A 142,500-nucleotide genomic window follows, 5' to 3' on the forward strand; every position below is an offset into this window, starting at 1 on the left:
AATAATAATAATAATAATAATCATCATCAAGCGGGCATCACACACCAGTCTGAGGTGACAGGGGACACCATATTGCAAATATATCTGCTGTGAATTTGCATTGTTCTTCACATGTAGAAAATATACGCTCAATCTAAACTGTCGGCTTATTTTGGTAATTTCATAAAGAAAAATGATTGATATTGTAATTAATTCTTAATTATCAATGTGTGACTTTGAGAAGTATGGTGAATTAATTGCCTTTTCTGCGTTTCAATTTTGACAAGCAAAGATATTCATAGTTTGGCTCATTTTTGTGTGTATGCATACACGCATGAGAGAGAGAGAGAGAGAGAGAGAGAGAGAGAGAGAGAGAGAGAGAATAGTATTTACTTTAGTGTTTTAGTTACTAAACTAAATATAATTAAAATCAGTTTGTGATACCTTTTATATGCAAAAATATATCATTTTCGTCAGAGAGAGAGAGAGAGAGAGAGAGAGAGAGAGAGAGAGAGAGAGAGAGAGAGAGAGAGAGAGAGAGAGAGAGAGAGAGAACTAAATATAACAACAACAACAATAACAATACTACTACTACTACTACTACTACTACTACTACTACTACTACTAATAATAATAATAATAATAATAATAATAATACGCAATTTCTTGCTTCACATATAACAAACACGAATGATCTACAGCTGAGCTGATCTGATACCTAAAAAAAAAAAAAAAATGGCGTTGTAAAAACAATGGTCACTAACACCCCTTCAAATGTGATAGCTCACTATCACTTCATGACATTGAGTTACGGATACAATTGAGTAAATATGATTTTTTCTTTATGAATAGATGATTCACATTATATATTGTTTGGAATCTATTGCCAAATAGTTCTGATAAATTTAATTATATTTCCTATCTAAAAACCGTACATTTCTCAATTCAACTATTTCTGTATATCTTCTTATCATGAAATAAAGTTGGTATTGAAATTATAAATATGTTTACTTTCTCAGCGTGGAATATTTTTATACTTTTTGGGGTTTTTCTTTTGGCTACGAAATGAAGAAAGAAAAAATATTTCCTTGTTTTGTCAGTCAACACTTTATATTCAGTTATATTTCAATATTTGAAAAATTCATGAATTATGTAATTCATAATTACCAAGCTAACATGTATCCCCAATATATGATGCAAGTAAACCAGTATTATTATTATTATTATTATTATTATTATTATTATTATTATTATTATTATTATTACTTCTTGAGCTACAACCCTAGTTGGAAAAGCAGGATGCTATAAGACCAGGGGCTCCAACAGGGAAAATAGCACAATGCACAATATTGAGTGATTGCACACACGTATACACACACACACACACACACACACACACACACACACACACACATATATATATATATATATATATATATATATATATATATATATATATATATATATATCTTTAAATGTGTAAGTTTGTGTCAATATGGGAAAATGGTTCGATGTCTGATTATCAAGTACAAGTTCATCCGGCTATAAATCTGTTCCAGCATTCTATGGAGTCAAAGTGAATTATTCTTTAGAGAAAGATACTTTGCCCCTAAAAGTTTGTTAACAAACCTTCTAGTACCAGTCAATAAGGAAAAATGCGTAGTATATATATATATATATATATATATATATATATATATATATATATATATATATATATATATATATATATATAACAACAACAAAGCCTGTCGTTTCTAGTCCACTGCAAGACAAAGGCCTCAGACAAGTTAGTTCATATCTTGGGTTTTGCCAGTTTTCAGCACCACGCTGGCCAGTGCGGATTGGCAATGGAGATTTCCGTCTGATTGCTCATAGCAAACTAACTTAGTTTGGATGGCCCTGTATAGTACAGCTTTGCTGATCATGGCGATACGCAAACCCTATCACCACGTTGAGGTATCCCCACTTGGAAGGTGTGTATATATATATATATATATATATATATATATATATATATATATATATATATATATATATATATATATATATATATACAGTATATATATATATATATATATATATATATATATATATACATATATATATATATATATATATATATACACATATATATACAGTATATATATATATATATATATATATATATATATATATATATATATATATATATATATATACTGTATATATATATATATATAATATATATATATATATATATATATATATATATATATATATATATATATATATATATATACACACACTGTATTTCCTACGCCTATTGGCGCAAAGGGCCTCGGTTAGGTTTCACGAGTCGTCTCTATCTTGAGCTTTTAAGTCAATACTTCTCCATTCATAATCTCCTACTTCACGCTTCATATTCCTCAGCATATGTAGGCCTGGGTCTTCCAACTCTTCTAGTGCCTTTTGGAGCCCAGTTGAAAGTTTGGTAAACGATGGGCATGAACAAACCATCTCCATCTGTCCCTCTCCATGATTTCATCCACATATGGCACTCGAATAATCTTCTCTTATAGTTTCATTTCTAATCCTGTCTTGCCATTTAACTCCCATTATTCTTCTGAGGGCTTCGTTCTCAAATTTACCAAATCTGTTGGATATTGTTTCATTGTCATACCACAACTCATGTCCTACAGTAACACCGATCTCACTAAACTGATATATAGCCTGACTTTTATATGTAATTTCAGGCGATTTGATTTCCAAATTATGCTCAACCTAGCCATTGTCTTATTTGCTTTTTTTTTCAGTCGTTCATTGAACTCTAATTCTAAAGATCCTGTATTAGAGATCATAGTTCCTAAATATTTGAATTATTGCACCTTATTAATCATTTCTCTTTTCAATGGTATTTCATCTTCCTTTCTAATTATCTCTGTCTTTCTTCTATTTATCTTTAGCCCAACCTCATGGGATATTTCATGCATTCTGATAAGCAAGCTTTGAAAGCCCTTTGGTGTTATGTTAATAAGGACAGCGTCATCAGCATACTCTAGGTCAACCAATTTCATGTTACCAATCTAGTCCAATCTTTCTTCAACATCCCTAACTGTACTATGCATTACAAAAGCCATGCTGATGATAAACAACATAGGTGACAACACATTCCCTTGGAGTACTCCACTGTTCACCGGAAATTCATTTGATAGGACTCCACTAACATTAACTTTGCACTTGCTACGCTCATGAACACTTAACCAAATTTACATATTTAAGGGAACTCCATAATAACGCAGGACTCTTCACAAAATTAGCCAGTGCACACTATCAAAGGCTTTTTCATAGTCCACAAATAACATCAAAGGTGTGTGTGTGTATATATATATATATATATATATATATATATATATATATATATATATATATATATATATATATATATATATATATATATATATATATATATATATATATATATATATATATAGGTGTGTGTGTGTACAGTATACATACACATACACGTGTGTGTGTTTCAAAAGGTAAAATTGTCAATTGTTCCAGAAAGAATCCTAATGAGGTCAACTCTGTGTTGATTATCCTATATTTAGTACTTCAACTGATGTCCTGGTTCACCCGATGCTACGTCTCCTGATAAATCATATGCAGTTGATTAAAGAAATAATTGTTTTCCAGAATCTATATTTCATTTCTTCTATCCATTCCAAATTTATCTGAGAGAGAGAGAGAGAGAGAGAGAGAGAGAGAGAGAGAGAGAGAGAGAGAGAGAGAGAGAGAGAGAGAGAGAGAGAGAGAGACTGCTTATAATTAGTCATTTTTATTGCGTAGATGTTGATACGAAATATTAGCTACGTATACAGAAGTTTTCATTTAATTTACAAATTGTAGTTACTGTAATTTAATCTTATTTCGAAACAGGTAATTTACCATATCCATACATTAAGTGCTTGTCATCAAACTCTTTTCAGAATGCTTTATATTGAAGACCTGAATTGAGAGTTCCTAAAATGTAGGTGAAATGACTCTTCTAACTGTTGTAGTGTTATTAGAAGCAAATATTAAAATTTTTACTTTCGACGTCATACAGAATCACGTGGGGGTAATATAAGTAAACACTGTAGTTGCCAGCGAATAAATTATTGCACACAGGAAGTAACTTATTTGGTTTTGTTGTGTGAAGAAAAATTTTAGATTTATATTAAATTATGGAATAGTTTACTACAGAGAGAAATTACTTTGTATTAAATTTGAATACACAGGAGTGGAATATTATAATCTCGCAGAGAACAAAAGTGGCAACAGGTCTCTGCACCGCAAATGCCAATCTCACCTGTGTTGCCAGCTCCAGTAACTAAAAAAAATTTCTAGAGTGCTTCAAATATAATTTTAAACTAAAAATATTAAGTCTGCGACCTTATATTTTAATTATTACATCAATTAATGATAACATGATATTAGATTAAAGCGCCAGTAAGTATTTTCATCAAAACATTAGACAATTTCAAGAAATTGAAATCTGGTAACTGTGATTCTACGCCACTGAATGCTTACCATAACAACTGCACAACACAACACAGACAGTGTGTGAGTGATCAGCTGTTCGTGAAGCAACGAAAATGAGAGAGGTTGCGATACTTTCGTTATTTTTAATCGCTTTAGCTTGCCCTGCTCTTTGTAAACTCAGTAGATCGAAACACGTGCCCCCTGTTGTGCTAAGTAAGTGATTTACGAATTTGTGATTTAAGTACTGAAGCTTGGGAGTGGTTGTTATTTTAAAAAGCTTTTGTTGACTCATTCCAAGGGCAACATCCCATTTGGCCATACGTAGTTAATGCAGTGTCTGGTAGTATTTTGTTCCTTTTAATCAATTCAACAAAGAGTTTTACCCTTGTATTTAAAATAGATTTATTGTATCGCCATCAAGTTGCATAATCTGATAAACTTGGTCTTATTTCTATTTCTAATGTGCTTATTCATTTCATTTTCTTTGATTGTAAGTAGGAAGCTGTGGTATATTGACCTTGTTTATTGTAGTGCTCCTCAGCTGACAAATTTGCCCATAAGCTAGTTCAAAGCTATATTTTATCTTATCTTTATGACATTCTTTATTCTATTTCGGCAATCATTTAGCCCACTTACCTAATCACGATATTCTAATCTTACTTGGTATTTTGATATGAATACTGACCCTAAAGGTACTCGGTCACATGTAAACATTGAAACTACCCTAACATAATTTAAAAGGTAATGCCCTTAATATCTTTCCCCACACTTACATAAACCGACCTCTTTATATATGAGTGAAAATAAGAATGTCCCATGGGATGCCTTTGGATAAAACATAACTTGGGGAAAATAAGAGATGGTATGTGATAAGGATAAAAGGTAAATATTTACCAAATATTTAGCTGTGTATGCTGTAGAGAACATCTTAATCGAAGGTTCTTACCTAATCCAATTTGAGATAAAGTACCCGTACTCAGCAGGGGACTCCCCTTACTCAAACTGATCTAGAACGCTGTGTTTTCTTGCGATATGTTGAAATGTCTGAACGGTATGCTAGTAAGGCTACATAGAAATTAGAAAAATTGTTGAAGAAATTGGCTGCCCTATTATTTACTTTCGCCCTATCTAGTTCTGGGTAATATTTCGAAAGTCACACCCAGCCAATACCGATTGCCAGTAAATAGGAACTTAATTCACTCGCATGGCAGAGCAAAAACCATTAGATTTCGGTAATATTTCGGTATAGAGCCCTAAGAGTTTTTTTCCGCTGTGGGCTCTCGCCGCTCGCCAAAAAAGAAATTCGTCAATCTTTAATGTACTAGCAAGCGGTAATGTCTAGGTGGGACTTTTCTAAATATTACCTAGTTCTGTTTCAAGGTAGCCAAGGAAAGCGATAGATTCATTCACAAAAACAGTACATGTAAAGTTTTTATATACTGTATGTGCGATCACCATTGCGCTGCCAATACCTTTGATTAAATAGTTTTTATTAATATCAGCAATTCGAACATAACTTATTCCTTTCTTCTTTTTATTTTTTATGTATTTGCATACAATGATTAGCATGCATGTAGATAAAAAAAAAGTTTCATGAGCTGCAGCCTCTTCAAATCATTTCCAGATAGTTGTATTACTACAGGAAAGGCACATGACACGGCTGTAGGGTGTAGCATCTAAGGATATAGATGTCATATTTGAAAAATTAATACATAAGGAATTGGTTCCTTACCAATATGTGATGTACCATAAAATTTTCAGTAATAAGTTAAAAGTATCTCGTCAACTCTCTTATCATTGTCTATTATGATATCCTTGGTGATACTTTTACTTGCTCTGTGTTAGATAGTGACCTCATAACCATTGTTTTGAAGCTATGGAGTGTGCTATACTGTATCTAATATGATTTGGCCTACTTTACTTTTGGGGTACATTATATTCAAGCAAACTTTCCTTGTCCCAAGTATTTCATAATCTATGTTTATTTACATGCAACACCAAAGACATTTTTATTTCTATGTATAGTATTACCTTTTTTTTTATTAGGTTTATTGTACATATGATTTTAACTTGATTTGTTCGGTTTTTTATTTTTCTAATGGGAATTATATTTTGCTGAATTTTCAAATGAAAACTTTCCATTTGTGTATTCATCAACTGCATGCACATTAAGGATAATTAAGAATAACCATGTACTCATGGTTTAAACTTATTTTTTTCATCATTGTATTTTTATTGGTATTCTTGGCATAATCTAAACAGGAATAAACAAGGTCACCCTTAATCAGAGCATGGGTTGTAAATTATAATTAAATTATCCAGTTTATTCAATTCTATTTTAGGTTAGGGCTACTCGAGACTGTTCTTATTCCTTAAGGCGTGTATATATTGGTACGCCAGGGTACTAAGGAACATATGTGGTGAATGTAATGTTGACCCGTACTTCGGTACATCAGATAGTTGGGTTCTTTAGGTCATCTTATGGTCTCATTGTGTTTGTTTTAACCTAGAACTTTATGTAGGTCTTGACATTTGTCTTTAGTGAAAGTTCAGTGTGACTGAAGACAATACAGTACAATCAGATTAAGCTGGTATTTATTGAAAAGGAACAGTTTGTTTGTACGGTTTTGTGACTTGATAATGTACTTTGGATAGTTGCTTGTTGTATGTTGGGGAGTTTATGAAGAATAGCAGTCGCAGTAATTCTATTTGAATAACGGGTCCCAGTTTTTCTCCTCAGAAATTTGTTGTCCCTCTTCCTAATGGGAGGGACCGCTTTTCTTCAAAAACTTGGTACGAATATTTGGTCCCCTGTCGCTCACTTTTTATTTTGCAATTAAACATTCTCGGCAGAGCTTTTAATTGTGGCACGTAGTTGTGATTAGGTGGTTATTTCGGTGATACGTATTTTTTACTTTCAGATGATCAACCACAGCTCTTAGTAAATAGTGTGTGTTATGAATATAATCCATTTCAGAAGTAGATAAGGCTAAGAAAATTTATGAAAGTCAAATGACAAACACCAAAATGTTAATGTAAGATCCAATTCAAAATATAACCCTTTGAACAATATTGATCGCAGTTTCGCTCATTCGAAGATTAATGGACCCTCAGCCAAATAGGATTTCTTTTCTTCAAAAGATCCAAAGTTGGAATGACTCATTATTATTATTATTTATTATTATTATTTATTATTATTGTTATTATTATTATTATTTATTATTATTATTACATGCTAAGCTACAACCCTAGTTGGAAAAGCAGAATGCTATAAGCCCAAGGGCTCCAATAGGGAATATAGCCCAGTAAGGAAAGGAAATAAGGAAAGTACAAGAAAATTAATTAACAGTTAAAATAAAATATTTCATGAACTGTAACAGCATTAAAATAGATATTTCATATATTAACAATAATATCTTTAAAAAAATAAGAGGAAGAGAAATAAGATAGACTAGGTTGCCTGAGTGTACCCTCAAGCAAGAGAACTCTACCCCTAGACAGTGAAAGACCATGGTACAGAGGCTATGGCAATGGTCAAGACCAGAGAATAATGGTTTGATTTTGAGTGTCCTTCTCCTAGAAGAGCTGCTTATTTATTTCTGCTTGATCTGTAGACACACAGTCCTGGTTCATATTTTTTTTTATTGACTTCAGCAATATCCTATCATGGATTCAAAGGACCTTGGTATTTGTGCAAATGGCAATATTATCCTTTGCCGAGATAAAAGAATTTAAATTTTATCATTTTCTCAGTATTGAAAAACCTTGCATCTAGATGGCATGCTGTTTATTTAGTAGACATTGAATGATTGAGTGATATTGTAAATTATCCTGCTTGTTAATAGCAAAATGTTATTATCTGTAACCTATGTTTTCTATTTTTGTGGGAAAATTCCTTATAAACTTTGTCTGAATTTCTTTGTTCCTCTGCGAAATACAAACCATCATCCTTTAGGTAGGGAATATGTTTTTAGCGCGAGGTGTATAGCCGTCGAGTCATTTTAATGCGGAATTAAGGGACAGGTGGGAGTGAGGCCAATGAGCCCTGCTCCCTTACCTGTCGTTCTCTTTGGGTCACATTGAGTACAAACGTACCGATGCACCATTAATCGAACTTTAACTTTTCTTTTTCTTTCAGGAAGTAAATGCTGGTTGTTGATTATTATGTGAAGCAAGACACTTGTTTTTTGTTTAACCAGCAGTAGATCCTCACACTGAATGCTCTTGCCATGGGCAAGATTGTTTGCAATCATCCCTGTGTGCCGAGTTTAGGTCAGTGTCTCCTATGTTGTCAGGTGTATGCTTTGAGGGGGGAGGACGAGAGCTTTGCGTCTTCCTTCTGCTAATTTGGTGGTGTCTGCTGCTCCTGCTCTTATATCCCTGGCTTGGTCCCCAGCAAGTATGTGTCAGGAGCAAGGAGCCCTCAGAGTTGTCGGCAAGCTTTTAGGTTTTACTGACGAGTAAGGTTCCCTTAATGTTAGTCGCACCCCATCAGAGTTTGGAGGCTCTTCCCCCTTTGTGCTCCTGCTTATGGCAAATGTGACTTGGGGAAGATTTTTGCCTCCATAGGTTTTCCAGGTAGGCTCCCCAGTGCCAGTGTCTCCCTTGGTGATGCTAATAGTGAATGGCATGGTGTGTCTCTCTTGTGTTGGTGACTTCTGTGATGACTGAAGTCTTTTCCCCTCCCTGGCCTTAGGGTATTCTTCGGGCCAAAAGTGTGTATTGACCTCTTTCCCCTGTGCTTCACCCTGACCCTTGTCCCATGGGATTCTGGGGCTTCCTTCCCTGTAAGTGTGACTACCCCTCCATGTGAGTGTTCCCCAATGTGGTTCCTGTGGTTTCTTCACCTTGGAGTGTGATTGTCTGGGTCTCTCAGATTTTGACTCCCTGCTTATATATTCTGAGGGGGAGGGTTGGAAAGAAGAAACTTGCCTCTTCCTTTACCTCCTCTGAATCATCCTCCTCGTTATCCTCTCAGACTTCTGACTTTTTGTAGGAAGAAGTTGAACAAGTTCAGTCATCTGTAGTTTTAGGAATGCTCATTTCAACACCACTTCCTAGGAGGGTAGGTAGTACCCGATGGCTCCCGAAAGTGTGGGGAGGGCGCCACAGCCTGTCAGTCAGAGTTCCATGCCTTGGCCCCCTGGCTATTCTGGTAACTAAGTGGGGTAGGTGTTAGGCCAGGCCCAATGCATGTGGCCGGGTGCATACCCCTGTGTCACGAGTAGGGCCTAAGTTTGGGTTCTGTTGGTTGGTGTTGGCCATTCCAAGGGGCGGGGCCATGCCAGTGTCACGACTTCGCACCTCCTCACCATTACTTTGGTAGCCAAGCAGGACAGGTTTCAGATTTTCTGGCCCTATGCATACGGTTGGAGGTGGGATTCCATGTCTCGGGGCCCCCTGCTATTTTGATGATCTGGTTGATTGGTGTTAAACTAGTGTTCAAGCTCTGTGGGGCTGATGTACGGGGAAGGCCCAGGTCCCTGGGTTGCGGTTCTACACCTGGACCAACTAGGTGGGTCAGGCTTGTTTAGGCCTGCATTTCTGCCCCCTCCCGGACTATGCTGGGTCCGGAGTACTGACATACTGTTATGGCACGGCGCCTGAGGCCTCGGGAGTCTTGGCTTGGATCCCCGGACTGTTGGTGTCGGCTCCAAATTTTAGTTCTCTGTGGATCTTGTCTCGGACCCCAGTCACTGCTGTCTGGCATCGTGGCTCAGCTTCCTTGGCTACCAAATTAGTCAAATAAGACTGGGTACAGCTCAGTGTTTCAATTCCCCCCCCCCCCCCCCCGGGCCAATGTAGACTTGTCACGTCTCTTTGCTATGTCCCCTAGGAGTTGTGGATAGGATAGTTCACAGGCTATCCTAATAGCCAGGGGGGGGGGGGATAACAGGAGTTTATGTTTTGCCCCCAGGTTGATGTAAGAGGTTCAACATTTTCCATCACCCTTTCTTCTCGGACATTGGACTCCTGCTCCTCCCTCAAAATGCAATAATTCGGTAGAGCAGGTTGAGCGGAGATACCTTTCTTCCACTGGACCGTGAACTGTCCCTGGCCATCAGAAAAAAAAGTAAGAGTTCAGTGCTCCTTCATTTCCTGCCATGTTCAATGCCAGGTATGCTTTTCCCGCTGTTGTAGGCCTTCACTGTCATTTTCAGTACTTGATTATGTGGTCAGCTCTGTCCTTGGGACACAACCAATGTATTTGTTTTGGGGGGTGAGGCAGGAAGAAATGCTGGAGCAACCTGCTGTACCCTCTTTCCCTGCTGGGAAAGAGAGTACAGTTAGCCTTCCTTATTTGCGGGGTATGTAGGTTGTAGGTTGGCCAGGGCACCAGCCACCCGTTGAGATACTACCATTAGAGAGTTGTGGTCCTTCCGATAGTTATGTGGTCCTTTGACTGGCCAGACAGCACTGCATTGGATCCTTCTCTCTAGTTACGGTTCACTTTCCCGTTGCCTACACATTCACCGAATAGTCTGGCCTATTCTTTACAGATTCTCCTGTCCTCATTCATCTGACAATGCAGATTACCAAACAATTCTTCTTCACTACTACTGCACTACTGCACTGTAAATGTCCAGTGGCTACTTTCCTCTTGGTAAGGATAGAAGAGACTCTTTAGCTATGGCAAGCAGTATTGTACGTAGCAAAGCAGGAAAACAATTTACGAGGGAGGGAGGGAGGGAGGGAGAGAGAGAGAGAGAGAGAGAGACGGAGAGGGAGAGGGAGGGAGGGAGGGAGAGAGAGAGAGAGTGTGTGTGTGTGTGTTTTACATACGTAAATGTAAATTTTAAACAAAAAAAATATGATAGGTTACAACATGTAGACTTTTAAAACCTCCCCTTTAACTTAATGCATACAGTACGTACAGTACTAAACTATAAAACAGGCACAAATACAGTTTTAGAATGTACAGTAAGAATATTAAAGTAAAAAATAAAGATTGTTACTGTACTCACCACGAAAGAAGTTGAAGAGAAACTTGAATGGTGATGGCGATGAATTTGCTGCACAGTAGAAATGATGATGATGAAGCTGATGTGTTCTACTGTGCAGCCAATGATAGTATTTTACGTCTCTTCAGACGGAGGTGTCTTTTCCTGGGACACCTCTTCAACTTCTTCCTGGGAAACTTCTTCAATTTCTTCCGAAGGCGTACTAGCAGGAGGAACTGGCTCTTTTTTGCGAGGCTGGAAGAACATTGTGATCGGAAGTTGTTGCCGCTGCTTCTTTTTTCGATCCAAGAGCATTTTGTAGGGAGTCGTGTCTTCATCGATCTTGTTGCAGAATTGCATCGAGCGAACCATATCCTCGTCCCACTCTTGCAACATTTCTTTCAACTCCTTCGCATGGTTGCAGGCCTTGGCAAGCCGTTCTAATGTTAAGCATGTTTCTTCGACATTTTCTTGGGTCTCTTCCTGGGTATCACTCTCTTCTTCACTTGCCGATTTCGTCAGGTCTTCGAGGTCTGCGTCAGTTAGGGGCTGGGAATGGCAGTCCAACAACTCGTCGACGTCTTCAGTCGTCATGTCGCCAAACCCGTCGCCTCCAATTATGGCAGCCAACTGCACAGATTTGCGTATTGCAGAGTGTTGGATTTCCGACGGAGTAAATCCCTTGTCGTCGTAAACAATATCGGGCCACAACTTCTTCCAGCTCGCATTCACGGTTGCAGGTTTCATCTCTTAAAGTGCCTTCTGAATATTCTGCAGGCACGTGGCTATGGTGTACTGCCGCCAGTACGCCTTCAAGTTAAAATCTTCATCCTCGTCATCTTGGGCAGCATCCACACAGGCAACGAGGTCCGCCAAGGTGTTCTTTGTGTAGAGGGCCTTGAACGCCCTGATAACCCCCTGGTCCATCGGTTGAATTAATGACGTGGTGTTGGGTGGCAGGAACTCGACCTGAATGCCCTCATGCGACAGGTCAGTTGCGTGTCCACCAGCGTTATCCATAAGGAGAAGGATCTTGAATGGCAAGCCCTTCTCTAAGAGATATTTGCTGACTTGCGGGATAAAACACTGATGGAACCAGTTGGAGGTCAGCATCTTCGTAATCCATGCTTTTTGATTATGCATCCAGTACACGGGAAGGAGATTCTTATTTTTATTTTTCAAAGCGCGAGGATTTTTCGACTTATAAATAAGCCCCGGCTTTAACAAAAATCCAGCAGCATTGCCACACATCACGAGGGTAACGCGATCCTTGAATGCTTTAAAGCCAGAGGCTTTGGCTTCCTCTTTGAACAGGAAAGTTCGCGACGGCATTCTCTTCCAAAACAAGCCAGTCTCATCCATATTAAAGACTTGTTCCGGCTTGTATCCACCTTCGGCGATAATATTCTTGAACGTCTGGTTCACGTAAGTTTCAGCAGTGGCAGTGTCAGCGGAAGCAGACTCCCCATGCAGGGAAACGCTTTTCAGGGCGAAGCGTTTCTGAAACTTCGCGAACCATCCTTTGCTTGCGGAAAAACGTTTCTGAGGCTGGGAATCAGTGGATGTCCCTGGTTGAGGATCATCTGCATCATCATCATCTTCAGCATGGTTGCCGTCGTCGTCTTTAGGTTCCTTTGCAGCAAAATTCTCATATAAGCTCAAAGCCTTTGTTTGGATGGTGTTCGTATCCAACGCTATGTTCTTCTTCCGGCAGTCGGCAATCCACACAGCTAAAGCACCTTCCATGCGTACGATTGTTTTATTACGCGTTGTAACGACTCGCTTCGCTGATCTGCTAAAGGTGATTGCAGCCGTCTTTCTAATGTTCGCCTCGTCCTTCTTGATATAGCGAACAGTAGATTCGTTGATGCCAAAATGGCGGCCGCGTAACTTCTACCATCTTTTAACATGTCGAGAAGCGTAACCTTCTCAGCTATCGTCATCATCCTTCGGTGGCGTTTAGGCTCACTACCAGCCTTAAGAGAAGCAGAACGCTTGGGAGCCATTACAGTAGGATTTACAGTAACAAAAAGTTCAACTTAAAAAAGTCGCACACAGCACAGATTCACACACTTAAGAACGTCTACTCAGCGATACGCGGTAACAGAGAGTGGACGATCCAGCCCCGCGAGAACTTAGATGCTGCGGGTAGGAGATGCGGGCAAAACACCAATCACAGGCTAGATAACAAAACTTAAAGAGTTCTGATTCGTCATCTATCAGCGCTTGAACCAATCACAACCCGTCTTACAGTACTATGATGCGTTGGTTACCTACTCATAGAAGATGCCCCGCGCATACCGAACGTACGTAGATTAAGTAAATACCGTAATAATAATAAATAATGATAATAATACTGTACAGTAATAATAATAATAATAATGATAATAATAATAACAATAATAATTTTATTAACAACAACAACAATAATAATAATAATAATAACAATAATAATAATACAGCTTTACGTACGCTCTTTTACGCCTCTCTCTCTCTCTCTCTCTCTCTCTCTCTCTCTCTCTCTCTCTCTCTCTCTCTCTCTCTCTCTCTCTCTCTCTCTCTCGTACGCTTATTCGAAATGTGATTTTTGCAACAAAGAATATTATTGGATGCAGTACTACGTACGTATACATACAAAAGATTCATGGAAAAGAAGCACATCCATTACAGTACACACCATTCTAATATGGTATCACTGCATCTGATTTGCGTTTCATGTTCGATTTAATTTTACTACGTACTGTATACAGTACTTAATTATCGTATGATCACATTCTCTTTTCGTGTTTTATTTCTTTCTGTGCTGAATTATATATCATATGTAATGCAATGAACAATCAGTAAGAACAGATATTACTAATTACAGTATTAATGGAATTACAGGTAATAAAATATCGTATTTGGTTGTCTTCAGATTTCGCGGTATTTTCGAATTTTCCGGAAAATCCGCGATATGTATATATATATATGGGTTATGGGAAAACCCCGCGAAGTGGTGAATCCGCGATTGTCGAACCGCGAAGTAGCGAGGGTTCACTGTACTATACTGTACCTTATGTTTTGAGCTTTTGAGAAGTCTTCGATCAAGGTTTTGACTCTAGACTGCCTCTGCTACATTAGTATTGGTAAAGAGTTTAGGAGTTATATGGTGTCTCTGCTTTAGTCTCCCACTCTGAGAGGTGGAAGGGCATCTACATTTGGTGCCAAGGTATATGGCCAAACTCAGGACCTGCCAGGGCTCAACCCCAGGTTCGAGCTTTTCTCCATCCCCTCTATGTGAAGCATCAGGGGGCACAGAGAGGAGATACTATTGTGCCTCGTGAGGGCGCTGCGGTGCTAGCTGACCCAAGTGTTAGCGACAGCACTTGCAAAACCAAGAAAGGTGTCTAGAACGCTTTTCTGTCATCTCCCTGGATCTTGACCACCTGACCAAAGGATAGAAGAGCATTACCGGAGAACACTCCACGATCAGGTTCAGGGTCAGTCGCCTTCATAAGTCTTCTCGGTATGCAGTGTGGTCGTCCACCAGCTGTTCTCAGGGTGAGTCCAGGGTCAGGTAGGCTGTGTCCAGTAGATTCCTACCGAGGCCAAAAGAAAAGTTAATGTCTTTGGCAGCTGCCACCTCATAGTTAAACAGCTGTAGTCTCCACCCCGGAGGACACTTTACCTCTCAACTTGGCGTAGCTTATAATGCTGGTGCAGTTACCCTAACGGTTCTCCTGATAGTACCTGGCTCAGTACGGACTCATTGACAAGGCAAACCTGTGCCCCTGTATCAACAAACGTACAAAATAAGGTTTCCTGTATCCTTACTATACCTACTGCTGAGCGTAGACATACATGCGACAACTGGACAGACAAGGTGCCTTTTCAGTCGCATACTGGATTACAGGACAATCCAATGGGGCTTTCTGATTATCAGTGACCAGGCACACAAGATTTCAATTACGTCTTATGGCTCAGAATCGCGTCATTTGGAGGGACGTAATTACGAAGCTCAATCAGAAGGTTGAAATGCACTCCAGACAGACACTGAAGATTCACACACTGAGGCTTGGTCATGGATGGATCACAATAAACTACAGGACAAGTGGGACCCCAATGGACCCAGATTTCCACGTGTCAAAAGCAGCTCCAGGGCTGGGACTGTACCTGAAAAATGCATTGCCTTGATCCTGTTTTTACCAGTCCTGTCCAGTTTGAAGCCTAGTCAACCGGCGTCTTTCAGAAATGGCTGAACTAAGGCCTCCTGAAGCTTGGCTCCCTTCAGCTCATGAGTTGGGTACAACACCTGACCCCTCCATCCAGCAGTTCACAACTAGTTCCAAAGATTCTGAGAGAATCTGGACTACCACAAACCTCCTTACACAAGGTCAGTTCTGTAGGCAACTTGGGAGGGGTAGGTTCAGTAGCAAGCAGAGAATCACTAAATGCAGGTCAGCGGGATAACCAGTCTTCTGCGGCATTCTGATCACCTGGACAGTAGTTAACGACAAAGTTAAATTTGGACAGATCCTTCATCAGTGTCCGTGCTAGAAGACTGTCCACTATTTTCATGTCATGAAGATACACCAGAAGACAGTGATCAGAATGAATTATGAAGAACTGACCATAGAGGAAGGCCTTATAGCTTATCACTCCCCGTTATAGAGTAGCCAACTCATGGTCAATGGTAGAGTACCAGGTCTCGCAGTCAAGGAAGGTCATGGAGTCGTAAGCTATCACTCTACTGTACCATATTTCAATACCTCTTATCATCTGTTGTTTATTTATATGATTTACTTGTAATTAGACTGATTGAAAAGTGGCCAGCATCAGTGCTAGAAATTAGCGATGTGTGAAGTCCACTCAAATTTGCTCGATAATTTGCTGGTAGGTCTAATAGTCAGAAAAACTGCAACTTGAATCTGGCTTAAATTTGTTTTTTCTTACTTTAATTTTAACTTTTCATTAGCTAGAAAAGGGATTGGTCATAAATATATTTTTAATACTGTACTGTACTTATAGTGAATGTAACATTGTAAAATGTTTTTATATATAAAGATTTTTCCGGTAAAGCATACATTTTTATTTAAAGTTTTTATGTAATATAAGGACAAGTGTCGAGATATTAGTTATATTGTTGCAAACTTTATTTAAATGATTACCCAGCATTGTATATATGAGCATAGAAAGCCTGTCTATGATAATGTAAGAGGAAATTATTACTTCCTATTTTTTTACTGTTGTCGAGTACAGTTTCTGTAATATACTTTGTCTTAGAGGGCTTTAGTGTCTTATTTTGTGTGTTATCCGAAATATTGGAAATTTAAATAGCATAACTTTTGAGATTTATTTTACTGCATTTTTTGGTGCATTAGATTAATTTAATTGCCTTGTTCTTACCTGATTTATTTTAGTTCCAGGAGATGGGGGATCTCAAATGGAAGCAAAGCTCAACAAATCACAAACTATCCACTACATTTGTTCTAAAATGACTGATTGGTTTGATTTATGGCTCAATATGGAACTTCTTGTACCATATGTAATAGATTGTTGGGTAAGTAAAATTCTTCATGATTATGAAATTCTTGTAATGTAGGAAAGTCTATTCAACCCAAGTAGGACTGGTTAGCCTCCCATGTCACTGGACACCAAACAGTGCATAGTACGCAATACTAACGGGTCTTTATAACATTCTCTTAGCCTCTATATGGTCTCGCTTTTTATCCTTATACAAACCACTGCTATTAATTTCTTCCACTAGTTAGACCTCGGCACAGAGTGGCCTAATTTGTCCCTGTACTGGTCTGAATTTCATTAATCCAATCCAACACCATCTGAGGTTCAGACAGAGCCTGATCTCCACTACCTTGAGTCTGAAACTCATTCCAAACCTAAACTTTAGTTAATTAATTGATTGAAGTCATCGCTCTATTGTATTAAAAGTATAAAGATCTGGTTCTACATTGTCACAATCAGTTAGTCAATCAAACAATCATTAATTTGTAAAAGTTAATTGAAATCAAATGCATGCTTCTAACTGGAGTGTTGACAGTTAATTTATTAATGTATCAAGATTCATAGGGAAAAAATTGCAGCTCTTGAGTCTTCAGTTTTCACCATAATAGCTGAAAGCTTATTGGTTGTGTGATTGCCAGAAATATATGTGATAAGAGTCATTACTCAATTTCTATTATTGTTCTAGTCAGTGCTGAGATTTTCTATTATTGTTCTAGTCATTGCTGAGATTTGTTTTTTACTTTGAATTTTAAATAATTTCAGCTCATTCTATTTATATAATGCAGAAAATACAAAGCCATGAAAAATCTTGGGAGGTTATGGCTTTGCAAAATATGTTTTTGTCAACTTTTATTCCTAATTTAGTTTTTATTACAGTACTAAACTATATATCTGGTACTGAAAGTTGTACTTTTTATGTATGCTCTGTAAATTCAATTAAACCCCTCAAATCAAGTCGCTATATTTGTGTTAATGTTCAACCAATTTGAAAGATGTGAAATAGAAATGCACTTTAAATAGAAAACATGTTTAGCGTAATGGAGACTAATAACATTTGTAGCTAACAAAATAAACTTCCTAAAATTGATGTAGTAATGGCACTGTACTACACATTTTCACCTCTATGTAACAAATAGAGATACATTATGAGCTATGACAATTATAAGATTTTGTTAGGTGCATTTAGTTCTCAGCCATTAGAATTTAGGTATCCTTGAAAAATGCTCTTGTATACTTATACAGTAGTATCCTGGAAATATACTGTAGTAAAAATACTGTAAAATGCTTGATTCCTGGTGCTTCAGAAATAATAGTAAAAATAAAACTGTAGTGTCATATTGATAAGACTTATTCTACTGCTTGTAAAGATATTGAGTTATTGGTGTAGTCATTTCTACCATATTAAGATAATGTACAATACTGAAAATTTTTTTGAATTCTTGTGAGATTTCTGTACTGTATACTGAATAGAATTATTCCCTGTTTGTGTAAAACTATGAACTAATAATTTCTCTTGCAGGTCGATAACATGAAGCTTGTGTATGACAATGTTACTCGCACAACCAGTAATTCTGAAGGTGTTGAGACAAGGATTCCTGGATTTGGAAATTCAACAACAGTAGAATGGTTAGATCCAAGTCAGCGATCTCCCACAGGTTATTTTAAGGATATCGTCAATGCTCTCGTGTCCCTGGGGTACGAAAGAGGAGTTACTGTCAGGGGAGCTCCTTTTGATTTTCGTAAAGCACCAAGTGAGTGAGAAGTTTTAATTGTTGCTTAGCATGTTAAACTTATTACATTTGAGTATTTTAGAATAGTTGAAGAAATTTGCCATCAACAGTGGCTGTAATTTAACATTTCAAGTTGCACTTATTATTGTATTGTATGTTAAACCCTGTTTAGTACTGTAATAGTGAACTAAGATAAAAATAAGTTTATTTCTACTTGGATATAAACTTCTGGGAAATTTAATGGGGTTATTTTTAAATATAAAACTTACCCACTGGTTATATAATGGCCAAGTCCCTGGACGCCTCGGCAGGAAATTCAAAATCTCTTGCGCACCTAGCGCAGAAATGCCAGGTGTACCCCAGCGCCCTTGCGGTACCACAGGTAGAACTATACCCAACCAATTCAGATTTTTCCCTGCCGGCGTGGCCGTCGGTTTAATTGGAAATTCTTTCTCGCTTTTTACTCTGTTTGAACGTTATTTGGTGATGTATTAACGTTTTTTGAGTTTAGGCTTTCGCCTTTTTTCTTTTATTTGAAATGTGATCACGTATTTATAACTTAATAGGTAAGATTAAAAGGTTTATTGACCTTTTTTAAACCTCACGAAAGCATAGGACGAAAGGTAAACATCTCGTCCATTGATGACGTCACAGCCTTATGCGTAGGCTATAAGTCCGACTTGCTTTTACAAAGATTATAAGTGAATACTTTCTTTTGAAATATTAAGTTATAAGTTTAATTAAAGGATTATTAATATAAGAAAATTTTATCCTTTTATTAGTTTTTCAAGATTAACTAGCGTTCAGTTGTTACGCAGTTATCAGTATTGTTACAATATTATGATATTTCGTAGAGATTTTTATGAATACAGTAGTACATTCTTCTTACTTCTCAAGTTTTTTAGTTGTACTATATAAAAGGAACTTTTTATTTTGAAATTAATTGTTCCTATCAGTATTTTTCCTTAGTCAGAAATTAAAGGAAGTTAATTTTCACTTAATGTTTATACGAATCGATGTAGTGCACGATTGTTTATACGAATCGATGTAGTGCACGATTCTATTTATCGTTGTTTCCGTAGTGGAATACTAAGATTGTTTTTATATTAAGTGTAAATGTTCCAAATAATAAGAGTAATGATTCATCTCTTATTGGAATTCCTTAATTTAAGGGTTTATTTTATTTTATAAATGATATACCTACTAAGGTAATATTTAATATTTGATATATAATATTTTGTTACATTTATATGGGATTCGGTACTTTTGTATTCCCATTCAAACAATTGTCCAGTAACAGAGTTATCAGTCTCTCCCTACGGAGTTCGTTTCCTTTGAGAGAGTGTATTCTTTGGTTTTCATGTAATTATGAACCTATCGTTGTGCCAAAGAGTAAAGTGCAAATTTTTTAGTGATAAATTGTGCAGTGAATTTTATTTAGTGGAGAGTGCTTCTATTCGGACCTATCGTTATCCTAGCCTTAGACCTCTGTCGAGCTCCCGGACCCAGGGGAGAAGTCAAGTCAAATGGCGAAAGGAATCGAGAGGGTAACCAGGCATTACAGTCTTTTAAGACCCGAACTGAAGTCCTCTCGAGCGTTTTCTGTCGATCACCAGAACGCTCACCCTCGCGATAGATAAAGCGAGGTATTAGTGTTTTCAAAGCGCTAAGGTGAAAACAAAATTAGATTCTTTCTGCGTGTGTTACGTTTCATGCGGCACAGACTCAGTGCCGCCACTGCCACCTGATGGGTGTCGTCTCTCGACTGTGGCAAGCACTATGGTTCGACGCAGTTAATGCTGAATACATTTCGCCTAAGGTCGATCCTTGATCTTTGTAGTTAGGCATGAAACAGCATCTATCTTCGTTTATGCAGTCTTTTCAGCCTGCCGTTCACAGTGCGGTTGGATGTCTCGATTCCGGTCTTTGACACGGTCGCACAGGCGTCGTGTCTTTAACGGTGAGGTCTTGTTGTCGCACCGGCGGCCTACCAACCGCAATGTTCAATGGTGGGGGAAAGTGGATGCTTTACTTCGATTACCCGCTCAACGCAAACCTACTGCTCATAGCACCTAGTTTCTGTCTATACAGACGCGCCGACATTCTCCAGGCAGCAGAGCCGGCGTAGCGGCAACGGAAATGGAACGTCGACGTAATGGAGCGAAGCGCCACGTCGGTGTGGACGCTTCAGCGTCGGTGTGGACGCTTCAGCGTCGGTGTGGACGCTTCAGCGTCGGTGTGGACGCTTCAGCGTCGGTGTGGACGCTTCAGCGTCGGTGTGGACGCTTCAGCGTCGGTGTGGACGCTTCAGCGTCGGTGTGGACGCTTCAGCGTCGGTGTGGACGCTTCAGCGTCGGTGTGGACGCTTCAGCGTCGGTGTGGACGCTTCAGCGTCGGTGTGGACGCTTCAGCGTCGGTGTGGACGCTTCAGCGTCGGTGTGGACGCTTCAGCGTCGGTGTGGACGCTTCAGCGTCGGTGTGGACGCTTCAGCGTCGGTGTGGACGCTTCAGCGTCGGTGTGGACGCTTCAGCGTCGGTGTGGACGCTTCAGCGTCGGTGTGGACGCTTCAGCGTCGGTGTGGACGCTTCAGCGTCGGTGTGGACGCTTCAGCGTCGGTGTGGACGCTTCAGCGTCGGTGTGGACGCTTCAGCGTCGGTGTGGACGCTTCAGCGTCGGTGTGGACGCTTCAGCGTCGGTGTGGACGCTTCAGCGTCGGTGTGGACGCTTCAGCGTCGGTGTGGACGCTTCAGCGTCGGTGTGGACGCTTCAGCGTCGGTGTGGACGCTTCAGCGTCGGTGTGGACGCTTCAGCGTCGGTGTGGACGCTTCAGCGCCGGTGTGGGCGCTTCAGCGCCGGTGTGGACGCTTCAGCGCCGGTGTGGGCGCTTCAGCGTCTGTGTGGACTCTTCAGCGCTGGTGTGGGCGCTTCAGCGTCTGTGTGGACTCTTCAGCGTCGGGGTGCGTCCAGGTGGACGCTTTGCTACCTATGACAATAGACTTTGATGTCTACCTGACCATGAACGTCTAGCGTTATTGTTGCTCCAGGCGCTATATTTAGAAATAAATCTTAACTAGAAAGATTTTATATTCTCGGACCAAGGCCGGCTCTAACTCTTGGTTGTGAGAACTAGAATTCAGAATCATAAGGAGTGGATTCCTAAGAATCAAGACTTCTCTTCCTAGGATAGAGATTGTAAAAGGAAGTGAATAACTTTCAGAAACTCATGAGAATTTTTCTAAAAGTTTCCCTCATATTTTTTACCTGCTGCTCCTCGTTCCGACTTCAGAGTTTTCGCTAGTTGAGCTGATGGTGTCTCTAGTTATTTTATTATTATTACAGGCCAGCTACAACCCTAGTTGGGAAAGCAAGATGCTTTAACCCAAAGGGCTTCTTTAGGGAACGTTGGCCTAATAATTTAATGGTAAAATAAATTAATAAATTAACATTAAATCATTCTCAAGAAAATAACGAACCTTACTATAGAGATTGATACAGCGCTTGCAGCTGCAACAACAGAAAGGGCATTAAGGCCTTTTATGAGAATACAACGTAAAAGTGTATCTCCCACCACGGGCAGATCTTTTATGATTTAAGGTACAGTACTGTATTATGCTTTTAAACCGCTCTTTTTAGTGACTCGTAAACATAGCGCAGTGCTCTGGAGGAGGTGTTTGTTCATGTTCACCTTGCCCCTAGTCCTATATCTCTTCCTTACATTCCAACCCTTGGGAGAAGGAAGGTAGGTAGGCTAGGTTCTTCGCGGACCTTGTGCATTAAATGTCTGTTCCGCCGAGCGATATTGTTGATGCAGTCCAAGACGTTCTTTTTCCACTTTGGAATGACGAAGTTGGAATGTCTTGAAGCGATCAGTTCGTCATCGCTATGGTATCATGGATCTTGTAACTGTTTTCTGCATATTAGAATGCAGTTCCCTGACGAGAATGACTGTCTACGTTTTCCCTGTCTTCCAGACTAGGAAGTTACCCGTCATGTATGCACTCGAACAGAATTTTCCTTCGCAGCAAACGTGTTTGATGCTTAGACAGGAAGCAATCGAGTGTGTGTTTTCTTCCGCGATAGTAGCGGAAGTCAGACAAGTCACTTACAATCCTAGCTCTTACTCTGGATTCTGACTTACTTTCAGGGAGGAAAGGCTTTGCCCTCATCGAAGGTTGCAAAACCTAGACTTGGTAGTCACCAATAAATTTGTCCTAGACCTTTCAGGAGTCGTATGTTTTCTTATCCTGCAGTATCTAACGTTCGCCGGAAGTTTTTTCTTTTCGGAAGAAGGCGACGTGTCGGCACCAGAATTGTGTAAGACACTTAGTTCTTCGGGGGAAAAGGTGCTCAGTCTGCTTCTGTTCACACTTCTTTCCCTCCCCCAGTTTGGGGAAAGCTCTATTACTTTCTTCTGAGGTCTAGTGACTACTGTTGACAGTATCTCACAGCATTGGATACGTTCAGTTCGCGCACAAGGCGCGCTTGAAATGTCATAGGGACTCTCCCAGGTCACTCTCAGGACTACTGTTGATGTTCTCTCCCGGCCTTCGCCCATGCTTGGGTTGGCGCACTCGCTACCCCGCGAGTGTAGGTTTGGTCTGAGCTAATAGAGGTCTACAGGTATTTCATCTGTGTTTAGTGTTTACGATTCTCGGGGGGAAAAATTTTCTCCTAAAGAGTCTAAGGACTACCAGAGATCAAAGACATGGTTTTCCAACCAGTGTCAGGAGGTATAGTTCTCCTATGCTTAGTAACGCTTCCTCGCAGAGATATGCTCGTGTTACGAGAAACGTTAGAGCGGGTGCTTGTAGAAGTCTGGTCTCTCTCTTACGGCAGACGTCACGCAGACACAGACGCAGGTTCTGGTCTCTCCCTCACGTAGTCACAGACGCAGACGCCAGTCTGGTTATATGTTTGACGCTGACAGCCTAAGTTGATCTTTTCAACGAGTTGTCCCATTTTCGCGGCCTGCGGGACGCGTGACTCTCACTCATGCGGACGCATCCTACACGGGACAACTCTCGGCAATCTGTTCCGTCTTTCCGTCAATGACCAGTCGAAATGCTGTCGCCTCCTCGCAGCACGCTGTAGATTTACAGCAAGCGGGGCTCTCACACAGCGCTGTTTCCACACGACAAGGTGAACGCATACGGCACGCTGACACCTTACGGCAATGCAAGCACATGCGACATTATGGTCGCATGCTAGACGCATACAGTCAAGTCTTTCTCACAGCAGTATAAACAGACTATTGTCTCTCCTTCGCGTCTCTCTGGCTTCGCAGCTAACGCTCCCTCGTGTGAAGCTTTGGCTTTTAAGTTTGTTGAACACTCGCTGATTACACACGATCAGGTCTTGACCTCACAGCATGAGGTTCACGTTGTTGATGCTTCTTTTCAACAAGCCTAGCTTTAATATCGTTTTCTTGCGACCGATATGGACAAGTTTTGGGAGGCGGTTCTAGATCCCTCTTCTCTCTCACGGCATGTTGGGTGTAGGCAGCATGCTGGAACCATACTGGACTCATGCTGGGACCATGCTGGGTGCATGCTGGAAGCATGTCTTTAGTCCTTTTCCCCGTGTCAGGATCACGAACGTTTTATGTTAAACCTTCGAGCTTTAGGCCTAGCTGCCTCCAGTATTTCGGAAAACCCCTAAGATCTAGAGGGTTGTTTGAAGGAGACAGCTGAGGCTTTCTCTTGTACAAAGGACATTTGCCTCAAGGTTTTCCAACCCAATTAGAGTGTTTTATGGAGTGGTGTAGAGCTAGAGCCGGCTCTTCATTAAGTAACTCTAACACAAGTGGTATATTTTTTCTTAGACTTTAGAAGAAAACACACATTTTCTTTCCTCCTTGGCCATCAAAGGGTACAGGAGTATGCGGGCATCTGTCCTCAGACGCAGAAGTTTGGTTCTATCAAATAGAGACCTTATAGATCTTCTCAGTTCATTTGAGAGGACTTAGAGTTTCTGGAGTTTCGCGGTAGTGACAGATCCGACCCTTTACCCTTGGTTTCTTTTTAAGGCCTAACTTTGGAGGCTTTCTGAGTAAGTCTACCATAGTTGAGAGTCAGTGAAGTTCACTCTTTTAGCAAGAACACGGACTTCACATTGGTTAAGCCATAGGTACCTTGCAACCTGGATTCTTGCTCATTAACAAACTTCTTTCTCATCCATAGCCTAAATCTTTTGGGATCACTATTCTCTCGAATTTGGTTTGGGATGGGCTGAGAAGAGTTTTTTGCCTGATTAAAACGATGAAGTTTTATTGGGACAAGAACAAAGAAGTAAGAGTCTATTCATAACTCTTGGGTGCATGGTCAAGAAGCCTGCGCTATCCATGTCTTAAAACTTTATATCATCTCGTAAGGACCTTGATTACAAAGGTTCTTCTGCACAGTTGGGTGACAGATCGTAAGATGTTGTAAGAGTAAAGACTCGCGAAGTTAGAGCTGTAGAAACTTCTGTAACTTTTAAACTAAACTGTTCTCTGCAAAGCATCGCATATACAGCCTTGTGAAGCGGTAATCCTGTATTCGCCTTGCATTACTTTTACCGTGCCAGTCTTTTTATGGAGACGTCTATGTTTTGGGATCACTTGCAACAACGAGTGCAGTAGTAGGTGAAACATTCTCCACTACATTTCCCTAAATTCCTAGTACCCCTGTTCTTCTCTTGGAACTGTTACATATATTTTCATGATTGTACGTGAAGATTGTTCGGCAATCTTCCGCAATCTTTGACCTAGTCAGGTGGTCATTTTGTTCCTAGGGAGCGCCCGGAACAGGGGTATTAGTTGAGGTCCTGTCATGTTATAGGTGGTTGTACCGTTTGACAGCTCCTAGAGATCATCGGCCCCGAGTGGATCACTGGATCTCCTAAGGATAGCAGCCAAAATGAGGCAGAGCATTGTGGTCGGCTTCCTTATCAGGTTAGAACCGCTTAAGTTGTTTATGTAACTCTTAAGTGAATTTCCAATTATACGGCTGTCTCTGACCCGCCACCAATGGGTGTCAATCAGCCATTATATAACCAGCGGGTAAGTTTTATATTTAAATATGATATTTTCATAATAAAATAAATTTTTGAATATACTTACCCTCTGGTTATATAAGTTTTAGACCCACCCTCCTCCCCTCTAGAGACCATGGGGCATGGAAAATCTGAATTGGTTGGGTATAGTTCTACCTGTGGTACCGCGAGGGCGCTGGGGTACACCTGGCATTTCTGCGCTAGGTGCGCAAGAGATTTTGAATTTCCTGCCGAGGCGTCCAGGGACTTGGCCATTATATAACCAGCGGGTAAGTATATTCAAAAATTTATTTTATTATGAAAATATCATTTTTGGTTTTGTTTTTTACGACCATACAAAAAACAAAGAAATCTGTATATTGCGTCGTGCTATACTGCTGGGCAGCTACTGCGCATGATGGGCTATGCTTGTCTTGAGCGTCTAGTCACAACACTTCCGGCCGTGCTAGCAGTCAGACATGCCTGCCTTCACTTCTACGATGAGACAATCATGGCGCCTGCTCATCTCCCTTATTTTGCTTGTCTCTTTGTGTCGATGACATTGTCACTTGCATGTTCATTATTTGCGAGTTAGTGTGACTTTCGACTATCTCAAACTCGATGCGTTCCCCTCTGGGCCATAATGGTCGACCTTGTGGAAACTTTAAGAGTCGGATAGATGTGGATCCTCACCCGGGATGTCCGTCGTGTATAGGAAAAAGATGTTCGGTGGAATCTCCATGCAAATACAGTATTGTATGGAGTGGTCATTGTCCCAGTGAGATGGCCATCTTTCTCGTCGGAAGAAGCAAGCTAAGAGAGATCGGTCTCCCCCTTCTCCCTTTGTAAATGCTGAGAAGAAGCGCAAGGTAGGTTTGGCGTTGAATGTTATCTTCACACCAAGTTCTGTGTCAGAATATCTCCTAGGCTTCTGTCATGGAGGACAGTGGCCCTAATTTTGTTAACATATCTCTGTGACATTAATGTGCATTACGAAATTGAAATTCTTCTTATAGCGCATCCCCTGGCTACAGCAGCTATGCTCCCTGAGGCAGATCCGCTGCATGCTTCTATTCCCAGACTATGCTGTTATGTTTAGATCCCCTTCACCCCCACACTTGTGCGCTGATTTGGAATTAATATTTTTCAGATTATGCTGATAAGATGTTCCCTTTAGAAGTGTCTCCTATTAAAACAGTTGAAGCATCTCTTCATTCTTGCAAGGACCTAAGAGTGTAGCCTGTCATTTCCCCCCATACCAAGGCAGCCTCATTGGAAGGTCTTGATTACCAGTCTCCAACATGTACTAACAAGAAAGGTTTGCCTTGTACACCTAGGGGTCCTTGGCAGAAAACCCCTAAAAGAGGGTCCTGGATGAGTCGAGAGATTTGTCATCCCTTTACTTAGGGTGATTGGACCGCTCCCTTCCAGAGTTGGTATTACCTTCGTGCTCCAAGCAGGCCTCTCCTCCCAAGCTTTGCAAAGCGGGAAAGTTGAGTGTAACTATTCCTGCCTTGCCAAGAATTTATTCCAAGAATACTGTCGGGCCGAACGTTCAGATTGATAAATCTGAATGTGCCAATGGATGTAAACATGATGACATCACTGTACACACTGACTTTTCTGTTTTTGATGTTCCCCCCCCCCCCCCCCCTCTGCAGCCTAGGTAGGCCAACTGGTCCAAGCAAGTTGTTAACCCCCAAGCATCGTTTCGTGAGATTTTGATGCGCGAGCGTATTCCTCCTCGTCATGAGGATGCTAAGGCTATAACTACACATCCATGCAATATTAGAGGACGTATTAAACCATCCAGAGTTCCACCACAGTTTTTCAAAACACACTTGCCCAGGAACCAAAGAGATGGAACCTTGCCCTACACAGATAAGAACCTTGTGTCTTGTGCTAGAGACAAAACCATTAATCGTCTGGATGAACCCTGTTCTTATACTAGGTCTGATGATCGTGACTACCAGGATAAGTGTTCTTTGGATTGCTATTCTTTTGCAGGAAGTTCCTTACAGATATAGGTAGCAGATATGGGATACAGAAAATTTCCCCCCCTTCCCGAGAATCGTCCCTATATCGGATGTAGAAGAACAATCAGACAGACGACGTAGACTTGTTCATTGCGTAGGTGGTCAGATAGACAGAGTACTGGGAACACTTTCTCACCTCTTAGAAAGAGTTCTGAGGGGGACTTTATTTTCTCTGTTTCTGGATTGACATAGAAATGACCGCTCTTACAATGGGAGAGACCTAGAATCCTCCCACTCCTTCTCCGCCTCCTCTATCCGTTTTCACTCGAGGGAAAGGAAGGATAAAGAGCTTCATTAAGACAGAAAATCCTCGCTGAGATAATATCACGATTGATGATTCCCCTGGAAAACCACCTAGCGCGTGCGAGTAAAAGCTCTGATGATGTACTGTACACTCTTTGAGGGCCCAATATAGAGTTCTGAAGCCTTTCATTTTATTAAGATAATGAGCCTAGTCAGTCACTTGAGAGGTTTGGATGAGCCTCCCTTAGCACAGACTGCTAATGGTTTGATGTGGTCTTTTCCAACCAAACGAAGGACACACTCGAGTTATAGAACTCCCAAGTCTCTGCTGCGGAAAACTCGTTAAAAGCGAGTAGGTCATCGAAACTTCTGTCTTTACCCCTGCCGCACCAAAGACTTTTTTACGTTAACTCTGGTTCTTTTCATAACCCTCTTCCCATTGATGCAGATGTGGCCAACTTGGTGCCTTCAATTTCGGTCTAAAGGCTGCAGAAGTTCTCGGCCACGATTTCAGGTCCTAAGCTGGCAAATATGAAGGTAGCTGCCATGGCAGCCATTCAGATCTGTTCGTGGACAGACTACTGTTCTGGGGCACACACTGGTTTTGCTGTTTCAAGGAACCTCAAGAATAAGGCCATATGGGACCACTTCAAGGAACTCTCCAGATCTGGCTCCAAGGCCATAGTTTCTCTTCCACAAGAATGTTTACCTTTGGGAAAGCTGTGTTCTGAAGAGGCATGACGCCGTCTTAGCAAGATGCTCTAGACAGCTGTCCCCTAGAGATGCTACACTCCTGAGGAATTCTGACCTTATCAACTATTACCGTCCTCGGATGTGACTAAAGCGAACAAAAACTTAGAAAAACTGGGGCAGAGCATAATAGTCAACACAGCAGCAGCACCGAGGTTGCCCACTCTTCAGAAACAGACTAAGAATTTGTCTTTTAGGCAACCCCCTCAACAGAGACGCCTTCTCCCTCCCACAGACAGACAACAGCCTGGGAGGTAGGATCCTAGGGGTAACTTTCGTAGGAGGGGCCAGCTCTCCGGCCAAAGAGGATGTGGCGGCAGAAGTTCTCGCTAGGAAGGGCTTGTCCCCCAGCTTATCACCAGTGGGGAGATGCCTACAAAGCAATTGGCAAAGATGGCAGGACTCGAGCACCGACCCTTGGACGGTAGAAGTCCTCCGTTCAGGGTATTGGATCCCCCCCTCTTAGTCTTCCGTTCAGGGTATTAGATCCCCCCCTCTTAGTCTTCCGTTCAGGGTCTTGGATCCCCCTCGTAGTCCTCTGTTCAGGGTCTTGGATCCCCCTCGTAGTCCTCTGTTCAGGGTCTTGGATCCCCCTCGTAGTCCTCTGTTCAGGGTCTTGGATCCCCCTCGTAGTCCTCTGTTCAGGGTCTTGGATCCCCCTCGTAGTCCTCTGTTCAGGGTCTTGGATCCCCCTCGTAGTCCTCTGTTCAGGGTATTGGATCCCCCTCGTAGTCCTCTGTTCAGGGTATTGGATCCCCCTCGTAGTCCTCTGTTCAGGGTATTGGATCCCCCTCGTAGTCCTCTGTTCAGGGTATTGGATCCCCCTCGTAGTCCTCTGTTCAGGGTATTGGATCCCCCTCGTAGTCCTCTGTTCAGGGTATTGGATCCCCCTCGTAGTCCTCTGTTCAGGGTATTGGATCCCCCTCGTAGTCCTCTGTTCAAGTTATCGGATCCTCTTGATAGACTGTCCATATCCTCTGACCAGGAATCTAATCTAACCATACTATATGAAAGGATTGTCAAAAGACACACTCCTAGCAAAGGAAGTCACCAAGTTGCTAAGCATAGAAGGCCCCATATGAACCTGTGCATAAAGCCTTAGACAGAGTCATCACCCTGAAGATTGTCTCCCTCCTTATCTTAGCATCAGCCAAGAGAGTGAGTGACTGCATGGTATATCTCACCTTGTGTCACGTTCCAGAGGGTGGAGAGAACTATCTTTGTCTTGTTTCTGAATTTATGGACAAAACCCAAAATCTGGTTGATAATGATATCAGATTCGACTCTCTCATGATCTTGTCTCTCAAAATGGTAACTGATGACCCGGATAACATGTTACAATGTCCGGTAAGAGCTATACGTAAATATCTAAAAAGGACACGGTATCTCGGGCCCAGAATCGCCAATTTGTTTGTGAGCACTGGCCGTTCCAAAAAGGTTTCCAGAAACCCCATCTCTTTTTGATTGAGTGAAATCATCATGAGGGCCCATAAATTCTCAGGGGAAGTGTCTTGAAGGGCTCCCCATAGAGTACATGATGTTTGTGGGTTTGTTGCAACCCTGGTGTTCCATAAAAAACATTCGGTAGCTCAAGTACTAGATAAATTTAGTAAATGGCGCAAATTATGGGTGATAAAATCTAACCTTATTCAATAATTGTAAGTAGTTAAAGGTCAGTGGCTCCTCAACATCCAGATCTTTGCATTGACAATATCACGTTAACTTAATCATATAAAACTCTTAAGATTCTGTGTGATTCTTGATTGCAGATTTACTTATGAGAAACAGACATGGTTGGTTTCATCTTCAGTTGTAAAATAAAATTATATATTTGAGTGAATGTTTTCATCATTCTATCCTGTCATGTTTTGAGTGTTTTCTCCTGTCAGTGCTTTTGAGAAACAGATATGGCCAGTTTCTTCAGTTTAAATTTTTTTTTTATAGTAAGTGAATGCTTCAATCATATTTTTTTTTTTTTTTTATAGTAAGTGAATGCTTCAATCATTCTATTCTGCCATGCTTTGAGTATTTTCTCTGTCTGCTCTTCAGCTATTGACTCTCGTCTTAATTTGTTGGAAAAATACTTTGTTTGTTAATTTCCTTATAATTTGTTTGTGTGATGAGGGTAAGATCATTGTTGTACAACTTTCTTGTTCGTTTTGTAACTGAATAAATCGGGGCGCAACAGATGGATTCCTGGTCAAGCCCAATGTTATGGTGTATCCTTGATTTAAGAAATCAGAATGTCCTTTCAAATAATTTTTTTAATAGTAAATTTCCAGAATTTTATGAATATGTAAATGTAGTTCAAATTTTAGTGAGTGAAATTTGTATTTAAAATTCTTTTTCTTTCAGATGAGCACAGTGAATACTTCCTGAAACTTCGTCGTCTAATAGAAGAGACATATCAGTACTCCGGTCACAAGGTTATGCTCATTCTTCATAGTATGGGTGCACCTATGATAAGATACTTTTTAAAACACCAGCCACAACACTGGAAGAACAAGCATATTGAAACTGTGGTGTCTTTAGCTGGGGCTTGGGGAGGTTCTGTGAAAGCTGTTAAAGTCTTTACTGCAGGTAATATTCTCAACTTCAGAAATTAAGTTATTGGTATTTAATCCGAGATCTCGTCGTTGATAAATATTTCATCAGAAATCACGTCATTGGTAGATACGTTGCAACTTTAAATTCAGTCATTATTGCTACGAACCTCCCCTGATGTTCATATTACTTCTTCAGTAACTTAGTTTGACATTTACCCATAAGATTTTTAAAAATGTATAAAATTTCTCATTTTCTTTTCTTTTGATAAATTATCCCTTAATAAGGAAGAACATTTCAGTTGTATGTGGTAACTGACACGCCAATGTATAGATGTAATCCTTGGTATTCATCGTCAACATTTTAAAACATTATTATAAAATTTCCCTGCATTTCAAGTGGCTTCTCACGTACTAATGTGTTTAATTGACAGTAAAGCTAGTAGAAAAAGTCCTAGCTGTGAGATCTTTAACAGAAAGTACTTTCAAAAATTCAAAATGAGAACCATATAGATATTGTAGCACATTCACAATAATACTGAAAGTGGACAACTCCAAGCTTTGATTTGTGTATACGGTATTCAGCATGGATCTATAGCCCCTAATAGCTGAAATGCAGTTAACTTTTATAAAAAGGAAAATATAAAAACATTTTCTATTAATTCTAGTCACTTGACATTTTTTGACTTGCACAATCAAAATGTAGTAGGCATTTTCCTTTGTTTAGATGAACCAAGTGTGGTTTGATCCTACTTGACATACAAACCCTCTTCCTTAAATTAGGGAGACTGATCCAGGGCAAGTTGGGAACTGTTGTTAAAAACTTGGATGGTCTGCCATTATCCAGGTGGTAAAGGGTGCGGGCGAGAAATCCTGCCCCCTTTCCCAGCCTGAGGGCTTCAGTTAGAACTTGTGATTCATGTGTGTTTTTACTATCAGCTGCGTGGTTCATCCCAGTAGTGTAGTTCCTTATTTCTTTGACCTTGTTTTGTCTTGTTTTGATAGCCAAGTGACCCTACTGTTATATAGGCTACTTGCATAAACACAGTAATTTTCTAACGTTGGTATCCTTGTTAGTACGATACTGTACAGGGTATTGGTTTTTGCAAAGATTTGTGAATTTGTCTCCAATGCTCAAAATGATTTGAGGTGATAAATCTGGCCAGCCTCAGAGTGCCTGTAAATTCCTCTCCTAAAATTAGGAATTATAAATTCATTGTTTTGCCGCAAGGTATAAGAAATCTTGATAAATGATGACAAAAGAATTATGACAAAAAGGGAAGAAATTGTCCACCAGGGCCACACTGTGAATAGATCAAGAAGCTATCTGCCTTAGCTAATGCCTCTTCAACTAGAATAATCATGTCTATAGTAAGGCATAGTTATTTAATGAACACAAAGTACGCTTTAAAGTTATTGGTAGAAGTGATAATCAGAAATATTTAACAATATTTTATTTAGATTTATGCTTTTTTCAGGTGACAACTTGGGGATTTATGTCATCAGTGCAGTTAAAGTGAGAGATGAGCAAAGGTCAGCCCCAAGTCTGGCCTTCCTGTTGCCATCTCCAGAGCTCTGGGGCCCTGACGATCATTTCATCGAAACTGATACAATGAATGTTTCAACTGCCAACTTGAAGGACATGTTTGAGTAAGCTTTATATGTTCAGTCACTGAAAATGAGAGTAAAATAAATTTCTGTGTACCAGGTCATCATTTTTTTTTAATTCAAATTAATTAGAATGAATGTTAATTTCACAGAATTAAAAAAAGAAAAAAACTATAATTATAATAGTATTCAAATAGATTGTTTATCCACATTTGAAATTAATTTCAACATTCCAATCAAGTATTTCTGGTTGCAGTAAAAATATTTTGTGGCATTTTTCAAACTTCAATGTAATGTTAGTCTGTTGGTTCTTGCTGCTTCTAAGTATGAGGTAGAATTAGCATTGGATTATCAAAACTGTTGTGTACCCTCAGTAGCTGGTAGGTTACTGACTTTTTTTTTCCTGTGAATACATATATATATTTTTTCATATTTCAGTGCCTTAGATTTACCAGATGCTTACGAGATGTATCTGGACACTAAAGATCTTATTAATAATGCTCCTGCTCCAGGCGTTGAAGTTCATTGTCTGCACGGTGTTGGTGTGGATACTGTTGAGAAGTAAGTTCCTTGATTTTGAAAGTTTTACTACTTTTTGGCTCGACCTCCTTCATTAATTATTGTTTCGATTTCATGTCTTTGCAATGCGATATGTAATTTCTATCAAGTTAGTACCTATGGGATTTGCATATAATGACAATTTTTTGCAGTCATCCAATTTAGGCTGTGCTTTTGCTTTTTTTTTTTTCTAATGTGAATGTTGAAGCTTCAACCAGCAGTGAAAATCAAATATTAGGAATGAATTGGTAAAGGAAATCTTTTCTTTAGGATTTTATCAATTTATTAGAATAATTGAATGTTTGAATAATTATTTGATGAAATTCCAATTTGTTTATAGTCTACTTCCTATTGTCACTTAATACTTTTGTGTCCAACTTGCATACCATATGTCCCGTTTCCCACTAAAAAACCTTATAGAGTGTTACTAACTGGATATGATAACAAACTGTTCGTGGCCTACAATCTTATAGTTAGATATTCCCCTTAATTTATTATTATCAATGGTATATAATGACTATAGGAAAGAACGCTAAATTCACACATTGTAATCTCCAAATCTTTCTGAAACTATAAGATAATCATGATATACCAGTAGTTATGGTAAAAGAATGAATGTGTTAAAGCTTAGTACAGGGTAAAATAAGATAGTTAATCAACGTAACATTTGTCAAAGAGATAAATCCCAAGTTATTAGGTACAACGCAACATGATACTAAAAACCTTTTATTATTTTTAGACATGTTAAGAAATGAAACGAGATCATTCAATGTGTACTTTGCGTGCGAGCGACACATCCAGTAAACTGACTTTTATTTTGCTCTGATATGACAAATTAATTGATAGTTTTTAGATACAATACCTAAATATCAAAGCTATTACTGCAATGGTTTCAAAATTTGGGAATTGCAAGTTAGGGTTGCCCTTTTTATATAAAATACAAGCTTCCCTTCCTGGTATGATTATAATAATTAATGAATAAAATAAACAAAATTCTGTGGGCAATGTTTACAGTTTACATTCACAGGACTGCCTATGTGAAAAACGTGTGATCCTAGAAATTTTTGGTGTATGTTTTTCTGTAATTTATTTTTCAAAATTGTAATACTGTTCCTTATAAATAAGAATAGATTAGATAATATTAACATATCTTGAGTTAATTTTGCCAAAGTTACTTTGAAATAATGGTCATGTTTTTTTTTTCCTTATTAGTTTTCTTTTGCTATTCACGTCCCACATCAAAAGGAACAGGGCATATGCATTTTGTCATAATATCCTTCAAATACATTTTCATCCATATTTTAATAGGTCATACTTCTTCAACTAATTGATAAATTTTTAATAAGGACTATATAACTTAATCCGTTTATGCAGGGAATGTAAGTCGACCATACCAGTTGAAAATGCCATGCATTATTCTCTGAATTTCAATTAATAGCAAATGTCAAGTTTTTGTGATGAAAATCCTTGTGAAGGTTGTTTTTTTATATATGGTTAAACTACCCCCTTTGATAATAGTTATGTCTTCACTTTCAGATTAGTTTACACAAAAAAGGGAAGTTTTCCTGACAGTCCCAACCTTGTGTATGGTGATGGAGATGGCACTGTCAATGTTCGCAGTGCAGAGTTATGCTTGAAGGTAATGTTTTTGTTATTTGTTGTTAGTCTCTCTCTCTCTCTCTCTCTCTCTCTCTCTCTCTCTCTCTCTCTCTCTCTCTCTCTCTCTCTCTCTCTCTCTCTCTCTCTCTCTCTCTCTCTCTCTCTCTCTCTCTCTCTCTCTCTCTCTCTCTCTCTCTCTCTCTCTCTCTCTCTCTCTCTCTCTCTCTCTCTCTCTCTCTCTCTCTCTCTCTCTCTCTCTCTCTCTCTCTCGTGTCCCAAATTTTGTGAATCCCTTCCATTCTTTACGTCCATTAATGGGGTTATCACTAGTGTGACTCGAAGAATATATTTTAAGCAGTATCCTGAATATTTTTTGCTGTGTGTATCCTCCAGCTGCACTGTTTAGTCCTATACAAATATTTTCTGGTCTTCTAGTTCTATTGACAGACATCTTGTCAATTTTCACCATTTGTAAGAAAAAATAAGTTCGTTGACTTGAAGATGTGACTAAATTGTCCAGTTATGATAATGAAACCTAAGGGATCAGATAGATAGATTGCAGCTCTTCCCTAATTGTGTATGGTGGTTCTCTATAATTTCTATACATCTTTCCATATTTTCTACCATCTCCATTTGTTAGGCTTATAAAAGTATTTCCACATTCATTAATTGTTTTCAAGGAAATGATATGCATGTTAACCATTGTAGTTACTTTAGTGAGGCAACATATTTCTTCAAATACTGATGACTAAAGACTTTGTCTTTTTGTATCATAATTTTTTTTCCTGTATTCATATTTGTGCAAGTATTATCTTGCTATTCATGTCAGATGTAAATAATTAATACAGTTTTGACTGCAGGTGGCAATAAAGGCCCTGATCACATCCTAGTCCAAAGTTCTCGAACCACAAACTAGTCGTAAGCTGTGGTTCTTGTACAGTATATTCTAACCACAACCTAGTCTTAAGCTGTGGTTCCTGTACAGCATATTCTAACCACAACCTAGTCTTGAGCTGTGGTTCCTGTACGGTATATTCTAACCACAACCTAGTCTTGAGCTGTGGTTTCTCTACGGTATATTCTAACCACAACCTAGTCTTGAGCTGTGGTTCCTGTATGGTATATTCTAACCACAAACTAGTCTTGAGCTGTGGTTCCTGTATGGTATATTCTAACCACAAACTAGTCTTGAGCTGTGGTTCCTGTATGGTATATTCTAACCACAACCTAGTCTTGAGCTGTGGTTTCTCTACGGTATATTCTAACCACAAACTAGTCTTGAGCTGTGGTTTCTCTACGGTATATTCTAACCACAACCTAGTCTTGAGCTATGGTTCCTGTATGGTATATTCTAACCACAACCTAGTTTTGAGCTGTGGTTTCTCTACGGTATATTCTAACCACAACCTAGTCTTGAGCTGTGGTTCCTGTACGGTATATTCTAACCACAAACTAGTCTTGAGCTGTGGTTCCTGTATGGTATATTCTAACCACAACCTAGTCTTGAGCTGTGGTTTCTCTACGGTATATTCTAACCACAAACTAGTCTTGAGCTGTGGATTCTCTACGGTATATTCTAACCACAAACTAGTCTTGAGCTGTGGTTTCTCTACGGTATATTCTATCCACAACCTAGTCTTGAGCTGTGGTTCCTGTACGGTATATTCTAACCACAACCTAGTCTTGAGCTGTGGTTCCTGTATGGTATATTCTAACCACAACCTAGTCTTGAGCTGTGGTTTCTCTACGGTATATTCTAACCACAACCTAGTCTTGAGCTGTGGATTCTCTACGGTATATTCTAACCACAAACTAGTCTTGAGCTGTGGTTTCTCTACGGTATATTCTAACCACAACCTAGTCTTGAGCTGTGGTTCCTGTACGGTATATTCTAACCACAACCTAGTCTTGAGCTGTGGTTCCTGTAAGGTATATTCTAACCACAACCTAGTCTTGAGTTGTGGTTTCTCTACGGTATATTCTAACCACAACCTAGTCTTGAGCTGTGGATTCTCTACGGTATATTCTAACCACAAACTAGTCTTGAGCTGTGGTTCCTGTATGGTATATTCTAACCACAAGCTAGTCTTGAGCTGTGGTTTCTCTACGGTATATTCTAACCACAACCTAGTCTTGAGCTGTGGTTCCTGTACAACCTATTTTCAAGTTTAACTTTGCCCCTTTCTTAGCTTTCTATGTAACAACTGTGCAAAGTATATTTTAACCCATGGCTTAGGAACAATTATTCATGCTACAGTAATTGCAAGATGTCATCTTTTCCTATGAGCAATTTGATATCCCAAATTATTCTAAAAGTCCTATCATTTATTTTTTTTTTTTTAAGTATGTGTTGTTGAAAGTATAGTTCAAACTTGACGGAGATGATTTTTAGTTAAGGTGGTAATGAGTAATTTCTTAGTTTAAATGTTATTTGTCCTGTTTTTTATTAAATTTTATGCCTAAAACTTTAATTCTGTATTTGCGTTTCGTTAGTCTTTGCGGTTGTAGCATATTTATGTTCTAACTAGGGTTGCAATGGGGCTTCTGATGATGATGATAATCACAATCTGCACAGAATGCAGGATTTTCTTATTAAATATGTTAATAACTGTTGAAATATGAAAAACTTTGGATACTTTATAGAAAAAGATAAAGTTTAAGGAAACTATTATTTTTTCCTACACTAAATACAAACCCTCATTCTTTACTATAGGAGATATTCTAGCGCGAGCTGGAAAATACAGCAGAAAAACCTTAACAAGGTCGTTAACGACCGGACAGGTAATTACCCACCTGACAGTGGTGGGGGACCGCCGGTCGGTAGCTGCTGTTTACCTTCAATCGAATTCTAGCAATCGCAGTGGTAACACCACTGCTCCTGCTTTATTTGCTGGCAGACTAGCCTTTCTTTTTTTTTTTTTTTTTGAGTTTTGATTAATCCTTTTTCTTTTTCTTTGTAGATGATGTCCTCTATTTTGAGGGATTGTTCATGACGCCTTTATGTCACCGCTGGATGTGGATCCTCTTCCCTATGCCCCGTTACGGAGGTCATGGGTGTTCTGCTACCCTGCGGAGGATGGGTTCCCCTGCCAGGTGTGTAGAAGGGGTCTTCACAGTACTTTCTCCTCCTCCTCCTCCACTTCATTGCCCTCCCCTCTTCAGAGGCTAGGAGGGAGAGATAGAGAAGAGTAAAAGGAGAGATAGCACTCCTTTGCCCAGTCGTTCTCTCCGGAGTCACAGGCGACATAGGAGGAGACATAATCGTTCTTGCTCTTCCTCGCCTTCTGTGTCTTCACGAGATGTCTCGCCGCTAGACTAAGCGCTCTCGTCACAAACTTAAGAGCGCTTCCTTCTTACCGTAACACAGGGCATCAAGAGCGTATGCGCATGTTGGCGCATACGCTCCAACATGAGCATAACTCCATCAGCGCCATGCGCTCACCTGCACACAAACTCCTGCGCGCCACCAATCTTCTGCCCAATGGCGCACTCCTGCGTGCCAGTGCTCTCCTATGCGCTCCCGTGCGCCAACATTCTCCTGCACGTGCGCATACGCGCCCAACACCATCCTACGCGACAGGTAAAACCTGCGCATCAACTTTCTACTGTTAGGTCTTCTGACAATGCAGCCATACTGCCTTCTCCCGCAGCGCCAGTGCTTACCAACTCGCTAGCGCTTTGCAACACGCCAGCGCTTACCAGCGCACCAGCCTTCTCCCGCATCTGCAAGGATATGCGCGCACGGCCACGCGCCCATATGATTCCACTATGGGGAATTTTCTCTGCGCGCCCTCCCTACGGCTGGCACAGACGTGCGAGATAACTCCCGCACGCCCGTTTATGCCTTCACCTAGGTATCCTCACCGAAGAGACAGGCGAAATAGGAAGAGACGTTATCATTCTCGCTCTTTCTCGCCTTCTGTCTCTCCCCGAGAATTCCTGCCTCGAGATTATATACACTCTTGCCACAAACCTGAGAAGAACGATCCCTCTCGTCATCGTTCTGCCTTGCTGTCGTCGTTGTGCGAGGGATCATCTAAGAAACCAGGAGCGGGGCCAAGGGCAAAGCACGTCCTAACCTCAAACCCTCTTCTTCGCATATTAGTTTGAGGGTCTCCGTCCACTCTAGAAAAAGTCAGATAGAGCGCTTTTCCTTTTTTTTCTCTATCTTCAGAGAGATCACTCTCACCTTTGAATTCTCGATCTCTGACCCTTTGAGGTCTCGTGACAAGGCAACCTCGGTTTCCCGTTGCGCTATCCCTTCGTTTTCTCACAGCTAGTTGCTGAAACCTCGGGTTTTCTTGCATTTAGTCTCGCTGACACTTCGGTGTCTCGTGACAAGGGAGTCTTCTGTTTTTCCGTTGCTCTAGCCTTTCGGGTTCTCGCAACACAAACTCTAGGGGCACGCACGTTCACGCTGAACCTTCGAGTTCTCGCAACACAACCTCTAGGGGTACGCACGTTCACGCTGAACCTTCGGGTTCTCGCAACACAGCCTCTAGGGACACGCACGATCACGCTGAACCTTCGGGTTCTCGTGACACAAGTCATCAAGAGTGTTACTCTTAGGTCAGAGAGTCTTCGGACTCGTCACGCGGAGTGTTCGCGTACGCTCATCCAATGCTACGCCCATCCATAACAATCAGGAGTTTTACTCTTAAGGCAGAGTCTTCAGACCTGAGTCATGCAGGTGTTCGCACACAATTAGCGCTGCACGCGCAAATCTCCGATCATACACTCGCGGGGTCAATCCCTCGCTCCCGTGTTTCAGACAGGACAACCTCCCTAATTCCTTTACTCCCGAATAAGTTAAGGATTTTGAGTCTCTCGGAAACCTTGAAAGATGATGCAGGGGTTCGCTCCTTCTTCTCTTCGGTTGAGAGCAGAAGGGAAAAGGGAAACGTGCTAGAGAGGCTAAAAGAAAACGCCCAGATAGCAGCGACGTAGAACGCGATGCTGAGGGTTTCGGCCGCTCTGTTAGTTATCCTGTGCTTCATGTGGGAGCTCATGAGCTGCCCATGTTACGAGGTAACACTCGTTGTCAACCTGCAACTTTATCAACTTATTGGGAAACTTAGATTGCTGACAGGAGGTTCGCCTCCAGGGATTAGAGATCCTTCCCTTATGAGGGAGTGATAACCTTCCTCGGAATTGGACTGCGTGAATGATCCATCCCCCTTCCAAGGGAAAGCTTCCCCACTTCAGACAGTCAGCAACCTTACCTCCTTCGTAAGGAGTTGCGAACAGCTCAATGAGTTTTACCTCTGCTATCTTGTCCCTGAAGACTGTGCTTTCTCCCATGGAGCTGGGGAAAAGTAAGTCTACGGCTTATGCCTCCTTCGGGGGGAACTTCTCCCTGGGAGTATGCTCCCTCCTTCAGAAGATCTTCTCTCTCGTTCGAGAGAGAGAGATTGTTACGCCTTCACTTTTTTCCCATAGAGCTGGGGGGAAAGCTTGTCTTAGACAATGTTCTCCTTCGGGAGAACTTCTCTCTCGTTTGCGAGAGAGAGATTATTACGCCTTCGCTTTTTTCCCATAGAACTGGGGGAAAGCTTGTCTTAGGCAATGTTTTCCTTCGGGAGAACTTCTCTCTCGTTCGCGAGAGAGAGATTATTACGCCTTCGCTTTTTTCCCATAGAACTGGGGGAAAGCTTGTCTTAGGCAATGTTTTCCTTCGGGAGAACTTCTCTCTCGTTCGCGAGAGAGAGATTATTACGCCTTCGCTTTTTTCCCATAGAACTGGGGGAAAGCTTGTCTTAGGCAATGTTTTCCTTCGGGAGAACTTCTCTCTCGTTCGCGAGAGAGAGATTATTACGCCTTCGCTTTTTTCCCATAGAACTGGGGGAAAGCTTGTCTTAGGCAATGTTTTCCTTCGGGAGAACTTCTCTCTCGTTCGCGAGAGAGAGATTATTACGCCTTCGCTTTTTTCCCATAGAACTGGGGGAAAGCTTGTCTTAGGCAATGTTTTCCTTCGGGAGAACTTCTCTCTCGTTCGCGAGAGAGAGATTATTACGCCTTCGCTTTTTTCCCATAGAACTGGGGGAAAGCTTGTCTTAGGCAATGTTTTCCTTCGGGAGAAATTCTCTCTCGTTTGCGAGAGAGATTATTACGCCTATGCTTTTTTCCCCATGAATAGGGAGAAAGCTTGTCTTAGGCCAAGTCCCCCTTCGGGAGGACTCCTTTCTCATTCACGAGAGGGAGGTTTTTACGCCTACGTTTTTTCCCTAGAACTAGGAGAAAACTTGTCTTGAGCGACGTCCTCCTTCGGGAGAACTTCTCTCTCGTCCGCGAGAGAGAGATTATTACGCCTATGCTTTTTTCCCATAGTTCTGGGAGAAAGTTTGCCTTAGGCGATGTCCTCCTTCGGGAGGACTTCTCCCTCATTCACGAGAGAGAAATTATTAAACCTACGCTTTTCCCCATAGAGAGGGGAGAAATCTTGCCTTTGGCAATCCTTTCTTCGGGAAGACTTTTCCCTCGTTGAGAGAGAAAAGTTAATATGCCTACGCTTTTCCCCATAGGGCAGGGAGAAAGCTTGTTTTAGGCTATCTCCTTAGGGAGAACCTTCCTACCAATCACGAGAAGAAACTTGTAGGAGTTTACTGAACTACGCTCCTCCCTCTTACGCTTTTTGGTTCTCCTCCAGGGGCGGAGTGAGAGCCTTGTATTAAGCAGCATTCTCCTTCGAGAGAACAAATCTACCCTGCGGAGGAGTTATTTTCATCCCTGACGTTCTCTCCCTCGTGCTGGTCGGAGACTTCTTTTTTATCCTACTGGTTCCCCTCACGTTGACCCCTCGGGGTCTCATGACGATCACCCTTTCGCCGGGCGTGATCGGGAGCCTTTAAACTTTCGTCATGTTTATCCTACGGGTTCTCATGACCTTAGGAGTCCTTATGGCCTCTGTCGCGTTGGACTTTCGAGTTCACACAACTTGGAACCTTCGAGTTTCAGTTTTACGGAGTAGTCGGGCTCTCGTAACAGTTAGCACAGAGTGTCCGTACACGCGTGCAATTAGCGCTATGCACGCGATCATCGTCATTAAGAGTTTACTCTTATGACAGAGCCTTCCGACTCTCGTCAGTGGTCTTCGCCGTTACCTCCAGACACTTCGACTTCTACCATTCTACCTCGACTTCTACCATTCTACCCCTTTCGATAAGAAATGTACGAAGGGTAATATATAAGGTTTGTCTGCTACTCGCGTCTCTACTTTTTCCTGTAATAACACAAGGAATTATCGCAGCCTGAGGATTCCTCGTGAGTGCTGCCGTCGAGGGACTTAGAATCCTCCTATTTAAGGACTCTAAGAACTGTGTGTTATATCGCATGCCTCGGCGATTTGCATCTGTCTTCTCGACCCTTTGACTCTCCAGCCTTAGACAGGCTATGTATTGACAGTCACCCCAGTGCCTACAACCTTACCATCCTTGTAAGCTAAGGTTGGCAGGAGTCTATCTGCTGAGTCTTCAGCAGCCACTGCCTGGCCTCCCCTGGTCCTAGCTGGGATGGAGAGGAGGCTTGGTCATTGACCATATATGGTCAGTCTATAGGACATTGTCCTAACGGCTAGCGCAATGTCACTGTCCCTCGCCTCTGCCTTTCTTGAGCGATCTTTAAACCTGGTCTGTTCTCCGAGCTCAGAGACGTTAACCTTCTCCTCTTATCTTAAATCCCCTCACGGCGAGGCTCACACCAGACTATCCTCGAAGAGACGCTCAACTCTTCCAGGCTCTTCTCAGTCACAGAAGCCTCGGTAAGGGAAGCGACTTGAGTGTCCCTTCTTGCTTGACATGTGGTCTGATACAGTCGGCTACCTTGCGAGCCACGAGGACTTGTCAAACCAAAACTCTAGGCAGACCCTACAAGAAGTCCTAACTGCTGGGGCTGAGACAATGGACTTCTTAATCGCTACTAGAGCGACAATATGAAGCAATTGGATCCTCAAAAGAAAGGATCAGTAGTTCCTAGACTTCCTTTTGTACCTCGGTGAGGAAAGCTTCTCTCAGTCTCAGCGATTTAGGGCTATCGCGCAGCCTTGAGCCTCATCTGTAGACGGGGAAAGGGTTGACCTCTTCGCCTCAGTAGACATCACCTTGGTTGTTTCAGTGTTGGAGTGATCTTGCCCCCCCACTTGAGATTAGACCTTCTCCTTGAGACGTGTCATACGTTCGCTGAAGGGTTTGCCCTATGTGCCCTTAAGGGCCTCAGATTACTCTCTGAACCTTAAGACCGTCTTTCTCGTACCTCTGTTTTCCGCTAAAAGGGTCAGTGAGCTACATGGTCTGTCTTACGTCACCCATTCTAAGAGAGGGGGGGGGGGGGGGGCCAAGTGTCTCGCAACTTTGTACTGGGCTTGGTGGCTAGATTCATAATCCTTCATCTACCGAGGGGAGATTTCGAGAATTTCCACTCTCAATAGGTAACACAGGATGCGTTACTATGCCCAGTTAGGGCGTCAAAGAAATATCTGAGGCGCACCAGACTTTTCAGACCTCGTCTCCGTCATCTCTTCCTTGTACCAACAGGGTAAAGAAGAGAATCTCTCGCAACACCATCTCTTTCTGACTTAAGAAGTTATTGCGAGGTCTTTTCACGGAGACCCAGAGGCAGCACAACCCGGAGCATATCAAGTTAGGGGAGTGGCAGCCTCTCTGGCATTTAAGAGATTTTTCTCAGTCTCCCAAGTCTTGAGTGTTGGGGTCTTGAAACGCCAATCTACATTAACTGCTCACTATTTGAGCGACGTGACACATAGGTCTCTAGACATCCTTTTTATAGGGCCTATTGTGACAGGTCAACAGATGCTTTTACTACCTTACGCCCTTTCAGGGGACAGTAACCATTGGTAGAGGATTCTGGGTTACACTAGGTTTTAAGAAGGACATCCATATATCTTCTTCGTCTCCTTCTCCCCCACATCTGGGGATCCTATCCTGTATCCAGTTTCAGCTGGACTCGCCAATGGAAATAAGGTATGATACTCATCTGATTCCTCTCACAGAGTATAAGTTATACTCGTGGTCACGAAGTTTCCCCTTGGCAAGGTCGGGGGAATCCTAAGTTTGAAGGGGTCCGAGTCGAATGTTCCTGACCCACTTCATCCTGAAACATTTGTTTCCATAAAGTTGCAAACCTTCAGTCATACTGAGATTCTGGGGATCTACAAAGAAAGAAGATAACGGAAGATTGTTGCTTCCAATGAGTAGTCTGAGGACTATCTTCCCTAAAGATAGGGAACTCCTTGGCCACCCTGGCCTCAAGACTAAGTCTCCTATAGTAAAGAATGAGGGTTTGTATTTAGTGTAGGAACAAATGACAAACTTATAAGAGTTTGTATTTTTCCTAACATACAAACCCGAATCCGAATTCTTTACACAAATCTTCCCCCCATCACCGCCTCCTAGGATAGTCCTAACTACAATCCAATTGAAGGTAAACAGCAGCTACCGACTGGCGGTCCCCCACCACTGTCAGGTGGGTAATTACTTGTCCGGTCGTTAACGACCTTGTTAAGGTTTTTCTGCCCTATTTTCCAGCTCGCGCTAGAATATCTCCTATCGTAAAGAATTCGGGTTTGTATGTTAGGAAAAATACAAACTGTTATAAGTTTGTCATATTTTCTATGGAAAATATTAATTCCACATACCACAGTGTCGATAATAAATAGTTTATGCTATTCTGTTGCTCCCTCTTCTTATCTTGGCAAATTTTTTTTTCTGTCCTTATAATTGATTGTATAATTTACTTATGTATTTTATGATTCTATACAACAGTCATATTTTATGAAAACTTAAGTAAAGAAGTTTTTCCATTAATCTTCATCATCATAAGTTTTTGAAGTCTTAGTAACTTAAATGCATTGATGAAATATAGTGCTGTATGTACATATAGATTCTAGAGATTTCTACGTTATTACCATTAATTGAAGAAATTAGAGAATTGATAGATCTAGGTTTTCAATTTGTCAAAGTTTATATATTCTAAGAATTCATGTTGTGAGAAAACACTTATTATTGTTGTGCAGAAATTTTAAGAATGTTTAAATATACCGTTATGTATATATTTCTAGGATATTCTCTCATTAGAGATGTAAGGGTCTTTGGACTACTAAGCTTTTGATTTATAGATATTAAAATTTTACAAAATTTTATAATTTTTTTTTGCAGTGGAAAGATGGCCAGAAGCAGAACGTTTACCACAAGGCCCTGAAGGGTATCGACCACATGCAGATACTTAGTGCCAAGGAGAGCATCAACTACATCGTTGAACTTGTGTCGAATATAACTGATAAAAATATTGCCAAGGCTGAAAGAAAAATTAAACGTTTAACCAGGCTAGAAAAAAAGAAAGAATGGGCTAAAATCCTCAAAAGTAATTCACATCCAAGCAGTAATGTACTGCCCGAGTACAAAGATTTCAGCTTTAATAGTATCTATGATTTGGTAAAATTACAAAAGAAAAAAGAAGAAGACAGAAGAAAAAATGATGTAAGTACATTTTATGATGAATGGAACAGGTCTTAGTGCAAACTGCTTAGATAGGTGTATAGTATGTTGTAGTGCATCATATGAACTATGTAGGAAAGTGTCCTCTTCCATGGAAGAATTTCCTTCCCTAATTTTTTATTGTATGTAAGGCTACAGTGGGAGAGATATTGAGCTCAATTCTTATTAAATGGCTCCCCCACAACGTATCTATTTCCAACTGATTTTTTTAGATGAGATAAATAGTATCGGTACTGTCCTGTTAAAATGTCAATACTGTACTGTTAAAATGAAAGTGTTTGTTTGTTACAACCCATTAGTCATAAGATGCCTTATCTGATGTGAGACTGCTTCTTGGTAAAAGGAACATCTACAGTGCACGAGTTGACTCTCTTGACACCCACATTTATGCAATGTTTTGTGATTGTTTAGCCTTTTAGTGTATCTTTTTCCGGTTTTTTTAGTCGTCGCTCTCTTCTCATGTTAGTCTTTCTCACTTAATATTCTCATATATTTGTATAGATACAGTATATATATGTGTTTTTTCAGTACCATCTGTCGCTCTTTTAAGGATGTGTGCAAGTACTCTGTAAATTTCTACTTGTGGCTCCTGTCTTTAATCTGGAAATCTTTTCCATTATTTTCAATTAGGATTACTAGTTTATTTTTGTCTTAAAGATAGCAGCAGGTTTCACGGGCTCTGATTTTCTCCATTTATGTGGTGTTTCATACTTTCGTCACTTTGTCCTTTGGTCATCATTTTTCCTTCTCATTTGTAAAAGGGTGAACATACTGTGATGGGAGGTGAGCCTTTCTTTGTGTTGTTACCCGAGGCTAACGTTTGTGAGTGAATTGTATGCAGGTTGAGAATCCTTTATCCGAGATTCGGAAATTCAAAAGTTTTGAAATGATGGTAAACAAAATTTTATGGCTGGGAAGGTTGCCACCAAGTTAAGCTGTTCCTCACTTTACCTATCCTTTGCCTGCTTGGTATCACTTTGCTGTTAGCAGTTGCTATGCTAATGCCTTCATTCCATGTTTGGAAATATATTCAAAATGTCGACAAAGCCTGGAGATACACTTCTAGCTAAGGATGAAAATGAGAGCATTAATGTTCATTTTAAATAGGAAGTTGAATTGTTGAATAATTTTGAAATGCCTGTCTTGTGGAGTTTGGTGTCAAAACAATCACCATTTATGACCTAAAGAACCAGAAAGACAACTATTGAACTTATATGCCTTAAGCAATGAGGAAAAGTTAGTGTGAAGTAGAAAAAACATTACATAGGACAAAAATGATAGAGACATATCAAGTTTTTGTTTATACTTAATTTATGAGATATCAGATCAACCTTAGACAATTTGGCAATGGATAATCAGACACCTCCTTTAATTTGGGAATAATTTTGGGAACCGATTGAGACCAGGTAATTACAATCTTTTTACACCTCATCGTTGAGGCTTGAAGAATGCTGAATTCATAGGGCTGGCTGCTTTACTTCTATTAGATTAACCTTAGATAAGACTCAAATACCCATAACCATTCAAATTTTAATTAATTTCAAAACTTATTCAAGACTTCTTATGAATATTGCAGAAGCTTCAATATGTTAGACACTATGACAGTTTTCCTGGTTACCAAAAGCAGTTAGATGTGTAAATACATTCTTTTGTTTGATTGTTCATTGTTGAACTATAAAACTTGAACAAAACAATGGTTTCCATTTTTGGCATCACGTCGAAAACAATATATATGGAATTAGCTTCATTTCCTTTTTTTTTTTTTTTTTTAATATCTAGGTATACAGCAAGTAAGACAATATTGTAATATACCCTTCTACCTGATCTGTTACAACAGATGCCTAAGTTATTCTAGTTCTCATATTCTGACACCAGTGAAGCACAGTACAGTATATCCCAAACTTCCTTGACCTAGTTGTAAATGTCCCACTTCCATAGGTTTTGCAACAGGCTAGTCTCTCTTCAGTGTCAGTTGTGGAGATTATTGAGCATATCCTCATGGATATAATATTTTCAGAAGCTGAAGCATCTGCTTTCTATGTGTGGCAAATGGGATGCTTCTGCACTAAGGTTTCCATTTCTTTGATTGCAGACTTCATCATTGTGAAGCAAAAAAGCTGGTATCTTGGTCAGCTATCAAAGGATATGGGTTGGTTCTTTTTCGTTTTTATGATTAAGGTAATGCGTATGGACAGAAGGAGAAGCCTTTCAAACTAGACAAGATACTTAAGCCAGGCTGCTCCGAGCATCTGGTGAAACTTTGCAGCTGGGATTTGTGCTCTGTTTTGAGGACCTTAACCGGATCTCTTCATCTAAGACCCTAAAAGAAGGCAGAATTCTTGCTGGCCTTTTCATCCTCTATGAGAGTGAAGAAGCCCCATGCCTCTTTTAGATGTTGTAACCCATTTGGGGAGCTGGGGCTCGGCTACTCTTGCTCAGGATTTTGCCACGAACACCTGCAGGCTGAGCCTGAATGGTATGAATACACACTTTTTCATTCCTGTGTGTGATACTAGGTATGCCGTTCATTCTAATAGTCAGGCATTCTCCATCATGAGGCTCTATACTACACAGTATTCTAGAAGTTTATTCCTGCTGTAGAATGATCTTCCTTTATCGGATAGTTGAATTGGTAGAACTTAAAAAGTTCAAATTTGCAGCAAATGCTTTTACAGTATGTTGAACACGCTGACTCAAGTCTTTTTATAGTTTATATATCAAAGATCTGTTTTAATGTTGTTACTCTTATGATATTTTATTTCCATTGTACATTACTTCTCATATAGTTTGTTTATTTCCTAATTTTCTTTCCTCACTGGGCTATTTTTTCCTGTTGGAGCCCTTGGGCTCATAGCATTTTGCTTTTTCTAACTAGGGTTGTAGCTTGGCTAATAATAATGATAATAATAATAGCTCTACCTTCAACAGTACGAGGGAACTTGCTATCTGCAGCGCACTCTGTGAAGCTCATAGAGACACATCAATCTTTAGGGAATATCCCCTCTCTCATTTTAAGCCAGGTAAGGCACAGTTGTGATTGTAGATAAGTGTTGGGAAAGCCTCACCAGGTAGAGCAAGTGTGTTCTTTTCATGTAAAAGTGTGTGTGATTATACAGTCATTCACAGCAAATAAGGTATTTTGATAATTGGAATTTTAAGAAAAATTATTTTTGTATATCAAAATCATTTTTTTTAATATACTTTGATGTAAGTTTTAAGCAGCGATATTTTAGATTTCACATGGCCTTTCACAATTATGCAAGAAATCTTTCTCTCAGTATGATTTATCACTGCAGGCAAGGAGAAGATGGTTATTCCAACGAATATTAGAGAGCTACTTCTAACTTATTTGCATCTTTTAACCCAGTCGCAGTTTTGGTTTTCAAAGTGATAATGTCTGGATGATTTTAGTTTGGAATTGGAAGGAACATTGTATTTGAAGTTCCTATGGTATTCTATTGTTATCTTGCAGCTTTATGCAGTTATTTGATAAAGGTTTGGTTTACTTCAAAATTGCAGCTTTTTTTCAGGATTAGGTCTTATGTAGCATGTGGAAAACCTTAGATACAGTAATGAAACACATTGTTTTAATACTTACTTCAAGGCATGCCCAGTGAGTTGTCATACTATAGATCCAGTGTCTTCCCATCTGCAAAAAAAAAATGTAGGGGAGTTTACATGCAACAAATCTTACTTTAAACCTTGATTTTTTTTTTAGAGTTCACTTTGTGTTTTTTTAATTCTGAATTACTCATCATCAGTTAGTAGAAACGGATTTTGAGCGAAGCGAAAAATCTATTTTTGGGTGAGATAGCCATGTCGTCCTGATGGAAGTTCCATCTGGACGACATGGCTATCTCACCCAAAAATAGATTTTTCGCTTCGCTCAAAATCCGTCTTAAACCTTGATTTTTTTTCAGAGTTCACTTTGTGATTTTTTAATTCTGAATTACTCATCATCAGTTAGTAGAAAAATTTTATTTTTCATTACTGTATTACAAAAAGGTTAGGTATTTTTTATATCGCCCCCATTTATTTTCCGGTAGTTAAGAAGTAGTATAGTTATTTTTGTAATGGAGAAGAGTAAGGTTCTAATGCTATTTTATGAAAATCAAAACTGTGCTGGAATCTCTCAGAAGGAGAGTTGAATTATCATTGTTGTGGTTTCTCTTTAAAGTTTAGCCAGCATTAAAACTATTACTGCAAGTGGAACTTCTTGTGTCAAATTGTTTTCAGTTTATATTCAGTGTAAAAACTGTTTCCAAAAAAATTTGTCATTAAATAAATGTTCATATATCAAATAAGAACTTGTTGGTACTTGTAGAGACTTATTGCCAACAATAAAACGCAGCTCAAGCAAAGTTATAGTGTAGACTCAAAAAGTAGCCACCCAATGCGCAACAGCTAATTCTCGGTATTGTTTTTCAAAGTGTATAAATTTTCTGTATAAATACACAACTGAGGTGTCTAGTGATAGCGATAAGCCATAAGGAAACTTTGAGAACTACGGTAGCACTGAGGGATATAGAATTTACGCTTAATGCGAATTACTCTAATTAAAGGGGTTGATTAGCACTACAGTAAACAAAAGGTTTAGGAAAAACTAAAATATAAAGTTTATTATCTCAAGACTTTCCTGTGGTTCCACCTAGCTTCTCAGCAAAGAGCTCTCTTCATTTATCTTCTCCATTCTAGTATGTTGTGGTTGGGCATGCCGTCTGCGATGCTTTATGGTTACCAATATCGGCTGGTGTATATTTCATGTTTCAAGTCTTGATTCAAAACTCAAAAATCTCTTAAAATTAGTAATCAGTGAGGAGGGGGTAGAAAATAGGTGAACCATATGGAAGTATTGAAATAATAGATTTTACTATTGAAGTTTTTTTATGTCAGTGAATGTTTCTTGTGGCATTTTAGTTATTCTATTTTATGCATTAGAGTACTGTAAAGTGTAGGTAAAATTGCTGTATAATGAATTTTTTGTTTCTGGAATGGATGTGATCCAATTAGTTTTCTTTGGGAACCTAGTTGTGGTCAAGTTGCCGTCTGGATCTAACTGAGGATCTTATTGATTTTGACCTGTGAGATTCTACTGAATTTCAAAAGTAAAATCTAATAGATTTTGATACAATAGTTATGTGAAGACTTTTTGTATTTTACTGTTTTCTTCATGCCTCTTGGTTTCAAGTAGGAATGAATTGCTAGTTTTCATGTTGTCATGTTGAGAAAGGGTGTTCAGTTTACATTAACATCACTACTCGCTGCTTGTAATGTCTGTCGTATACTCTCGGGATCCTAAGAAATCTCTTAAAACATTTTGTGATTTTCCGATCTTTATTTTTCTTTAAAAATTTTAGCTTGGAAGAACATGATTTTGAAATAGGTATGGAACTAGTAGTTTTTAAGGAGGATATAAGGTCAATAGCTATTTAATGTAGGGAGGTTAGGATTGCCTCAATTGTCTCAGGTTCAAGTGTTTCTCTAGTGGAATATTGTCTTGTCGACAGTTTTGTATCTGTTCCCTAGCTGAAATTTACACCTTATAAATGGAACTTTGCTTCCATTTGTTATTTGGGTACTGTAGCGAGAATTTTCTTGCTTGCCTGTTGTCATGATGGTTAAAATTTTTTTTAAGTGTTTAATTACAAACAGGATTTTTTCTGATTCTCCTCATTTTGGTGGTCTTCAAATATTTTGTATAGATTTGAAATTAGCTTTAAAGACTGTAGTGTTTACCTTAGTAAAATACCCATCACATTTAAAATTGGTGTAAAGAAGTACTGTATGAAGATATATTAATAGATTAATGCAATCCTCAGTTTTTCGTAGTTTAAGTTAATGGCTTTGTTAGCTGAATTACTGTAGAAGGCAATGATCCCTTTGTAATGTCTTGCCATTTTGAATATACAGTATTCTATCTCACAGAGCTGGTCACCTTGATTGGTAAATAAGGCCATAAATATTGGTCTAGTGAGAACGTAGCGGTGCATTTTTTTTTATGTTCTTTTTCTTTAGAAGTTAATGTAACTTTTGAAGTGTGTTTTTATATGCATGCTCCTCCTTTATAGTACAGTGTTGGCGCTATGATTTTTCCCAAGTTTTTTGGTACAGGTTAAGTAAAGAGCTAGAATAAATATACAAGTGTTTTAGTAGTGATTGAATTTCAACATTGCAATGTGGGTTTATAATTTCTAGTTGAATTTAAGTGTAGGCAAAAACTTTTCTGGGTTGTGAAGGACAGTAAATGGAACTAGTTTCCATTCCAAATATATTGAGTTATAATTCTAATTTTTTAAGTAAACGTGACTAAACGCAAACAATGTAGGCTAGTAATATTAAAAAAAAATTAATGAAAGATTGGGTGGTAGGATTTTCTGATGTTTAAAAATTAACTATGGGGGCTTTTTTTTTGGAAGGATTCAAGTTACTGTACTATTTGGTAATGTGTTGAAATGTGTCATCTGTTTAGCAAGTTTATGAATGTAGATACAGAAGGTCCTCGACTTACAAACATTGTAATATAAAAACAAATCCAACGTTAATCGTAAATCTCTGATGTTGAATGAGAAGTTTGTATACTGTAATAAGATAAAGAAATAATCATTTATTACAGAAGCAAAACATTTACAATAACCTGATATCCATTACATAAGAAACTGGACTATCTGTTGCCTTTGTAGGTGGAAATCGTAGACACGGGAGTCAGGTTAGGCCTACCCTAGGGCAAAATTTAATAAAATGCAATTTACAAACATTCTTGGAACCTATCAAGTTTGTAAGTCGAGGACCTGTATAGATGCAGACACCATGATAATGAAGATGGATATGTTTAGTGGCTATTTTGCTTTTTGTTTATTTCTTTGATTGTATCAATCAGTGTAATGAAGAGTATTTTTATGAATAGTTTACTTATAGTACGGAAATTGTGTGCAGTAGTTTTTTCTCCCCCCTAATGATAGTGCATAGGGTGGATGATGCTTTCATAAGCCAGTTGTATATTTGGCTTTTCAGAGAATTTTATTCAAAAGTTTGTAATCTTTATATTCAAAATATGTTAATATCGAGAGTTTTTATATTGTACCAGATTTTGTGTTTATATGTTTAGTATTTAAACCATTGCCTTTGATAATTGTCTGCTTGTATTGTGAAGGAAAAGACAAAACCCCTGGCAGCATATTTATACTGGAATTTTATACTTTGTACTGGATTTTTTTTTCTTTAATATTAGATTGTACTAGTAAGGTTTTAGGTTAAGTCATTTTACTGGAGTTAATTTTAATTTGCATTGCAAAATTAATTGTTACCTTTTCAATAGCACAAGTTTTCTATGAATACAGGTACAGTAGTTAATTTTACATGCTTTATTGTCTCTTCAGTGTGTTCTTAGGGATCAGTACTGGTAATTCAGAATGGAAAAAATTCTAGTAAAAGAAAATGACCGGTTTTGGAAATTGAATTTCAAATGGGGATAACTTTCTGTAATTTGGTTTTGGCTTTTAAGCACAGTTTGTTATACACTATTGCAGCCTTAGCTGGGGTAAGGACTGGTCCCGTACTCAATTATTGTATGAGTGGTTAACTCCCTCTTACCTCTTTGTATAGTTAACGAAATGTAATGAAAACCAATTACCTGAAGCATATAACTACATTAGTTACGTGTTCCACCTTTGTTTAGAGTTAGAAATTCTAAAGAAACACTGGATTGAGACCAGGAAGAATGAAAAAAATGTTTTAATGGTGTTAAGAGGCAGAAGACTGTTTTCTTGGCTATAATTTGTGCAAAAAAAATTTATAAGGGAGAAAACTTGGTTTTCCTGGTCATAATTTGTGCAAAGTGTTTTTTTTTTTTTTATAAGGAGCCAGTGTGTTTTTCATGTTTTGTTTTAGTTTCATGATACAGTATATATATTTTGGACCTTTTAGGAATATAAAAAAATGGAAAACCTATACTGTACGTGATTAAGACCTGGCTTATTTAATGGCAGTAGTCATTTTTACTTTGCAGTGATAATTCTGTACGCACTGTGTTTTTGTAAGTTAGACAAAGTACTATGATATGTGATATTTACTTTAGTGTAGAATACAGATTAAGAGTGTGATAAAGGTTTGATTCGTTCGGTTGTCAGGGAGAAATCCTTGATAAGCTGGTAGGCTCTAGATGTACCGGTATGTGGATATAGTGCAAATAGTTTTTCAGCTGACAACTTGATTTTTGGACAAAACATGGTCTTTTTTTTTAGTCATGGAAAAACAAATTATTGTACAGCTTTTCATATCTATATCTCATTAGGTCTCGTTTCCACTTTTTGTTTGAAAAAGAGGGTGAAGGAATTCTGCACAAAGTAGTTGTAGTTGGTTGGTTTATACGAAGACTTGTATGATCTGGCTTTTATTTTTGTAAGCCTGGAGTGTTTTGCCGTGTGTGTACAGCTTGGATATCTCTATTTCATTTGCCCAGACTGCTGTCTTGAGCCACTAAAGTCATTGTTACATTGACCATTATCAACAATATTATTACTATCTTGAAATACAAAAAATATTGTTTTGCTCGATTTTCATTTTCCTTTAAGTGCAGGAACACAGTAAAATTATTTTTCAAAAGGGTTATTACATTAAATTTATTCTTCAAAAGGGTACTTGCAAAATAATTAGTTTTCTACTTTTGTTAATGTGTAGGTAATATGATTTATTGTGGGAAATATTCTGTTTTTATAAGCATTTTTTTGAGGTTAGTGTGTTGTGTGGTCTCTCCATGGACTTTACTGTTAAAGTCTTGAACAGGAAATCTAGTAAAACATAAAATTACCAAAGAAATACTGTCTCCCCTGCTCTAGGGCCATAGTTTCAACATGCAAAGCACAAACTTGGTGTTTTATAAGAGACCCCACAGGTAAAGGCTTTACTGAATCCATCACAGCACCTCCAATACTGAAAAATGATCTTGGTAACAGAAAAAAAAAAAACCACTGTAAAGCAAATACAATTATTAGTGGAACATGCTGCTTTTGCCAAGCCTACATCTTCGATCCTGTCACCAAGGTGCCAAGCCCTACAGCTTCGATCCTGTCACCAAGCTGTCAACATGTTCCTAGCTCAGCTCGGGTAAGTGAGAAATCTTCATCTATTATTGTTAGATTAATTGCTGTTCAAGAGACCTTTCAGCAGCATTTTTGCTTAGCATGCTATCTGCTTTGTGCAGTGCAGAGAGCTTTCTTCACAGCATGGTGCTTGTTTTAAGCAAGTTACTTATCATCTCTTGACAGTTTTATGATTTTCTTAGCCTGCTTTTTGTTAAATCTGATTTTTTTTTTTTATGAAGTTTAATAATTTTCCATATGACTTTTGGCTAATACTGTATAGCATAGCCTAGTTATAATCATTTCATGGTTCCAGCATATGAAGCCTTTCATTCAGCTCCATCTTTCACATCAGCTTGGGAGTTTTATGCTTACTCTTTTTAGATTTTTAGGCTAAATTTATATGTATATTATTATTTGTCTAACCTCAGGTTACATGGATTAATTGATTCCCAAAGCATTATTTATACTTATTTTATATTTGATTGTTACCAATCAGAGCAATAATAGAAAAGTTATTAAAAAATTTGTATTAGCCATTTTCACAGTATTTTCACACTATTACAAAGGATTGTTGAAATATGTACAAACATGGTTGATTATATTGATAGTGTTATCAACCATTATTATCAGTATTTATCAAACATTGCTATCAAGCATTATCAAAATGTCTGGTAATAGTATTGCTTGATATCAATGCTGGGAAATTGATAATGATTGATAGCAATGTTTGAGAGCAATGGTGATAATTGATATTTTGATCAAGCAATATTTAATAATCAAACATTGCTATCAAGCAATATAAATGATCAAGAATTTATATTGCTTGATGGCAGCAATGCTAGACAGTTGATATTGCTTGATGGCAGCAATGCTTGATGATTGATATTGCTTGATAGCAGCAATGCTTGACGATTGATATTGCTTGATAGCAGCATTGCTGGATAGCAGCAATGCTTGACGATTGATATTGCTGGATAGCAGCAATGCTTGATGATTGATATTGCTGGATAGCAGCAATGCTGGATGAATGCTGGATGAATGCTGGATAGCAGCAATGCTGGATGAATGCTGGATGAATGCTGGATAGCAGCAATGCTGGATGAATGCTGGATAGCAGCAATGCTGGATGATTGCTGGATAGCAGCAATGCTGGATGAATGCTGGATAGCAGCAATGCTGGATGATTGCTGGATAGCAGCAATGCTCGATGATTGCTGGATAGCAGCAATGCTCGATGAATGCTGTATAGCAGCAATGCTCGATGAATGCTGGATAGCAGCAATGCTCGATGAATGCTGGATAGCAGCAATGCTCGATGAATGCTGGATAGCAGCAATGCTCGATGAATGCTGGATAGCAGCAATGCTCGATGAATGCTGGATAGCAGCAATGCTCGATGAATGCTGGATAGCAGCAATGCTCGATGAATGCTGGATAGCAGCAATGCTCGATGATTGCTGGATAGCAGCAATGCTCGATGATTGCTGGATAGCAGCAATGCTCGATGACTGCTGGATAACAACAATTATGTATAACAATGCTTGATAACAACAATGCTTGATGATTGCTGGACAGCAGCAATGCTGGATGATTGCTGGACAGCAGCAATGCTTGATCACAGCAATACTTGATGATTGCTGGATAGCAGCTATGCTTGATGATTGCTTAATAGCAGCAGTGCTTGAGAACAGCAATGTTCAATGATTGCTTGAGAACAGCAATGTTCAATGATTGCTTTATAGCAGCAATGCTCGATAGCAGCAATGCTCGATAGCAGCAATGCTTGAAGATTGCTCGATAGCAGCAATGCTGGATGACTGCTCGATAGCAGCAATGCTGGATGACTGCTCGATAGCAGCAATGCTGGATGACTGCTCGATAGCAGCAATGCTGGATGATTGCTGGACAGCAGCAATGCTGGATGATTGCTTGATATTGCTTGATAGCCGCATTGCTTGATAGCAGCAATGCTCGATGATTGCTTGATAGCAGCAATGCTCGATGATTGCTTGATAGCAGCAATGCTTGATAACAACAATGCTTTATAACAACAATGCCTGATAGCAACAATGCTTGATGAATGCTGGACAGCAACAATGCTTGATGATTGCTGGACAGCAGCAATGCTTGATGATTGCTGGACAGCAGCAATGCTTGATGATTGCTAGACAGCAGCAATGCTTGATGATTGCTAGACAGCAGCAATGCTTGATGATTGCTAGACAGCAGCAATGCTTGGTGATTGCTAGACAGCAGCAATGCTTGGTGATTGCTAGACAGCAGCAATGCTTGGTGATTGCTAGACAGCAGCAATGCTTGGTGATTGCTAGACAGCAGCAATGCTTGGTGATTGCTAGACAGCAGCAGTGCTGGGTGATTGCTAGACAGCAGCAATGCTTGGTGATTGCTAGACAGCAGCAATGCTTGGTGATTGCTAGACAGCAGCAATGCTTGATAGCAGCTATGCTTGATGATTGCTTAATAGCAGGAATGCTTGATAGCAGCAATGCTTGATGATTGCTTGATAGCAGCAATGCTTGATGATTGCTTGACAGCAGCAATGCTTGGTGATTGCTAGACAGCAGCAATGCTTGGTGATTGCTAGACAGCAGCAATGCTTGGTGATTGCTAGACAGCAGCAATGCTTGGTGATTGCTAGACAGCAGCAATGCTTGGTGATTGCTAGACAGCAGCAATGCTTGGTGATTGCTAGACAGCAGCAATGCTTGATCGCAGCAATACTTGTTGATTGCTGGATAGCAGCTATGCTTGATGATTGCTTAATAGCAGCGGTGCTTGATAGCATCAATGCCATATGATTGCTTGAGAACAGCAATGTTCAATGATTGCTTTAGAACAGCAATGTTCAATGATTGCTTTTAGAACAGCACTGCTTGATGATTGCTCGATAGCAGCAATGCTTGATGATTGCTCGATAGCAGCAATGGTTGATGATTGCTCGATAGCAGCAATGGTTGATGATTGCTCGATAGCAGCAATGCTTGATAGTAGATTGCGCAATGCTCGATAGCAGCAATGCTTGATAGTAGATTGCGCAATGCTGGATAGCAGCTATGCTTGATGATTGCTTAATAGCAGGAATGCTTGATAGCAGCAATGCTTGATGATTGCTTGATAGCAGCAATGCTTGATGATTGCTTGATAGCAGCAATGCTTGATGATTGCTTGATAGCAGCAATGCTTGATGATTGCTTGATAGCAGCAATGCTTGATGATTGCTTGATAGCAGCAATGCTTGATGATTGCTTGATAGCAGCAATGCTTGATGATTGCTTGATAGCAGCAATGCTTGATGATTGCTTGATAGCAGCAATGCTTGATGATTGCTTGATAGCAGCAATGCTTGATGATTGCTTGATAGCAGCAATGCTTGATGATTGCTTAATAGCAGCAATGCTTGATGATTGCTTGATAGCAGCAATGCTTGATGATTGCTTGATAGCAGCAATGCTTGATGATTGCTTTATATTGCTTGATAGCAGCATTGCTTGCTGATTGCTCGATATTGCTTGATAGCAGCATTGCTTGATGATTGCTCAATATTGCTTGATAGCAGCATTGCTTGATGATTGCTCAATATTTCTTGATAGCAGCATTGCATGATATTGCTTGATAGCAGCAATGCTTGGTATCGCTTGATAGCAGCAATGCTTGGTATTGCTTGATAGCAGCAATGCTTGGTATCGCTTGATAGCAGCAATGCTTGATGATTGCTTGATACCAACAATGTTTGATAGCAGCTATGCTTGATGATTGCTTAATAGCAGGAATGCATAATAGCAGCAATGATTGAAGATTGCTTGATAGCAGCAGTGCTTGATAGCAGCAATGCTTGATGATTCCTTGGTAGCAGCAATGCTTGATGATTCCTTGGTAGCAGCAATGCTTGATGATTCCTTGGTAGCAGCAATGCTTGATGATTCCTTGGTAGCAGCAATGCTTGATGATTCCTTGGTAGCAGCAATGCTTGATGATTCCTTGGTAGCAGCAATGCTTGATGATTCCTTGGTAGCAGCAATGCTTGATGATTCCTTGGTAGCAGCAATGCTTGATGATTGCTGGATAGCAGCAATGCTTGATGATTGCTGGATAGCAGCAATGCTATTATTGCTGGATAGCAGCAATGCTATTATTGCTGGATAGCAGCAATGCTATTATTGCTGGATAGCAGCAATGCTATTATTGCTGGATAGCAGCAATGCTATTATTGCTGGATAGCAGCAATGCTATTATTGCTGGATAGCAGCAATGCTATTATTGCTGGATAGCAGCAATGCTTGATGATGATTGCTGGATAGCAGCAATGCTTGATGATGATTGCTGGATAGCAGCAATGCTTGATAGCAGCATTGCTGTATGATTGCTTGATAGCAGCATTGCTGTATGATTGCTTGATAGCAGCATTGCTGTATGATTGCTTGATAGCAGCATTGCTGTATGATTGCTTGATAGCAGCATTGCTGTATGATTGCTTGATAGCAGCATTGCTGTATGATTGCTTGATAGCAGCATTGCTTGATGACTGCTTGATAGCAGCATTGCTTGATGACTGCTCGATAGCAGCAATGCTTGATGACTGCTCGATAGCAGCAATGCTTGATGACTGCTCGATAGCAGCAATGCTTGATGACTGCTCGATAGCAGCAATGCTTGATGACTGCTCGATAGCAGCAATGCTTGAAGACTGCTCGATAGCAGCAATGCTTGAAGACTGCTCGATAGCAGCAATGCTTGAAGACTGCTCGATAGCAGCAATGCTTGAAGACTGCTCGATAGCAGCAATGCTTGAAGACTGCTCGATAGCAGCAATGCTTGATGATGATTGCTCTATAGCAGCAATGCTTGATGATGATTGCTCTATAGCAGCAATGCTTGATGATGATTGCTCGATAGCAGCAATGCTTGATGATGATTGCTCTATAGCAGCAATGCTTGATGATGATTGCTCGATAGCAGCAATGCTTGATGATGATTGCTCGATAGCAGCAATGCTTGATGATGATTGCTCGATAGCAGCAATGCTTGATGATGATTGCTCGATAGCAGCAATGCTTGATGATGATTGCTCGATAGCAGCAATGCTTGATGATGATTGCTCGATAGCAGCAATGCTTGATGATGATTGCTCGATAGCAGCAATGCTTGATGATGATTGCTCGATAGCAGCAATGCTTGATGATGATTGCTCGATAGCAGCAATGCTTGATGATGATTGCTCGATAGCAGCAATGCTTGATGATGATTGCTCGATAGCAGCAATGCTTGATGATGATTGCTCGATAGCAGCAATGCTTGATGATGATTGCTCGATAGCAGCAATGCTTGATGATGATTGCTCGATAGCAGCAATGCTTCATGATTGCTTGATAACAGCAATGCTTCATAACAGCACTGCTTGATGATTGCTTAACAGCAGCATTGCATAATAGCAGAAATGTTTGATGATTGCTTGATAGCAGCAGCGCTTGATAAGAGCAATGCTTGATGATGTCTTGATAGCAGCAATGCTTGATGATGGCTTGATAGCAGCAATGCTTGATAGCAGCAATGTTTAATAGCAGAATTGCTTGGTGATTGCTTGATAGCAGCATTGCTTGGTGATTGCTTGATAGCAGCATTGATTTATGATTGCTTGATGACTGCTTGATAGCAACAATGCTTGACGACTGCTCGATAGCAGCACTGCTTGACGACTGCTCGATAGCAGCACTGCTTGATGACTGCTCGATAGCAGCACTGCTTGACGACTGCTCGATAGCAGCACTGCTTGACGATTGCTCGATAGCAGCACTGCTTGACGATTGCTCGATAGCAGCACTGCTTGACGATTGCTCGATAGCAGCACTGCTTGACGATTGCTCGATAGCAGCACTGCTTGGTGATTGCTCGATACCAGCACTGCTTGACGATTGCTCGATACCAGCACTGCTTGACGATTGCTCGATACCAGCACTGCTTGACGATTGCTCGATACCAGCACTGCTTGACGATTGCTCGATACCAGCACTGCTTGACGATTGCTCGATACCAGCACTGCTTGACGATTGCTCGATAGCAGCACTGCTTGACGATTGCTCGATAGCAGCACTGCTTGACGATTGCTCGATAGCAGCACTGCTTGACGATTGCTCGATAGCAGCAATGCTTGACGATTGCTCGATAGCAGCAATGCTTGACGATTGCTCGATAGCAGCAATGCTTGATTATTGCTTTATATTGCTTGATAGCAGCATTGCTTGATTATTGCTCGATATTGCTTGATAGCAGCATTGCATGATATTGCTTGATAGCAGCATTGCTGTATGATTGCTTGATAGCAGCTATGCTTGATGATTGCTTAATAGCAGCTATGCTTGATGATTGCTTAATAGCAGCTGTGCATAATAGCAGCAATGCTTGAAGATTGCTTGATAGCAGCAGTGCTTGATAGCAGCAATGCTTGATGATTCCTTGGTAGCAGCAATGCTGGATGATTATTGCTGGATAGCAGCAATGCTGGATGATTATTGCTGGATAGCAGCAGTGCTGGATGATTATTGCTGGATAGCAGCAGTGCTGGATGATTGCTGGATAACAGCAATGCTTGATGATTGCTTGATAACAGCAATGCTCTTTGGTTGCTTGATGGCAGCAATGCTCTTTGGTTGCTTGATGGCAACAATGCTCTTTGATTGCTTGATGGCAGCAATGCTCTTTGATTGTTTGATATTGCTAGGTAGCAGCAATGCTTCATGATTGCTTGATAACAGCAATGCTTCATAACAGCAATGCTTGATGATCGCTTAACAGCAGCAATGCTTGATGATGGCTTGATAGCAGCAATGCTTGATAGCAGCAATGCTTGATAGCAGCAATGTTTAATAGCAGAATTGCTTGGTGATTGCTTGATAGCAGCATTGCTTGGTGATTGCTTAATAGCAGCATTGATTTATGATTGCTTGATGACTGCTTGATAGCAACAATGCTTGACGACTGCTCGATAGCAGCAATGCTTGATGACTGCTCGATAGCAGCACTGCTTGACGATTGCTCGATAGCAGCAATGCTTGACGATTGCTCGATAGCAGCAATGCTTGACGATTGCTCGATAGCAGCAATGCTTGACGATTGCTTGATAGCAGCAATGCTTGACGATTGCTTGATAGCAGCAATGCTTGACGATTGCTTGATAGCAGAAATGCTTGACGATTGCTTGATAGCAGAAATGCTTGACGATGGCTTGATAGCAGCATTGCTTGACGATTGCTTGATAGCAGCATTGCTTGACGATTGCTTGATAGCAGCATTGCTTGATGATTGCTTGATAACAGCATTGCTTGATGATTGCTTGATAACAGCAATGCTTGATGATGATTGCTGGATAGCAGCAATGCTTGATGCATCAATGCTTGATGATGATTACTCGATAGCAGCAATGCTTGATAGCAGCATTGCTGTATAATTGCTTGATAGCAGCATTGCTGTATGATTGCTTGATAGCAGCAATGCTTGACGATTGCTTGATAGCAGCAATGCTTGACGATTGCTTGATAGCAGCAATGCTTGACGATTGCTTGATAGCAGCAATGCTTGATGATTGCTTGATAGCAGCAATGCTTGATGATTGCTTGATAGCAGCAATGCTTGATGATTGCTTGATAGCAGCAATGCTTGATGATTGCTTGATAGCAGCAATGCTTGATGATTGCTTGATAGCAGCAATGCTTGATGATTGCTTGATAGCAGCATTGCTTGATGATTGCTTGATAGCAGCATTGCTTGATGATTGCTTGATAGCAGCATTGCTTGGTGATTGCTTGATAGCAGCATTGCTTGGTGATTGCTTGATAGCAGCATTGCTTGGTGATTGCTTGATAGCAGCATTGCTTGGTGATTGCTTGATAGCAGCAATGCTTGATGATTGCTTGATAGCAGCAATGCTTGATGATTGCTTGATAGCAGCAATGCTTGATGATTGCTTGATAGCAGCAATGCTTGATGATGATTGCTGGATAGCAGCAATGCTTGATGACTGCTGGATAGCAGCAATGCTTGATGCATCAATGCTTGATGATGATTGCTTGATAGCAGCATTGCTGTATGATTGCTTGATAGCAGCATTGCTGTATGATTGCTTGATAGCAGCAATGCTGTATGACTGCTTGATAGCAGCAATGCTTGATGATTGCTTGATAGCAGCAATGCTTGATTATTGCTGGATAGCAGCAATGCTTGATTATTGCTGGATAGCAGCAATGCTTGATTATTGCTGGATAGCAGCAATGCTTGATTATTGCTGGATAGCAGCAATGCTTGATGATTGCTGGATAGCAGCAATGCTTGATGATTGCTGGATAGCAGCAATGCTTGATGATTGCTTGATAGCAGCAATGCTTGATGATTGCTTGATAGCAGCAATGCTTGATGATTGCTTGATAGCAGCAATGCTTGATGATTGCTTGATAGCAGCAATGCTTGATGATTGCTTAATAGCAGCAATGCTTGATGATTGCTTGATAGCAGCAATGCTTGATGATTGCTTGATAGCAGCAATGCTTGATGATTGCTTGATATTGATTGATAACAGCAATGATTGATATTGTTTGATAGCAGCAATGCTTGATGATTGCTTTATATTGCTTGATAGCAGCATTGCTTGATTAGTGCTCAATATTGCTTGATAGCAGCATTGCATGATATTGCTTGATAGCAGCATTGCTGTATGATTGCTTGATAGTAGCATTGCTTGGTATCGCTTGATAGCAGCTATGCTTGATGATTGCTTGATAGCAGCTATGCTTGATAGCAGCTATGCTTGATGATTGCTTAATAGCAGGAATGCATAATAGCAGCAATGCTTTAAGATTGCTATCAAGCAGCAGTGCTTGATAGCAGCAATGCTTGATGATTGCTTGATAGCAGCATTGCTTGATGATTGCTTGATAGCAGCAATGCTTGATGATTGCTTGATAGCAGCAATGCTTGATGATTGCTTGATAGCAGCATTGCTTGATGATTGCTTGATAGCAGCATTGCTTGATGATTGCTTGATAGCAGCATTGCTTGATGATTGCTTGATAGCAGCATTGCTTGATGATTGCTTGATAGCAGCATTGCTTGATGATTGCTTGATAGCAGCATTGCTTGGTGATTGCTTGATAGCAGCATTGCTTGATGATTGCTTGATAGCAGCATTGCTTGGTGATTGCTTGATAGCAGCATTGCTTGGTGATTGCTTGATAGCAGCATTGCTTGGTGATTGCTTGATAGCAGCATTGCTTGGTGATTGCTTGATAGCAGCAATGCTTGGTGATTGCTTGATAGCAGCAATGCTTGATGATTGCTTGATAGCAGCAATGCTTGATGATTGCTTGATAGCAGCAATGCTTGATGATGATTGCTGGATAGCAGCAATGCTTGATGACTGCTGGATAGCAGCAATGCTTGATGCATCAATGCTTGATGATGATTGCTTGATAGCAGCATTGCTGTATGATTGCTTGATAGCAGCATTGCTGTATGATTGCTTGATAGCAGCAATGCTGTATGACTGCTTGATAGCAGCAATGCTTGATGATTGCTTGATAGCAGCATTGCTTGATGACTGCTTGATAGCAGCATTGCTTGATGACTGCTTGATAGCAGCAATGCTTGATGACTGCTTGATAGCAGCATTGCTTGATGATTGCTTAATAGCAGGAATGCATAATAGCAGCAATGCTTGAAGATTGCTCTATAGCAGCAATGCTTGATGATTATTGCTCTATAGCAGCAATGCTTGATGATTATTGCTCTATAGCAGCAATGCTTGATGATTGATTGATAACAGCAATGCTTGATATTGTTTGATAGCAGCATTGCTTGATTATTGCTCAATATTGCTTGATAGCAGCATTGCATGATATTGCTTGATAGCAGCATTGCTGTATGATTGCTTGATAGTAGCATTGCTTGGTATCGCTTGATAGCAGCAATGCTTGATGATTGCTTGATAGCAGCTATGCTTGATGATTGCTTAATAGCAGGAATGCATAATAGCAGCAATGCTTGAAGATTGCTCGATAGCAGCAATGCTTGATGATTATTGCTCTATAGCAGCAATGCTTGATGATTATTGCTGGATAGCAGCAATGCTTGATTATTGCTGGATAGCAGCAATGCTTGATTATTGCTGGATAGCAGCAATGCTTGATTATTGCTGGATAGCAGCAATGCTTGATTATTGCTGGATAGCAGCAATGCTTGATTATTGCTGGATAGCAGCAATGCTTGATTATTGCTGGATAGCAGCAATGCTTGATTATTGCTGGATAGCAGCAATGCTTGATTATTGCTGGATAGCAGCAATGCTTGATTATTGCTGGATAGCAGCAATGCTTGATTATTGCTGGATAGCAGCAATGCTTGATTATTGCTGGATAGCAGCAATGCTTGATTATTGCTGGATAGCAGCAATGCTTGATGATTGCTGGATAGCAGCAATGCTTGATGATTGCTTGATAGCAGCAATGCTTGATGATTGCTTGATAGCAGCAATGCTTGATGATTGCTTGATATTGATTGATAACAGCAATGATTGATATTGTTTGATAGCAGCAATGCTTGATGATTGCTTTATATTGCTTGATAGCAGCATTGCTTGATTAGTGCTCAATATTGCTTGATAGCAGCATTGCATGATATTGCTTGATAGCAGCATTGCTGTATGATTGCTTGATAGTAGCATTGCTGTATGATTGCTTGATAGTAGCATTGCTTGGTATCGCTTGATAGCAGCTATGCTTGATGATTGCTTGATAGCAGCTATGCTTGATGATTGCTTGATAGCAGCTATGCTTCATGATTGCTTGATAGCAGCTATGCTTCATGATTGCTTGATAGCAGCTATGCTTGATGATTGCTTAATAGCAGGAATGCATAATAGCAGCAATGCTTTAAGATTGCTATCAAGCAGCAGTGCTTGATAGCAGCAATGCTTGATGATTCCTTGGTAGCAGCAATGCTGGATGATTATTGCTGGATAGCAGCAATGCTGGATAGCAGCAATGCTGGATGATTATTGCTGGATAGCAGCAGTGCTGGATGATTATTGCTGGATAGCAGCAGTGCTGGATGATTATTGCTGGATAGCAGCAGTGCTGGATGATTGCTGGATAGCAGCAATGATCTTTGGTTGCTTGATAGCAGCAATGATCTTTGGTTGCTTGATGGCAGCAATGCTCTTTGGTTGCTTGATGGCAGCAATGCTCTTTGGTTGCTTGATGGCAGCAATGCTCTTTGGTTGCTTGATGGCAGCAATGCTCTTTGGTTGCTTGATGGCAACAATGCTCTTTGGTTGCTTGATGGCAACAATGCTCTTTGGTTGCTTGATGGCAACAATGCTCTTTGGTTGCTTGATGGCAACAATGCTCTTTGGTTGCTTGATGGCAACAATGCTCTTTGGTTGCTTGATGGCAACAATGCTCTTTGGTTGCTTGATGGCAACAATGCTCTTTGGTTGCTTGATGGCAACAATGCTCTTTGGTTGCTTGATGGCAACAATGCTCTTTGATTGCTTGATGGCAGCAATGCTAGATGATTGTTTGATATTGCTAGATAGCAGCAATGCTTCATGATTGCTTGATAACAGCAATGCTTCATAACAGCAATGCTTGATGATTGCTTAACAGCAGCAATGCATAATAGCAGAAATGTTTGATGATTGCTTGATAGCAGCAGCGCTCGATAACAGCAATTCTTGATGATGTCTTGATAGCAGCAATGCTTGATGATGTCTTGATAGCAGCAATGCTTGATGATGGCTAGATAGCAGCAATGCTTGATAGCAGCAATGCTCGATAGCAGCAATGTTTAATAGCAGCATTGCTTGGTGATTGCTTGATAGCAGCATTGCTTGGTGATTGCTTGATAGCAGCATTGATTTATGATTGCTTGACGACTGCTTAATAGCAGCAATGCTTGACGACTGCTCGATAGCAGCACTGCTTGACGACTGCTCGATAGCAGCACTGCTTGACGATTGCTCGATAGCAGCACTGCTTGACGATTGCTCGATAGCAGCACTGCTTGACGATTGCTCGATAGCAGCACTGCTTGACGATTGCTCGATAGCAGCACTGCTTGACGATTGCTCGATAGCAGCACTGCTTGACGATTGCTCGATAGCAGCACTGCTTGACGATTGCTCGATAGCAGCACTGCTTGACGATTGCTCGATAGCAGCAATGCTTGATGATTGCTCGATAGCAGCAATGCTTGATGATTGCTTGATAGCAGCAATGCTCGATAGCAGCAATGCTTGATGATTGCTTGATAGCAGCAATGCTTGATGATTGCTTGATAGCAGCATTGCTTGGTGATTGCTTGATAGCAGCAATGCTTGGTGATTGCTTGATGATTGCTTGATAGCAGCAATGCATAATAGCAGCAATGCTTGACGATTGCTCGATAGCAGCAATGCTTGACGACTGCTCGATAGCAGCAATGCTTAACGACTGCTCGATAGCAGCACTGCTTGACGATTGCTCGATAGCAGCACTGCTTGACGATTGCTCGATAGCAGCAATGCTTGACAATTGCTCGATAGCAGCAATGCTTGATGATTGCTCGATAGCAGCAATGCTCGATAGCAGCAATGCTTGATGATTGCTTGATAGCAGCAATGCTTGATGATTGCTTGATAGCAGCAATGCTTGATGATTGCTTGATAGCAGCAATGCTTGGTGATTGCTTGATAGCAGCAATGCTTGGTGATTGCTTGATAGCAGCAATGCTTGGTGATTGCTTGATAGCAGCAATGCTTGGTGATTGCTTGATAGCAGCAATGCTTGGTGATTGCTTGACGATTGCTTGATAGCAGCAATGCATAATAGCAGCAATGCTTGATGATTGCTTGATAGCAGCAATGCTTGATGATTGCTTGATAGCAGCAATGCTTGATAGCAGCAATGCTTGACGATTGCTTGATAGCAGCAATGCTTGACGATTGCTTGATAGCAGCAATGCTTGACGATTGCTTGATAGCAGCAATGCTTGACGATTGCTTGATAGCAGCAATGCTTGACGATTGCTTGATAGCAGCAATGCTTGACGATTGCTTGATAGCAGCAATGCTTGATAGCAGCAATGCTTGACGATTGCTTGATAGCAGCAATGCTTGATAGCAGCAATGCTTGACGATTGCTTGATAGCAGCAATGCTTAATAGTAGCTATGCTTGATGATTGCTTAATAGCAGCAATGCATAATAGCAGCAATGCTTGATGATTGCTTGATAGCAACAATTCTTGATGATTGCTTGATAGCAGCAATGCTTAATAGTAGCTATGCTTGATGATTGCTTAATAGCAGCAATGCATAATAGCAGCAATGCTTGACGATTGCTTGATAGCAGCAATGCTTGACGATTGCTTGATAGCAGCAATGCTTGACGATTGCTTGATAGCAGCAATGCATAATAGTAGCTATGCTTGATGATTGCTTAATAGCAGCAATGCATAATAGTAGCTATGCTTGATGATTGCTTAATAGCAGCCATGCTTGATGATTGCTCGATAGCAGCCATGCTTGATGATTGCTCGATAGCAGCCATGCTTGATGATTGCTCGATAGCAGCCATGCTTGATGATTGCTCGATAGCAGCCATGCTTGATGATTGCTCGATAGCAGCCATGCTTGATGATTGCTCGATAGCAGCCATGCTTGATGATTGCTCGATAGCAGCCATGCTTGATGATTGCTCGGTAGCAGCCATGCTTGATGATTGCTCGGTAGCAGCCATGCTTGATGATTGCTCGGTAGCAGCCATGCTTGATGATTGCTCGGTAGCAGCCATGCTTGATGATTGCTCGGTAGCAGCCATGCTTGACTATTGCTCGCTAATGCTTGACGGCAATGCTCGCCTATCGCTAATGCTTGATACAATGTTTGATATCAATATAACACTATAGCAATGCTTGGTATTATATAAAGCTAGATAGCAATGCTTATTATAATAAATATTATCAAGCATTATCATTACATAGCATTAGTAATATCAAGCATCATTATCAAATTTTCTTTATCAAGCATTATTACTATTAAGCATCATCAAGCAAAACAATACTGATATTACCATGGGTTTTCAACATAATCAAGTATCATTATTTAGCATTGTCCATATTAACAATCAACATTTTCAAACAATTACCAATGATTATCAACTATCAAACATTACCAATTATGATTTCCAAGCATCATTATCATGCATTATCAATATTACAAAGCATCATTATCAAGTATTATCGATATTATCAAGCACTAAATATCAATCATCAAATTTTAAGCATCAAATATTAAGTATTATAATTTATCAAGCATTATCTGTATTTAAAGCAGTATGTTATCTCAAGCATTCTAGATATTGGCACTCAATTAGAAGGAATCATTATCAAGCATCATCTATATTAATTGATAAATAGCCTAATCAATCATCAATTCCCTTAATCATCATTATCAATGTCATCCTTATCTATATCAATCATTATATTCTTAAACTATAATATTTTGTCAATAAACATTACCTATCATAAGTGTTATTTTCATATCATTAATTATATATTATAATTATCATTATCAATCATGATCTATATGATAATCAATCATCATCATCAATCGCATTTTCAGTCATTTTAACATATATCATTAAATCTTACCATTTTCATAATTGATCAATATCAATTATAGTTTTGTCAATTATCATTATCAAACGTTATGATGATCATCATTAATCATTGTCAATCATTATGATCATTATCATTTCATGCTATTCCTAGAATCATGCTCGGCTTCGAACCTTATACATCACCTAACAGTGTTCTTGAAGATCCAAATGAACAGTCATATTTCATAGTTTCCAAACTGATAGTGGCCCATTATCATAGAATCTTCTAGTCATGACGTCTGGTCGATTGTTAAGTGCTAGGTAGGCGTTGCTATGCAGTCTTGGTGAGCGTCCATTTCTGTAAGAGAAAATAGTTCATCAAAATTTATAACATTTTTAGGTCTTTATTTGTGCATGGGATGGCTATCCACTCCTCTAAAGCACGGTAAGAAACAAGAAAACTTAACACTTGATTGGTATTCTGGAGGCTTGTGTGTTCCCATCCAATTTACGCCATCAGGAATAAAGAGGGAATCTCCTTGAAATGAAGTAAGTAATGACTACCTTTAAAAGGTATTTTTTTCTTCTTTTGATATTATGCAAGTGCATTTATGAAACCAAAATTTAGATATCATGCAAGTGCATTTTGAGACCCAAGCAGAAAAAGACTAACATTTCTAAACCACTCACCTAGAGCACACATGAATATTCTGCTACATCAACTGACCGCCCTGCAGCTCTATATATGGTGCTGGCGACTTCACTTATTAACTGTTTCAGAGACTTTTTTGTCGACTGTGAACCTCGGTTCAACTTCACCAACAACCTTTTCGATCGTCTAGCTTATCTTCAAGCTGCCTTAGTCTTACTGCCCGCCTAGGGGGGTCTAAAACTTCATTGGTTTGCGTTTGTACAATCTACAATCAGGATCCTTTAAGAGAACTAAAATTGTATTTGCACCAGCTACAAGTTGACTACCCATATCTTGTACACAAAACTTCAGTACACCACACTCCTCCTAGCAATGAAGTTGAACGGCTCCAAAGACTTCCTTATAGAAATGTCAACGCAGACCAAGTTCACTGCCCTGCACCAGGTACAGGTTACAAACAGCATCCATACCTTGCTCTTGTTACAATTTGCTCTTACAAGATAAGGACCGAAATAATCCATGAACACATACGAAAAAAAATTTTAGGTGGATTCTAAAGCCACGGTAATAATTCAGATTTGACTAAGTTTATATTGTTCCCTCAATAAAGTCTTGCACATTTTTAACAGTCGAGAACTACTGTGGAATTAAAGTGTCTTACGGAATTTAGATGGAAAACAATCTGCATGTGCAAATCATTCATAATAGTTCAGAATTATAAGCTTTCCTAAAGTGATAAGAGGTTCCACATTCTTTCCAAAATTAAGTCTTTCATACTTTAATTTTGCCAACTTACTACCATAGCGAATTAGATCATCACCATGTAAATATAATGTAAATGTTGTCCCAATAATTATTGTCAAATCTTTGGGAAACTAACTTGTTTAGAGACGCGACTGTGTCTCATTAAAACAACGTTTATGTTGGGTTGCTTCTCATCCCCACTTTCTTCTTTATCTATATTTCATCATTTCAAACCCTTTGAAAGAGAATTACATTTATATGATGTACGTTGGAAAAATTAGTATTTTTATATTTATGTATTTTATCAATGTCGCTTTCATTTGTAATTTTTCCATATGGTTTAGCATTAAAAAAAATTAAATAAATAAAAATAAACAGATTGTTGATCTCATAAAATTTCCTTTATAATGTATGGGATGACGATTATAAAAAAGGTAGTAGCAATTATTTCAAAGAAAATTAAAAACTTCGAAAAATCTGGCTTTTTTTTTTTTTATTGAACATTGGTTTTTAGCGGTAATATTCCTCACCAGTGATGATTATAAGGACATAACCATCATATTTAATGGTTGTTTAATAGTTGGCGAGCCCGTTAAGTCCAGAAAAAAATGCCTTCACATTATCAAAACCTTGCTAGCTCAATGTATTATCTTGTGTACGTCTTTGGCAAATTTTAAGCTTTAGGTATATTTAGTTATCGTCTCTGACTTTATGCATTTTTCTTTAATACATATAAACGAGCAAACAACGAAAGGCTATGAAAATATTTTTTTATGCTCTTTTCTTAAAGCTGATTAGGTACTATCGTGAAAAGAAGAAATCGGAGATCAGAATTGAGGTTTTAAGTTTATGGGATACTACTATAAAATATTTACTTCAAATTCTTGAATAAAAATTAAACAAATAGGAACAATGGTCAGAAAAGAATTGCGACGATCAGATACGCTTGAGTATGTATTTTAGTAATTATTTCTTTTTACTTATTGAAAAAAAAAAAAAAACCTTCAAATAAATCATAGAGGTTCTCCTAGCCAGAAATGGAATAATCTGCTTTCCGAGCAGAGGTCGTGAGAACCCCTCTAAGAGTAAGAATATTACAAAATAATAAAAAAGGAAAATAGGGAAATTAATCTCCTACTTCCTGATAAGCAAGAAATTTTAGTCTCTACAAAATAAACTTATTTGATATGAAATACATTAATATCAACATCTTAAAAAGGGTGATTATGTTAAAAGTTTTTGTTTAAGATTACTTTAAAAGATCAAAACTTAGAACAAAAAATTATGAAAATTGGCTACTCAAAGTTTTCTTACTATCAACTTTTTATGAGATATTACAATTTTAAAAGACTTACCTTGAAAAAAGGAGAAAAAATACTTACCAAATCGCGGACCGGGAACAACAAACGCTAATTTACTTCTACTAGATCCACCGAAGTCCTGTTTGTCAACAACATAAATCCTGTAAAATGATTAACCGTTAGTCAATTGCCTTTAGGAAAACTAGTGATGCAATCAGCAGGGTTTTCTCCAGATGCTACAAAGTTGAAGACAATTGCCTTTTTCTCAAAGTAGATCTATGTTATATAGTCTTATTCTTTAAAATAAAACATCGGATTTCTTTGATTTACCTAGCTTGACTGAATAAGAATGAACCCAGGAAAGAGCAAATAGGTAGTTTGAATATATCCACAACTCTATTATGTTGTCACATAGGTGCTATCAAGAGTTCATCTTAGTCATTCGGGTAGTCTACTGCAAGAACTATCCCCCTGTAAATCTAATGATGGAATATTTATAGAACTGTCTTATGATAATGCAGTTTTCAAGTGATAAAACTAACCTCTTCAGTCGTTATACTTTGGATATAGATCACACAACATTAAATATTGCCCTATTGTTATCTAAAAGAGCAACACAAGTGAAAAAAAAAGTTTCTAAGGAATCACGGAACTTTGAAGGAAGCAGTATTGGCAACATTTTCCCACTGCTTCTGTTCATTTTAACTATAGTGCCTTTTCCTATTCCAAAGTTTTGTATTGCAATTTATTACAGTTAAGTAGTGGTGCAATAAAAATGCAAGTCGCTGAGAAGCAACAATACTTTTGTATTGGCCTTCACATCGTAACTAAGGCTTTGTAAATAGACAATCTTTAACACAGACCCATGCGAGCCCTAATAAATTAACCTGAATGGTAATAGTGCTCATTTACAAAGTCAATAATTTCATACAAAAGAATATCATTTGCAGTAACCTACTTTAAAGTCTCGAAGATCCTCGAACTTTTTTTATAGGCCCGTACAACTTAAACTTGAAAAATCAAAAACTATATCTTGCAATTATCCATGAACAAAGCTAGTAGACAAATTTCTTAACCTCTGACTAATCTTGTAGCCCTAATATCAATATCTAAGAGATGAAATTCAGAGCAGGGATGTACCTTAAGCCAAGAAATATTTCAGCACATCTGTACCATAGAAAAAGCAATTAACTAAAGTGGCAATTTTAGAAAAATCTTTGTAATTTACAAAAGCTTATCAAATAAGGGCCAATTTTCAAGAGAGTAAAGCATGCTAGTCTAAGTAAAAAATATATGAGGGATGTTCCTTCAGAAACTCATTTGAGGTCATCAGTCTCCTTTCAATTAAAAAAATCCGATGCTGTTCCATACATAACCCTTTCAAGTTCAAATCTATCATTGTTAATTATAATTACCTAAATTAAAACAATATTCTTTTACAGTCTGCAATCTACACACACACACACACACAAGTTCCATACAGAATTGGTCTATAAGCATTAAATTAGACGTATTTTTAAAAGTATCCTTAAGTTTGAAATGAAAATTACTTTCCCAATTCATAATCAGGCCTAGAACTCAAAGAAGAGTTACAATTCTCTCTAGTCTCTATGCGTGTTTTCAAGCACAAATTTCACCTCGGTAATATTTGAGCCACTTTTTCACCCTGATAATTATCCCTGTTATTGAAATAAGTCTCCTTAAGAAGTTTAGTAGCATTTTCTTCTTGCTCTGGCTCGAATAGTTGCCCAATTTTATCTAAACCGGAAGAACATTAAAGGAACAGGGAGATTAAAGTTTACTTCAGTAAATCTGTCAATCAAATTATTATAGTTTCTAGACACTGATAAGGTATAACAAATTACTGAAAATCTAATTAAGCTTTTGAAACACGAAGTAACTTAAGGCAAATTCCGTTACGCACAAAGACAAGCTCTTGTTGGGAGAGGTAGCAAACTAGAATTAGTACCGAAAATGAACCCTGTATTATCAATAACACCATCCTCAACGTTCAAGATTTTCATCAGCTAGCACATTTGCCCTCTATCCTGAATACCACCAATCAGTCTAACCAGCAAGGGTACTTGATATTTACTATCAGTGGAAGGTATACACAATGTTTCTGCCACCTTAAGGCTTAAGATACCAATAATATTAACACAAATTTTAAGAGTTTTCATACCAAGTTCGTCTTCTACAGAACTGAATTAGGTTCCACTGACACACAGTGTCTTTTAGAGCGGTTAGTTTATTTTCAAAATCACATGAGAATATAAGCAAATTATTCTGAATCCAAGTTGCTCTTAAGTGCTGTTACCTCAATTATGCATCCCGAATTTATCTAGTACTAGACTGTCTGTATTATCTGATATTGGGTGGTTTAAATTCAGTCTTATTAGAGCTTTTAACACAATTTCGGTTCTTTCTGGAGTTTTTATTTTACAATATTAAACATTAAATGCACAAAAACTCATAAACCGAAATGTCACCCACTTACATTTTTTATCATTGCTTAAATTCAAGCATTTAACGCAATCGTTCATTAGTTTAATTTGATCTACTCAAAACTTATCCGAAACTAATGTAGGACACTTGAAAATTGGGTGATCGGCATCATTATTCTCCTAATTAGAGCAATTACTAAATGATTTAAAAGCTCTATTTTTACTATGATTGACGTAAACAACCAAGCCGGTACTATAATATATAGCCCATTCCAGCGACGACTGAATGTGTGATAATTGCCCAACAAGCACTAATTAAGGACTCATACCTAATGCCTCAACAATGATCACAGACACTTCGATGGTTTGGCCGCGGTTTCCTCATTTATGACGTCATGTACACTCGTGATCGCCAAGACGCCAACCATACAACAAAATTGGTAACTAGTGTCTCCCTGCCGTGCATTTGCCCCTCGTGTGACGGTGGAAAGAACCTAAATTGCATCTGCTACTTTTATCACACCTCCTTATGTTTCTCGAGTAAAATGGATGATCGAGACATTCAGTCTTATAAGAGGTCTCAACGGACCTTTTCAGTTCTTTCTGGGGCTTTTACTTAAGCATATGAAATTTTAAATGCGCAAAAAACCCCGAACTGTCACTTAAAAAGAACAATTCTTACAACTTATTAAATTTATTCCAGTTTTGAGAAATGGTCTTCAAAGTTTTATTTTTATTTTAGAAATTGATTGAATATGGAGTTCTAGCTATAATTTTCCCAACCACTGGGGATCATAAGGACAAATAATTTTTCAAGGTTATTTAACAAGTAGTGGTGAGGTCCTTCCCCCAAATCAAGAAAAATGTATACTACTTGTAGGCTACCAAATGCCCCTCATGAGTAGGACGTTGCTAGAATATATTCTCGATTGCGTATTTACTGGACAAATTTCTCGATTTATACTTATCTGGGTATCGTCTCTAAGACTTTATTCACATTTAAACAGAATATAACGTAAAAATTGCAACTATATAAACGTACGGGCAAAGAAATACGATGATAACTGGCTTAAGAGAAACATGCTACAGACATTTATTTAAGTTATCCATAATTTAAGAAAACGTAAAACGAAAAATCAGAGAAAATGGTAATACATACTTAGGCTAACTACTATAAAAGTAAACTTCAGCAAAGCTTTTGAAAAAAAAGTTGTGATTTGAGTAAAACTATATAAAAAAGTACTTATCAAATGTAAAATTATAAGATTAAATGAAAATGGACAGCAAAGATAAGACAAGGATGAAGCCAAAAGGAGAGAAAAAAAAAAAAGACTTGCTCGGAACAGGTGGTTGAATTATGTAACTATCCGATTGTTCCAAATGCAACAAGATTGTAGCCAAGAAGTAATATGGAGTAGCTCGAGACTATTTCAAGAATTTGAAAAACATTAGGTGTGTGAAACTGACCAGGGATGAATATAAAGTATTGCAGAACGACAAAAGTCCGACTTAGTTTTGTAGAATATATCAGGTAGCCTACCTTACAAGGATAGGAAAGTAAGGTAAAATAGTTGAAGGAAGTTAATGATAGGCTAATGGATAGGCAAGAGGTCCTAGAGCATACGATACTAGAAATAAAAGGATACAATAGGAGTATCATTAGATACAGGTTAAAGAAATACGGAAAAGGAAAAAAAAATATCTAGAGATACACAATGTGTAATACACAGAGGAAAGCACAGATGCGAGAAAACGTAGGGATAGGGCAAAGTGTGAACGGCTGTTTAAAGACAACCTGGCAGTATTTGGCTATCAAATAATAGAAACAAGTAGAGTAAGAAAGCCAAAAGTATAAATTATGCCTATAAACAATCAAAACTATCGTAGTCAAAGAAGCAGACAGAGACCAAATAATATTCAAAATAAAAAGTGAATAGAAAAAAATAGGCAAATGATAAAACAAAGAAATATTCAGGAAGAAAGGGATAGTGGAATTATCATAGTAACTTGCCTAACTTTTAAGAGAGCAAGAGAGGTTCCTAAGGGAAGAGCTACAAACAAATGCTGAAGATGGAAGGAACAAAGGAAAATGACAAAGGAAAATTCTTGGGAGAGAAGGCACATAAGGGTTATAAGAAAAGAGGAAAAACATAACCAAAATTTTAAGGAAATTGTTACAGATTATGAATATTCTAATTCCGATATCTCTGATCATAATCTGATCACCATCGAACTAGAATGCAAGATTGAGCAGAACCGAAGTAAAATACTCCAGGACAGTTGCAAATAGTTTACCGGAATACACTACGAAAATTTATAGGAGTACACTACATTAGCAAAGGACATTGTAAGAGAGAAACAAACAAAGAGGATAGAAGGAATGGACCTAATAATAATTAAAGAAGCCGCAGAAAAGAAATTGTTCAAAGTAGTCAAATGGAGAGTACTTACTTTAGAAAAAATACACGAAAAACCCTAAATTAATTAGGAAATAAGATGAGGAATAATGCAAAGGAAAGAACTAAATCGAAGGAAAAGAAACTAATCCAGATGGTAAAAAAGCATTATAGGATAGATTGAAGTAATGAAAGAGTTAGCAAATATTTTATCTATGGAAAAAAAATTTTAATCCTTAAATATTGACGTTCTAGCTAAAATTTACAAGATTGAACTGGCAAATATACTTGAAACTCACAGAGTTAAGTTTGAAATATACGCTGATGATACACAATTCTATTTCCCAATAGAATCAGTTGATGAAGCTAAAAGAAAGATACATGAAATAATGAATGACATTAAGGCTTGGATGTTAACAAAAAAGCTCAAGCTCAATGAAGATTAAAGTGAATGTATTATTTTCGGAAATGAAAAAGATATAAAAAGAATCTAATGCCTCCAAAGAATTGAAATAGGTCAATCGATCATTGACCTAAAGAAATCTGTCAGAAATCTTGGAGTAATCATGGATGATAGACTGACAATGAATGAACATATAAATAATATGGTAAGAAATTGTAACTATCATATTGGAAACATAGCATATATAAAGAAGCAATTGAATTTAAGAAGAAACTAAAGACATTACTTTTCACAAGATCATATGATTTGGAAGATACTACAATCAAAGAATTGTATAAGTTATAATAAAAATGTTTCGTTAGATGATTGATATGGACCCGCCCGAGAAGTAGTTCACTCGACTTCAGTGGAGGGTTGGATTTAAACCCAAAACAAGTAAAACAAATAAACAAGTAACCGGTTTCCCAAATTCCAAGAAGTCGTCGGAAGTCCCTAGCCACAAGAGTAGAAATATTCGAACATCCGGAAAATTAATAATCTGATCTGCGATAGTAGAGCTTGCTAGTCTCTGAAAAATAATGTAGTTTAATCCGAAATACTTTAAAATTGGCATATTTTGTATGATAATTAGTTTTAAGTTTCTCTTTAAGATTAATTGAAGATCAAAACTTTAAGAGATGAAGACTAGACTATGAATTTGGATACTCTAGATACTATGTGCAAGAGTTTAACTTCTTTATGAAGTATTACGGCTTCAAAAGACTTCCTTCAGCAAAAGCCTTACTAATACCAGGAACAAAAACCTTCGTGTACTTACTCTGCTAAGGTCTATTTCCCGTTTCTAAAACACGTAGGTTCTGTAAAATAATTGCAGTTAGACAATTGTCTATAGGACATGGGACGAGTGATCCCATCAGCAGGGCTTTCTTCACCTGATAAAAAGTTGAAGAAATTCATTAATGCAATTTACCAAAATCAGTTGAATAAGAATTAATCAAGGGAAGGGCAACAAGGCTGTTCGAATGCACCACAATTCTACTAAATTAATATATTTCACAAAGATGTTACCAATGTTCTTACAAGTCTATGGGGTACTCTTTTGCCAAAGCTACCCCTTAGAATTCCAATGATGGAATGGTTTGATAACTATTGTATGCTAATATAGCAGTTTTCAAACACTGATTTCTCCAGTTATTATAATTCTAGTATTGCCATACTGTAAAAAAGTCCTTGCTTCCCAAAAATCGTGGAACCTCTATGACAGGAGCAGCATTAGCTAATTTGGCAGTATTTCTCCACTGCCCCCGATCATGTTTCTTCCCAAAAATCGTGGAACCTCTATGACAGGAGCAGCATTAGCTGATTTGGCAGTATCTTTTCACTGGCCCCGATCATTTTTCTTTCCACTAATCGTGGAACTAAGATGGCGGGAGCAGCATCAGCCGATTTGGCAGTATTTTTCCACTGCCCAAGATCATCTTTACGTAGTTCCATTCCAAAGTTTTAACAAATTGCATTTTATGTAAAAAATAACCTGCCACGAAAATAACTGAAACAACTGGGCAGCATATGATATAGCTAGCATCCAAGTAATTTCACTGCGCTACGTTAGGTACCGCATTCAAAAATAAAAAATGACTATCTTAATTCAACTCACAACTTCATGCCACGCAAAAGATGCAGTGATCATGATACTGGTTACCAAGCCCTCATCACACGAATAACTTGCAACCTAGGCTATATCAAAGTGAATAAACAGTATCTTCGGTAAAACTTTAGAAATGAAAAGGTAGAACAAAGATATTGTTAGGAACGGTATTAAATGTCAGTTTCAAGTTAAAGACAAATAACCATGCGAGTAATTTAAGTTTTAAAACCAACTGGCCAATAGAGTGTATGATTGTTATAAGTAAACTTATTCATATTTGTAAATATAGTACCGTCTTATATTTGTAAATATAACTACATTAGATCAAGAATACATGAAAACTTTGCGCCCTAGGGTGGGTCCACTCATAACCCACCGAATCACTGACCATTGCCAACTGTGGTCGACTAACACACTTGGTAAACCACTGTACCATATTATATAGTTTTCATGCGATTCCTATCACAGTCTTAGTTAATGTTACTTAGTGAATTCATACTGTATTATCTAGTAATGATGATACAAATTAGTTGGAAAAACAGGATACCATAAACCCCTAGTCTCCAACAAGGAAAGTAGCCCAGTGAGGAAAGGATATAAGGAAACGGAATGATGTGCCCATGGTTAACTCTAAGCATGAGAACTAACACCAGTGGATGACCTTTGAACAGAGGCTATGGCAATGCCAAAAACTAACAATGGATTGTGCATCTTCTAGAATAGCTGGTTGCCATAGTTAAAGGGTCTTTTTTATCATTACCACGCGCAAAGTAGCCACTGAACAATTACAGTGCAGTAGTTAGCTCCTTGAAGGAAGAAGTTAGTAATGTATGTACAGGATACATTAAGGAGACTCAACAAGAGTCATCGCCACATTACAGAACTTTTATGACTATTTATTGAAAAAAACTCTCAAAAGTAAATTATAGAGGTTCTCTTAGCCAGAAATGGAAATAATCTGCTTTCCGAGCAGAGGTCGTGAGACAACCCCTTATTAATAGAATAATAAAAAATGAAAATAGGGAAATTAATCTCCTACTCTCTGATAAGCAAGCAATTTTAGTCTCTACAAAATAAACTTGTTTAATATAAAATACATTAATATAAAAATTTTAAAAAGGATGATTGTTAAAAGTTTTTGTTTAAAATTACTTAAAAGATCAAAACTTAGAACAAAAAATTATGAAAATTGGCTACTTTTAAAAGTTTTCTTACTATCAACTTTATAGGAGATATTACAATTCTAAAAAACTTAACTTGATAAAAGGAGAAAATAATACTTACTAAATCGCGGACCGGGAACAACAAACGCTAATGTACTTTTCTTACTAGATCCACCGAAGTCCTGTTTGTCAACAACATAGGTCCTGTAAAATTATTAACCGTTAGTCAATTGTCTTTAGAAAAAAGTGTGATAAAGGTTTTCTTCAGCTACTATTAATCGTGGTTACTAGGGATGTCATAAACTGTGGCTATGTAAATATACAATCTGTAGGTAATAAGACTGTTCAAATTCGAGAATTGATAAATGAGAAATACTTGCACATACTAGCATTATCTGAAACATGGTTAAATAACTTGGACAAGACAAAGATAAGAATATCCTTTATAAACAATAAGTGATCTGAAATGATACATACTCTGAACGAACAAGGTAAAACGACAGCGGAGTTCCTGAAGAAAGTAGGGTTCTCCTGCTGTATGAGACCGGAAAAGCAGCCATCAAAGTAAGTGAGTAAGTTATACTTTGGATATAGATAACAACATTAAATATTACCCTTTTGTTATGTAAAAGAACAACACAAGTGAAAAAAGAAGTTTCCAAGGAATCACGGAACTTTGAAGGAAGCAGTATTAGTAACATTTTCCCACTGCTTCTGTTCATTTTAACTATAGTGCCTTTTCCTGTTCCAAAGTTTTGTATTGCAAAAAAAAAAAAAAAAAAAAAAAAAAAAAAAAAAAGTTAGTTAAGTACTGGTGCAATAAGATTATAAGTCACAGAGGCAAAAGTGCTTAAAAAACTCTCCTAAAAGTATTGGCCTTCACATCGTAACTAAGGCTTTGTAAATAGACAATCTTCAACACCGTCCCATGCGAGGCCTAATAAATTAACCTCCTGACTGGTAATAGTGCTCATTTACAAGGTCAATCATTTCATACAAAAGAATATCATTTGCAGTAACCTACTTTAAAGTCTCGAAGATCCTCGAACTTTTTATAGGCCCGTACAACTTAACTTGAAAAATCAAAAGCTATACGGTGCAATTATCCATGAACAAAGCTAGTAGACAAATTTCTTAACACCAAGACTAACCTTGTAGCCCTAATATCAATATCTTAAAGAGATGAAATTCAGAGAGCTGGGGTGTACCTTAAGCCTAGAATTAACATGTTCCTCTAAGCAATAATTGTAAAACAACTTATTTCAACACATCTGTACCATAGAAAAAGCTATTCACTAAAGTGGCAATTTTAGAAAAATCTTTGTAATTATCAAAAGCTTATCAAATAAGTGCCAAATTTCAAGAGTAAAGCATGCTAGTCTTGAGTAAAAAAACTTTGATGGATGTTCCTTCAGAAACTCATTTAAGGTCACCAGTCTCCTTTCAATTACAAAAATCCGTTGCGGTTCCATAAAGAATTGGTCTATAAGCATTAAATTAGACTTATTTTTAAATTTTTCCTTAATTTTGAATTGAAAATTACATTGCCAATTCATAATCAGGCCTTAGAACTCAAAGAAGAGTTACAATTCTCCCTGGTGTTTTCAAGCACAAATTTCACCTCTGTAACATTTGAGCCACTTTGTCACCCTGATAATTATCCCTGTTATTGAAATAAGTCTCCTTTAGAAGTTTAGAAGCATTTTCTTCTTGTTCTGTCTCGAATAGTTGCCCATTTTTATCTAAACCGGAAGAACATAAAAGTAACAGGGAGATTAAAGTTTATTTCAAAAGATCTGGCAAGCAAATTATTATAGTTTCTAGACACTGATACGGTATAGCAAATTACTGAAAATCTAATTAAACTATTGATACACGAAGTAACTTAAGGCACATATGGAAGGTCCCTAAAAGTCCTACTACTGTCAGAGAATAAAGGGATAATCTGTTAGGCCCAAAGACAAGCTCTTGTTGGGAGAGGTAGCAACTAGAATTTGTACCGAAAATGAACCCTGTATTATCAATAACACCACCCACAACTAATATTTTCATAAGCTAGCACATTTGCCCTCTATCCTGAATACCACCAACCGGCCAAACTAGCAAGGGTACTTGAAATTTACTATCAGTGGAAGGTATACACAACGTTTCTGCCACCTTGAGGCTCAAGATACCAATAATATTTATACGAATTTTAAGTTTTCATACTAAGTTCGTCTTCTACAGAACTGAATTAAGTTCTACTGAGACACAGTGTCTCTTAGAGCGCTTAGTTTATCTTCGCAATCACACGAGAATATAAGCAAACTATTCTGAATCCAAGTTGCTCTGAAGTGCTGTTACCTTAATTATGCATCCCGAATTTATCTAGTACTAGACTGTCTGTATAATCTGATATTGGGTGGTTTAAATTCAGTCTTATTAGAGCTTTTAACACAATTTCGGTTCTTTCTGGAGTTTTTATTTTACAATATTAAACATTAAATGCACAAAAACTCGTAAACCGAAATGTCACCCACTTACATTTGTTTATCATTGTTTAAATTCAAGCATTTAACGCAATCGTTCATTAGTTTAATTTGATCTACTCAAAACTTATCTGAAACTAATGTAGGACACTTGAAAATTGGGTGATCGGCATCATTATTCTCCTAATTAGAGCAATTACTAAATGATTTAAAAGCTCTATTTTTACTATAATTGACGTAAACAACCAAGCCGGTACTATAATATATAGCCCATTCCAGTGACGACTAAATGTGTGACAATTGGCCAACAAGCATTAATTAAGGAGGTAATTACAGAATCTATAGTTTACGGAGTAAACGTAATAGCCATGTGTTTCGTCATGTAATTTAAAAGTTGCTCATACCAATCTGGAAAGTCTGTTTTCGTCTGGCAATGGATGGCTTCCACACACACACACACACACACACACACACACACACACACACACACACACAGAGAGAGAGAGAGAGAGAGAGAGAGAGAGAGAGAGAGAGAGAGAGAGAGAGAGAGAGAGAGAGAGAGAGAGAGAGAGAGAGAGAGAGAGAGATTTTCATATGACATCAAGAGAATGGAAAACATGTCAAATATAGACGTGCACTCATATCTAATGCCTCAACAACGAGCACAGACACTTCGATGGTTTGGCCGTGGTATCCTCATTTATGACGTCATCTACACTCGTGATCGCCAACCATACAACAAAATTGGTAACAAGTGTCTACCCGCCGAGTAAAATGGATGATCGAGACATTCAGTCTTATAAGAGGTCTTAACGGACCCTTTTAGGTCTTTCTGGGGAATTACTTAAGCATATGAAATTTTAAATGCGCAAAAAATATGAACTCACTTAAAAAGAACAATTCTTAAAACTTATTAAATTTATTCCAGTTTTAGAAATTAATTGAATATGGAGTTCTAGCGATTACTTTCCCGACCAATTAGGATCACAGGGACACCAATACATTTTCAAGGTTATTTACCAAGTAGTGGTGAGGTCCTTCCCCCAAATCAAGAAAAATATATACTACATGTACCAAATGCCCCTCATGAGTAGAACAATGCTAGAATATATTCTTGATTGCGTATTCACCGGACAAATTTCTCGATTTAAAAATATCTAAATTATCGTCTCTAAGACTTTATTCACATTTAAACAGAATATAACTTAAGAATTGCTACTATATAAACGTACAGGCAAAGAAATACGATGCTAATTGGCTTAAGAGAAGCAAGCTACTGACGTTTATTTAGGTTATCCATAATTAAAGAAGAAAACGTAAAATGAGGGCTAAAAGAAGATGGTATTACATACTAAGACTAACTACTATAAAAGTAAACTTCAGCAAAGCTTTTGTAGAAAAGTTGTAATTTGAGTAAAACTATATTGAAAAGTATTAACCTAATGTAAAATTAAAATATTAAATGAAAATGGACAGCAAAGATAAGGCAAGGGTAAAAAAAGGGGTATGTCAAATATATAAACATACAAGCAAAGATCTTAAGTTATCCATAATAATAGAAGAAAACGTAAAACGAAGATTCAGAGAAAATGATATTACAGATTACGGGTAACTAGTATAAAAGTAAACTTCAGCAAAGCTTTTGCAGAATAAGTTGTGATTTTGAGTAAGACTATATTAAAAAGGATTTATTGAATGTAAAATAATACCATTAGGAGATTAAATGAAAATGGATAGCTAAGATAAGACAAGGATGAAGCCAAAAGGAGAGATGGTGAATAACCAGGATAAAAAACTTGCTAGGAATTAGAGGTTGAATTATGGGAATTATGTAACTATCCGATTGTTTCGAATGCAACAAGATTGTAGCTAAGAAGTAATGTGGAGTAGCTAGAGACTATTGCAAGAATTGGAACCACATTATGTGTGTAAAACTGATCAGGGATGAATAAAAAGTATTACAGAATAACATAAGTCTGACTTGGTTTTGTAGAAGATATCAGGTAGCCTATCTTACAAGGATAGGAAAGCAAGGTTAAAATAGTTGAAGGAAGTTAATGATAGGCTAATAGATAGCCAAGAAGTCTTAGAGTATACAATACTAGAAATAAAAGGATACAAAAGGCGTATCATTAGATACAGGTTAAAGAAGTATGGAAAAGGAAAAAAATGAGGAAAACACAGAGGAAAGCACAGATGAGAGAAAACTTAGGGATAGGACAAGGTGTGAAAGACAGTTTAAAGACAACCTGGTAGTATTTAGCTTTCAAACAATAGAAACAAGTAGAGTAAGAAAGCCAAAAGTATAAATTATGCCCATAGACCATCAAATTTATCGTAGTCAAAGAAGCAGACAGACCAAATAGTCTGAACTGATAAAATAAAGAAATTATCAGGAAGAAAGGGAGAGTGGAATTTTCATAGCAACTTGCTAACTTTTAAGAGAGCAAGAGAGGTTTCTAAGAGAAGAACTACAGACAAACAAATGATGAAGATGGATGGAACAAAGGAAAATGACAAAGGAAAAATCTTAAGAAAGAAGGCATATAAGGGCTATAAGGAAAGAGGAAAAGCATAACCAAAATATAGAAGAAAACTAAGACTAAATCCAAAACATAGAAGAAAACCAAGATTCATCTGTGAAATATACTATGCTTAACAAAAACCGATGGAAGTTGAGGAGGAATTGAATAGTAGAAAAAAAAAACTTGAAGCACACCTGGAGATAAATTTCAATTTAGTAAAGGTATTAGAAAAATAGAAAACATGAGGATTATAAATGATGAAAAAGGAAAGAGTATTGGTATTCTATAGAAATAGTGACAACACTGAATTAGAAAAGTTAGAGACAAAGTAAAGACAATGTATATCAAGTGTCATGTTTACAATCATACCTTTAAAAATTGTTAGTTTATTTTTCAGTAGGAAATACTTTAAGTCAAAATAGGGATAAAATCATAAGTGAATGTGAAATAATTGTGAGAAATATAAACTGAAGATTCATAATCCTCCTCCTCTCGTTAGATTTTGACAGTCATCTCTATCTTGAGCTTTAAAATCAATGCTTGCCCATTCATCATCTACTTCACGCTTCATAGTTCTTAAGTCATGTAGGCCTGGGACTTCCAACTTTTCTAGAGCCTTGTGGGGCTCAATTTTTTTTCTAATTGAAAGAATTGGGAGACGTTATATGTTAGTAGCCAAAAAATCCAGCATGTCCATTAAGATATTAATGGGGAAACTATTTTAGATTGGATGAATTATCAGGGGGTTAGTCTTGAACGGAGGTTTAAGATGTAAAGAGGCATAATAGCCTACGCTCTAGTAAATGAGATCACGTACAAGATTTTAGGGAAATTATTATAGACTGAATATTCGAATTCCGATATCTTTGATCATAATCTGATCACCATCGAACTAGAATGCAAGATTGAGTAGAACCAAAGTAAAATACTCCAGGACAGTTGAAAATAGTTTACCAGAATACACTACGAAAATTTATTGGAGTACACTACATCAGTAAAGGACATTGTAAGAGAAACAAACAAACAGGATAGAAGGAATGGACCTAATAACTAAAGAAGCCGCAGAAAAGAAATTGCTCAAAGTAGGTAAATGCAGAGTACTTGGTGAAGAAACTAATTACATGAAAAACTAAATCAATGAGGAAATAAGATGAGGAATAATGGAAAGGAAAGAACTAAACCGAAGGAAAAGAAACTAATCCAGATGGTAAAAAAGCATTATAGGATAGATATGGTCAAAACGAGAGAAGTGCAAGAATTTATAAAGAAGGAAATTACCATATCTGAAAAAATAGAGTAACAGAAAAAAGAAAGAAAGAAAAAAAGACTTTGGGAGAGCATTGACAGAAAAAGGAACAGACAGAAAACCCAAAATAATATAAAACTCTACATCTTTATGGCCAGCAAGGAAATAAGAATAAGTAAGAGTACTGGAAAACTATATATGGCGAGTAGGAAAATAAAATCCTTAGTTTGGAATGAAGAGAAACGGATAGAATATGATAATGAAATAGCGCACCTGGAAGATAGCATAAAAATAGATATATCCCAAAAATACAGATAGAACACCATGATCATTCAATGGCAACAAAAGGAATACTAAAACCTAAGGGAAAGCCCACAATCACAATACAAAACTTAAAGAATAGCCTGAGAAAACTGAAGGCAAAGAAAGCAAAAAGGACTAAATGGCCTTCAATCCGAGCTCTACAAAGTACTATAAAAGAACGGGACCTGGAAGAGGTCAAGAACAAAAACAGCCTTACTAAGACCAGAGCAAAAACCGTGTACTTACTCTGCTAAGGTCTATCTCTCGTTTCTCAAAAAAGTAGGTTTTGTAAAATAATTGCAGTTAGACAATTGTCTATAAGACATGGGACGAGTGATCCAATCAGTAGGGCTTTCTTCACCTAATAAAAAGTTACAGAAAACTTTTGTGATTTCCACACATTAGATCAATACCTTTTAGGCTGTTCTTTATAAAAGAAAAATCATTAATGCAATTGACCAAAATTTATTGAGTAAGAATTAATCCAGCTTGCTTCCCACAAATCATGGAAGCTCTATGGCAGGAGCAGCATTAGCAGATTTGGCAGTATTTTTTCACAGCCCCCGATCATCTTGCTTCCTACAAACCATGGAACATCTATGGCAGAAGCAGCATTAGCTGGTTTGGCAGTATTTTTCCACTGCCCCAGATAATTTTGCTTCCAAAAAATCGTGGAACCTCGATGGTAGGAACAGCATTAGCTGATTTGGCAGTATTTTTCCACTGCCCCAGATAATTTTGCTTCCAAAAAATCGTGGAACCTCGATGGTAGGAACAGCATTAGCTGATTTGGCAGTATTTTTCCACTGCCCCAGATCATCTTGCTTCCCACAAATCGTGGAACCTCGATGGCAGGAATAGCATTAGCTGATTTGGCAGTATTTTTCCACTGCCCCCAATCATTTTTCTCCCCACAAAACGTGGAACCTCGAAGGAAGGAGCAGCATTATCTGATTTGGCAGTATCTTTCCACTGCTCCCAATCATCTTGCGTCTCACAAATCGTGGAGCCTCGATGACAGGAGCAGCATTAGCCGATTTGGCAGTATTTTTCCACTGACCCCGATCATCTCTACGTAGTTCCATTCCAAAGTTTTAAAAAATTGCATTTTATGTAAAAATAACCTGCCACGAAAATAACGCAAACAACTGGGCAGCATATGATATGGCTAGCATCCAAGTAATTTCACTGCCCTTCGTTGGGTACCACATTAAAAAAATTACATTAACAACTTCATGCCACCCAAAAGATGCAGTCATCATGACACTGGTTACCAAGCCCTCATCACACTAATAACTTGCAACCTACATTAAAGTGAATAAACAGTATTTTCGGTAAAACATTAGAAATGAAAAGGTAGAACAAAGATGTTTTTAGGAACGGTATTAAATGTGTCAAGTTAAAGAAAAATAACCATGCAAGTAATTAAAGTTTTGAATTAACTGGCCAAGAGAGTGAATGATTGATATAAGTAATATCAGAGTCACAAATAGAAGTTTGATATTGAAGAAAAGCAGTTTAATAATCAATTTGTATTTTTCTGTACCATACTTACTACACAAACCTATGTTTTTACATAGGAGTACGACTTCAGTGAAGCTGGAATGACCGTTTGAACTCTGAAGTAACAGTAGAATCTGGCTGGTGGTGTAACCTTCAATTTGACCTTTAACTTGCTGTGGGCGGTATAACTTAAATGTCTGTGTATAGTTAAAAAAAAAAAATAGAATTAATATCAATAATACTAGTAGAATTTCTTTCTACAAGTCATACAAACCGTCAGCCTTCAATAGGCGACTCATCCTAAGTGGTACTAAATTACTAAACCAAACCACCTGGCTTGCTGACCAGGGAAACTACAATACACTTCGGTCTTTGAGAGAAGAGTGAAGGTGACTACTGTATTTGCCAGTCATTGCATACCCTGTAGAGGTGAAAGGAGTGATGTGTCATGAAGAGACTACGTCAGTGGGAAAAAAAAAAAAAAAAAAAAAAAACTGTACCCATTTCCCTGCCAACCTCTTAACAGTCTAAATAGATGATGCAGGTTTTAGGGTAGGTCATAGAGAAACCAGCATGGTAATTTTGAGAAATGCGTTACATACATTTCATCCATCCTCCCCTAGTTTGGGAAGATGGTAGAGATACTTGTAATACAGATCTCAGCCATAAAATTTGCCTCCATCCAGCACCTGAACCCGGGCATAATGGAGCGACTGCTTCACCCTAAAGGGGGAAAACGAAGACGAAAACTGACAGAAATTCTATTTCTCCTTTGACCTGTATCTCATAATCTTAGACAAAATGCTATTTATTCCATGAGGGAGCAAGGTTTGCAGCACTACTTGTTGAACAATTGCCGCAGGACCAAAGATCATCTTATTCAGGGAATTGTGCTTTACCCCTGTGGGTAGTGTGCAGCAAAGGTCGAGTCAAGCCCGCATCCTACCTTCTGGACTAGCACTACTGACAGGTTCTTTCTAAAGGTTAGGGTAGATCTGATATCCTTTACTTGATGTGATCAAATTAGGATGATATAGTTGGCCCTCCTTATTCATGGGGATTGGGTAACAGACATTTGCGAAGATCAAGAATCCATGAACACTTAGTGCCCTAAGGTGGGTCTACTCATAATCCACTGAATAACTAACCATTGCCAACTAGTGGTCGACGAACACTAGGTAAACCACTGTACTATATAGTTTTCATGTGATTCCTATTTCTTTTAGTTCAGGTTACTTTTGAAAGTTAATTATATACTGTATTATCTAGTAATGATGATACAAATCTAGCTGGAAAGACAGGATGCCATAACCCCTAAGGCTTCCAACAAGGAATATAGCTCAGTGAGGAAAGGATACAAGGAAACTGAATGATGTGCCAATGAGTAACTTTAAAAATGGGAACTAACCCCAGTGGATGACAATGGTACAGAGGCTATGGCAATTCCAAAACTAGAAAACAATGGTGTGATTTTGGATTGCCCTTCTAGAAGAGCTGGTTGCCATAGAGTTTTCTACCCTTACCATGTGCAAAGAAGCCACTGAACAATTATAGAGCATTAGTTAGCCCCTTGAAGGAAGAATACAGAACACATTAAGAAGGCTCAACAAGAGTCATCACCACTCTACAGAACTTAAAAAACAATACACTGTTGTTCCTATCAAAAACACAAGCGGATACTGTAGTGTATCAGTACTGTAATTTATGCGCAGTACCATCACTAAATTACAGCTTAATTAGCCTAGGCAAGACGACACATCAAGTGATGGCTCTTTGAGAGAGGTTTACTTGCAACCCTACCAATTCGTCATACGCATTGTTCAGTATGGTACCAATTTAGTATACCGTACAGTACAGTGCTGTTATGTAATCCTCATAATCTCCTCCTCTTATGCCTATTGATGCAAAGAACCTCTTGTTAGATTTAGTCAGTCTTCCATCTTGAGCTTTTAAATAAATACTTCTCCATTCATCTTCTGCTTAACGCCTCATAGTCCTCAGCCAAGTAGGCCTGAGTCTTCCAACTTTCCTAGTGCCTTGTGGAGCTCAGTTCAAAGTTTGATGAACTAACCTCTCTTGGGGAGTGGGAAGAGCAATTCCAAACCATTTCCATCTACCCCTCACCATGATCTCATACACATGTCACTCAAGCGAGCTCTCTTATAGTTTAATTTCTAATCCTGTCCTGCCATTTATCTCCCAGTATTCTTCCGAGGGCTTTTCTTCTCAAATCTATAAACACTGTTGGATATTGTTTTATTGCCATACCACAACCCTTGTCCATACAGTACCACCGATCTCACTAAACCGATATATAGTCCGATTTTTCTGTAATTTTAGGCGATTTGATTTCCATATTTTACTACCTAGCTATTGCCTGATTTGCTTTTTTCAATCTGTAATTAAAATCAGATTCTAAAGACCTTGTATTAGCAATCATAGTTCCTAAATATCTAAATGATTCCACCTCAAAATTCCTTTCTCCTAATGATATTTAATCTTGCATTGCATATTCCATTATCATCTGTCTTCTATCTTGACCCCAACCTCTAATGCAATTTTCCATGCATTCTGGTAAGCAAGCTTTGCAAATCCTGTGGAGTTTTGCTAACAAGGACAATATCACCAGCCTACTCTATGTGCTCTAAATCACAGTCCAGTCGAGTCTAATCCTTCTCCGCTATCCCCAACTGTTCTGTGCATTACAAAATCCATTAGGAGGATAAACAACATAAGTTATGTGACGGGCCGAGAGAGGAGTTGTGAAATCAAAGGCAGATTGGAAACGACTGAGTTATATTGTTGTGGAACACTCTCCTTATATACAAAACCTCAAGGCAACAGGACATGACAAGTTCACAAGACAGACAAAATCACAGAGGAAAAACCAGACTTGAATTTTCATGTTCGTTTTAGTGCGAGGGAAGAGCGAAGATACAACCATAATATACACAAAAGGAATTATGTACAATTGTGTGAAACACGGTTGGTACATGGCTCCCCCCTAAAAATGACATACTGTACATGTTAAATAAGGCGCCCTGATCTAGAGAGGCGAACTGTAGGCGGGTCATCTGGCAGAAGATAAGCAGGTTTTAGACGATCAATGGAGACCCAGTCTTCTTTGCCCCGAATGTTTAGGAGGAATGCTTTCGGACTGCGTCGGATCACAAGGTAAGGTCCCGTGTAAGGGGGCGTTAACGGTGGCTTGCTGGTATCGTTGCGCAGGAAGACGTGCGTTGCAGAGTGCAAGTCCGTTGGTATGTGATGCTTCGCTGGGGGCTTGTAAGTCTGGCGGCACGGAGTAAATTTTCCTACGACGTGACGTATGCGCTGGAGATCATCGGAGGAGGTTGTAGAAGGAAAAAACTCGGCAGGGACGACCAACGGGTCGCCATACACCATTTCGGCTGCCGAGACGTCGAGGGCGTCTTTAGGAGTGGTCCTTAGTCCAAGGAGGACCCAGGGAAGCTGAGTAAACCAGTTGCAATCCTTGCAGCGGGACATCAAAGCTGCTTTGAGGGTGCGATGAAAACGTTCAACCATTCCATTGGCAGCGGGGTTGTAGGCCGTTGTGTGATGTAGGGTGATGCCCAGGAGATTCGCTAATGACGTCCATAATTGAGAGGTGAAAGTGGTTCCCCTGTCAGAAGTAATATGCTCAGGGATACCGAATCTTGAAATCCATCCAGAGAGTAAGGCAGATGTACACGAGGCGGACGTTGCAGTTTCCATGGGAATGGCTTCAGGCCAACGAGTGGAGCGGTCGATGATGGTAAACAGGTAACGATGTCCTTGTGATGTGGGTAGGGGGCCTACAACGTCGACGTGAATGTGTGCGAAACGACGCTGAGGTTGAGGAAAGGTGCCCACTCCTGAATCCGTGTGTCGATGTACTTTGGAAGTTTGGCAAGAAGTACAGGCGCGGACCCAATCCTTAGCATCCTTAGAAATGCCGTGCCAAATGAACTTTGCCTTCAGCAGCTGTGCAGTAGAACGGCACGAGGGATGTGAAAGGCCGTGGATGAAATCAAACACCTGTCGGCGCATGGGAGCAAGAATCCAAGGTCTCGGTCTACCAGTACTGACGTCACAGAGGAGGGTGGTGTTGGAGTTTTCGAGGGGAAAATCCTCCCAACGGAGGGACGTGCAGGATGTCCTACAAGCTTGATACTCTGGATCCTGTCGTTGGGCTTCAGCCAGGGCGTTTTAATCCAATCCCAGTTGAACGGCAGCCAACGTGTTTCTTGACAGGGCATCGGCAACGGGATTCATTTTCCCAGGGACGTATTGGAGGGTGCAATTGTATTCAGCCACGGCGGAGAGATGTCGGCGTTGACGGGCGGACCAGACGTCAGACTGTCGAGTGAAGGCGTGCACCAGAGGCATGTGGTCTGTGCGAATGACTAAGGGCGTACCTTCTAAGAAATGGCGAAAGTGACTGACAGCCAGGTGCACCGCCAGCAATTCTCGATCGAAGGTAGAATAACCCGATTCTGCCTTGGACAGTTTTCTGCTGAAGAAGGCCAATGGGCGGGGCGAGCCTTTGACCACCTGCTCGAGTACTGCACCAATAGCGACGTCGCTGGCATCGGTGGAGAGAAGGAGAGGGGCGTGTGGGATAGGAAAAGTGAGAGCCGCAGCAGTTGATAGGGCTTTCTTTGCATTGCAGAAGGCCGCTTCTTGAAGGGGACCCCACTTCAGGTCCTTTGGCTTGCCCTTGAGGGAGGCGTAGAGGGGAGCAAGAGTGGCGGCAATGGCTGGCAGAAAGCGGTGATAATAGTTGATCATGCCCAAGAATTCCTGCAGAGCTTTGACGGTCGAGGGCGTGGGGAAATTCTGAACGGCTGCTACCTTCTCAGGGAGGGGATGGACTCCTTCAGGAGTGATACGGTGCCCTAAGAACGACACTTCGTTGGCGCCAAAGGTACACTTGTCGTACCGGATTACAAGGCCGTTTTGTTGCAGGCGGTCGAGCACGATGCGCAGGTGACGGAGGTGTTCCTCTTTTGAGGAGGAGAACACAAGTATGTCGTCCACATAACATACACAGAAAGGGAGGTCCCCTAAGATGCCATCCATGAGACGTTGAAACGTTGCCCCAGCATTACGAAGGCCAAAACAGGAGTAATTGAAGGTGTATGTACCAAACGGAGTGGTGATGGCGGTCTTGGGGATGTCCTCTGGGTTCATAGGCACCTGATAATACCCCTTCAGGAGGTAAAGCGTAGAGAAAACCTTTGCTTTGTGCAGGTAGGAGGTTACATCGGCAATGTTTGGGAGGGGGTAGTGATCCAGTTCTGTTTGCATGTTCAGGCGCCTGTAATCCCCGCACGGACGGAGGGAGCCGTCTTTCTTCAGAACGATGTGTAAGGGTGACGACCATGGGCTGGAGGCCTTTTGGCAAAGGCCCATTTTCTCCATTTCGGCTAACGTCTGTTTGGTGGCTGCCAATCGTTCCGGTGCCAGACGTCTGAATTTTGCGAAGACTGGGGGTCCCGTCGTCTTGATATGGTGATAAATACCGTGCTTAGCAGGAACCGTGGGCGTTTGGCGAAGTTCTGGACGGAAAACTTCCGGGTACGACGTGAGGAGGTGGGCGTAGGCATCCGTGGGTGCGCTGATGTGGAGAGCGAGGTTAGAGGGGGCGGGTTGAAGAGGTGTCGACAAGTACGAGTCCGCGTTGACCAATCGTCGGTGGGCGGCATCGACCAGAAGGTGGAAATGAGAGAGGAAATCCGCACCGAGGATTGGCATTGTGACGTCAGCAACGAGAAACTTCCAATTGAATTTACCGTTTCCGAACGATAATGTGAGGCTCTCGTAACCGTAGGTGGGTATCGCAGATCCGTTGGCAGCTACCAAGCGGACGTCGGCAGATGTAGACAGACTACGTTGTGCCTTGAAGAGTTTCCTTGGCAAATAGAACGACAAGCACCCGTGTCTACCAAAAATCGCACGCCCGTTCCTGCATCCTGTAAAAAGGAAAGATTAGAAACATGGGAGGCCACCGCCACAAGCGATGGCCTACTTACACGTTTTTTGGCCACTGACAATCTTTGGCACATTTCTTCGCGGTTGCCCCGAATCTGAAGTGGTAGTAGCAAAACTGCGGTGGATGGGAGGTAGTAAGTGGCTGTAGAAGTCGTTCGTTGGGGCGCGAGCGATTGGTGGGTGGTGGGCGGCTTTGTCGCCGCTTCGGCACGTCACGGGGTAGGCGTGTATGTCCTACGGCATTCATGTCAGCTTCGGTGTACGTTGAATAGGCATCCTCGTCGTCAGGGGTGGAGGCGTTGATGGAGGTCTTGAAGTGGCTGTCCATAAGGGCGTCGGCTTTGGTCATCAAGTCCTGTATGGGTAAACTATCGACATTGGGTATGGCAGCGCGCACAGGTTCAGGTAAACGGCATATCCAAAGGGCACGGAGTAGGTTCACCTCACGAGGAGAGCCGTCTGCGGCAGGTTGAAGGCGAGCGATACTGGTCATTTCCCTGAGGGCAAGCAAAGCCCTTTGGTCCCCCAACGGTTGTTGCGAGAGCTGAAAAAGCTTTGATATACGGGCGGCTGGCGACGGCGAGTACTGTTGCAGAAGGTATGATTTGAGGTTGTCATACGCTATTGGGGTGTCTCCTTGTTCACAAAGCCAGTCGGATATTTCTGGGAAGGTGTCCTCGGGTATCGCCGCGAGAACATAATCCACTTTGGTGGTTGAGCGAGTCACGCCCCTGATACGAAACTGGACTTCTGCGCGCTGAAACCAAGCAAACGCCTCTCCGCTGGCAAACGATGAAAGTTTGAATGGAGAGGCCGTAGCGCCAACTGCCGTAGAGTCCGTCATAGTACCAACGATGGAGGGGCGAGGGGGTGGGGGTGGAAGGCGGTGGAAGCGAGTCGACTTCCGGGGTCACCAATGTGACGGGCCGAGAGAGGAGTTGTGAAATCAAAGGCAGATTGGAAACGACTGAGTTATATTGTTGTGGAACACTCTCCTTATATACAAAACCTCAAGGCAACAGGACATGACAAGTTCACAAGACAGACAAAATCACAGAGGAAAAACCAGACTTGAATTTTCATGTTCGTTTTAGTGCGAGGGAAGAGCGAAGATACAACCATAATATATACAAAAGGAATTATGTACAATTGTGTGAAACACGGTTGGTACAGTTATAACACATCCTTGGGGCTCTCCGCTGTTCACTGGCAATTCATTTGATAAGACTCCATGAACATTAACTTTGCACTTAATCAAATTTACATATTTAAAAGGAACTCTATAATAATGCAAGACACTGCCAAATTGGCTGGTACATAGTATCAAAGGCTTTTTCATAGTCCACAAATGCCATCATAAGTGGATTTCTAAATTCTATACATTGCTCAACCACATGTCTTGAAGTAAAAATGTTGTCATTTCAACTACTTTTTTGAAATCCTGGTTGCTCATCTCTCAACTTTTCATCAATCCTACTCTCTAGCCTCTGAAGAATAAGCATACTATATATTTTCAAGACAACTGACAGTGTGATGCCTCTATGATTATTGCATCTGTAATTATTGCAATCTGTCACTTTTTTCTTCTTCTTTTTTTTTTTAACATTGCCACCATCACTCAGCTCCTATTCATAACTCAGCTCCTATTCATAAAGTTAATACAAGTTCTAAAATCTAAATATTTATCATTTAATATAAATACTAAAAGAAAAAGCAAGTTTTGACCAAACGTTTTTGTACGTAGTTCTAAGCATTAACATCTTGTGATGCAATCCTTTGGGCATCTACTGGTTAGCTATTGTGTTCATTGCACTTTTTGTTATACAACATTCATACGCGACATGCACGTAAGGTAAACTTCATTATAATAAAGTACTGAGCACCATATACAATTAATATCTGTGAAATACTACAGTAACTAGTTAAATACAGTATACATATTTACAAATACAAGTACAGTACATACTAGTATATATCAATACTGGCGAGTATAAAAAGTAGCAGAATTTAAAAAAAGTCTGAATAAAATATAATTTCATCACACCATTTAATATTCCGCAAAGGGGAACAGTTGGAGAGGTGGATGGGGGTAAGTTGTGCAGTTACAAATGGATTAATGGTGAAATTAGGTAACTGCAGAGTACGACGTTTACGTTAAAGTCACATCAGTGCTAAAAATTACAGTGGATTAGTACATGTGCAATTGCAAGTACAGTAATAGAACTGCAAAATACAGTCGGCCCTACTTATTCGTGGGTGTCTGGTAACAGACGCGAGAAACGAGGAATGAAAATAAAACGAGAGGTTTGGGGAACAGAAAAGGCTTTAAAGATCTTGGATGAGGGCAGCGTCAGTATGAGGCATTATTTGCTTGTAACTGAAAATACTAATGTTACATACGGCAAGGTCCTTTCTAAAGTTGATACTTTTGTTATGAGAACGAGGTTGGGGTAAAATTATTGTTGGCAATATATTGATGGTGATGGTATACCCTGTAGATTGTGTGGTGAAGCATACTCGCATACTCTGCATCATTATATGTTAGAATGTGATAAACTTAGGGAATTTAGAAATGTTTCTATTAATAGTGTTACTGAGCAAGTTTGCTTTGTCTTAAATAATAATATCGCGAAAAAAATTGTTAACAAGTTTCCTAGGTTTTACTGGAATAGATAAAAGAGCATTGTAATAAGTTTTGTTGGGGATGCATTAGCATGCTAATACATCCCATTTAATGTATCTATATGTCAAACTTTTTTGAATTTGAATTGAAATTTAACAGACGCAAGAAGCAAGAATACACAAATACTTGCTACCCTAGGGTTGGACAACTCTTGACCTAAGAACTCTGTCCATTACCTTCGTATAGTCGAATGATATTATCCTTACTTGGTTTCTATTACAGTTCAAGTATCATATAAAGGTATAATCACATTTCAGTAAATGTATGGTATATGTACACTCTTGTACGCAAGACTTAACAAAGTCAAGGACACAGGTAAATTTACAGACAACAAAACGCTGTTGATCCTATCCAATATAACACTCGCTGATACTGTAGTGTATTTTACTGTAATATATGTATAGCACTATCACTGCAGTGCAGCTTAATTAGGTAAGGTAACACTCTTAAGCGTTTTCCTTTATTATTTTTTTTCAGCAGGTCGACTCAAGTCATTCACTAACAATATACGTAGCCTATATACAAATTACTATTTTAAAATCCAGTATTTTGTATATAATACTATACAGTAGTTAGTATAACAATAACAAGAGTATTACACAATGAATACATAAGCATGATAAAAATCAAAAAGAAATATTGGTAGTAAAACACCACTAACCGTTTAAGCATGAAGATCTACGCAGTGTCTGAAGCCCGACTAAACTCTGACTATCGACTGTTTGGAGCTTGGGGTAGCTTGAAGTACGCATCACATTTTATACTAAAATCCCTAGTATGCACACTAGATATGTATAGGTTTTTTACATCATTCAATCATTTTTTTTTTTTTTTTTTGCATTAGAGCTTCTTTCTTTCTGGAGTTCTTATTTTAGAATCTTAAACATTAAATGCACAAAAACTCAAAAACCGAAATGTCACGCACTTACATTGCTTTTTATCATAGTTTAAATTCAAGCATTTAACGCAATCGTTCATTAGTTTAACTTTGTCTACTCAAAACCTATCCGAAACTGATGTAGGACACTTGAAAATTGGGTAATCGGCATCTTTATTCTCCTGATTAGAGCAATTACTAAATGATTTAAAAGTTCTATTTTTACTATGATTGACGTAAACAACCAAGCCGGTACTATAATATATAGCTCATTCCAGCGACGACTGAATGTGTGATAAATGCCAAACAAGCACTAATTAAGGAGCCAATTACAGAATCTAGAGAGAGAGAGAGAGAGAGAGAGAGAGAGAGAGAGAGAGAGAGAGAGAGAGAGAGAGAGAGAGAGAGAGAGAGAGAGAGAGAGAGAGAGAGAGAGAGAGAGAGAGAGAGAGAGAGAATGGAAATATGTCCATGTCAAATATAGACGGGCACTCAAACCTAATGCCTCAACAACAAGCACAGACACTTCGATGGTTTGGCCGTGGTTTCCTCATTTATGACGTCATCTATACTCGTGATCGCCAACCATACAACAAAATTGGTAAAAAGTGTCTCCCCGCCGTGCATTTGCCCTTCTTGTGACAGTGGAAGGAACTTAAATTACATCAGCTACTTTGATCATCCCTCCTTAGGTTTTTCGAGTAAAATGGATGATCGAGACATTCAGTCTTATAAGAGGTCTTAACGGACCTTTTCAGTTCTTTCTGGAGCTTTAACTTAAGCATATGAAATTTTAAATGCGCAAAAAACCTGAACTGTCACTTAAAAAGAACAATTCTTACAACTTATTAAATTTATTCCAGTTTTGAGAAATGGTCTTCAAAGTTTTATTTTTATTTTAGAAATTGATTGAAAATGGAGTTCTAGCGATTACTTTCCCGACCACTGGGGATCACAAGGACACCAATACATTTTCAAGGTTATTTACCAAGTAGTGGTGAGGTCCTTCCTCCAAATCAAGAAACATATATACTACATGTACCAAATGCCCCTCATGAGTAGGACGATGCTAGAATATATTCTTGATTGCGTATTTACTGGACAAATTTCTCGACTTATAAATATCTAATTATCGTATCTAAGACTTTATTCACATTTAAACAGAATATAACGTAAAAAATTGCAACTATATAAACGTACAGGGTAAGAAATACGATGCTAATTGGCTTAAGAGAAACAAGCTACTGGCGTTTATTTAAGCTATTCATAATAAAAAGAAGAAAACGTACAGGGTAAGAAATACGATGCTAATTGGCTTAAGAGAAACAAGCTACTGGCGTTTATTTAAGCTATTCATAATAAAAAGAAGAAAACGTAAAATAAAGAATAAAAGAAAATGGTATTACATACTAAGACTAACTACTATAAAAGTAAACTTCAGCAAAGCTTTTGCAGAAAAAGTAGTTATTTGAGTAAAACTATATTAAAAAAGTATTTATCGAATGTAAAATCAAAAGATTAAATAAAAATGGACAGCAAAGATAAGGCAAGGGTAAAAAAAGGGGTATGTCAAATATATAAACATAGGTAATTTTGAGCAAAGATCTTAAGTTATCCATAATAATAGAAGAAAACGTAAAAACGAAGATTCAGAGAAAATGGTATTACAGATTACGGGTAACTAGTATAAAAGTAAACTTCAGCAAAGCCTTTGCAGAATAAGTTGTGATTTGAGTAAGACTATATTAAAAAGGATTTATTGAATGTAAAATAGTACCATTGAAAGATTAAATGAAAATGGATAGCAAAGATAAGGCAAGGATGAAGCCAAAAGGAGAGATGGTGAATAACCAGGACAAAAAAACTTGCCCGGAAGAGGTTGAATTATGTAACTATCCGATTGTTCCGAATGCAACAAGATTGTAGCCAAGAAGTAATGTGGAGTAGCTAGAGACTATTGCGAGAATTGGAACCATATTATGTGTGTAAAACTGATCAAGGATGCATATAAAGTATTACAGAATAAAAGTCTGACTTGGTTTTGTAGAAGATATCAGGTAGCCTATCTTACATGGATAGGAAAGCAAGGTAAAATAGTTGAAGGCCAGTTAATGATATGCTAATGGAAAGGCAAGAGGTTCTAGAGTATACAATACTAGAAATAAAAGGATACAAAAGGCGTATCATTAGATATAGGTTAAAGAAGTATGGAAAAGGAAAAATGTGGAATACACAGAGGAAAGCACTGATGAGAGAAAACGTAAGGATAGGACAAGGTGTGAACGGCAGTTTAAAGGCAACCTGGCAGTATTTGGCTCTCATACAATAGAAACAAGTAGAGTAAGAAAGCCAAAAGTATAAATTATGCCCATAGACCATCAAATTTTTCGTAGTCAAAGAAGCAGACAGACCAAATAGGCTGAACTGATAAAATAAAGAAATTATCAGGAAGAAAGGGAGAGTGGAATTTCCATATCAACTTGCCTAACTTTTAAGAAATCAAGAGAGGTTCCTAAGGGAAGAACTACAAACAAACAAATGATGAAGATGGATGGAACAAAGTAAAATGACAGAAAGGAAAATTCTTAAGAGAGAAGACACACAAGGGTTATAAGGAAAGAGGAAAAAACATAACCAAACTATAGAAGAAAACCAAGATTCATCTGTGAAATATACTATGGTTAACAAAACAAGAACCGATGGAAGTTGAGGAGGAATTGGATAGCACACCTGGAGATAAATTACAATTTAGTAAAGGTATTAGAAAAATAAAAAAACATGAGGATTATAAATAGTGACAACACTAAATTAGAAAAGTTACAGACAAAGTAAAGGCAATGTATATCAAGTGTAGTGTATATAATCATACCTTTAAAATTGTTAGTTTATTTTTCAGTAGGAAATACTTTAAGTCAAAATAGGGATAAAATCATAAGTGAATGTGAAATAATTGTGAGGAATATAAACTGAAGATTCATAATACTCCTCCTCTCGTTAGATTTCGCCAGTCATCTCTATCTTGAGCTTTAAAATCAATGCTTGCCCATTCATCATCTACTTCACGCTTCATAGTTCTTAAGTCGTGTAGGCCTGGGACTTCCAACTTTTCTAGAGCCTTGTGGGGCTCAATTATTTTTTTTTAATTGAAAGAATTGGGAGACGTTAAATGTTAGTAGCCAAAAAATCCAGCATGTCCATTAAGATAGGAATGGGGAAACTATTTTAGATTGGATGAATTATCAGGGGGTTAGTCTTGAACGAAGGTTTAAGATGTAAAGAGGCATAATAGCCTACGCTCTAGTAAATGAGATCACGTACAAGATTTTAGGGAAATTATTATAGACTATGAATATTCGAATTCCAATATCTTTGATCACAATCTGATCACCATCGAACTAGAATGTAAGATTAAGTAGAACCAAAGTAAAATACTCACGCAAAATAATTTAATACATTTCTATGGTAAGTAATTAAATAAGTATTAGTAGAGTACTGAAAAATCATATATGGCAAGCACGAAAATTAAATAGGTTTCGAATAAAGAAAGACGCATACAATATGTAAAGAAAGACGCATACAATATGAAAATAAAATAGCGCACATGAGATAGCATAAAAATATATAGTACATCCAAAAATTACCGAGAGAACACTGATCTTTTAATGGAAACAAAAGGAATATTAAAACCTACGGAAAACTCAACAATCCCAATACAAAGCTTAAAGAATAGCCTGAGAAAACTGAAGCCAAAGCAAGCAAAAAGGCCTGGTTGGTCTTCAACCCGAGCTCTACAAAGTACTATGAAAGAACAAAACTGATGTTTTGAAACGCTACAGAAATGCTACCAAAAAGTTAGATTAAGACGAAAAAACAAATACCTGGAAGAGGTCAAGAACAAAAGTGATCGAAAGAAAAGAAGACCAATGGCAAAGACCAAAGACCTATAACTATGTATATTTATGATAATGATGAAAGATAAAATAGAAAATCACCCAAGAATAAAAGAGAAAGATAACCAGTGCCAAGCAGGATTTATATGAGGAAGCAGAGTAGAAGATATCTTAGTAGTAAAGTATTGTGTAGAAGATAAGCTGTAGAAATATGAAACCCCTGATAGTAACTGCCATAGATTTTAGTAATGTCTTACGCTGTAAAAAGGGGACAAATAATAAAAGTTTTAAAGGAATACAGAATCCATATCACAGTTATGAAGGAGTTAGCAAATATTTTATCTATGGAAAAAACTTTTAATCCTTAAATATTGACGTTCCAGCTAAAAAGTCCACTAACCTGTTTCCCAAATTCCAAGAAGTCGTCGGCAGTCCCTAGCCACAATAGTTGAAATATTCGAACATCCGCAAAATTAATAATCTGATCTGCGATAGTAGAGCTTGCTAGTCTCTGAAAAATAATATAGTTTAATCCGAAATACTTTAAAATTAGATTAATTAAAGATCAAAACTTTAAGAGATGAAGACTAGACTATGAATTTGGATACTCTAGTTACTATCTGCAAGAGTTTAACTTCTTTATGAAGTATTACAGCTTCAAAAGACTTCCTTCAGCAAAAGAATTACTAATACCAGAGCAAAAACCGTGTACTTACTCTGCTAAGGTCTATTTCCCGTTTCTCAAAAACGTAGGTTCTGTAAAATAATTGCAGTTAGACAATTGTTTATAGGACATGGGACGAGTGATCCAATTAGCCGGGCTTTCTTCACTAGATAAGAAGTTATAAGACAACTTTTGTGATTTTCACACTGACTGTTCTTTACAAAGAAAAAAAAATCATTAATGTAATTCACCAAAATCTATTGAATAAGAATGAATCCAGTTAAGAGCAACAATGCTGCTCGAATGCACCATAATTCTACTAAATTAATATATTTAAAAGAATGTTACCAATGTTCTTAAAAGTCTATAGGGTGCTCTGTTGCCAAAGCTACCCCTTAGAATTCTAATGATGGAATGGTTTGATAAATATTGTATGCTAATATTGCAGTTTTCAAACACTGACTTCTCCAGTTATTATAATTTCGATATTGCCTTGCTGCTGAAAATTAAGAAAAAATAAGTCCATGATCATCAACTTCTATGGCAGAAGCAGTACTAGCTTATTTAGCAGTATTTTTCCACTGCCCCGGATCATCTTGCTTCCCACAAACCGGTGAACTTCGATGGCAGGAGCAGTATTAGCCGATTTGGCAGTATTCTTTCACTGCTCCCGATCATCTTGCTTCCCACAAATAATGGAATCTCTATGTCAGAAGCAGCATTAGCCGATTTGGCAGTATCTTTCCACTGCCCCCAATCATCTTGCTTCTCACAAATCGTGGAGCCTCGATGGCAGGAGCAGCATTAGCCGATTTAGCAGTATTTTTCCACTGACCCCGATCATCTTTATGTAGTTCCATTCCAAAGTTTCAACAAATTGCAATTTATGTAAAAAATAACCTGCCACGAAAATAACGCAAACAACTGGGCAGCATATGATATGGCTAGCATCCAAGTAATTTCACTGCCCTTCGTTGGGTACCACATTAAAAAAGAATTACATTAACAACTTCATGCCACCCAAAAGATGCAGTGATCATGACACTGGTTACCAAGCCCTCATCACACTAATAACTTGCAACCTACATTAAAGTGAATAAACAGTATTTTCGGTAAAACATTAGAAATGAAAAGGTAGAACAAAGATGTTTTTAGGAACGGTATTAAATGTGTCTCAAGTTAAAGAAAAATAACCATGCAAGTAATTTAAGTTTTAAATCAACTGGCCAAGAGAGTGAATGATTGATATAAGTAATATCAGAGTCACAAATAGAAGTTTGATATTGAAGAAAAGCAGTTTAATAATCAATTTGTATTTTTCTGTACCATACTTACTACACAAACCTATGTTCTTACATAGGAGTACGACTTCAGTGAAGCTGGAATGACCGTTTGAACTCTGAAGTAACAGTAGAATCTGGCTGGTGGTGTAACCTTCAATTTGACCTTTAACTTGCTGTGGGCGGTATAACTTAAATGTCTGTGTATAGTTAAAAAAAAAAATAGAATTAATATCAATAATACTAGTAGAATTTCTTTCTACAAGTCATACAAACCGTCAGCCTTCAATAGGCGACTCATCCTAAGTGGTACTAAATTACTAAACCAAACCACCTGGCTTGCTGACCAGGGAAACTTACAATGCACTTTGGTCTTTGAGAGAAGAGTGAAGGTGACTACTGGATTTGCCAGTCATTGCATACCCTGTAGAGGTGAAAGGAGTGATGTGTCATGAAGAGACTACGTCAGTGGGAAAAAAAAAAAAAAAACAAAAAAAACTGTACCCATTTCCCTGCCAACCTCTTAACAGTCTAAATAGATGATGCAGGTTTTAGGGTAGGTCATAGAGAAACCAGCATGGTAATTTTGAGAAATGCGTTACATACATTTCATCCATCCTCCCCTAGTTTGGGAAGATGGTAGAGATACTTGTAATACAGATCTCTGCCATAAAATTTGCCTCCATCCAGCACCTGAACCCGGGCATAAAATTTGCCTCCATCCAGCACCTGAACCCGGGCATAATGGAGCGACTGCTTCACCCTAAAGGGGGAAAACGAAGACGAAAACTGCCAGAAATTCTATTTCTCCTTCGACTTGTATCACATCTTAGACAAAATACTATTTATTCCATGAGGGAGCTAGGTTTGCAGCACTACTTGTTGAACAAGTGCCGCAGGACCAAAGATCATCTTATCCAGGGAATTGTGCTTTACCCCTGTGGGTAGTGTGCAGCAAAGGTCGAGTCATGCCCGCATCCTACCTTCAGGACTAGCACTACTGACAGGTTCTTTCTAAAGGTTAGGGTAGATCCGATATCCTTTACTTGATGTGATCAAATCAGGATGATATAGTTGGCCCTCCTTATTCATGGGGATGGGGTAACAGACATTTGCGAAGATCAAGAATCCATGAACACTTAGTGCCCTAAGGTGGGTCTACTCATAATCCACTGAATAACTGACCATTGCCAACTAGTGGTCGACGAACACACTAGGTAAACCACTGTACTATATAGTTTTCATGTGATTCCTATTTCTTTTAGTTCAGGTTACTTTTGAAAGTTAATTGGTAATGATGATACAAATCTAGCTGGAAAAACAGGATGCCATAAGCCCTATGGCTTCCAACAAGGAAAATAGCTCAGTGAGGAAAGGATACAAGGAAACGGAATGATGTGCCAATGAGTAACTTTAAACATGAGAACTAATCCCAGTGGATGACAATGGTACAGAGGCTATGGTAATGCCAAAAACTAGAAAACAATGGTGTGATTTTGAATTTCCCTTCTAGAAGAGCTGGTTGCCATAGTTAAGAGTTTTCTACCCTTAACATGTGCAAAGAAGCCAGTGAACAATTACAGTGCATTAGGTAGCCCCTTGAAGGAAGAATACAGAACACATTAAGGCGGCTCAACAAGAGTCATCACTATTCTACAGAACTTGAAAACAATACACTGTTGTTCCTATCTAAAAACACAATCGGATACTGTAGCGTATCAGTACTGTATTTTATGTGCAGTACAATCACTAAATCACAGCTTAATTAGCCTAGGCAAGACGACACATCAAGTGATGGCTCTTTGAGAGAGGTTTACTTGCAACCCCACCAATTCGTCATATGTATTGTTCAGTATGGTACCAATTTAGTATACCGTACAGTACAGTGCTGTTATGAAATCATCATAATCATCTCCTCTTATGCCTATTGATGCAAAGAACCTCTTGTTAGATTTAGTCAGTCTTCCATCTTGAGCTTTTAATTCAATACTTCTCCATTAATCATCTGCTTAACGCCTCATAGTCCTCAGCCATGTAGGCCTGAGTCTTCCAACTTTTCTAGTGCCTTGTGGAGCCCAGTTCAAAGTTTGATGAACTAACCTCTCTTGGGGAGTGGGAAGAGCAATTCCAAACCCTTTCCATCTACCCCTCACCATGATCTCATACACATGTCACTCGAGTGAGCTCTTAGTTTAATTTCTAACCCTGTCCTGCCATTTAACTTCCAGTATTCTTCCGAGGGCTTTTCTTCTCAAATCTATAAACACTGTTGAATATAGTTTCATTGCCATACCACAACCCTTGTCCATACAGTACCACCGATCTCACTAAACCGATATATAGCCCGATTTTTATGTAATTTTAGGCGATTTGATTTCCATATTTTACCACCTAGCTATTGTCTGATTTGCTTTTTTCAATCTGTAATTAAAATCAGATTCTAAAGACCTTGTATTAGCAATCATAGTTCCTAAATATCTAAATGATTCCACCTCAAAATTCCTTTCTCCTAATGATATTTAATTTTCATTGCATATTCCATTATCATCTGTCTTCTTTCTTGACCCCAACCTCTAATGGAATTTTCCATGCATTCTAATAAGCAAGCTTTACAAATCTTGTGGAGTTTTGCTAACAAGGACAATGTCGCCAGCCTACTCTAGGTGCGCTAAATTTCAGTCCAGTAGAGTCTGATTCTTCTCCGCTATCCCCAACTGTTCTGTGCATTACAAAATCCATTAGGAGGATAAACAAGATAAGTTATAACACATAACCTCGAGGTACTCCGCTGTTCACTGGCAATTTATTTGATAAGACTCCATTAACATTAACTTTGCACTTGCTATGCTCGTGAACAGATTTAATCAAATTTACATATTTAAAAAGTTACTCCATAATAATGCAAGACTCTGCAAAATTGCCTAGTACATACTATCAAAGGCTTTTTCATAGTCGACAAATGCCATCATAAGTGGATTTCTAAATTCCATACATTTCTCAACCACATGTCTTGAAGTAAAAATGTTGTCATTTCAAGTACTTTTTTTTTTTAAATCCTGGTTGCTCATCTCTCAACTTTTCATCAATCCTTCTCTCTAGCCTCTGAAGAATAAGCATACTATATATTTTCAAGACAAGTGACATAAGTGTGATGCCTCTGTAATTATTGCAATCGGTTAGATTTTTTTTTTTAACATTGCCACCAACACTCTTAGCTCCTATTCATAACTCCTATTCATAAAGTTAATACGAGCTCTAAAATTTATATATTTATCATTTAATATAAATACTAAAAGAAAAAGCAAGTGATGACCAAACGTTTTGTTCGTAGTTCCAAGAATTAACATCTTGTGATGCAATCCTTTGGGCATCTACTGGTTTGCTATTGTGTTCATTGCACTTTTTGTTATACAACATTCATACGCGAAATGTAACGTACGGTAAACTTATAATAAAGTACTGAGCACCATATGCAATTAATATCTGTGAAATACTACAGTAATTTTTATATACAGTATACATATTTACAAATACAAGTACAGTAGTGTACATCTACAGTACATACTAGTACATATCAATACTAGCGAGTATAAAAAAATAGCAGAATTTAAAAAAAACTAAGTCTAAATAAAATATGATTTCATTACATACCATTTAATATTCCGCAAATGGGAACAGTTGGAGTGGTGGATGGGGATAAGTTGTGCAGTTACAAATGGATTAATGGCAAAATTTGGTAACTGCAGAGCACGACGTTTACGTTCAAGTCACATCAGTGCTAAAAATTACAGAGGATTAGTATACGTGCTATTGCAAGTACAGTAATAGAACTGCAAAATAGGTACATGTGCTATTGCAAGTACAGTAATAGAACTGCAAAATAAGTACATGTGCTATTGCAAGTACAGTAATAGAACTGCAAAATAAGTACATGTGCTATTGCAAGTACAGTAACAGAACTGCAAAATACAGTTGGCCCTACTTATTCGCGGGTGTCAGGTAACACAGACGCGAGAAGCAAGAATACACAAATACTTGCTACCATAGGGTTGGACAACTCCTAACCTAAGAACTCTGTCCATTACCTTCGTACAGTCGAACGATATTGTCCTTACTTGGTTTCTATTACAGTTTAAGTATCATATCAAGGTATAAGCACATTTCAGTAAATGTATGGTACATTTACACTCTTGTACGCAAGACTGCGTTACACTTAACACGAAGTTATGAACACAGGTAAATTTACCGAGACAACAAAATGCTGTTGATCCTATCCAATATAACACTCGCTGATACTGTAGTGTATTTTACTGTAATATATGTATAGCACTATCATTGCAGTGCAGCTTAATTAGCTAAAATAACCCTCTTAAGCGTTTTCCTTTATTATTATTTTTTCAGCAGGTCGACTCAAGTCATTCAAACTCACAATATACGTAGCCTATATATAAATTACTTTTGTAAAATCCAGTATTTTGTATATAATACTATACAGTAGTTAGTATAACAATAACAAGAGTATTACACAATGAATACATAAGCATAATCAAAATCAAAAAGAAAAATTAGTAAAACACCACTAACCGTTTAAGCATGAAGATCTACGCAGTGTCTGAAGCCCGACTAAACTCTGACTCTCGACTGTTTGGAGCTTGGGGTAGCTCAAGTACACATCACATTTTATACTAAAATCCCTAGTATGCACACTAGATACGTATAGGTTTTTTACACCATTCAATCATTTTTTTTTTCTTGCATTAGCACGCAATTCTACACAAAAAAAGGACAGACCGAAGCGGGAGCTGCACACACGAGAAAAGACCATGCAAGAGAGAGGCCAAGGGAACGAGAGGAGAGGTGTTGTGATGTGTCGAGAGGCAAATTGCACGAAGGGTGCCGGGTGCAAAAGAGCGCAGTTTGAAATTACCGGGCGAGGGTGCCGGGTGCAAAGGAGCGCAGTTTGAAATTACCGGGCGAGGGTGCCGGGTGCAAAGGTGCGCAGTTTGAAATTACCGGGCGAGGGTGCCGGGTGCAAAGGAGCGCAGTTTGAAATTACCGGGCGAGGGTGCCGGGTGCAAAGGTGCGCAGTTTGAAATTACCGGGCGAGGGTGCCGGGTGCAAAGGAGCGCAGTTTGAAATTACCGGGCGAGGGTGCCGTGTGCAAAGGAGCGCAGTTTGAAATTACCGGGCGAGGGTGCCGTGTGCAAAGGAGCGCAGTTTGAAATTACCGGGCGAGGGTGCCGGGTGCAAAGGAGCACAGTTTGAAATTACCGGGCGAGGGTGCCGGGTGCAAAGGAGCACAGTTTGAAATTACCGGGCAATGAGAGAACTATCACAAAAACGCTAATTAGCCACTTGTTCCATTGATTGGGTTATATGGTTCTCTGTATCACGAAGGACCGAATACCATGACGGAATAAGAGTAGATAGAACCTGTAAAGACCAAGGGCCGACTAATATGCGAAAGTTATGTCAAGCATTATTGTCAATACAATTTTTAAAAAGTTTGCGTTACCGTAATTTTTAGAGTCCAAATTAATTCACAGACAGCTTAAGTATTAATTTTATTATATTTAATTAATCTCTTAATAATTCTTAAATACTGTAAAATGCTCAGAAAATTATCTTATGAGGGGCGGAGAATCCTCTATGCCATTATTATCACAGAGCTTCACGGGGGTTGCTGGAGAATGGTTGCGGGAGGATGGGCGGAACAGGAATCGGTAGTTGGAGGAGGAGGAGGAGTAAACTTGAGGTGGTGGTGAATGTTTCACACAATGGATTTAGAACATCCTGATCGGGAACCGCTTTGCCGCTGCCTTCATCTCATCTCCGACGCTCTTGTAGACTGCATAACCCTCATCCATGAAACACATGAACTTGAGGGCATTCACAATTGAAAGTTCTCTGCTTTAAGACTTCTGCTTAAAGTATCCCACCATTCATGACATTTCTGTCAATTAATCAAGCACGATGCAATCATCCTCTTTGAGAGGTTCATTGGCCTCCTCCTCTTCTTCCTCCTCCTCCTCCTCCTCTTCCTCCTCCTCCTCCTCCTCTTCCTCCTCCTCTTCCTCCTCCTCTTCCTCCTCCTCTTCCTCCTCCTCTTCCTCCTCCTCTTCCTCCTCCTCCTCCTCCTCCTCTTCCTCTTCCTCTTCCTCTTCCTCCTCCTCCTCTTCCTCCTCCTCTTCCTCCTCCTCTTCCTCCTCCTCTTCCTCCTCCTCCTCCTCTTCCTCCTCCTCTTCCTCCTCCTCCTCCTCTTCCTCTTCCTCCTCCTCCTCCTCCTCCTCCTCTTCCTCCTCCTCCTCCTCTTCCTCCTCCTCCTCCTCTTCCTCCTCCTCCTCCTCTTCCTCCTCCTCCTCCTCCTCTTCTTCCTTCTCCTCCTCCTCTTCCTTCTCCTCCTCCTCTTCCTTCTCCTCCTCCTCTTCCTTCTCCTCCTCCTCTTCCTTCTCCTCCTCCTCTTCCTTCTCCTCCTCTTTACTAGCTAAACAGACTAATTTAGCCAAGTCCTCCTCAGTCAGCTCCTCCTCATAGACAAGAAGCAACTCCCAAGACACTGTGCTCAGCCTCTTCATCAAAGTCTTCGACTTTCACTTTCTTAGCCAAGGTCACAATCTTCTTAGCAGCCTGCTAGAAAGCTTCATCATGAATGGGGGCGGCAAAGTCACAGTCTGGCCCAACGTCTTCACACTATTCTATGACAACAGTCTACGATCATGAATCACTTCCAATACCAGTCACCGCTCAATCTCCTGCTTGAACGAGTAATGAAATCAGTTTAGGAATAGTTCGCTCATTGTCCAAGTCTTATTATGCATAAAGTAAACTAGTAGCATATTAATAATGTAGCATTAATAATGCAGCATTGAAGTGCAAGGGTCCTTGCAGACTTGAAACCAGTTCTAATAAGATGACCTGCAACGTTTCCACACAAAATCAACATACATCTGGGGAAGAGAGAAAAAGGGACAATTGTTTGAATGGAGTTTAATGGGCATTTTGAAATATTTCATAAATTTCAGGTATGGTGAATAAGTTTTTAAGTAGACTTTTTCTTAACCTGCAACAAAGAAAATTCTAAAAAAGAAAATTACAAGCATTCAAATTAGAAAGACTTAAAAAAAAAAAATTGCACTGTTAGCCTACCAGTCCTTTGCTACTTGGAAACCGTGAGCACAGCATGAAAATCTTCTACAGTATCTTCTAACTAAAACTTGTCAAGCAATAAGAAAAACTTGCATATTAACATTATGTATATTACTACAGTACTATAATGAATATTACATACAATTTAAATTAAAACTATCTTTTACGTATATTACTGAAAATTTTAAGTTTAAGGTACGTAAAATAATTAGCACATTTGTTGAGCGCATGTACAAAATTTAAATCATGAATAAAAATATTAAATGTAAGAACCTCGCATATAATAAATTTACATAAACTTGAATTATACCAAGTTGCAACAGAATTTTTATAACAGGTTACAACCGACTTTTTACTCTTAATTCAGTTACTGTAGTTTTACGTTGAGCAAGTGTAACGTCTCAACAATTTAAATAAAGAAAAGGACATATACATATACATATACATATACATATACATATACATATACATATACATATACATATACATATACATATACATATACATATACATATACATATACATATATGATGAAATTCAAATAAATGTTCATAAACTTACCAGTTTCATCCATATTCCAAAATTGTTCTGGCTTGTAATCCTCCTCCACGGTGATCTACTGAAGCTCATCAGGAATAACTCTCTGCATTAAGGTCTGCAGAGGCCAACTCCCCAGAAATTCTTAAGGTCTTGAATACAAAAGGCCTTTTTAAAATATATGAAACCAGGCTTTTCTGGCCTGGAAAGGCATTTGCGGTGTTGTAGCATCTCGACTGGTTGAAGGCCAAGGTTCATCCTGCGTAATAAAGCCATGTATAGACTTTGCTTCTTCCCGGAAGAAGAGGGAGTCAACGGCTAGTCCTTTACGATGCCGATCGTCGATCCACAGGAGCACAGCATTTTCCCTTTGGATCAAGCTATTTTCTCACACCTTCGATACAACCTTCGCACACCATGGGGTACTGGCAGCCAAGGCAGCAAGAATCTTCGCGTTCTCTACGTACCTCAAGGTACTATCGTTAACGCTGAAGAGTCATTCAATGGCTGGATTTTTCACCCCTTCTTTGCACTTGTCTGGGACCTTAACCTTCTCCTCAAGAGCCATGACCTACTTTTGTCACTTAAATGAAACCTTCAGAAGATGAAACTCTCTTGGGGTCTTATATTGAGAAAGAAGATCATGCGATGCTTGCCCAAAGATTAGCGGGATGATCATTCGTCAAGAACAGACTATGCGAGAGCAAGAGAGGTGTTGTGCTGGGCAGAGAGGGTAACAGCGTGAAAAAGACCAGGTGCAAACGAGTGAGGCCAGTGTGAAAACATCGGGACACGAGCAGCATCTAGTAACCACGAATCCGAATTTTTAGTAAATTGGTTATACAGTTGTCCAAGCCATAAATAACCAAATCCACAATGTTTGTGGATATATTATTTATACCCATTTGGCATGGGAAACCCTTTGGTTCTCCACAAGGAGACCAGAGATCTCTAATAAGTGACACCATATCCTCAAAAGATAGACCAAAAAATTATTTTACAAGAAAAATTGATACCAGTAATTGTGAAACTGGCAATGAAACAATAGCAAAATAGAAAGTAAAATACCATCAAGGTTTTCTACTGAAAAAGAACCTGGATTCAAAAATGAATATAATGGTGACGATGAATAAGAAACAAGGAGTGGGAAACCTAAATGATAAAAATCAATGAAAAAAATAATGTAGCTTCAGTCTACACTTAACTAACATGAGATTGGAGTAGTGCTTGGCTAGAAACTGGCTCTTGGACACTAACTCTGGATAAGGGAGAGGGTGGCATCCCTTTAACGAGCATGGCTGGATATCAGAAATGTTGTATCGTGCTCATCATAATATCCAAGGTAAGGCTTGCAAGTAGTTTAAAGGTCAGCTATCTGATGGCTGGTCTAATGGTACTAGTAGGTGCACTAAAGAGCACTAAGATCTCTAGCAATGGCAACATTCCAAAGGGGACAGAGTTACCAGAATGGAAAGACCGTTCAAAGATATTGTTGGCCAGAATGCCTTCAAAGGCCAAGCTCTTCAATCCGAGGTCTAGTTAGAGGTTGTGTAACAAGGGGACTTCCTTAGCAAAGAAAGAAGAAGAGAACCAAGATTCACTGCAGAGAAACCAAGACCGGCAAAATATCCCATTCTATGACGCCACTAGCCGGAGAAGGGTAGTTCTACCGGCATGTGTAGGAGGATCAGCAAAACTCTGGGTACTTGAAGTGTCGTTAATGTAATCCAAAACCAAAATCATCCACAGACAGATTGACAAGCTAAGGTATCTAGGGGACTTTGTTTGTTGGAAGGATACCCAAATGATGTAGACTTCCCTGGAACAGGAAATCAGCCTACTAGAAAATTTTCTAAATCCGAAGTTCCGAATCAAATTGATGGGCCAAATGTGGTCCTTTGATGTCAATATCAGCAAAGTAAGAAACTAATAGCCATAAACTGAAGCAAGTTGTCACTGATCCCACTTAGTGCCCTTGGCAATAGAGAATATCTGGCTGAACACTCCTTTAGTGGAATAGATCAGCTGCCCAAGTATGTATCCGCTTGTCCAATATAAAAAGGTCTGCGAAACTAAACCCCTTTGCTTGTGGAGAGTCACGCATGAGAGTTTTTGTTCATTAACCCTACCGAGTGACATAAAAACCTGTTGGGAAGATAGTAAAAGTATTGCTTGGATTTCCAGAAAGTCAAAATAAAGGGTTTTATTCACATTAACCACTTCCGAGGCGTTCCTGTACTCCAGTGTGCCCCACCATTATTATAATAGTCCAAGAATTGCAGGATCCCGGGGAGGTAGGTTTCAAGTGAACTCTTCAATTGTCAGAACCTTGACAAAGTCATTCTCAAAGGCTTAGACTGGAACAAGCGAGAGCCTTAAGAACGATGGACATGTCCCCTATCTGGGGCCCGAAGTATTAAGATCAGCAAGACTGTTCAAAGTTACTCATGAGCATGGGCAACTGTTATGAGAAGTAGAGGCATATTCTCTTCCATCAAAAGACCATGCTCAAGTCCAAGTGGTAGCCTTGAGAGAGGAGAGCAAGAGGAACTTTGATTGGCAAGGAAGATAAGGAAATCCACGATCTAGTCTAGAGATAATTTGACTGGATAAGAATCTCTTCTAGAACATCAATTTTAAAATACGAGCCCACCTGAAAGCCATCAAGATCAAGCAGAGAACCAGCATAATCCCCAAACGTAAACTATTACCATTATAACTAACTATGCTACAACCCTATTAGGAAAAGCAGGATGCTATAAGTCCAAGGTTTCCAATAAAGATAAATATCCCAGTGAGGAAATAAAAGTAAATTAATATATCAAAAGAGAATTAATGAACAATTACAATAAGATATTTAAGAATATTGACCTTAAAATAAATATTTCAAATAGAACAAACAAAATTTCAAAAAACAAGAGGAAGAGAAACAAGATAGAATAATGTTCCCGAGTGTACCCTCAAGCAAGAGAACTCTACCCCAATACAGAGGCTATGGGACAACCCAAGACTAGAGAATAGTAGTTTGATTTTAGTGTCCTTCTCTTAGAACTTAGAGATACTTATCATAGCTAAAGTCTCTCTACCAACTTTACCAAGGGGAAAGTAATCACTGAACAATAAAGGGCAGTAGTTAACCCTTTGAGCAAAATAGAATACTTGACCTCAGTGTTGTCAGGTGTACGAAGAGAGGAGTGTGTGGAAAGAATAGGCCAGACTATTCGGTGCAAGTGTAGGCTAGGGAAAAAGAAACCATAACCAGAGGGGGGGGGGGGGGGAATATCTAGTGTAGTCCTGTCTAGCCAGTCAAAAGGAGCTAATAACTACCTACTATCGTTTCCAGAGGCCGTGTAATAGTGTTTTTTTTTTTTTTAAATAACTCCTAAAATAACTGTTGGATTTTCAAGATATCAAAGCAGGGAGCGCTTCATACAATGGCCTAATTTTGGGAAATACAAATAACTCCTAAAATAACCGATGGATTTTCATGATATCAAAGCAGGGAGCGCTTCATACAATGGCCTAATTTTGGGAAATACTGTGCATTGCCAATTACGTTTCATTAACTTTTTTACTTAAGAAAATGAGGCTAAAGCCAGTCTTAGCCAAAGTGTGACGTCCCTCAGTGACGTTGTTATAACGTTTCTTCCCCTGTACCTCCCATCCCCCGAATTGTTAAACGCCTGTTTAACTCCATAGATAATTGTCATATGACCTACCCCAAGCAATACGAAATTCTTTGTCAGTAAAAGTTCAGCATACCTGGTAATGTGATTCGTGACTTTAGACTTTACCTAAACACAAGACCAACGTTTTATATCTTGCCCACTCACTTACATTGAAGATCAAGAATGAGACTTATGACAGGAGACGAAAGAACCTATGCTAACCCTACACTTCGCACTTCAAGCGAGTGTTGGTAAAGCAATATAAATATAGTTTTTTTTTACGTTAAGCCGTAGGACTCATTCTTCCATACAACACAGGTTACTCGATACATCAATTGCCAGGAAGAAAATGACAGAGAGCATTGTTTGATATAATTTATCATATCAATTTCACCAGAGAGAGTAGCTTGAATTCCTTAGAAGGTACACTTCTAAAAGATTTTTCATATAAGGCCATTAACATCGGCCATTTGTTAAGTTTTGAAATCATATATGTATATGTATATGTATATATATGTATATATAATGTGTGTGTTCATACACCGGAAAGTAGATAATATAAATCCTAAAACCCTCCCTAGGCGACCGAGTATGTGCTAGTCCATTCCTATTACCTGGAATGCACTTGGCTAACAACTTTACGATGTGGAAGGCCATCACGATATGCATCCGCTTCATCAGCTTGCAGCACTAGACTTAAGTCACCATGGGGTTTTTGTCATAGCAACTCACCAGGTACCTCCTCAACTTTCTTAGAAGCTAGCCTTAGGACATTACTTTAAACTCTTCTTTTGACCATACCCCCGGGACCACCAGATTGTTCAGGAATGGGCCCCTCCCCTCTTTCGAGGCATCCAAGCACAATTGTATGTCCAGAGGTGAAAAGTCAAATGGGATTCCCTTGTGGGGGGTTCCCTGTTCTGCAAACAGGCAAGATAAGACTAAGCCTCCCATCCCGCTGGAACGGGGAGGGATGAGAGATTTCTAGATGCTGAAAATTGAGAAGAAACCTTTAAAACAATACTAAAGAGATTTCTGGCAAAATAACACACTTGCAGAACAAGCATCTTCGGTAAGGAAAGGTGGCCAAGAAGATTCTACAGTGGGTGCTCTATCAATGGGTTGCTTTACGAACTTAAAATTTGGATCGAGTTTAGAGATAAGAACAAGAGACCTAATACCTCAAACCTAACTCTTCACAACGAATAAAAGGGGAGGAATCCCTGAATCCACGTATAAACTATCTACAAGTGATGTCCTATACGCACCTGTGCAAATTCTCAAAGCCATGTTATGAACCACATCAAGTTTTTATAAAGTGGTTTTCCATGCAGATCCATATATCTGACAACCATATCTATTTTATTTAGGCACAATGCCTGGTATATCCTCAACAGACATGTCCTATCAGCTCCCCAGTTGAAAGCAGACAACTTTAAAGATGTCAAGTCCAAGTTTCACGTTACATACCACCTCATATGTCGAGAGAAAGTTAATTTCTTATCAAATAAAACACCAAGGTACTTTATGCTATCTTCGTATGGTAAAATGGAATAATTTATAAACAATGTAGGAATCTCTTTCGTTTTTCTCAGCAGACAAAAACCTATGGCTTTGGTTTTTTCAGGATTAAATATGAACCCTCTAGCACTGGCCCAAAATGTAGCAGCATTAATAGTAGTCTGGATTTTATGATATGCTTCAACAGCTGATGATTTACTACACACTACCGCATAGTCATCAGCAAAAGCCAGACCATGCACCCCAACACGATCTTGTTCAAGTAGACCGTTAATAGCTACATAGAAAAGCGTTTGACTAAGAACGCTTCCCCGAGGCAATCCTTCTTCTTGAGGGCAAGTGAAATAAGCGAGCCAACTCTCACTTTTAAGTATCTATCTGGCAAAAGATCTTTAATACAGTAAAATATATTACCCACAATACCCCCAATCAAAGAGTTGCTAAGGATACCCCCTGATCAGGTAGTATCGTAGTCCTTTTCTGGGTCAAAGAACACTGCAATGGTCTGGTTTTGCATGGTAAAGGCTTTCTGGACTTCTCTAGTGAGGAACATCAAAGGGTCATTAGTATTTCTATGTTTCCTAAAACCAAACTATCTGTTTGATAAAAGATTCTTTGATTCCAAATGCCACACTAGTCGAGTATTGACCATTCTCTCATATATCTTGCTAACACAACTAGTAAGAGCAATTGGCATATGATTTTTGGGAGGTACGAATCCTTTAATGGCTTTATAATAGGAACTATTATCAATATTTTACAAGACTTAGGGAAAGTTCCTGAAGTCCAAAAACTATTTAAAATATCTTGTACTTTTCGGTAGATTAAAAAATCATGGAATATAAAATATCATCTTCCAAAGAGATGTTGGGGAAGACAATGAAATTTCATTATCCAATTCTTCCATGGTAAAAGGAAGATTGTAAGATTCTAAATTTGTACTAGCATTCCTGAATGCTGCAGGGTAGTGTAGGGCACTAGATTTATTCGAAAAATGCCTACCAAATGCTTCAGCTACTTCTTCAGGATCAGAAATAAAGAGACCATCAATTTTTATTATAGGCAAGGGAGATGGACAAATTTCCCTTGCAACTCGGATTCTATTCCAGACTAATGAGAGGGGGGAATTATATTTCAATTCACTTGTGTATTTGATAAATAATTCTCTCCTTGCCTGCTTAAAAGTCTTCTTTTGATTAGTAAGAGCTCTTCTGTATGTTACTTTATTGGCTAAACAAGGGTATCTATGATATCTCTTGTAGCAAGTTCTTGCTATCTTCCGCATCAAAGCACAGGCATCATTCCACCAGGGAACCATAGGACGTCGAGGTTTACCTGATGTTCAAGGTATGGAGAGCATGGCCCCACACAGCAATATGCTCACTAAATACTTATATGCTTGTATTGAACTCTGGAATTAATTTCTCTTTCGATAAATTTCAGTGGATTTATTAAATAATCCCCAGTCAGCTTCCCCCACCTTTCATTTGGGTAATCATGGAGATGGTATATTTTTTTACGTACTTCAAGTGAATGGGCCAACTATCACTGCCATGATCATTCTGGTCTACTGCCCATTGGTAATCTAACCTCAAAGATGAAGAGGAAATAGCGAATCTGTGGCCGAATCAGAACTGTGGTAAACATCATGTCTTTTAGGGGAACCATCATTCAAGCAGTTGTTCTAATATCAAACCCCATCGATCACAACGTTTGTTCTCCCCATAGGGTGTGCTTGGCATTAAAATCGCCCATCAATATGAAGGGTTGAGGAAGTTGGTTTATTAAGAACTGCAAGTCATTTAAACCTATCTGACGAGGAATACCATGTGTATCCTATAAAATGAAAAACTATAACGTAACTGGGAGCAAGATCTCCCAATTTAGTCTCCTGTATACAGATCGCAAATATATCATGTTCTTTAAACAGAACCCGAACTTGGTCTCTATTTGAATTAATACACGGATGTTCCATTACAAGAGTGATTACTTGGATTTTTTAAAGTTTTTGGGGGGTTCTAATTTGGGAAGCCGAGACCTGGAGAGAGATGGCTTGCCAGCCACACTTTAAGTACTTATTAATCTAGATAGTGCAAACGATTTTTTAGATGCTTGGCCTTCAGTTGCCATTTCAGTTTTATTTTCAGTACTTTTATCCTGATCATGAGAAAGGTGAAGGGGGAGGAAGGGGCCTCTTTTGGCTAACATATTGTGCCTCCATTTCCTCATCGTCATTGGATCAATGAACTGTTATGACAGGTAACAGTACAATTTGGTACGAAGAATTCTCAATATCTGGCATTATGAACTTATCAAGATCTTTAATCGATCCAGTCACAAATGTAGGGGTTATGAGAGCCCCACTAGAAGAGGGGTCAGGAGGAAAAGCCCCACTAGAAGAGGGGGGGGGGGCAGGAGGAAAAGCCCCACTAGAAGAGGGGGGGGGGGGCAGGAGGAAAAGCCCCACTAGAAGAGGGGGGGGGCAGGAGGAAAAGCCCCACTAGAAGAGGGGGGTGGCAGGAGGAAAAGCCCCACTAGAAGAGGGGGGTGGCAGGAGGAAAAGCCCCACTAGAAGAGGGGGGTGGCAGGAGGAAAAGCCCCACTAGAAGAGGGGGGTGGCAGGAGGAAAAGCCCCACTAGTAGAGGGGGGGGGCAGGAGGAAAAGCCCCACTAGTAGAGGGGGGGGGCAGGAGGAAAAGCCCCACTAGAAGAGGGGGGGGGCAGGAGGAAAAGCCCCACTAGAAGAGGGGGGGGGGGCAGGAGGAAAAGCCCCACAAGAAGAGGGGGGGGCAGGAGGAAAAGCCCCACAAGAAGAGGGGGGGGGGGCAGGAGGAAAAGCCCCACTAGAAGAGGGGGGGCAGGAGGAAAGGCCCCCACTAGAAGAGGGGGGCAGGAGGAAAGGCCCCACTAGAAGAGGGGGGGGGGGGGCAGGAGGAAAGGCCCCCACTAGAAGAGGGGGGCAGGAGGAAAGGCCCCTACTAGAAGAGGGGGGCAGGAGGAAAGGCCCCCACTAGAAGAGGGGGGCAGGAGGAAAGGCCCCCACTAGAAGAGGGGGGCAGGAGGAAAGGCCCCCACTAGAAGAGGGGGGCAGGAGGAAAGGCCCCCACTAGAAGAGGGGGGCAGGAGGAAAGGCCCCCACTAGAAGAGGGGGGCAGGAGGAAAGGCCCCCACTAGAAGAGGGGGGCAGGAGGAAAGGCCCCCACTAGAAGAGGGGGGCAGGAGGAAAGGCCCCCACTAGAAGAGGGGGGCAGGAGGAAAGGCCCCCACTAGAAGAGGGGGGCAGGAGGAAAGGCCCCCACTAGAAGAGGGGGGCAGGAGGAAAGGCCCCCACTAGAAGAGGGGGGCAGGAGGAAAGGCCCCCACTAGAAGAGGGGGGCTGGAGGAAAGGCCCCCACTAGAAGAGGGGGGCTGGAGGAATAGCCCCACTAGAAGAGGGGGGCTGGAGGAATAGCCCCACTAGAAGAGGGGGGCTGGAGGAATAGCCCCACTAGAAGAGGGGGGCAGGAGGAATAGCCCCACTAGAAGAGGGGGGCAGGAGGAAAGGCCCCCACTAGAAGAGGGGGGCAGGAGGAATAGCCCCACTAGAAGAGGGGGGCAGGAGGAATAGCCCCACTAGAAGAGGGGGGCAGGAGGAATAGCTCCACTAGAAGAGGGGGGCAGGAGGAAAAGCCCCACTAGAAGAGGGGGGCAGGAGGAAAAGCCCCACTAGAAGAGGGGGGCAGGAGGAAAAGCCCCACTAGAAGAGGGGGGCAGGAGGAAAAGCCCCACTAGAAGAGGGGGGCAGGAGGTAAAGCCCCACTAGAAGAGGGGGGCAGGAGGAAAAGCCCCACTAGAAGAGGGGCCAGAAGGAGGAAAAGCCCCACTAGAAGAGGGGCCAGAAGGAGGAAAAGCCCCACTAGAAGAGGGGCCAGAAGGAGGAAAAGCCCCACTAGAAGAGGGGGGCAGGAGGAAAAGCCCCACTAGAAGAGGGGGGCAGGAGGAAAAGCCCCACTAGAAGAGGGGGGCAGGAGGAAAAGCCCCACTAGAAGAGGGGGGCAGGAGGAAAAGCCCCACTAGAAGAGGGGGGCAGGAGGAAAAGCCCCACTAGAAGAGGGGGGCAGGAGGAAAAGCCCCACTAGAAGAGGGGGGCAGGAGGAAAAGCCCCACTAGAAGAGGGGGGCAGGAGGAAAAGCCCCACTAGAAGAGGGGGGCAGGAGGAAAAGCCCCACTAGAAGAGGGGGGCAGGAGGAAAAGCCCCACTAGAAGAGGGGCCAGAAGGAGGAAAAGCCCCACTAGAAGAGGGGCCAGAAGGAGGAAAAGCCCCACTAGAAGAGGGGCCAGAAGGAGGAAAAGCCCCACTAGAAGAGGGGGGCAGGAGGAAAAGCCCCACTAGAAGAGGGGGGCAGGAGGAAAAGCCCCACTAGAAGAGGGGGGCAGGAGGAAAAGCCCCACTAGAAGAGGGGGGCAGGAGGAAAAGCCCCACTAGAAGAGGGGGGCAGGAGGAAAAGCCCCACTAGAAGAGGGGGGCAGGAGGAAAAGCCCCACTAGAAGAGGGGGGCAGGAGGAAAAGCCCCACTAGAAGAGGGGGGCAGGAGGAAAAGCCCCACTAGAAGAGGGGGGCAGGAGGAAAAGCCCCACTAGAAGAGGGGGGCAGGAGGAAAAGCCCCACTAGAAGAGGGGGGCAGGAGGAAAAGCCCCACTAGAAGAGGGGGGCAGGAGGAAAAGCCCCACTAGAAGAGGGGGGCAGGAGGAAAAGCCCCACTAGAAGAGGGGGGCAGGAGGAAAAGCCCCACTAGAAGAGGGGGGCAGGAGGAAAAGCCCCACTAGAAGAGGGGGGCAGGAGGAAAAGCCCCACTAGAAGAGGGGCCAGAAGGAGGAAAAGCCCCACTAGAAGAGGGGCCAGAAGGAGGAAAAGCCCCACTAGAAGAGGGGGGCAGGAGGAAAAGCCCCACTAGAAGAGGGGGGCAGGAGGAAAAGCCCCACTAGAAGAGGGGGGCAGGAGGAAAAGCCCCACTAGAAGAGGGGGGCAGGAGGAAAAGCCCCACTAGAAGAGGGGGGCAGGAGGAAAAGCCCCACTAGAAGAGGGGGGCAGGAGGAAAAGCCCCACTAGAAGAGGGGGGCAGGAGGAAAAGCCCCACTAGAAGAGGGGGGCAGGAGGAAAAGCCCCACTAGAAGAGGGGGGCAGGAGGAAAAGCCCCACTAGAAGAGGGGGGCAGGAGGAAAAGCCCCACTAGAAGAGGGGGGCAGGAGGAAAAGCCCCACTAGAAGAGGGGGGCAGGAGGAAAAGCCCCACTAGAAGAGGGGCCAGAAGGAGGAAAAGCCCCACTAGAAGAGGGGCCAGAAGGAGGAAAAGCCCCACTAGAAGAGGGGCCAGAAGGAGGAAAAGCCCCACTAGAAGAGGGGGGCAGGAGGAAAAGCCCCACTAGAAGAGGGGGGCAGGAGGAAAAGCCCCACTAGAAGAGGGGGGCAGGAGGAAAAGCCCCACTAGAAGAGGGGGGCAGGAGGAAAAGCCCCAATAGAAGAGGGGGCCAGGAGGAGAAGCCCCACTAGAAGAGGGGCCAGAAGGAGGAAAAGCCCCACTAGAAGAGGGGCCAGAAGGAGGAAAAGCCCCACTAGAAGAGGGGCCAGAAGGAGGAAAAGCCCCACTAGAAGAGGGGCCAGAAGGAGGAAAAGCCCCACTAGAAGAGGGGGGCAGGAGGAAAAGCCCCACTAGAAGAGGGGCCAGAAGGAGGAAAAGCCCCACTAGAAGAGGGGCCAGAAGGAGGAAAAGCCCCACTAGAAGAGGGGCCAGAAGGAGGAAAAGCCCCACTAGAAGAGGGGGGCAGGAGGAAAAGCCCCACTAGAAGAGGGGGGCAGGAGGAAAAGCCCCACTAGAAGAGGGGGGCAGGAGGAAAAGCCCCACTAGAAGAGGGGGGCAGGAGGAAAAGCCCCAATAGAAGAGGGGGCCAGGAGGAGAAGCCCCACCAGAGGGGGCCAGGAGGAGAAGCCCCACCAGAAGGGGGCAGGAGGAGAGGCCCCACCAGAGGGGGCAGAAGGAACCCTCACCAGAAGGGGGCAGGAGGAGAGGCCCCACCAGAGGGGGCAGAAGGAACCCCCACCAGAGGGGGGCGATGGAGCCCCACCAGAGTGGGGCGATGGAACCCCACCAGAGTGGGGCGAAGGAGCCCCACCAGCGGGGGCAGGAGGAGCCTCACCAGAATCCTAAGATTAAGAAGCATTACTGCTTGTCCATCTGTTTTAGTATTCACCAGAAAACTTACGTCCAAAACGAGATACTTCTGGTCTATTAACATTATTTTTTTTGGTTCACCTTGAAGAGCTTGCCTCTCTCACTTTGTAGTAATAATCAACCACTTAGCTGGATTCGTTGATCTAAATATTTTAGTTACTTTAGGATCTTCAGGTTCATTATGAGGTATATATACATCTAGATACCTACTATAGTTTCCAGAGGCCGTGTAATGGTGTTTTTCCCAAATATCTAACAAACCGGCTTAGGAATTTCCATGAAACTACAGCAATGAATGTTTCAAACATTGGCCAAATTTTTGGTGGTACAATGAATTGACAGATGTGCTTAATTAACCCGTTTACTCTTAGGAAAAAAAAAAAAAAAAAAAAAAAAGAGGAACTTCTTCCCTTCCCTCAGATCGTTTCGAAGAAGTGTTACTTAATCACGTAACTGTGACGCAGAGGTTCCCCAACCCTCCTTCGGTGTTTACACCTATGGCTATCCTAGTACTCCACCCCCCCCCCCCCCTCCCTTCCTTCTTGCCTTCTTTCCTTCATTCCCTGTTAGGAAAGACTGTGTACTGCACATATAAAATGAGCCGGAAGATAATGATTAGATGGTCAACACAAATTATCAAACATAATAGAAGAGGTTTAAAACAGGGGTGTGGAATCGCACCGAGAGATATTCTACTCTGACTCCTACAAATTTTAGATTTGCGACTAAAAAAATAAAATAAAAACATTAGTAGAAATAGAAAACAATTTTTTTCCTTGAGAGTGATGATGAGTAAAATGTATAAGTGTCCATTTCTTGTTTTTTTTTTTATCCCTCATAAATCTACGGTTTCCAGCAATTGGTGATAACATTGTGGAAAAGCAAAGCTAATGAATACTTTGATACGAGTATATCAGCTTGGCATGTAGACAATGCCAATGGATTTCTCAAAGTAAGGTTGATTGGTTCATTAATTGAAGTCTGGTATAATTCCAGTGACAAAGTCGCAATGATATTTGTCACATACCTTTTAAGTAACAAAAATAGGTACTGGTACTTATAACGTAAATAAATATATAAAACTATAGGTTGAAATATAATACATCTTATGTATGTATGAACACACACATTATATATATACATATACATATACATATACATATATGATTTCAAAACTTAACAAATGGCCGATGTCAATGGCCTTATATGAAAAATTTTTTAGAAGTGTACCTTCTAAGGAATTCAAGCTACTCTCTCTGGTGAAATTGATATGATAAATCATATCAAACAATGCTCTCTGTCATTTTCTTCCCGGCAATTGATGTATCGAGTAACCTGTGTTGTATGGAAGAATGAGTCCTACGGCTTAACCTAAAGAAAACTATATTTCTATTGCTTCACCAACACTCGCTTGAAGTGCGAAGTGCAGAGTTAGAATGGCTTCTTTCGTCTCCTGTCATAACTCTCATTCTTGATCTTCAATTTAAGTGAGTGGGTAAGATATAAAACGTTGGTCTTGTGTTTAGGTAAAGTCTAAAGTCACGAATCACATTACCAGGTATGCTGAACTTTTACTGACAAAGAATTTCGTATTGCTTGGGGTAGGTCATATGACAATTATCTATGGAGTTAAACAGGCGTTTAACAATTCGGGCGATGGGAGGTACAGGGGAAGAAACGTTATAACAACGTCACTGAGGGACGTCACACTTTGGCTAAGACTGGCTTTAGCCTCATTTTCTTAAGTAAAAAAGTTGATGAAACTTAATTGGCAATGCACAGTATTTCCCAAAATTAGGCCATTGTATGAAGCGCTCCCTGCTTTGATGTCAAGGAAATCCATCAGTTATTTTAAGAGTTAATTAAAAAAAACACTATTACACGGACTCTGGAAACTACAGTAGGTATCGCTTCTACCCTTGAAAGCCTAACATTCATAGTAGACTAATTGAATTACTTGTATTCTCTATGGGCTTCTGTCACTTTAGCAAAGATAATCCAGTTTTCAAAGAATTTATTATCATTGCCAAGTCTATTCCAGATCTCTTTTATTGATCCAAATTTTGAAAACTTGTGAATACCATAAGAACCAGTCCAAAAGCACTGGCATAACTAACAGATTACAGTTTTTATAAGTTCCTCATATAGTTCCATAGCAACAATGGAGCTTTTAGAATTATTTTTTGCCAAAATCAGAGAACAAGCGGATTGGTCGTCAACGGGTTTTGTTGAGGTCGCCATAATGACGAGATGACTTATTTCCATCTGGATATTCCCCCCCCCCCACCCACCAAGGAGCCACACTTAGAGGACTGGGTCATCCCTCAAATTAGGGCCGCCCTAGGGGCAATATCCAGATGTACACCCCGCCCTCAGCACTCGAGGCGTCATGACGTCCGTCAGTAACAGACCCAGCACTCGACACTGAGGGAAAGGTTTGACATAAAACTTAATCCTCGCTCGGGCACGTCGGGTAGTCGAGTTCTTTTGAGATGGCATGCCATCCATCCCACCCAGCGCCAAATCCAAAGAGGCAGCCAAACCATAATCAAACAAGCCAAAGTCACCAATAATTTCATGCCCAAGAGTTGGAGATGGGAGAGAAAATTAAATAAACAAAAGGAAAAAGAGAAAGTGCCGACTAATTTAGTTGGATCAACAGCTTGGCACCAAGGACCAGTGGGATAGCAATTCCTCCCGAACATCGGAGCCCAGCTACTGATCCCTAGGCCCGCCCCCCCCCCCCCCCCATCCTCGTCAAGGCTTCATCACCTGAGGGGGGGGGGTGAGCTAAGGATGGAGGATTTAGGAGTGTCTGTAGGTCTATCTGCCGAGTCATTAGCAGCCATTGCCTGGCCCTCCTTGGTCCTAGCTCGGGTGGAGAGAGGGCTTGGGTGCTGATCCTATGTAATATGGTCAGTCTCTAGGGCATTGTCCTACTTGATAGGGCAATGTCACTGTCCCTTGCCTTTGACACTCAAGGGTGGCCTTTAAACCTTTAAATAGCAATTCTGAACTCTGACATCCTTTGGCCACGCATAGATGTTTGCTAATATTATAATCATACCCAGCTGGTAAGGAATCTTGCAATTAGCATGTAGAGTTCTATTATTAATAGCCATTACTTTAACAGATAGGGATTTCCCAATTTGGGGGTTCTAGCGTGTCTAAAATAACACACTCCTATTGCCGTCGAATGTAACGAAAGATAACGGATATAACCTCAACATTTGAAGCATCTGATAATATTGGCAATTTATAGGGGGTAATAAATCAGGGTACCCATGCTAGTTATGTATTAAACTACTGCAAAATACTTCTACAAACTTGTTGGTTAATTTCTTGGGGAAACTTCTTGGTAATTCTTTAGAGTAACTTCTTAAATTTCTTTGGGTGATTGCCAGCCAGATAGGGGTTCGAGTCCCGCGCAAACTCGTTATTTCCTTTGGTTTCCGCAACCTCACCATCCTTGTGAGCTAAGGATGGGGGGTATTTGGGAGAGCCTATAGGTTATCTGCCGAGTCATCAGCAGGCACTGCCTGGCCGTCCTTGGTCCTTGCTTGAGTGGAGAGGGGGCTTGGGCGCTGATCCTATGTATAAGATATAAACGTTTAGTCTCTAGGGCAATGACCTGCTTGATGGGGCAATGTCACCGACCCTTACTTCTGTCATTCATGAGTGGCCTTTAAACCTTTAAATTGCCGAAAGCACACTATAAGATTACTCCGTATCGGATGACTAGGAATGTGCATAGGGAAATTAACACTTCGTACATTTCTAACAGATCAGTAAAGCCCTCATTCCTCGACAAGGACGAGTTTCAAGGATCGACGGCAAGTGCAACAAAGAAGGAATTGCTCGAAATAAATATCCTGATTTTACAGTATAAAGCCAATTTGTGTATCTTTAATTTCCTTTCCTCACTGGGCTATTTTTCCCTGTTGGAACCCTTGGGGTTATAGCATCTTGCTTTTCCCAATTAGGGTTGTAGCTTAGCTAGTGATAGTAAAAGTTGTGCGCGTTAATCAAATAATATTCTGGAATCCAACAGTTATCAGTATCCATATTTTAGTTCTTTATGAATCCAATAACAGTGAAGGCGTGAATAAAATAGGTAGTTTGTGAGAGCTCGTTTTCAGTGAAGAATCACCCACAAACAACAATTGGTGCTGAGAATATAGATGCAATAATGGGGATTGGTGTTGAAAAGGTTACTTGCTCGAATCTATTATGAAACATTGTTGCTAAAGGCAAAACTGTATAACAAGATTTACTTAACTCTGAAAATCAAATATTTACTTTTCACGTGCAAAATTATGAAACTTGCATATGTGACATAATATTTTGCAATATAACCGACAAATATTAGAGATGTTAAAATCTAATTCATTCAAAACGTTAGATTAACATATAAGTGAACACGTCCTTAGTCAAGAGTTACGAACTTAATCTTGTTGGGCGAGCACCTTGTTCGTCTAGTTTTCGGAAGTTTCAGTTAAAATTATATTTACATTTGTCTTTTATTAAAGATTAAACCAATCTTGTAGATATCAACCCATCAAACATACCATGGACTCATAGCAATACCAGGCAAATACTCTAAGGAGAGAATTTCATAATCACCATCATTACTGTCATAAAAAAATAGGCTTTACACATTTAATACATTATGAATGCAGTTAATTATAACAATTTTAATGAAGCTGAAGTAGTTACAAATAAAAGTTTACCGCTTTCACGCATCACGAAGCCCTGCCCCTTATTGCATTCCTGACAGTCGAGAGTTTTTTTTTTTTTTCTTTGGAAGAACGATAGTAGGAGCTTCGTCCCCTTCATAACATACGCCTGACTGCATAAGAGGCTCGCCCTACACTCTGACCATTACTGCAAATTTCTCGACATTTGACTTGTGTCTCCCCACCCTAATCCCATTGCTTACTGTGATTCACCTATGTATTACATGGGGGGCGATTCCCCTATGTATGATATGGGGGGGGGGGCGTAGGGAATCACACATGGTTAATTTGTTCCTATATTCATAGACTGAAATAGATAAGACAGAAGATACAAGAGAAGGAAAAATGTATCGTTTAGTTATTTGGTAAAAAATTAACCATCATATCAACTTCCAAAACAAAATGATTTAAAGGTAAAGGAAGATAACAAAAGACCAAGATTTTTCATCGACTGTAATTCATATTAAACAGGTAAAAGCTTAATTACATAACGGAGTATAGGCTTGAACACTGCAGATTTCTGTTTATCGACAGAGTGCACGTAAAAGCAATTTGTGGAGAGGGCAGTTAGGAACTAGGGAACCATGGCCGTTCCAGCTTTTCTGAAGTTACATTGCAGTAAAAGGATTGCATGGCGTGCAAGAACCAATATACAAATATATATAACAAATAAAACTGAGAAAACCATAAAATAAATGACACCATAACATACCCAAATGGACACCATAGACATGTGGAAAAGTGCATGACACCATAACATGCCCAAAATGGACACATGTATAAAAGTACTCGCACTTTCATGTGTTAGAATAACATTCCTGTAACACATAAGACCAAAATCTTACATAAACGTTTGTAATTTCACGTGTAAAAATGACGTAGTCCTGAAATATAAATTCGTTAAAATTATACCATGGGAGCAAGCTTGTAATAGAATGGATTAGCGAGAATAATTTTTTACAAGTACTCATAACTGCTTTGAAAGTCTCACATTCAATTGTGTAGACACCTCTATGATAACCAACACTTTAGTTACCTTTATGAATAACCGTTTATGGCGATTCCTTCAGCATGAAGTATCCGTGTCCTCACGAACAGCTAATATGCGATTTAACGTCACGCAGAGATTCCGAAATTAAAGCTTATTTTCAATTTCACTCGCTACTTTCACTTGACTGCACAACATCTTTCAGCAAAACATTATTTTCACTTTCAAGACACTAAAGAAGGAAGAAGCGATTTTTAGAGGAGTTATTCCCTTGGTGTATGGGAGCTTCACTGACTAATCTCGGTGGCATAAGGCAAAAGAAACCTTGTCGCGGATTTCAAAGATGGGGCAAACTGCCGTTGAGGTACTTAAGGCCAATTTCGTTCTGTTTCGACATTTTCAAAATTAGTATTCTTTAAGAGATTATTTATAAAATTATATTTTAAGAAAAATACTATGTTTTTAATAACGTTGGTGAACGATGACATTTTTTATTCTTTAAGATTATTACTGATTTGAAAAAGAAAACGATTAAAACATGATTAAGAGATTATCCATTACTAGTGTACGCGACCCGTCAAAAATGACGGGTAAGTATTCAGATAGATGTGCCCCACACATGCACACAAACGCAAACCAACCCTTCCCGACACTTCCCCTTTCCCAACCACACGGCAGTTTGGGCAATTTGTCGGAGATTATGCTTTCTGAGTGGTTACCGCTCAGCAGGATAATATATATATATATATATATATATATATATATATATATATATATATATATATATATATATATAAATATATATATATATATATATATATATATATATATATATATATATATATGTATATATATAATGTATATAATATATATGATATATATATATATATAATATATATGATATATATATATATATATATATATATATATATATATATATATATATATATATATATATATATATATATACATAATTATATATAATATGTATATATATATATATATATATATATATATATATATATATATATATATATATATATATATACTGTATATATAATATATAATATATATATATATATATATATATATATATATATATATATATATATATATGTAATATATAATATATAATATATCCAGACACTTGTTCTCTATTATATAAGAGAGATAAGCTAAATGCTTCTTAAGCCAAGGATTAAAATTGGAATGCTCCGGTGTCAAGGAGAGCTATCCTTGAAAATTTTAATAGTTTAAACCTATAGACAATAAAATAGTCATACTTTCTACACCTCCACCTCCAACAACCGCCCCCCCCCCTAGCCTCGTGTAAAGAATTCGGACATGTGATTCCGCAAGTAGCATTATTGCCTGTGTAAGGGTCTCGGTGATTATTTGGCATCGTTTAACAAATGATTTTCAGCACTGAAAGTGATGTGATAGACTTGATAAAGTCTGAGCTCGTGGATCTTAGTAGCAGTCCTTCCTTTGCACGTTGAAAATGGCCCAAGAATAGGGGAGGGTAATATTTTTTTTTTTTTTTTTTTCGTATTGGATTCCATGTTTAACCCTTTACAACATAATCCTTGGAGAGCAGACAGCACCACTCTAAAATAAGGGTTTTCATTTGTCAAAACTTTATCTATATGCAGTTGTACACATTTTATAAACTAATCACCATTTTTCCTTAGATACTAAATTTATAATACAATTTAATCATTCTACTTTGTGATTCATTTTGAAAACTCAAATTCACTTTTAAATCTTTTCCATTCATTTGAATAGAATAGTATTAGTTGAATATAATTATGTTGTGATGGGGTACGACGGATAACATATTTTATGTAATAGGTGTACCACGCGATCACCTGCTTCTGCTGTCTAAGCCTAAATTAAAAAAAAAAAAAATAGAAAATTGTCTAAACCTAATTATGGGCATTTTGGAAAAGATTGCAAGTGCAAGACTGATGATAAAGTGTGTGGGAATTGTGCAGGAAATCGTGACACCATGGAATGTATCTTCCAAATGATGAAATGTATAATTTGCACTAATTTGAAAAAAAGGAAAAAAAAAATAATTATATAGTGAATTCAAGAAATTACAAAGCTTTAGATTTGGAATTGACGAGACTAGCAGAAAATACGGATCATGGATACTAAAGATGTCATAAATTGCGGTAGAAGAGACTCTTTAGCTATGATAAGCAGCTCTTCTAGGAGAAGGACATTCCAAAATCAAACCAGTGTTCTCTAGTCATAGGTAGTGCCATAGCCTCTGTACCATGGTCTTCCACTGTCTTGGGTTAGAGTTCTCTTGCTTGAGGGTACATTGGGGCACTATTCTATCTAATTTCTCTCTTTCTTGTTTTGTTAAAAAATTTCATAGTTTACATAGGAAACATTCATTTTAATGTTGTTTCTATTCTTAAAATATTTTATTTTTCCTTTTTTTCCTTTCTCACCGAGCTATTGCTCCTGTTGGGGCCCCTAGGCTTATAGCATCTTGCTTTTCCAACTAGGGTTGTAGCTTAGCAAGTAATAATAATAATAATAATAATAATAATAATAATAATAATAATAATAATAATAATAATAATAATAATAATAATAATGTGAATATTCAGTCTGTTGGTATTAAGGCAATTCAAATTAGAGAATTGATAAATGAGAAATGTTTCGACATATTAGTGATATCTGAAACATGGCTTAAATGACTTCGACAAGGCTAAGATAGTTAAAATCAAAGTGTACAAACCTTGGCTGAAATTACCCTCACTACATATGTTTCCTTTCATATTCCGAGAAAGGGTAAGTTGTGGGGATGGCCTTTTTTTCTCAAAGGCTATTCTAATCTCAAGATGATAAAAAGAACTAGTGCTACAAGTTTTGAATATATGGAAATAAACTTAACAAACAAATACATCTAACGTAATAGTTTACAAATCTCCGAGAACTAAATTATACAAATATTTTTTTTAGAAGAGTTCAGTGCTGTATGCTCATTGAGATGACTGACATGGTAAAAACGAAATTACTGCAGTTATTTGAGGAGATTTCAATCTTTGGATGGATGACGCATTAAAGCGTGATGTTTCAGCCTTCAGTGAGCAATTGGAATTATATCAATTGGTTAATGACGTTGATTGGCAACAACTTTGACCGAGCATGCGTTGGACTGTTTCTCCAGTGCAGAATCTTATAACTTTTAGATTACCTTTACTCTTAAAATTTTTACTTTCCCTTGTTTATTTTCCTCACTGGGCTCTTTTCCCTGTTGGAGCCCCTGGGCTTATAGCATCTTGCTTTTCACACTAGGGTTGTAGCTTAGCAAGTAGTATTATTAATAATAATAATAATAATAATAATAATAATAATAATAATAATAATAATAATAATAATAATAATAATACAGACACAAGCAGTGCTGAAGAAAATAAACTTTAGAAACAAATAAAATTTCTCTCCTCGTGTAATTATTGATAAAGTTAAAGAAAATACACGATGTTATCAAATCATGCAACCAACGTCTACTGGTCTCTATATCTGTTACTTGGCTTATGCCTATAATAGTAGGGTGAATAAGAATAAATATGATAGCATATTCCAACAAATGGAAAAGACTGTAAGTGCTAAGGATAGATAAAGACTAGAGAATAAAAGAGTGAAAAAGACGTAAAGAAAGTACATGGGTGGAACACAAAATCGTAGGTAGTAATACAATTACCTATTAAGGTGGCAAAAATGAATATTGAAAATAAAAAAAAAAAAAAACTCCAGTAACCAGCAACAAACACGAATAAGTTTTATTCCATATCTGCCATTTATTTTAAAAAATGCTAGATTATGTAAAGCTTAAACAACCAGATAGTCACTTAGAAAAAATCAAAGCATTGTCAGACTACCAGTTGACAATTATATTCTACGGAGAGAGCTATTTGTTCTGTTGTCGATAATCTGCTGGAAATGATGGATGGGAATGAATGTGGTATCTTGACCTTATTCTTTTTATTGCTGCTTTTGATACAGTTGTGCACGAACTACTACTTAATGATTTACGGTCCACTGTTATTGAAGATCAAGCTTTTGTGTATCTAAAAGATTAATTGGTTGACACAAACTGCTGTGCACGAATTGGAAACTCTTATTCTTCATATTATTATGATTATTATGATTATTATGATGATGATTATTATTATCATTATTATTATTATCAACCAAGCTACAGCCCTAGTGGGAAAAGCAAGATGCTATTAGTCCAAGGGCTCTAATACGGAAAAATAGCCCAGTGAGGAATAGAAGTAAGGAAATGAATAAACGATATAAGTAATGAAAAATTAAGATACAATATTTTAAAAACATTAACAACATTAAAACAGATATTTGATATATAAACTATAAAAGAACTTTTGTAAGCCTGGTCAACATAAAAACATTTGCTGCGACTTTGAACTTTTGAAGTTCTACTGATTCAACCACACGATTAGGAAGGTCATTAAACTAAGAGGTGTAACCCAGGGAAGTGTATTAGGCCCAATCTTACTTCATATCTATACTCTAGATCTACTAAAAGTACTACAGAAGCATGAAGTGGAGTTTAGACTATTTGCAGATTATACAAAATTTTACTTCATAAATGACAATGATGATACCGCTGGAACTTTAACCCACATTCTTACTAGTTTTGCGAATGGATAACAGTTAAACAAGTAAAACTAAATGAAAATACATCTGAGTTTATGGTGGTAGGAAAGAAAAACAACTTCAGAAACTTGGGTGACGTCCCAAGAAATATTGATAACAACCTGGTCCCGATATAACAAGAATTCGTGATCTAGGGGTATCATTTAAGGGATCACATAAAAATCGGACGCGCCATCGGACCTCAGACCCGATTTTAGAACCTCATATAAATCATATAATGAATAAAATTCTCGGACTTCACATACAATTCATATAATAAATTCTAGGGCATAGTAAACTCAATATAACCAGTTGGAAAAATGTATGGTTTGTGTAAGTGGCGTTAAATTAAAGTATAATAATTTCAAAAGTTATGACTAAAAACTACCTTTTAAAAGGGAAACGAACGCAAGGATATCACCTTACCTAAGGTTCCCCACCAAACCTAACCTAAGAGCTGTATCTTTACCTACTTACCTACGGGGGATACGCCCCCTTGACACTACCGTATCCTTACATAGCCGCCCCTCCATAGACTGCTGTATTCTTACCTACTTACCTAAAACCCCCTAATACAGACGTACCTTACCTACTTACCTAAAACCCCCTAATACAGACACCTACTTACCTAGCTAGAGAGAGAGAGAGAGAGAGAGAGAGAGAGAGAGAGAGAGAGAGAGAGAGAGAGATCACTTCTGGATTAGGCTGCTGTAATGGGAGGCTGTTTATCATCCTGCAAAGTTTGATGCCCACATATGGGGCTAAGCCTCATGTTTCTTTTCTTAAGAAAATTTCCTCTGTTTATCAAAGACAGGGAAAAGGCTTTGGGGGAACAAGAGGTGACAGGGCTGATTCAAGGATGTGCATAATGGCAGATATTGTAGTTCACAGAATCTAGGCCAAATGGCCCACAGTTGCACAATAAAGTATTAGTTAAGATTTTGGACTAAATGATGGAAGAAAAGAATTATGAATATATATATATATATATATATATATATATATATATATATATATATATATATATATATATATATATATGTATATACATATATACATATATACATATATACATATATAAGTATATATGTATATATATATATATATATATATATATATATATATATATATATATATATATATATATATATATATATATATATATATATATATATGTATATACATATATACATATATACATATATATAAGTATATATGTATATATATATACATACATATATATATATATATATATATATATATATATATATATATATATATATATATATATATATATATATAGTAGAAGGGAAAATAGGCGATGTAACTAGGAACAAAAGGGATGGTACAAAGACCCCTAAGTAATTCCTATAGTAGTTGGACCAACTCCACGGATATACAATTTGCAACCCGCCGTGATAAGGGGAAAATATTTTTGGAAATTAATGAAGAATTACAATGAGTTATCAGGTTAAAAAAAATGACAAAAAGAGGTTATAGAGGTCTATGGTATATTATCCGTCTTTTTAATAAAACTGTCAACAATAACCAGAAAGAATCCAATTCTAAAAGTTTCAGATAACTGCAGGGATTATCTTAAGCTGTCATATGAGGTATATCCGTGAAAATAATCAAATTTATATTACCTCTGGTTTTACTTTCTTTTTTTTTCTATTTTTCTGTCTAACTTCTCTAACTTTTAGCTCTAATTGTAACTCGAGGGTCTTTACCATAGATGCACTTGAGGGCTGAATGATTTCACAAGCCCCAACACCTGCCTGCTTACCCCCAAAATCCATTAATCTATCTATTCATTATTTGTTTTTTTGCGGACCTTCCTTGTAGTATTTGATAATAATCGACGAGAACTTTAACCTTCAATAGCAGCAAAAGTTGTACAACACACAAATAGGCTTAAAGTCTTGATCTTCATCTGGTGACTGAAATGAAGCACCGATTAAAAAATAAATAACTGGAATGTGAACTATATCATGACAATAAATCCCATTTGCATTTTTTGTTAATCCTTGGCCTTGAAGTTAATGTCCCCAGAAATGCCTACCAATACATTCATTAAAGAAAGAACAGCCTTTATGACAGGCTGAAGTTGGATTAGCTTGAACCCATCATCTAGTGACAGACGTCTCTTGGGCAGAGAAAGGCGAGATTCACATTTAGGCAAAACCTTTTTCGAGGAGTTCACATCGATAAGTAGAAATAGAATGTGTGAAAATATTTTCAACGAGGTTAAAAAAGCGGATGAACTAGGGATAAGATTCTGTAGAGTTTCTTTGTTTGTTTTTTCTTTTTTTTAACCAAGACTAGGGTAATTGAAAGGCAGATAATACACTCATTAAATGGACTCATCTCTTGGATGAGGGCTTGTAGTCCGTTGTATTTTCCAATTATGTTACTGTCATTAGGTAAGCCTGTCCTCTATCATCTTTGATGACCACTCCCTTTCCTTTTAAAAACTCCAACAAGATGTCAGAAAGCTTTGGTGGAATTATGCCCCTTCAAATTCTAGAAACTTAATAAGCCTTTCAACAGTTACAAGGGAAGCAAAATCGATAGACCTAATGCGGCGAGTAGCAGAACCAACTTCTCTCCTGTTCACCATTGTTAAATTTAGGAATTCTTATGAAGTAAGGCATCTGGCAATTTCCTAAGTCTTGAATTTCTTTGGTAATCTGATGTTCTTTCACACTTTCATCTAATTTTGATTGCTACTTCTCTAGATCAGTGTAGCTGTGTAAAATGATTAAATCACTCTCATAATTAAGAACCTTTGACGCTATTGTTACAGTGAATCTGGTTTAAAGGATGTTTGGTTATCAAGATAAGCAGCTCTTCTAAGAGAAGGACACTCTAAAATCAAACAATTGTTCTCTAGTATTGGGTAGTGCCATAGCCTCTGTACTATGGTCTTCCAATGTCTTGGGTTAGAGTTCTCTTGCTTGAGGGTACACTCAAGCACAATATTCTATCTTATTTCTCTTCCTCTTGTTTTGTTAAAATTTTCATAAATTATATAGATGTTTATTTTAATGTCATTTTTCTTAGAATATTTTAGTTTCAGTTTTTCCTTTCCTCACTGGCTATTTTCCCTGTTGGAGCCCCTGGGCTTATAGCATCCTGCTTTTCCAACTACGGCTGTAGCTTAGCAAGTAATAATAATAATAATAATAATAATAATAATAATAATAATAATAATAATAATAATAATAATAATAATAATAATAATAAAGATTAAAGGTAACAAGTTTAACTAAGGCTACCATAGAATAGCCGTTTTCTATCACTATGTATCAACTTTTTTAAGAAAACTACTTTGATGGGAAACAAAAGTAATAGTTTCACAATGCGAATCGTTCTGAAAATAGTGCTTTGTACTAATTAATTCCTTGGTAAGTTAATTACGAATGATTTGGATATACAATTCTTAAATATATATGTTTAAATTTGCTCAAACTATGAATATGAACTATATATAAATGATCGGAAATCTATTTCACAACCTAAAAGAAAAAAACTACAATGCTGTTATTACATTTGTATAGCCTATGTACGAAAAAAAAAAACAAGAAATGACAGAAAAACAATATAATTCTAAAAAGAAAGATCACAGAGAATGATGAATTATAATCCTATTTTAGTCGGCCTATTCTGAATAAAAAAAAAACCGCTGTGATATTAATGTCAATGAAGAATTCCTCGAAAATGTTGAAGGAAAATTCAAGGGAAAATACCTCTCCTACATAAGATAATGGTAATAAAAAGATAACAAAGCATAAGTAATCAAGATGTAATCTTTACCAATGAGGCTGTATATTCTGTTTAAAGGACAACGAATAAAGACAGCATACAGTACAGTTTTCATGTTGTACTTTTTTTTTTTTTTTTTTTTTTTGTTTGATCTTCCCATGTGAGCTTTGGGACTCTTGATTCTTAGGATATTATCCTGAACTTGTTATTATTATCATTATATTCAACATCATCCATCTCTCGATAGATAATAAATTAATCTCTTCAGTTACAACTTCCGTATCTTAAATTATTGATGGTGTATGTTAAAAAAAGTAATTCATAATGTCCTTACATGATTTTCTTGAAAGCTATTCGAAAGTGTTTTCCTTCCTTGAAAAGCTATGCCAGAATTTCATAACAGACCTCCTTCTTATTCAATATTCTTCAACCCTAAACACTATGACATAAAAGATAGTGTATAGATTATATAACAAGCATTAGGTAATCATTGATTTTTGACTGATCGATTTTAATATTCCAGGCACTATAAATGACCATCACAGTAATAACGCCAAAGAGACTTCTAATTCATTATTTATCTTACAGAAACAGTTAATATAGACAGAAGCTAATAAAAAAAACTCGTAAATGGACAGTTAACACATTAACAAATTATGACATGCTTTTGAGAGGAACATGAACGTGAACAATCTTGAAAGATCGAGAAAAATCTAAGGTTAAAATTTCCACTCTGATAATAGTTGATATCAACCTGGAATTACTTTTCTCCTTTACGGTTTACTCTTTTTTATTACAGCTCTCAGGTCCATATGGGTGTGAGGAGGTCCATATGGGCGTGAGGAGGCCCCTATGGGCGTGAGGAGGCCCCTATGGGCGTAAGGAGGTCCCTATAGACGTGAGGAGGTATCTATGGTAGGGAGGAGGTCCATATGGGCGTGAGGAGGTCCCTATGGGCGTGAGGAGGTCCCTATGGGCGTAAGAAGATCCCTATAGTCGTGATGAGATCGCTATGGGCGTGGGGTGATCCCTATGGGTATGAGGAGGTCTCTATGGGCGTGAAGAGGTCCCTATGGGCGTGAGGAGGTCCATATGGGCGTGAGGAGGTCCCTATGGGTATAAGGAGGTACCTATGGGCGTAAGAAGGTCCCTATGGGCGTAAGAAGGTCCCTATGGGCGTGATGAGATCCTATGGGCGTGGGGCGATCCCTATGGGCATGGGAAGGTCCCTATGGGCGTAAGGAGATCCCCAAGGGCGTGATGATATTCCTATGGACGTGAGGAGGTCCCTATGGACGTGAGGAGCTCTCTATGGTCATGGAGAAGTCCTTTAGTGTGTGGGCAAATCACTGTGGGCATGGATAGGTCCCTGTAGGTGTGGGGAGGTCCTTGGGGGCGTCTATTGTCAGAGTAAAGCACAAAAGCAAGATTACTCTACTTTGAAGACTTCTTTTTCCGGTCTTAAATAGCAGGGGAATCATACTCTCTATAGGACCAAGTCATTTGGTATGTATCTGAATATATAACGACTGTGCTACGTCTTAACATCGTGCAAGATTACTAAAAACAGAGAATATCGAGTTCGGGTACTTAACAAAATAATGACCCATTCTACGTAGCTACCACCCTTTTAGTTCAGACATAGGGTCTGTGTAACTTTGACCCTCGTGGGCAACTGCCCACCCCACAACTATCCAACACCCCCCCCCCCCCATATATACTTTATTAATTCCCCGTATATACTTTATATACACAGCACTGTTATCGTTCTCGACTGGTTCTTTTTCATGAAGGTTTGTCGAAAATGTATCATAAGTTAACAAAATTAGTGTTTATAAAAAGTTTTCATTAACTGTCGTCTGTAATTTGCGAAGAACATGCAAGTCCAAAGCCTCTAAACTTAGTTGAGATAAAAGGTAAATAACTTATGCAACGCAGATATTACACTAGTTTTAGGGGGAAATGTTTTCCACCTTATCATATTTCGTAGAATTTTTATCTACCTCAGTCGCTTTAAACGTCTGTTTTAGTATTAGGCTGTTTCTATGAATGCTTTAGACATTTTTTGAAGCAAAGTAAGTAAAATACTTCATAAAAGGCTATGTTTAAGTGTAAGAAAAAATGTTAGCTGAAGATTCTTTTTTATTACATCAATGATGACTAAGAAAGGCGAAAAGAGGTGTCCTAACTAGTGATATAATATTGGCTACGAAAATAAAGAATGAAATACTATATTTTAGGGGTAATGTCAGTGGTTAAGGCATGCAATTAAAAATATGTATATTTTAGATTTCATGGTGAACACCGGTACGGGGGTGGGGGGGGGGAGGGAGTTTCGTACACAAACTACTTTGTTCTTAACAATCTAGACGGATTAGGTAAAGCGCCGCTTAAGATTGGTTAGGTTACTTACTTTACTTTAAGGGCTGCTTATCTGGTCCCTTACAGTAGTGGTACCCTACGCTTCACAGGACCTCCACGGTCGTTTTACGATGTTCATTCGGGAGCGTTTAACATTTCACAATAGGCTATCTGAACCAAGAACAAATAGTAAATTTGGTGAAAGGGCTTTTAGCTACTGTGCGCCTAGACATTATAATAAACTGCCAACTGAAAAGAAGGACCTAAAGGGAGCAATTGAATTTAAGAAGAAACTAAAGACATTACTTTTCACAAGATCATATGATTTGGAAGATGCTACAATCAAAGAATTGTATAAGTTATAATGAAAATGTTTCGTTAGATGATTAATATGGACCCGCCCGAGAAGTATTTCACTCGACTTCAGTGGAGGGTTGGATTTAAACCCAAAACAAGTAAACAAGTAAACAATGGGCATTGTTCGCTTACTGTTAGATCATCACTGTCAAAACACTCGCGGAATAAGCAAGGTGCGGGCAATCTGAAACGAACGAACGAACTTGCGGAATAAGAAAGTCTTCAGTTTCCTCTTGAAAGCCTTAATATCTTCATTTATTCGGATGTCTTGTGGGAGCCTATTGTATAGTATCGGGGCTCCAGAGCCTTCAGTAGACATTCTAATAGTTTGAAACCACCTGTAACTTACGACGGCATTACTATAAATTAAATGGCGCTATAAGATGAATGAGGTTAGAAATCTAGTTTGATCTCACCATGGCTTCAGTGATGAAGCGTTCAAAACATTTATATTAGCCCAATCTTTGTTAAAATCTATTATCCAAATGTGAATCATTCATTCTCCAAAACACTAAATTTCATGAGAATATTCTCACAAGTGTTTCATCAAAATATTGATTTAGCAAACACGTAAAATCACTTAAATATAAATGCCAGATATAATCATTCAGGAATAGTGTACGGTTAGCTTTCATACATAAATTCTTACCATACCTACAGGAATTATCAATTTCTCAAAATAACCAGTCATACCGAGAGTAAGATTCCACTAGCAATAGACTGAAAGACTTAGGATTTTAAATTTCGAATCTAGGAGTGCAAATGAATCTGCACCTTCTTTTTTTTTTTTTTTTTTTTTTTAGCCAAGGTTGCTAAAGTCGGCAAATGACTTAATGGTTTCTATTATCTCAGCTTTTGTGAACCTTTCCTTTCTTTGCTTATCTCAGGCCCTTACATTTTTGTATTCTCAGGAGTATATATCAATTTCAATTTCTTTTCCAATATCTATTTTGCCTTTTCTCTTACCTTTTTCGTTGTTTATTCTCTGACCTATCTTTGCTACCCTTATATAATTCTTCAATCCAACTAAAGTTCTATCTAACAAATGTAGCTTACCTATTTGCCTATCATTTAGTTCTTTCAGCCTCTTGTATTTTGCTTTTCAGTTTAAAGGTTTAAAGGCTGCTTATGAATGACAGAGGCCAGGGTCAGTGACATTGCCCTATCAAGCATGCCAATGCCCTAGAGAATGACCATATATACAGTATATACATATGATCAGCGCCCAAGCCCCCTCTCCACTCAATCTAGGACCAAGGAGGGCCAGGCAATGGCTACTAATGACTCAGTAGACCTATAGGCTCCCCTAAACCCCCCATCCTTAGCTCACAAGAATGGTAAGGTTGCAGCGACCAAAGGAACTGGCGAGTTTGAGACGCAAATATTCACAGTGATGGCAAGCAAACCCCAAATCGTTTTGTTACTGCCTCTCCACAGTCGGAACAACCTGTTGGTTCCACTTCTTCGAGAACTTGAAACTTCTGTCATATATTTTTTTTTGTTGTCTTTATATCTCTTGGTTGTGTATCGCTGTTTCCTTTACTATCCATTTCCACTTTCGATTTACGATCCAAATGCTTATTTTTGTTGATTTTGTACATCGCTCCACTTGTATGTTCTGGAGGTATTTCTTTTACCAGGTTTTTGTTATGGTTTTGGTGTTTATGGAGACTACTCAGACCAGTCACCAGTGGTGCCCTCTGAGTTCAGTTTTATAAACGATACTGATGGAGCAAGATCATAATTAAAGAAAAAAATAGAAGAAATTTAACGGTTACATATCGCTCATTCTACAGAAACACATTTAAGCAAGACAAAATATATATAATTAGTTATTTACCGACTCAGTTTGGGGGGACAAACATCCCGTTAAACGAAAATGTAACACGGTGAACCAATTTTAGCCCATGAGTTTGCCATATACAATCTGGGTCTCGTGATTCCTTTGGTATGTATATATCTGAATATACAACAACGTTCGTGCGTCTCAACGTCGCTAATAATTACAGCTTTATTTATTCATGATTTGCTGAGTCAAGTTTTTTTTTTTCTAAGTGAAACCAGGACATTAAGTTTAATCATTAAAAGAAAGAAGTAATGATAAAAAGAAAATGTCTATAACGCCAAAGAATTAAACAACGTTCCGGATGTTACTTGAGTCATATAATAGTTTGCATTTTGTCTATTGAGTTTATATATTTAAACGTACTCTTAAAAATTTACATTAAAAAACGGAAAATGCCAAGCAACATTTATTCCAGGATTTTTACCATTTAAAAAACGGGTATATTGACGTAAAGGATTGATATTACGATCACCAACCCGTAAAAGATAATAACATGGTAAAATTACGGTCGCCTGTATTTTACTGAAATACAGCTCAGAACAGTATATTTTTATGGAGAATTTGCGATTAAGATTGCAGCTTTTTAACACCGTAAATTAGTTCTAATAAGTCAATGAATTGGTTCCTTCCCGAATCACTTTGATAAAACTCAAGAACGTTCGGGGCTTTGTTGGTTGTTAAATTCATTTGGCCTTATATCAGCACAGTTTGTTGTTCTTTATGATTATGAAGCGATAAAACCTTTGAATAAACTGTTTCCAGTTTCAGCAGTTTAATGTGTGTAGTGCCACTTCAAAGTAAATTTTGAGATTTCAAAAGGATTCGAAGCTACTTGCGAATAACGTTAAAGAATATTTCTTCTGAACATTTTATGATTTTTCCTTGGATTTTTGCAGTTGATATTTGTTAGTGAAAATCAATCATGCCTAGAATACATGACATTGGAAAACAATTGCTATAAAAATGCAAACTAGGAATTTCAATAACGTATCAGACTTTTGAACTTTATGCATATCACCAAGAAATTGATGCATTGAATAGCTAAACATGAAATGCTTCGTTAATCGTTCTAACATTGTAATAACCATTTGAGAAAATTGGCATTCTATTGAAAAGAGTAATGATATATCCTCGCCAATTCCTTGTCGAATGTGAGAACGTGCCACAAACGACGGCATAGCATTGACTTTTATTTCCTCTCGACTCAATGAACCCTCAATCAGTCATTGTTTACAATTTTGATTTATGACACCGCAAGGGGGCGTGTG

General features: G+C 39.0%; 5 protein-coding genes across 5 annotated transcripts; 2 read left to right on the top strand and 3 right to left on the bottom strand.

Moving 5' to 3' along the window:
• Nucleotides 1–4,541: 4,541 nt before the first annotated feature.
• Nucleotides 4,542–54,060, top strand: LOC137652194 (lysosomal phospholipase A and acyltransferase-like). Its single transcript, XM_068385410.1, has 9 exons — nt 4,542–4,698; nt 16,826–16,965; nt 18,448–18,679; nt 31,055–31,279; nt 32,721–32,892; nt 33,289–33,411; nt 34,945–35,047; nt 45,177–45,497; nt 48,444–54,060. The coding sequence occupies exons 1-9, from the start codon at nt 4,599–4,601 to the stop codon at nt 48,477–48,479; spliced, it is 1,452 nt and encodes a 483-aa protein (XP_068241511.1). The 5' UTR covers nt 4,542–4,598; the 3' UTR covers nt 48,480–54,060.
• Nucleotides 54,061–55,401: 1,341 nt separating this feature from the next.
• On the bottom strand, nt 55,402–56,547 carry LOC137651447 (uncharacterized). Its single transcript, XM_068384673.1, has 2 exons — nt 56,390–56,547; nt 55,402–56,275 (listed from the first exon to the last, which is right to left on the bottom strand). Exons 1-2 carry the CDS (start codon nt 56,545–56,547, stop codon nt 55,402–55,404), a joined length of 1,032 nt encoding a protein of 343 aa, XP_068240774.1.
• Nucleotides 56,548–56,671: 124 nt separating this feature from the next.
• Nucleotides 56,672–57,109, top strand: LOC137651448 (uncharacterized protein DDB_G0286393-like). Its single transcript, XM_068384674.1, has one exon. The coding sequence runs from the start codon at nt 56,672–56,674 to the stop codon at nt 57,107–57,109; it is 438 nt and encodes a 145-aa protein (XP_068240775.1).
• Nucleotides 57,110–58,356: 1,247 nt separating this feature from the next.
• On the bottom strand, nt 58,357–61,349 carry LOC137651449 (streptococcal hemagglutinin-like). Its single transcript, XM_068384675.1, has 4 exons — nt 61,024–61,349; nt 59,879–60,814; nt 59,062–59,607; nt 58,357–58,726 (listed from the first exon to the last, which is right to left on the bottom strand). Exons 1-4 carry the CDS (start codon nt 61,347–61,349, stop codon nt 58,357–58,359), a joined length of 2,178 nt encoding a protein of 725 aa, XP_068240776.1.
• A 4,362-nt stretch (nt 61,350–65,711) lies between these two features.
• LOC137651450 (neurofilament heavy polypeptide-like) lies at nt 65,712–67,462 on the bottom strand. The gene is made up of 2 exons (XM_068384677.1): nt 67,353–67,462; nt 65,712–66,213 (listed from the first exon to the last, which is right to left on the bottom strand). Exons 1-2 carry the CDS (start codon nt 67,460–67,462, stop codon nt 65,712–65,714), a joined length of 612 nt encoding a protein of 203 aa, XP_068240778.1.
• Between the last annotated feature and the right edge of the window lie 75,038 nt (nt 67,463–142,500).

The sequence above is a fragment of the Palaemon carinicauda genome, chromosome 13, assembly GCF_036898095.1.
Source record: "Palaemon carinicauda isolate YSFRI2023 chromosome 13, ASM3689809v2, whole genome shotgun sequence".
NCBI classification, from domain to species: Eukaryota; Metazoa; Arthropoda; class Malacostraca; order Decapoda; family Palaemonidae; genus Palaemon; species Palaemon carinicauda.

What these genes read in the sequence shown, in the direction of transcription:
- LOC137652194 (XM_068385410.1), top strand. Translation starts at nt 4,599, where the DNA reads ATGAGAGAGGTTGCGATACTTTCGTTATTTTTAATCGCTTTAGCTTGC. An exon ending in GGTGTGGATACTGTTGAGAA is followed by an intron (nt 33,412 to 34,944) that starts GTAAGTTCCTTG and finishes CTTCACTTTCAG; the next exon opens with ATTAGTTTACACAAAAAAGG. An exon ending in AAGACAGAAGAAAAAATGAT is followed by an intron (nt 45,498 to 48,443) that starts GTAAGTACATTT and finishes TACCTTCAACAG; the next exon opens with TACGAGGGAACTTGCTATCT.
- LOC137651447 (XM_068384673.1), bottom strand. Translation starts at nt 56,547, where the DNA reads ATGCGGCTATCAAGCAATATCAAGCAATCATCCAGCATTGCTGCTGTC. An exon ending in TCCAGCATTGCTGCTATCGA is followed by an intron (nt 56,276 to 56,389) that starts GCAATCTTCAAG and finishes GCTGTTCTCAAG; the next exon opens with CACTGCTGCTATTAAGCAAT.
- LOC137651448 (XM_068384674.1), top strand. Translation starts at nt 56,672, where the DNA reads ATGAATGCTGGACAGCAACAATGCTTGATGATTGCTGGACAGCAGCAA.
- LOC137651449 (XM_068384675.1), bottom strand. Translation starts at nt 61,349, where the DNA reads ATGAAGCATTGCTGCTACCTAGCAATATCAAACAATCAAAGAGCATTG. An exon ending in TATCGAGCAATCATCATCAA is followed by an intron (nt 59,608 to 59,878) that starts GCATTGCTGCTA and finishes ATCATCATCAAG; the next exon opens with CATTGCTGCTATCGAGCAAT. An exon ending in TACAGCAATGCTGCTATCAA is followed by an intron (nt 58,727 to 59,061) that starts GCAATCATACAG and finishes GCTGCTATCCAG; the next exon opens with CAATAATAGCATTGCTGCTA.
- LOC137651450 (XM_068384677.1), bottom strand. Translation starts at nt 67,462, where the DNA reads ATGCATTGCTGCTATCAAGCAATCGTCAAGCAATCACCAAGCATTGCT. An exon ending in CCAAGCATTGCTGCTATCAA is followed by an intron (nt 66,214 to 67,352) that starts GCAATCACCAAG and finishes GCTGTTATCAAG; the next exon opens with CAATCATGAAGCATTGCTGC.